This window comes from Eriocheir sinensis, chromosome 25 (assembly GCF_024679095.1).
Source record: "Eriocheir sinensis breed Jianghai 21 chromosome 25, ASM2467909v1, whole genome shotgun sequence".
Taxonomy (NCBI): domain Eukaryota; kingdom Metazoa; phylum Arthropoda; class Malacostraca; order Decapoda; family Varunidae; genus Eriocheir; species Eriocheir sinensis.
Genome location: NC_066533.1, coordinates 10130641 through 10273048, shown reverse-complemented (window position 1 = coordinate 10273048; position 142408 = coordinate 10130641). Strand labels below are relative to the sequence as shown.

The 142408-nt window shown below is 41.3% G+C and overlaps 9 protein-coding genes across 27 annotated transcripts in view; 2 read left to right on the top strand and 7 right to left on the bottom strand.

Annotated features, from left to right (window-relative positions):
- Nucleotides 1–6975: 6975 nt before the first annotated feature.
- Nucleotides 6976–11369, bottom strand: LOC127003342 (uncharacterized). Its single transcript, XM_050869859.1, has 4 exons — nucleotides 11042–11369; nucleotides 10318–10593; nucleotides 9736–9918; nucleotides 6976–7567 (listed from the first exon to the last, which is right to left on the bottom strand). The coding sequence occupies exons 1-4, from the start codon at nucleotides 11319–11321 to the stop codon at nucleotides 7344–7346; spliced, it is 963 nt and encodes a 320-aa protein (XP_050725816.1). The 5' UTR covers nucleotides 11322–11369; the 3' UTR covers nucleotides 6976–7343.
- A 1118-nt stretch (nucleotides 11370–12487) lies between these two features.
- Nucleotides 12488–19422, top strand: LOC127003339 (negative elongation factor B-like). Its single transcript, XM_050869852.1, has 12 exons — nucleotides 12488–12594; nucleotides 14180–14383; nucleotides 14912–15010; nucleotides 15236–15424; nucleotides 15513–15695; nucleotides 15987–16243; nucleotides 16629–16791; nucleotides 17101–17175; nucleotides 17410–17560; nucleotides 18073–18254; nucleotides 18630–18830; nucleotides 19127–19422. Exons 2-12 carry the CDS (start codon nucleotides 14279–14281, stop codon nucleotides 19262–19264), a joined length of 1743 nt encoding a protein of 580 aa, XP_050725809.1. The 5' UTR covers nucleotides 12488–12594; nucleotides 14180–14278; the 3' UTR covers nucleotides 19265–19422.
- Nucleotides 19423–22276: 2854 nt separating this feature from the next.
- LOC127003336 (protein phosphatase 1 regulatory subunit 16A-like) lies at nucleotides 22277–64961 on the bottom strand. 6 transcript variants are annotated; one of them, XM_050869847.1, is made up of 11 exons: nucleotides 63962–64961; nucleotides 31436–32754; nucleotides 31023–31239; nucleotides 30655–30883; nucleotides 30389–30514; nucleotides 30007–30082; nucleotides 29667–29755; nucleotides 29120–29257; nucleotides 28266–28618; nucleotides 27386–27504; nucleotides 22277–26707 (listed from the first exon to the last, which is right to left on the bottom strand). In XM_050869847.1, exons 2-11 carry the CDS (start codon nucleotides 31692–31694, stop codon nucleotides 26103–26105), a joined length of 2211 nt encoding a protein of 736 aa, XP_050725804.1. In that variant the 5' UTR covers nucleotides 31695–32754; nucleotides 63962–64961; the 3' UTR covers nucleotides 22277–26102. The 6 variants fall into 6 exon arrangements, with proteins under 6 accessions (XP_050725804.1, XP_050725805.1, XP_050725802.1 ...); XM_050869848.1 differs by lacking the exon at nucleotides 63962–64961 and adding an exon at nucleotides 45777–45798; XM_050869845.1 differs by lacking the exon at nucleotides 63962–64961 and adding an exon at nucleotides 34756–34868.
- A 142-nt stretch (nucleotides 64962–65103) lies between these two features.
- LOC127003341 (probable dimethyladenosine transferase) lies at nucleotides 65104–74820 on the bottom strand. 3 transcript variants are annotated; one of them, XM_050869856.1, is made up of 6 exons: nucleotides 74658–74820; nucleotides 71286–71505; nucleotides 70706–70915; nucleotides 70226–70432; nucleotides 68713–68856; nucleotides 65104–68186 (listed from the first exon to the last, which is right to left on the bottom strand). In XM_050869856.1, exons 1-6 carry the CDS (start codon nucleotides 74744–74746, stop codon nucleotides 67992–67994), a joined length of 1065 nt encoding a protein of 354 aa, XP_050725813.1. In that variant the 5' UTR covers nucleotides 74747–74820; the 3' UTR covers nucleotides 65104–67991. The 3 variants fall into 3 exon arrangements, with proteins under 3 accessions (XP_050725813.1, XP_050725815.1, XP_050725814.1); XM_050869858.1 differs by having other exon boundaries at nucleotides 74554–74710; XM_050869857.1 differs by lacking the exon at nucleotides 74658–74820 and adding an exon at nucleotides 71811–71970.
- An 807-nt stretch (nucleotides 74821–75627) lies between these two features.
- Nucleotides 75628–95185, bottom strand: LOC127003335 (prominin-1-A-like). 8 transcript variants are annotated; one of them, XR_007757040.1, is made up of 19 exons: nucleotides 94396–95185; nucleotides 86986–87041; nucleotides 86272–86480; nucleotides 85602–85789; nucleotides 85207–85302; nucleotides 84756–84829; nucleotides 84172–84300; nucleotides 83699–83834; nucleotides 83321–83491; nucleotides 82742–82877; nucleotides 81918–82154; nucleotides 80998–81220; nucleotides 80279–80443; nucleotides 79850–79984; nucleotides 79207–79365; nucleotides 78578–78696; nucleotides 78108–78230; nucleotides 77175–77706; nucleotides 75628–76725 (listed from the first exon to the last, which is right to left on the bottom strand). XR_007757040.1 is itself a non-coding variant. In XM_050869841.1 (19 exons), the coding sequence occupies exons 1-18, from the start codon at nucleotides 94952–94954 to the stop codon at nucleotides 77361–77363; spliced, it is 3261 nt and encodes a 1086-aa protein (XP_050725798.1). In that variant the 5' UTR covers nucleotides 94955–95185; the 3' UTR covers nucleotides 75628–76725; nucleotides 77320–77360. The 8 variants fall into 8 exon arrangements, 4 of the variants coding, with proteins under 4 accessions (XP_050725798.1, XP_050725797.1, XP_050725799.1 ...); XM_050869841.1 differs by having other exon boundaries at nucleotides 77320–77706; XM_050869840.1 differs by having other exon boundaries at nucleotides 75628–77706.
- A 1050-nt stretch (nucleotides 95186–96235) lies between these two features.
- On the bottom strand, nucleotides 96236–104398 carry LOC127003340 (uncharacterized). 3 transcript variants are annotated; one of them, XM_050869853.1, is made up of 9 exons: nucleotides 104191–104398; nucleotides 103723–103957; nucleotides 102718–102914; nucleotides 102176–102314; nucleotides 101595–101728; nucleotides 100558–100735; nucleotides 100208–100358; nucleotides 99836–99999; nucleotides 96236–96718 (listed from the first exon to the last, which is right to left on the bottom strand). In XM_050869853.1, the coding sequence occupies exons 3-9, from the start codon at nucleotides 102912–102914 to the stop codon at nucleotides 96272–96274; spliced, it is 1410 nt and encodes a 469-aa protein (XP_050725810.1). In that variant the 5' UTR covers nucleotides 103723–103957; nucleotides 104191–104398; the 3' UTR covers nucleotides 96236–96271. The 3 variants fall into 3 exon arrangements, with proteins under 3 accessions (XP_050725810.1, XP_050725811.1, XP_050725812.1); XM_050869855.1 differs by lacking the exon at nucleotides 96236–96718 and adding an exon at nucleotides 97739–99284; XM_050869854.1 differs by lacking the exon at nucleotides 103723–103957.
- Nucleotides 104399–104763: 365 nt separating this feature from the next.
- LOC127003337 (polyadenylate-binding protein 4-like) lies at nucleotides 104764–112269 on the bottom strand. The gene is made up of 4 exons (XM_050869851.1): nucleotides 112049–112269; nucleotides 109391–109498; nucleotides 107164–107460; nucleotides 104764–106950 (listed from the first exon to the last, which is right to left on the bottom strand). Exons 2-4 carry the CDS (start codon nucleotides 109478–109480, stop codon nucleotides 105388–105390), a joined length of 1950 nt encoding a protein of 649 aa, XP_050725808.1. The 5' UTR covers nucleotides 109481–109498; nucleotides 112049–112269; the 3' UTR covers nucleotides 104764–105387.
- An 18807-nt stretch (nucleotides 112270–131076) lies between these two features.
- Nucleotides 131077–142408, top strand: part of LOC127003329 (uncharacterized) — a 49028-nt gene continuing 37696 nt past the window's right edge. For 2 of the 3 annotated variants that reach the window (XR_007757037.1, XM_050869836.1), the window contains exon 1: nucleotides 131077–132978. Coding sequence is in view for 2 of the 3 variants with exons in the window: in XM_050869836.1 (XP_050725793.1) it covers nucleotides 132834–132978 (145 nt within the window). In the remaining variant the exon portion in view is untranslated. The remainder of the gene's footprint in view (nucleotides 132979–142408) is intronic. The other variant, XM_050869837.1, reaches the window with a different exon arrangement.
- LOC127003331 (cysteine and histidine-rich protein 1 homolog) overlaps nucleotides 139567–142408 on the bottom strand; it is an 8940-nt gene continuing 6098 nt past the window's right edge. The window contains exon 8 of the mRNA XM_050869839.1: nucleotides 139567–142325. Coding sequence (XP_050725796.1) covers nucleotides 142298–142325 — 28 coding nt within the window. The 3' untranslated portion in view covers nucleotides 139567–142297. The remainder of the gene's footprint in view (nucleotides 142326–142408) is intronic.

Below are 142408 nucleotides of genomic sequence, written 5' to 3'. Positions count from 1 at the left end.
AGTCCCCTTGTGCTCATCGCTACAAAAAAAAGAAAAAGAATAATGACCCCGGAATATTATTGCCCCAAGAGAACAAAATAAAAATAACTGACGTAATTCTTTCGCAGCAAAACAGAACAGGAACTAAGAAGACGGAAGTTGAGTAAAAAAAAATCGCCCACTAAAGTATTTTTCTGTGTTCATCCCTACAAGAAAATTATATTGACCTGATAGAAAAACAAATCAAATAACACAAACTTAACTTTTTTTTCCACCAAGACAAAACAAGATCTAAAAAGGAGACGAAGATTAGTAAAGAAATAAAGATAAACATCCCTTTGGCTCATCCCTACTAAAAAAAAGCATAATGACACCAAAGAGTAACAGATCAAACAATGACCTACTAACGTAACTTTTCCAGCACGACAGAACAAGAACTAAAAAAAATACCAAACTTGATACAGAAAAAAACTTGTGCTCATCCCAACCCAAAAATAAAAATATTGATCCCAAGAATACCAGATCACACAATAGTCAACTAACGTAACTTTTTTTACATCGAGACAGAACAAGAACTAAAAAAAAAAGACCAAACTTGATACAGAAAAAAAAAACTTGTGCTCATCCCTACAAAAAATAATATTGATCCCATGAATACCAGATCATACAGTTGCCAGCTAACGTAACTTTTTTTTCCAGCAAGACAAGCAAGACAACAAGAACTAAAAATGAGACCAAACTTGATACAGAAAAAAAAATTGTGCTCATCCTTACAAAAAAATAATATTGTTCCCAAGAATACCATGTCACACAATAGCCAACTAACGTAACTTTTTCTTTCCAGCGAGACAGAACAAGACAGACCTAAAAAGGAGACCAAACTTGATACAGAAAAAAAAAAACTTGTGCTCATCCCTACAAAAAAAATAATATTGATCCCAAGAATACCAGATCACACAATAGCCAACTAACGTAACTTTTTTTGCAACAAGGCATATTAAAGGTTATAAAAAAAGACATAGCCGAGGGAAAAGTCAATAAAAACAAAGATAAAACAGTTTCCCGAAAGACTGAACGATTGAACAACACGTACGTTACATGTCTCCTATACGTCTTTTATGCAAGGCTTCTTTTTTTATGCAGCAAGACAGAGTGAAGCAAGAGTTAAAAGAGGAAAAAAGAGAAAAAGAAATCACTGACGCGCCGCGACGAGAGAAAAAACAACAGTGGCGGCAAATATTATTCCATAGGGTAAAGGGCAAACAATACGAGCCGGGCTTTTTTTTTTTTTTTCTTTATTTTGTACGGCACTTTTTCACCGTAAGACAAAACGATAGCAGAAAAAACATAACTATGGGGAAAAAAACGTTTATGTGTGTGCTGCTATCTTAGAAAACAATAGTGATGGTAACAATCCCTCTCCCGCAACTAATGAAAAGTCGAGTACTTTTTTTTTCCTTGATATTTTATAAGACACTTTTTTTACCGTAAGACAAAACAATAGCTGAAAAAACACAACTATTGGGAAAAAACGTTTGTGTGTGCTGCTATCTTAGAAAACAATAGTAATGGTAACAATCCCTCTCCTGCAACTAATGAAAGGTCGAGTACTTTTTGCCTGGATATTTTATAAGACACTTTTTTTTACCGTCAGACAAAACAATAGCCGCAAAGACTCAGCTGTGGGGAAAAACGTTTATGTGTGTGCTGCTATCTTAGAAAACAATAGTAATGGTAGCAATCCCTCTCCTGCAACTAATGAAAGGTCGAGTACTTTTTGCCTGGATATTTTATAAGACCCTTTTTTTTACCGTCAGACAAAGCAATAGCTGCAAAGACTCAGCTGTGGGGAAATTAAAGCCTGTGCATGCTGATATAAGAAATCTTTCCCAAAAAAATGAAAAGTAAGAGAATAAAAAGATTTCTGCGTGTTTTGTACGTCACTTTTTTTCTCGCCGTAAGACAAAACAATCGCTGAAGAAGACAACTGTTGAAAAAATCGTCCCTGTGCTTGCTGATATAAGAAATCTTTCCCAAAAAAATGAAAAGTCAGAGAGTTCAAAATTTATTGCATGTTTTGTACGTCACTTTTTTTTTCGCCGTAAGACAAAACAATCGCTGAAGATGACAACTGTTGAAAAAATCGTCCCTGTGCTTGCTGATATAACAAACTTTTCCCCGCCAAAAATGAAAAGTCAGAGAATAAAAAGATTTCTGCGTGTTTTGTACGTCACTTTTTTTCTCGCCGTAAGACAAAACAATCGCTGAAGAAGACAACTGTGGAAAAAAATCGTCCCTGTGCTTGCTGATATAAGAAGAAAATGATGATGACAACAAACCCTCTCTCGCTTAGAAGGAAAGGTCAAAGAACAACATTTTTTCCTGCATGTTTTGTACGACACTTTTTTTTCCCAGTAAGACAAAACAACGACTCAAAAAGACACCTATGGGAAAACTAGGCACTGTTCATCCTGCTATACAAGAAAACAACAGTCATAACAAACCTTCTCCCCACAAAGACTAAATGATAAAACAATACTTACCTAGATCGTGTAGGTGAAGATAAGTGGCATAGGTAATTATATCTTGACAGGTGTGTTAATTAGAAGGAAAAAACACTCTATTACCTCGTGTGGGTGAAGATACATTTAGAGGCCGCACAGGTAATCTCTTGACAGGTGCATTAAGAAGAAAATAAAGACATCGTGGAAAAGACCGTAACGAGAGGAACCAGGCTCGAGAACACGTGTAAGAAATGCATAAACTTGTGTCATGGCGAGTCTCAGCAGCGGAGAGAGAGAGGGAGAGAGAGAAAGAGAGAGAGAGAAAGAGTGGAAATGAAAACTGTCAGGAGTAAATTAAGAATGAATCGAGTGTCAGTGTGTGCAGCAGTCGGAGTGGCAGCATGGCGGTGTTACTGGCGGAGTGGCCGTGTGTGTGGCAGTGTTAGTGGAATCATGGGTAGCAGTAGGTGTCGATGTAGCAGTGGTTGCGTTAGTGTGCGTGCGTTTGACAGTGAGTGAGGGAATGTGTGTGGTAGTAGGTGTCATTGTTGAAGCGGTAGTGTTGGCGTACGTGTGTGTGTGTGTGTGTGTGGCAGTGTTAGTGGAAGAATGGGTAGCAGTAGGTGTCGATGTAGCAGTGGTAGTGTAAGTGTGTGTTTGACAGTGAGAGTGAATGTGTGTGGTAGCAGGTGTCATTGTTCAAGTGGTAGTGTTAGCGTGCGTGCGTGTGTGTGTGGCAGTGTTAGTGGAAGCATGGGTAGCAGTAGGTGTCGATGTAGCAGTGGTTGTGTTAGTGTGCGTGCGTTTGACAGTGAGAGAGCGAATGAAGTGGTAGCAGGTGTCATTGTTGCAGTGGTAGTGTTAGCGTGCGTGCGTGTGTGTGTGGCAGTGTTAGTGGAAGCATGGGTAGCAGTAGGTGTCGATGTAGCAGTGGTTGTGTTACTGTGCGTGTGAGTGGCAGTGGTAGTGTGTGTAGCAGCTGTATGTTGTGTTAGTGTTAGTGTGGGTAGTAGTAGGTGTCTGCAGCAGGAGGAGTGTTAGTGTTCGTGTGTGTGTGTGTGTGTGTGGCAGTGGTAGTGTGTGTAAGCAGTGTTAGTGTTAGCGTTAATCAGTAACAGTACCTTGGGTGAGGATGACCGCCGCCAGCACCCACGAGCGCCACGCCACCATGCCGCCAACGCCGCCGCCGCCGCCTCCTTCGTCGTCGTCGTCGTCGTCTTCGCCGCCGCCACGTTCAGCCTCCGCCGTCTCCTCACCCGCCTCCGATCCTCAACCACCTGCAGTTCTTTTATCGTTTTCTTCCTCGAGTTCGTGATATCCGGCGCTCAGGATCTCAAGAAGGTAAAAGGGCTACAGAAGTGGTTAGTCCTCGTCTGTGTTTGCGTGTGCCCCCGCGCGGCAAAGACCGACTCACGTGCACCTTTGGAAAGCCAGCTGATGGGCAAACACTGTCGCCGCTCCCCACCGCCAAAGTTTAAGTCTCTATTCTCTCTCAACAAATCTCTTTTCCTCGTGAACTTTCTCTCCTTCACCACTCGTCAAAGGAACAATAGGGATAACCAGGATATGGGGAGGGTGCTGTGTGTATTTGTGTAGCTCTAAGGACTTGCACTGATTACATTCTTGGACTTCGATGTGCCGGGCAGGACCGCGGCGGGCGAGCGGGAAGGAGCAGCGAGAGGTGACCCGCGGAGCCTCGACTAGCGACGTCCTGCCCCACCCGTGTCTGTCGGCCCACTGACGGAGGCACCAACCACCACCATCACATCCTTCTCCTCCTCCTCCTTCTCCTTCGCCACCTGTTTCCACCACCTGTGCTACTCTGAAGGAGGAGGAAATAGAGAACGCAAGGGAGGAGGAGGAGGAAGAGGACTCTATGGAAGGGAGAGGAAGAGGAAAAAGAGGACACGAAGGAGGAAGAGAAGGGAGACGATGTGAAGGAGAAGGAAGACGGTACGAAGGAGGGAGGAGAGGAAGAGGAGGTAAACGCGAAGGAGGGAGAAAAGGAAGAGGAAAAGGAAGACTGCGATGAGACAAGGAGGAGACAAAGTAGGACAATCAAGAGAAGGTCAAAATGCGTAACTATAAATGAGAGTTATAGGGAATAGAAAAAAAGGTGGGACTGATAAGGAAGATGTGAGGAAAGAGGAAAGAAAACCAAGGAAAATATAGCGCATCATGAGTACTTATAGTGAAGAAAGGGAGAATGAAAGAAAAGAAGCAAGAAAATAAGGAATGTAGAAGAAAGAAAGAAGGGATGAAAACGGGAATATAGAAGGAATGAAGAAGGAAAGGATGAAAAAATAGAGAACGGAATAAACGAAGGAAGAAAAAATAAGGAATGAAAAAGAAAGCAAGAAAGAAGGAATGAAAAAGGGAGAAAAGAAAAAAGGAGGAAAAGTAAAGAATGTAGAAGGAAGGAGAAAAAGAGGCGGAAAAGGAAAGAAAGGAAGGGAAAAAGGAAGAAGAATCAGGAATGTAGAAAGAAAGAAGAAAGGAAGGAAGAAAAAAGGGGAGAAGCGAAGAAGAAAGAAAGGAAGGAGGGGAAAAGGAGAAAGGAAGGAAGGAAAAAGGGGAGAAGCGAAGAAGAAAGAAAGGAAGGAAGGGAAAAAGAGAAAAGAAAAAAGGAAAAAGGGGAGAGAAGAAGAAGAAAGAAAGGAAGGAGGGGAAAAGGAGAAAGGAAGGACACCAGGAAGAAAAATAAGATATGTAGAAGGAAGAAAAAAGGATAGGAAAAAATTATAAGAAGGATAGAAAGAAGGAAAGGAAAGTAAAGGAAAAATAATAAGATTGAGACACACACGCCATTGCTTCTTTTCATCATCGTCATCACTATCATCATCATCATCATCATCATAATAATAATAATAATAATAATAATAATAATAATAATAATTTCCTTTCATATTCCTTTTAAGATTACTTTAGCCACACCGCGCTTTTAGTTTTTAGTTTCTCTTCTTTTATATTACTTTTTTGACGGCGTTTATACTTTCTCTCTCTCTCTCTCTCTCTCTCTCTCTCTCTCTCTCTCTCTCTCTCTCATCTTTGCCTCCGAGGGTTTCTGAGAGCAATGATAGGTCACGAGAGAGAGAGAGAGAGAGAGAGAGAGAGAGAGAGAGAGAGAGAGAGAGAGAGAGAGAGAGAGAGAGAGAGAGAGAGAGAGAGAGAGAGAGAGAGAGAGAGAGAGAGTTGTGTAATGAAATAATACTAACACATGACATATATACAACACATGTAATTGTCGTCCTAATTCCTTTGTTTTATGGCAGTAATAGCACAGCGTTCTCCCTTTACCCTTGAAATGTCCGCAAACGAGCTCCAAGGTAATAAGGGATTGTTTATGTTATGAGTAGAAGGTTGACGAAAACATTAAAACGCCTTAAGTTACCCCTAAATTTAGCAGTCTTCTTTTTTTCCACGTGGGAGAGGAGAAACTATAAAAAAATGTCCTTCAGTTATGTTAAAAAGAATTACTGTTACTCTAACGCTGACAGTTTTCTTTCCACCTCAAGAACAAGAGAAACGATGAAAGAGTAATCCATGACCTTGTGGTATACTCAGAATTGGTCATCAAATATTTACTGTCATAATTGTATTTACTTGCCAACATCAATATTTGTCTGTCTGTCTTTATTCTCCAGTCAAGCTTCCACCGGTGAAAGACACGCACGCAGACACAACCTCCGGCCCATGACGATATTTCTTCTTCTAATACCTTTCTCGTTCTTTTTAGGAGTAATATTTTACGATCGTGTTTTTACTTGGTTTGCTTTAGCTCTTTGCCTGCCATCTCTCATCTTATAATAGTAAATAAATAGATGGATCAATACACTAAACTTACCTGGCGAGTTGTTGAAATCCGGCATAACGTCACCGTAGACTAGCAATGAAACTTCCACAGAGCAAACGACAACACTCGCTTCCAGGATGTAAACGTAAAGCCGCTTGTAACATGTAATTACCTTGTCATGTCAGTCTATTGCATGAGGTATGATCCACAACCCACGCAAGTTAGTGTAGGATCAAACCGAGAAATAAGATCGACAGAGGGGCCAAGGCAGAGTGCTCCATTTCACCACTGGCTTTACGTTTACATCCCGGAAGCGAGAGTTGTCGTTTGCTCTGTATAAGTTTCATCGCTAGTCTACGGTGACGTTATGCCGGATTTCAACAACTCGGTAAGTTTAGTGTATTTATCTATCTATTTATTTACTATTATAAGATGAGAGATGGCAGGCAAAGAGCTAAAGCAAACCAAGTAAAAACACGATCATAAAATATTACTCCTAAAAAGAAAAAGAAATGTATTAAAAGAAGAAATATCGTCATGGGCCGGAGGTTGTGTTTGCGTGCCTGTCTTTCACCGGTGGAAGCTTGACTGGAGAATAAAGACAGACAGACAAATATTGATGTTGGCAAGTAAACACAATTATGACAGTAAATATTAAGGCAGACAAGATTAGAAAATTGCGTGTGTGTGTTATTGCTTTGCTTTATTTTGATATGTCCTGAATAGTTTACAGTTCTGTGCAGCGTGAGATAAAGAACATGGGGAAAATTTCTTAGTGCCAAAGCTGAAAATTGGGAGCAACAGAGAGAGACAGAAATAGACAGACAAACAGATAGAGACGTATAGTATATGCAAACAGATAGATGAACAGACAGCCACAAGAAGACAGAATTCCATCATTACACTTCAGTCTCAAATCAGAAATCAAATACATTACGTGTGAGCGTGGATAAAGAAAATAAAATCGTTAGCCTACTTGGACATGAAACCGCTGTCTTAGAGCGTAAATCATCATCATCATCATCATCATCATCATCATCATCATCATCCCTTTAGCCTCCCTCTCATCACAGGCCACCAAGATTAGTCTGACAGACGAGCGTAGCCTTGACATTCTTCGCCACCTTCGTGAAGTAGCCGTCGTGGAAGGCGAAGTACTCCTCTTTCTCCGCCTTCCCCGCCTGCTCTCCGGCCCTCACGCGCTCCAGCAGGTCGGGTACCAAAGGTGTGCCATCCACCCACGCCAAGGTGCCTGTCATACTCTCGTGAAGGTCCACCCAGATTATACCGTCTGGGGAGAGAAAAAAATTGGAAAGTTTCGTTTAGTCGGCGCAACATCTGTGGTCATATGCCGGAGAGAGACAGGAGGGGAAAGAATTGTAGGAGAAGGGAACAGATCCCAGGAGACGGGACACAACCCCCGATTAATACCTGGTACCCATTCACTGCTGGGTGGACAGGGGCGTAGGGTATCGGAAAAGCCGCCCAAATTGTCTGAAGAGAGAAGGATGGGAAAAGAGAGTGGAGAAGAAAGAACAAGAGCAAGATCAAGAGAAAAATGAACAAGAGCAAAAACAAGAACAAGAAGAACAGGAACTGGAAGAAGAAAAGAACAAGATGAAGAAGTGGAAAAAGAACACGAACAAAAAGAAAGAAGGTAGAGGGAGGGTTAGGCGTGGCATGGCTTGATTGTGTGTGTTTGTGTGGGCGGGAGGGGGTGTTAGGGGGAGGGGAGGGAACTTTATAGTGAATGTGGGGAGGGTGTTGCTGTGTTGGTCTTTCAAGGCTTCGTCGCACTCTCTTCGTTGTCTGTACGTCTTTTATTTATTAAGAGAGAGGATTTCTTGGTTTGCCATGCTAAGTTTTTCACTACCTCGTTTTGGTATATATGATCCAAATGATTTATAGTCATGTTAAGTTTCCATCTCTTCGTTTTAAATACATTTTTTCATCTTTTTTTTTGTCATGGTAAAAATGCCATATCTTACATATATATATATATATATATATATATATATATATATATATATATATATTTATATATATATATATATATATATATATATATATATATATATATATATTTTTTTTTTTTTTTCCATCTAATTTGTTGTTGTTGTTGTTTTTGTTTTATCATCCATTATATTTTTTTTGTCATAATAAACTTTTTTATGCATCTTTTTTACATGAGTGTTTTCAATCACTTTCCCCTCATTTCAACTTTACTAATTCGCTTTTCATTCGGTTTCATTGCTTCTCGTCTGCGTTTTACCATTTACCTTCCTTTTTGTTCAGTTTGTTGGGAACCTTCCAGAGAGCACAACGATACCTGTGCTCCCAGTCCCAGGAACAATCAATCATCGAGAGGAATAAGAAGGGGACAGGAGGTGAGGTAAGGCTTTGTGGGGCTAAAACGTAGGTGGGAAGGAGGAAAGGAAAGGAGCGGGGCAGAAAAGGGAGAAGAAAGGTGGTATAAGAAAAGTTAAACAAGTAGAGAAGAGGAGTAAAGCAGATACAGAGAGGAGACGAAGGAAGGTAGACAGGAGAAAAGTGATAAGGTAGAAACAGAGAAGAGACAGCATGAGAAGGTAGACAGGGAGGAAGAGAGAGGAGACGATAGGAGAAGGTAAACAGGGAGAGGAGAATGGTAAGGGAAAAAGAGGAGAGATAATAGGATAAGATAGACAGGAAGAATAAAGTGATGAGGTAGAACATTAGTGAGACAGAGGAAGGTGGCAGACTTAATACAGGTCGGACAGGCGAAGGGAGAGGACAGGTAAAGGGACGTGGAGGTAATGGCATAGGTGAGACAGGTGAAAGAAGTAGGGAGGAAAGGTAGAGACAGGTGGAGGTAATGGAGGAAGAAGAATAACAATAGGGGTTTTGGAGATAGCGTGCCTTCGCCCTCAGGAAAGAATAGAGTTGAATGTCAGAAGAGAAGGTAGTGCAGGGTGCGTGTGAGTATCTGGAGAGTTTTGCGCCTTTATTCTTATTGTAGTAGTAATAGAAGTGGTAGTAAAAGTAGTAGTAGTAGTAGTAGTAGTAGTAGTAGTAGTAGTAGCAGCAGCAGTAGTAGTAGTAGTAGTAGTAATAGTAGTAACTGACTTAAGCTTTTCGGTCACCCCACCTTCACACACACCCAAAAAAATAATAATGAAATGTAAAAAATAGAAAATAAATACAATATACATTAATAAAGTAAAAGAAAATAAAAACTGAAGCTTGAAAATAAAGACAGCAACGAAAACTAAACATCTAAATAAAAAGGAACAAAAAGAAAATGAGAGGCAATAATTAATCAACCTATCTACGTCAGAAAATACGAACTATCATTTATTTTGCGTCCTGTCTTCTCTAGGTTGGTGGAGCGCTGGTGTGGAGTGTCCTATAAGCGTTTAGATATATCGTAATCATATTAACACAACATCATAACACCGCATAACACCACAACCGGCTTACTTATACGTGTGGTGAGTTCGACGAGGTACTGGTGCTGCTCCATAGTCTTGATCATCGGTAAGCGGTGCCCCGGGACTCGCTTACACACATCCCCCGCCTCCCTGAACCTCACCTGCCTCTCGCCCACCAGGTACAGCGGCCCGCCATCAAGGGACGTGTAGTGGCCATGGTCCTTAAGAGAGGCTACAGGTGGTACAGGTGAGAGAGAGAGAGAGAGAGAGAGAGAGTTAATTCGTGGCTCGTGGTAAATTTGGATATAAGTAATTAAATCAAGGTCTAGACGAACTCATATGGCTTGTGTCTGCATAACAAAACATCAAAAGAAGAAGAAAGAAAGAAAGAAAGAAAAGAAAAAAAGAAGAGTAAACGGAAAATAAACTGAAGAAAACACAGAAGATATAAAAGAGGATAAGGAGTAAGAGCAAGAAGAGAGAGAAAAAGAAAAAAAAAACATGCACACACCATCAAACACACAAGCACACACCAACAAACATACAAGTAAACACCCACAAACAAATACACAAACACAAACACACAAACAAACGCACCCTCCCACAAACACGAACAAGCACAAACACCCACCCGTCCAGAAGTAGTAGACAGCATCAGGATCAGAGTGGAATGTACTGTTGTCTGGACTCTTGGTAAGTAGGCGACACTCCACACCTCGATTAGCCCGCCCACTCCCCGCCCCTTCACCTCGCATGGCCGCCTCCTGTCCACCCCTCGCAGATCCACCATTCACAGTCCCTTCACCCGCCATCCTTTCCCCGTCGTCATCCGTCATATCAATCGCCTCTGTCAGCGCCACCGCCCCTTGACATCCTGGTTTTGCTAGACAGGCCATGCGACACGTGCCTGAAAGGGTGAGAAACATAGGACACATAACATAGGAACCTAAGAACATAAGTAGTCTGCAAGGGGCCGGTAGGGCTATACAAGGCAGCTCCTGTAAACCTAACCTCACTATCCATAAATTTATCTAACCACGTCCTCGAATGCATCTTTCGTATTGGCACTCACAACGTGACTGCCAGGTCTGTTCCACTCACCCACCACTCTGTTGGTAAACCTCCGCCCCTACTAATAAAAATACATTGATGAAAGACTTTTTTATATGTACAAACAGTGACAGGATGCATTGAAAAAGACTAGATCAGAAAAAGGAGAGAAGCAATAAGGCGTAAGGTGTGAAGATAGAAATAAATATGGATAGAAAGAAAAGGGCGAAGGAAAAATAAGTAACCTAAATGAAAGTAAAAAAGAGAAGAGAGAATAAAGAAGACCGCAAAACACAGCAACTCACATCTATTTTTCGTGTGTATAACGTCACTGATGTCTTCAGGGTCGTTCGTAGCCCAGCCCGGAGCCACGATGAAGTCACCAAACGCGAGACTGTGAACGTAGGCGATGGGAGGGGGGTTCGAAGTGGTGGTGGTGGGGTAGTTTGGAGTGGCGGTGATGGGGGAGTTAGGAATGGTGATGATGCTAGACGATGACCCAATACCAAAAACTTCAACGCCCTGTCCACCCACCCACACCACCGCCACCATCACCATCACCTCCGCTGCCCTCGCCATACCCATCTCCCCTGAAGTAACAGGTAACTCGAAGTGCAAGACAGGTGAATAGGATACCTGGAATTGAGAGTTGGAAATTAATTAATAAGCGTCCACAGGTAAATACAAATATGCACCTGCGTAAACTTAAATAACATGTAAGTGATAAAAATAGAAATGTGATATTACGAAATTGTTATATATAGAACATGAGGCGAATTTGTATGTTATTATTATTGTTATTTTGTGTAGTACATGTAGCATTTACGAGAGAGAGAGAGAGAGAGAGAGAGAGAGAGAGAGAGAGATTTGGCTCTACCTGACAATAATATGACCACCCAACCAACACGTATGGAGCCACGGCTTTTACTGCCACACGATAGTGACCATACAGTCCCAGAGAGAGAGAGAGAGAGAGAGAGAGAGAGAGAGAGAGAGAGAGAGAGAGAGAGAGAGAGAGAGAGAGAGAAAATTACACGTGTCTGTGAGTGCATCAATTAAGGTCTGGCGTTGGGAGGTCTTTCGTGGCTATGTAGTTCTCTTCCTGGTGGACTCGTCTGTGTCCTGAGAACCTGAATGAGTGAGGACAAAAGGTGACACACACACACACACACACACACACACACACACACACACACACACACACACACACACACGTTGCCAGCTAGGAAAGTTAGCTAACCATGTTGTAATTTATAATTTCTTTACATGACCAAAGAAGTAGACCAATGCAAAACCCCATTATTTGTCCTATTTCCTAAGAAAAGATAGACTGATTGCATTTTATTTCCTATCAGCCATATCCAAAAGTTTTTTTTTCAAAAATTCTTTAGTGAGCCGATCAGACTCACTCACTGCCTCCAACTCAGCCTCTCTACTTGATTTTTTTTTATTTGCGCTCCGGTGGGATGCTAGAGCGTATAGATTCGAGACCTGCCCGGTGCCATTGGGAGTGGAAAGGTGGGCTCTTTCCGACACACCCAGCCCCGTTGTTGGGCCTCCTCCCTGAAAGAATATGGGATCTCTCTACCAGCCATCTGGGTGGGTGCGCGGCATGCACCGCCTTCCTCCCTTGGGGTAGCCTGTATCCCCAACGAAAAGAAAAAAAAATTTAAAGCAAGCAACTGATGCATGCCAATGCCCACTCTTTTTCAGTGGATTTCATGCTTCTATCGTTTGCAATAATAGATAAATACAACAAAACAAGAGTCAAGGGACCCCGCGGCCAAACCTTTACACACGCGCCGCAAAGTTTGTCAACACGGCTGCGGGGCGCGGGGCAGGGGCGGGGCGGCCACAGGTAAACTATCACTAAATACCATCCTTCTCACACTCCTTTATTAATTACAACCTTGCCACGCCTTTGTGCTCACTTCAGAGGTTCGACTGGTATGATATAAGTGTGCTGGAGGCTGTGGGTGTCTTCAACAAGGCCTGGCTGTTGGCGGTGGCTGCTGGCTTCGGTTTGTCCGCCAAAAATGCTGAGACGTCCCACACTGGCTTTCCTTATTTCCATCCTGTTTTAGCAGCTCTCCGTGTGTTTATTGGGAGCCTGCCAGCGCTCTTCACCCACCTAGGATGATAAACGATCAAAACATGTATTAAAACGAACTCATTAGTTGTTTGGAGTCGTCACGAGACATTTTTTTTCTTTTTTTAGCCGCCTTTGTCCCTTGTGACGTGATCCCAGTCCCTCCCGCCCCCTAAAAAGTAGCTAGTGTGTGTGATGTGGTTTGTAAGTTGCCCTGCTTGTTATGAGTTGCCCATTTACTGACTAGGTTATTTATTGAGCGACGATAGGTTACCTCACCAGCAATAGGTTGAAATTTGGGCACTATTCCAGAAGCACACCAGTCTCACTGTAAGGGATGCCTTCATGCTCCATGAACTACTTTGGGCACTTAAAACACAACCATATTGCTTTCCGTTGCAAATTACTTATTTCTGATTTTTTTTATATTTTATTTTTATTTATTTTTTTTTTTATATAGTCTTACCTGGATTTCTTGCCTGAATGGGAACACGCCCCATCCAAAAACTGTGTGATGTCTCCAACCAAAACTGCAGCTGATGAATTTCCATGAAGATGGTCAGATAGTTGGCTAATATGACATCACAAGATAGCACGGACAACTACTAGTTTTTAATACCCAGTCAATAACAACAATCCAAACAAAACACCCAAAGAACAACCAAACCACGTGGCAAATTAATCAAACTCGTATAAGATCTGCCCAAAATGCTTGCCCACCTGGCGCTTGAAGGAATTCACTGAGATGATTGAAACAACAGAATCCGGCAAACTGTTCCAAATGTTAATCACTCTCAATGAGAAGAAACGGGCTCTTACATCACTGTTACAACAGGGGACAAAAAGTTTATAGGAGTATAGGAGTATAGGAGTATTGCAATTTCTCATCAGCAAATGATCAAGATTTGGACAAAGTCCTTTTACAATTTTAAATACCATAATAAGATCAGCTCCGATCAGTCTGCCTTTGATCGAGTAGAGACTCAGTTGCGCGAGACGATCCCTGGGGGAATAATTCAAGGGATTTACTTACTTCAGTTTATTACAGTTCAATAGTAGGGCACAGGTCAGGTATGATAGGTTTGTTCAGGCCAGGTTAGATTAGATTACATTTAGTTTGGTTACATTTAATTGTTTATGATAAATGCATGATGCACTTCTTGCCGAGCTGTTAGTTGTTGTCAGTGGCAGCTAGCAGTCCAGTGGGTGTCCTACTAAATTAGCACTGATAAGTTCCAATGCGCTAGGTTAGGTTATGGGGGCAGTTGTGTGTTGTACAGTATATATAATATTGCCGATAAATATTTATTGTCATAGATCCTGTGACATAATCCAAGTATCAATATATCCACAGAACTACAAGAAGATATAAGTGCCTCGTGTTGCTGTGTGAGGCTGTGGGTGAGGTGCGGTGTGAGGTGGCGGCAACAGCACGACCGCCACCAACAACAACATGGCTGGGTTTGGCTTGGAGGAGATTGGCATCCCTGGAGGGGTGTACTTGAAGGAGTCCCTCACCCAGTGCACGGACCCACTCAAGGCCATCGAGGAGTTCCAGGTGAGCCACAAGTGACATTCACATAAGTAATGGGAGGTCTTATGTCATTTATAGCTTTTGAGGTTTAACCCGGTAGCTGTGGCGATCATGTTTCTTAAGACCCCTCTAAGCAAATTAATGAGAAAAAATCATCACTTACACAAACCATTATATTACATGTATCAATGCATTTGTGATCAAATATATATATATATATATATATATATATATATATATATATATATATATATATATATATATATATATATATATATATATATATATATATATATATATATATATATATATATATATATATATATATATATATATATTTATTTATTTATTTATTTTGGGGGGTTTATGTAATGGCAAAAATTTGGCCCGTCACTGGTACGTGGTAAAGCCACATATTTGGCCTGTCACAGCTACCAGGTTAATGGCAAAGATGGGGTTGGTTGGTCCTTGGGAATGATAATTAAGCTTCTGTATATTCATGTAGCCTTTCTGGTTTTGTTTGCAAGGTGTTTTATAAGCATGTTGTTACAGGTTGAGAATGGCATCCTTCTGCCCTCACTGCGGCCGATGCTCCACCTGCTGGATCTCCACGGGGTCAAGCGCCTCGACTTCCACAACTCCATCATGGAGGTGAGGCTCCAGGGGTGGGAGCAGAGAAGTTGTTTGAGATGCAGTCAATATATGGGTCCCCACTCAAGCATTAGAAAAACCAAGGACTTGCTGTATTTCTATGTTAATGTTTTTGCTTAATTTTGTTAGCAATAAAGGACAGACACAAAAATATAGGTATGCATATTATCATTTGTTGATAATTAGCTCTAACTCTAATATTTTCTGGAATTTCTTTTCTCACAGGAGCTAAGAGACAAGCTTATCTCACAAATCAGTGAGCTTGGTAAGAGAGAAGGAAGAGAAAGGGACCGTAAGCTGAAGGAGCTGCTGACCAAGAGCTTCCCCGTCATCAAGATCAAGGCACTGCGGCCCGTCGTGATGTGTATCCTCAAGCACATGTCACACGTCGAGGACAAGTACCTCAAGATCCTGGTGAGTGGGTGAAGTCTCATGAAGGGTTGCCAATTAGTACTCACCATCCCAGTCAGTACTCACAATGTGTTTTCCCGTGGCCTTGCAGGTGAGGGATAGGGAGCTCTACGAGGCGTGTGACACCGAGGTGAAGCGTCAGATCTGGAAGGATTCCCAGGCACTCTTTGGAGACGAGGTTTCTCCGCTCCTCACGGGCTACATCACCAGCAAGGAGGACACACTCTTCAACGTGGAGAACCTCAACAACCTCTTCTTCAGCCCCTCCCCAAAGGTAAAGGACCAGGAAGGTGGGAAATCAAAGATCCCATATTCAAGACATTTATTATTCTTTTTATTGATTAGTTTGTATAATTTATTTACTCTTTTTTTTTTCCAGTTATATATTTTCTGTGATTTTCAGTTATCTTTGTATTCTAGAAGGTAGCTACAAGTGATACTGCTGAATTAGAATGGTGTGTACTTCTAATATCGTGTTGGAAATTGGAGTTTTATCAGTGAACATGATAATGAGAAAAAGCTTTTATTTTTATTATATTACTAATACATAAATTTCTCCCTTCAGGCAAGGCGACAGGGTGAGATGGTGCAGAAGCTGGTGCACATGATCGGCAAGAACGTGAAGCTGTACGACATGGTGCTCCAGTTCCTCCGGACACTGTTCCTGCGGACACGTTTCATCCACTACTGCTCCCTGCGTGCTGAGCTGCTGATGGCTCTGCATGACAAGGAGGTGCATGACATCATCGCCGTCGACCCCTGCCACAAGTTCACCTGGTGCCTTGACGCCTGTATCAGGGAGGGGAAGGTGGATGCCAAGAGGTGAGGGGCACAGCTTGCTCAGTGGGTGGGTTAGTTTGTGTGAGCGTGTGATGGCATATGTACTTATATGCGTGTGTATAAATGCAAGAGTGCATACATACATGGACATGTACATAGGCCAGCAATACAGAATGGAGAGCCAAGTTGACATGCACCAACTGGTATACCTCCCTGACTTACCTCTAACTGATTAATTAAGGGAGTACCTGATGAAGAGATGAGAGTGGTTGGGCAAAGGATGTGAAGCAGGGAAGGAAAGATTTGATGTAGATTCATCACCCAAGTTGAGACTTTTCTTCCTTTAGTTACCCCCTTGAGGCAAACTCCAAGAAACCATTAAAGTAGAGAAGATAGGATGACATCAATGTTTCCTATGCCGTCACAGGTCTCGAGAGCTCCAAGGGTTCCTGGACAGCATACGAAGGGGACAAGAGCAGGTGCTGGGAGACCTGTCCATGATCCTGTGTGATCCGTATGCTATCAACTTCCTGGCCAACTCAGTGGTCCGGCTACTGCAGCACCTCATGAATAATGAGGCCATGCCGAGGGTGAGGACAACTTGAAGCATGGCAGAAAATATAGTGTAGAGTAATTGCTGATGTAAAAGTAGTTATGCTGTAGTAACCCAGCCAGTGCAAAAAGCAACCAAAAACCCACTTGTCCATCGATTACACTTATTGGCTCTGGCTTCCTATCTTGTTGGTCATGATTTTATTCCAACCCACGAAACATGCTCATCTTTAATAGTGAGAAACAAGTTTGTCTTCTTATGAAATTTTAAAGAATTCTACAGCTTTAATGTTTATAGTTTAAGGTACATTAGAAACCAAAACAAAAAACATAACTTTATATTCCAGGATAACTCAGTGTTGGTACTGATGCTGAGAATGTTGGCACTGGGGCTGCACAGCTGGGACATGATTGAGAGCCAGGTGAGAATACAGTGTTTGTGGGTAAAGAGTAATAAAGAGGAAAATGAGGCCAGTGGCAATAATTAGGAGGGGATAAGGAGAAGAAAAATGATAATGAATGTAATTAGAAGGGAGAAAGAGGAGGTTAATAGATATATAGACAAATATTCATATTATCTGAACATCATTCTTTATTCAACTGACTTCCTGTTTTGATGGCTCCCTACTGCTGTGCTTTTCCTGCATCTGTTTCAGCTTTTCCGGGAGCCTAAGCTGGACCCACAGATTGTGACCAAGTTCCTGCCTGCTCTTGTCTCCCTCATGGTGGATGATGACGTGCGGCGCCTCAACGCTCGGCTGCCCCTGGACGAGAGGGAATCTGCCATCACTATCATTGAACACTCAGGTACAGAAACAGGCCATATGTGTTCTTGTATCATTATTGTACCCTCTTTGTCTTAGTCATCAAATTATAGCAACTATTTTTTGCTCCAAACATAATAACTTGCATTTCAGGAGCTTATAGAAACTCTGATAGTAATGACTCTATCAATGATTCGTCTTATTGTCTTACATGTCCTTGATTCTGCAAGACGTAAAAGCTGCAGTAATCTTTGTCATTGGTTTCAATACTCATTATCAGGAGTAGTTTAGTTCTATAGGCCTACCTCAGACTGTCTGTCATGGTCATGCAGCTCTGAACTATCAAACATTTCTGGTTGTTCTCAGATTATTTCCAGAGCAACTCACCAAGCTGGCAACTGTCTTAATCTGTATTTTTTATATACCTGACCTGATTGACCCCCATTGGCTCTTTTGATCATAGCTTCAATGTTGCAAGCAAATTAGTTTTCTCAACTAATATAATAATTGGGCACACAAACCATGCTTCTCCAGTAATACTCATGTCCTCCTCAGGTCCTCCACCGGATGCCTACCAAGCCTACCTTCAGGAGAGCAGCGTGGCGTGCATCCTGGCCATGTACTACACCCTCCACACAGCCACACGCAAGGACAAGACAGCGCTCATGAGAGTACTTGGGACACTCGCCACTTGCCACCAGGACCGTGCCTTCCAAGACACATTCCTACACTCCCTGGTAAGTGTCCTGTCCTACTGTTGGCCTCCACCATACACTGAAAACTGACTTAGACATACTTTATTGTCATGCATTCTGGTAGGTTTTTGTAATGAGTGTGTTTTAATGTTTATGAAGGAGGGTGTGTGTGACTTAGAAAATGTTGCCATTTAACCATTAAGTGTACAAATAGGATCAATTACAGTCATGGCAGTGCCCCCCATGAAGGAATATCACAGAATAGGCATCAGAAGAGATATTTTTAGATCACAAGTCTCCTCATGCATTGACACACCCTTTGACTCTTTTCTCATGATAGTGTCTTGGAACATTCATTCAATTATAGTTTTCTGTGCTGCGTCTGTACAGTTAAATAAAGATATTCTCCTGCATCAGGTGGCTGCCTTAATTCCCATGGCTGAGGACTTTGCAACAGAGGATTTCTGCACGGTGGTGTTTGACGAGTTCTTCTTTACAAACATCAACCGAGAGAATGTGATGCGGCATGTGATCAAGCTGGTGTGGTACATCCACCCAAAGTTGCCGCCGGCCCGCCTGGACACCCTGCAAAAGGCACTACAGCCTGGCCCTCACCAGGTGCAGCACGCTTTTCATTGTTTACCTTCTCCACAATTCCCCTTCAACAATACCACAGCACCTTGTTCTTTCTCTAGTTTGATATTGTTTTTGGATCTATATTAATGTCAATAGCATCAGCAGGATTTTTGGTGACACCTGTAATCTGTTATTTTGGATTCTCTTTAATTTTCATGAGGAGTAACTTTTTAATTTCCCTAACTAATGTGTACATACTTTCCATTCATTATTCTCCCTAAAGAATCTCAGCAGGTTTCTCTGCCTTCCTTTCTGTAACACACCACTTTCTGCTGCAGGGTGAGGCCATCCAGGGCCTGTACGAGAAATTCCAGGCCAGACTTCGGGAGTTCCAGGATGTTCAGAACCAGCCCACGCCAATGACCGAGATGGACTCCCCACTCATGGCTGTGCCCACTCCTGCCCCCATACAGTAGTCTCCCTCCACCCCCTCTCCCTCTTTCTCTCTCTGTTCACTTATTTTCTGCACCTCAGATAACAAATTATAACAAAGCCCTGGACGTACATGCCAGTGTAGGCATGTGAAGTCCTTAAACCTAAAATTTATGTAAAAAAAAAAGTACATTTTCTTTACTCTAACTTTTTTATTGTCCCTAAAACACTGCCTCTAAGGAAGGTGGAATGAGGAATGGGGGATATTATTGAGAAATGAGAACTATACATTTGGAGAAGAAGTATGCCTAAGTTTGTCCTTTACAGGTATGTGTGTGTATCTTCCCTTTCCTCAATCATCTCCACCCTGACTTATGACTGAGCTTTGAGGCAGTTTAGGATCCCTTGGACAAATGCAACATAAATGACATCTATAAACCTCACTTTTGTATATTATATGTTGTGTGTGTGAATTTAGATACTTGTATGAATGTGTTTTTGTAATCAGTATACCATGTGAAAAAATAGCTGACAAAAGTTTGATAAAATAAAGTAAAGAAAAAAGTTATTGGATTCTATAGAAGAAAAATGCCCACTAGCCAAAACTTGGGGAGGAAAAGAATATTCCACGTGTTCTATTGTGTTTTTACCATGTGATTTATATTTATTTTTCATATCGTGTTTTTTAGGAAGGGGATCTGCAGTAATAGCAAATAAGAAGTAACACAGAACCTTACGTATTACAAAGTATCTGAATAAGCTGTTATCATCATTTTCACTTCATTTACTTCACTGGTGATGATAGGGACCAGATAAGGAGCAGTCTGAAGTTCAGTGAAGTAGAACGAACAACTAGTTGGACACGGGTAAAGAAACACTTGCGTTCGTACCTATGAAGAGAGGCTTATTGTTTTGTATAATTATGCAGCTGTTGATACCATTGCACCGGTACTGGCCATATCAGTGAAAAATATATGACAGAAACATCATCGAAGTAGAGAATCATTATTATAGCGAATGAACCACGAAACGAAAGATACGAAGCGTTCCGTTTGGTGGGTTCGAAACTGCAAACCTAGCGCCGCCAAAATTAGTTTGCTGCGTGACGCTGAGGCGGGTGGATTTGCGGTGGCGCTGGTCCTGTCGGGGCGACACACCTGTTCTAGATGAAGGTAAGGGTGATTGCTGAGGACAAGTAGCATCTCTCCCGAAGGAAGTATACAAGTTTATATTCACCTGCCAATTAGTGACTAATATTAAGTATGATTCTTTTTAAATCTCGATCCCCAAAGTTATATCTACGTACCTTTTCTTTTTTTTTTTTAGCTTGTCTACTGCAAGTTTTTTTGTGAAAACTGGAAAATATGAAAAAAATTAAGTGCACCTTAAATATGTTGAATTATATAGTGTAGAAACGTCGGGTCACGTAGATCAAGAACGCTCGTTTGCCCCTGTTGGGCGTTTCGCCAAGGTTGTGGACGAGTGATAGTTGTGGATGAGTGGTGGTTGGGCCGCTTGAGGGCGAGGTGGAGAGACCAAGAGGGGCAAACGAGCGTCCTTGATGGCCGGCATTGGCCGCTAGTAACCCGCCGATGCTTGACAAAGGAAGTGATGAAATTTTGTTGTTGGTCGTGGTGCTGGGAGAATGTGTTTAGTTTTGTTCCATGGCATTTTCAGGCCCCGTTGACGCCCTCGCCATTGGCGCCTCTCCTATTTTTTCCCATAGCCATGGTTGTTCGGCTATTAGTTTTTTTTTTTTTTTTTCATCAGAGGGGGGAAGGGGGAGGGGCAAGAGGAGGAAGAGGATTGTTCTATTACTTTTTTTCCGGATAAGTTTGATTTATCGGTTTATTTTATTGTAAGCGAGATATGCTTTGAGTTGTGCTGATTTGATAGAGTATACTCAAAATTATGTCATAGATGCTTTTTGTGCTTTTGTTTGCCGATGCTTCTAGAAGATTGATTTCGTAAAGCTGTCAAGAGGAGCGAAAGGTGGTGAGGCCTGATGGTATAGTAGCTCTCATATACAGTTGTTTGGTCGTTCTCGTTTTGTCTTCGTAATTCCTGTTCATTTAGATTACTACTGTTGTCTGTTGATATCTTTTGTTTTACAGGTATCTTTTTTTTTTTTTATCTTTATAATTACTTGAATCCGGTTTACTATTATAGCTCAAACTTAATTAAGCGAGTCGTCATAATGGCTTGTTTGATCATTCTCGTGTTGCCTTGTGACTCGTGCTTGTTGGAAACTTGGTCTCGTCTGGAGTATGGTGATGTGGTCGGTGTTCAGCGTCGGGCAACGAAAATGATCCCTTCCTTGCGCAACAAATCCTACGAAGAAAGGCTTTCTACCCTTAACATGTTCTCTCTTGAGAAACGTCGCCTCCGAGGAAAACTGATCGAATGTTTTAAAATACTTAATGGTTTCACGAATGTAGACAGATCAACATTGTTTATGATCGATGACACTTTGCGCACGAGGAACAATGGCGTAAAACTCAGATGTAGACAAGTAAATTCAGACTGCACCAAATTTTTCTTCACCAACGTTGTAGTGCGAGAATGGAATAAGCTTCCACCATCAGTGGTCCAGTGTAACACGATTGACTCCTTCAAAAATAAGCTCGACCGTCACTTCCTTCAACTTAATATCAACTAGAGTAGAAATGCAACGTTTTGGAGTCTTCTGATTAATGTAAAATCACTTAGGTTTAAGGACAGACCACCAAGTCTGGACCACGGGGTCTGTGTGGTCTGATTATCTATGTAAATCCATTTCCTTATTTTCTTGTTTTCTGTTTTCAGTTTCTAATGATTTCCTTGTTTTGGGTTTCGTCCTATTTGCGTTTTTGTATTTCCTTTTTTTGTCTTCGTCTTTAATTGTTTTAACTACTTTAATTGCTTTTTACCTCATTCACACATGGCTTGAGCGGGATAGGTATAGCTGGTTCCATTACACGGTTATTAATTCGTTAGAGTTTGGAAACATCGTACGGAAGGAAATAACAGAGAGAGAGAATCACCTTACAAGGGGGGATTGGACTATAAAGACGATGAACCTGTAATGTTTATTAAAAATCAGTTTCATCTTATAATGTATGGAATGTTTGCATCAGGTAAGTGTAGTTAGTAGTGTTGCCAAGCACTATTTGCAACAGACATAGACTGCTGGCAACACTGCAGCACAACAATAGATAAATGTACTAGGCTTTACTTATATCTGGAGTTGTTAATAAATAAACATATTATCAATAGGTGATCCAATAGACTATTTACAGCCAACATACACATTCATAACATGAATAATATCTAAGTAAAGTCTTAATGAGATTTGTTAGTTAATTAAAATGGCAATTTCATGAAGTAGTCTCAGTACATGTACTACAGTCTCCTGTACACGAGTCAAAAGGATATAACTCTCAGGATACTACAGTCTTCTGTACACGAGTCAAAAGGATATAACTCTCAGGAGGGCTCTGTGGGAAGACTTTGTATCTGGAGTGTTAACTCTCTCCCTCTTATTTTTGCCCAAAGTGAACAATTCTGGTCCAACATTCTTACTCTGTTCTTTTAATAAGTGAGAGACATCTAGTCAGTGACCAAAGGAAGTATTCACTATCAATACCACTATGAAACAAAAATTCACTGCAATATACTTTACAATACTTCTGAATATATTGATAATCTGGACACGAAGCTTGGGGAATTTAAGACTGTTGACTATAAAAAATAATTTGATACTATGAGAAACGCTTGAGTCGTCTTGAGAGACAGGTCAATAGGTGAAGCATATGTTGTCTGGTTCATTTGCAAAGAGTAGCTCCATAAAAACTACCAAGAATAAATTCCTTCCTTGCACAAAATCGAGGGCAAATAAATACGTACTTTAATCTACCTACACCAGTCAGCATTGCACACAGTGGACTGCTATCACAGGAAAGTTCATATCTTCACACTGGCTACTTGTATTTTGTACCCACAGTGGTGATGGTCAGTTCTGGTCATCCAAAGGAACTTGACTAATTTAGTTTGTTGATCTCCATTTGATTGGATGTAGTACTTGGTATTTTGCCAATACAGTTTGACAAATTCTAGGGACTGGGTGGCATATTAGTAAGGCTGTAGTTCCTCATCCACAGTATAGTTTTCAGCTAGATATGGTTGTAAAGACATTGCTTTATAATATATGGGTGACCAGAAATAATCATGCAACACTCCCGGATAAAATACTTTATGCTGTGTGAACTCTGAACAACCACATACATACACACACATACACTAATAACTGGACGGAATCAGTTTCAACTTAATTAAAATTTTCTGCTTTCCTAACCTCTGGCTAGTGTTTAATATGACACTGTTAGTTTATCAACATCTGGACAAGTATAATATTTGAATTTCAGGTGCTAAAAAATGCCCATAATCATTTTATCACACACACGCACACACAAATAGGCAAATACATATTACGCTGATAAATGCTTTGTATACTACTATCTCTGCTCAAAATCTGTTATACATTAAAATAGGGGCACATGCAGTCCTAAAATATATGTTCCATAGCCACAAAAAAGTTATTTGCATTACCTGTTTATCTCTAGATACCCTACTTATAAAAATATTTGACAGTTATGAAATAAATTTTCATTACTGTATCATGAGATAAAATACAGAAACTGAAAACAGTTTAGCAATAAAACTAGTTAGGGGGCTGTGGTGGCAGTAAATCTTTTACCAGTTAGTCATGATGAATATCAGGAAAAAAAAAAACCCTAGAAAATTTATCTTCTGTATAAAACTCATCATTTGGCAACAGTTAATTTTCATACCTCAGCTCTGTTCTCTCGAGTAGCTTTGTTGTCTGACACGAGTGCTGATTGGAAGGGTGGGTACAAACTGGAGAACATGCTGAAGGTTGCTATGAAATGCTTGATAGGAACAAAAAGTTCATCCACCACATGCCCACCCTCTTTAGCAGGGAAAAATAGTAAAATTACCAAGTAACACCTGAATAGCTAACATTTTAAAATGATGGTTGGCACAGCTTTGCTACTTTTTTTGGAATGTGTGGCTTAAAATAAATCCCAGGACTAGTATGCAAGTAACATGTGACTTAAGACTATTAATGTATGTGTACACCCCTTAGGGAACGTAAGAAATGAAAGGATAAATAGAGAATACAGTGGAATGTGTGCTAGTTAAACCCTCAAGCCTTAAAGTTAGCATTTAAACTATGCCTTGATTCCATTACATTCCCCACTTGGGGCACATAAGTGTACCAACACTATCTTCCATTATTCTTTGTTTACAATAAAAATCATGTTTTTTGTTTCTCCTGAGCGCAACATTTACTTCTTTTTAAGTGCAAGAATATGATATATGAACAGAAGGGTGGTAAATCACATATAGTATATTTACAGTACTCAGCAGCCAATGGAATGTTACCAGCATCAACCAAACACACAATGAGTAACAAACTGCTTAAATTTTCAATGCCATATATTTTTTTTCCAGGTGTTGCCACTTGGTAGAATGGGTATCATCATCTTTGTATCAGAACAGAGAGAAGCTACGTCTTCAGTTAAGGTCAGTAATGAGTGCTTCTTGAGGCAAACCTATCAGAAACAATGAGAATCTCATTGCCTTCTACCTTAGAAGTAAAACTGTCAACATAATGTGAATCATAGGTCTTGTAACACTTTTAAAAATAGCACACTGCTGCTGTACTACTCATTTCCAAAATAGGAACAGTAAAGAATGACTAATTGTGCTTAAAAGTATCAAAGATTTTGTTATTACTGACACAACGGCAATAAGGAGCTAATGAATTTGATGCTGGTGCATTACTAGATGGAGCTTATGAATTTGATGCTGGTGCATTACTAGATGGATAGGGAAATCAAAAAGCCGTTTTGACTAAGAAATGATAGCTTTCCTTGCTTTGCCCCTGTCATAGCACCGAGACTGGAGGCAGACCAAGAAAGGTTTCCTCAGTCACCCACTTTGGAGCTGTCGTCTAGAGGTCAGTATTACCATAACTTTCCTTCTTTAGCACCCAGAAAAACATATCATTGTTGCAGCACCTGCTCTGCATAATTCTAATCAAAACTAGTCACATATCAATTTCATTTAGCACAAACAGATTGAGGCAAGTCATATCCATACAATTACAGGAAAAAACATTACACAATGTTTCATCACTAACTAAAATTTTGATTGTTAATCCCTTCACTCCGGCAATGCCGACAGCATCACCGTATGGAAAGGGTTAGTCCTCTTCCATTTCTTCTTAATCCTCTTCTATACCTCTTAAGAGGAAATGAAAGAGGAATAAGAGGAATTTAGAAGAGGATTGAGAGGTTTAGAAGAGGATTAATCTTCTTCCATTTTCTCTTGACCCTTTCCATACTATGATGCCGACGTCTGCATCACGGATGGAAATGGTTAAAGGTATACTATTTCTACATTACCTGTGAGTAAGATGTTAAAGGGCAAGACTGACCAGGCAACATATATAGTGAGCAAGAATATGAAGCTTAGGCATTGCAACACACGAGTAAGTTACATTTGCCCAAGTGAGAAACGAGAAGAGTAAATGAGCAAAAATTGACCAGAATGCACTGTAATCATGATGCACCATAACAAAGTTACACTTCCGTTGGCCTATATACTTCAACTCTGTGGTGTGTAGCGTAGATGGGACACACACATTTACATTCCTAAGAAAGTCAGGGTAGCATAATATCTGGTAAGGCAGCTCATACAGTGCCAATAGCAGTTTACCTTGCAAGTAAGCACCACCATAAAGCCTCAGGGTCATGCTACATTTTCTATTTGTACTGCTCTATGTCCTTGTGCCTCGTAACACACGCACAAACATTTTCACATCAAACTGCAGCAGGAGTGAGCATCAACGCCTCCAATCACCTCTGAGGGATTGCCACAGAATTTTCTTGGCGTCGCAGAGGGCGAGGCGGGTGGACGATAAGACACTGTGTCAACACGGACAGAAGAAGCAGAGAACTCAGACCCTCGTGGATGCGGCCGTGAGTCATAGTCAGATGTGGAAAGGGAGTAGGTGCTGGCGGTAGAGGAGGGAGGGGAGAGGGTGTAGGAACTCTGGGAGGCACGAGATAATGCTCTCTGTTTTTTCAGGTCAGCCAGAGTCCCAGGGGAGAATGGATTGACTGTAACTGTGACATGGATGTCAATCTTGCTGCCGCCCTCCCCACTGTGTGTCACCATTCCACTCCCGTTGCTGTTGTTGCTGCCCGCTGATATCACTTCTTGCCTTGAGCTGGAGGAGGTCCTGGGTGGGGGCACAGGAGGAGTGGCTAATCTGGGACCATCTGTGATGTCCTTTGACAGGTTTGGTTTTGTCTCCAAAGATGTCTCAGACTTGGTGGGACTACTGTTGCTGCTGCTGCTGTTGGAGGTAATGGAGTTGGATCTCACAGCCAAGTCTCTCTCCCTCTTAGGCAACACAGCTGAAAGCAAAATAGTTTACTGTATACGATGCATTCACTTGTAGATCCTTTCTTCATTTCAAATGCATTAAACTTAAAAAATCACTTATTTCTTATCAAGAAATTAAATCTGCCTCCATCTACACAAGTAATGCAACTCTCCTTGGTGTGTGTATTACTATTATTATGCCATATGCAGTACAACATTGTTCTGCACAAACTACTGGTAGGAATAGAAGTAGATAAAACACATTTCAGGAGAATATATTAACAAGGGCATAACCCAAGCATACTGCCTCTCCTATCCAACAGTAGTGCTGTTGCACGTTTGCTGTGGTGCCAGAAGCACCAACTTGACTCTGGCATCTAAACAGACTTTGTAGTAACACTGCACCTGGTTGGTTGGCCTCAGCTCTCAACCTGATAGGCTGACTTCCTCTCTTGTGGAGGCGACAGTTACTCGCACATGTTCTCAGTGTTGCATGTTTTTCTTAGCTCATCTCTTACATAAGAGACAATTTTACTCAACACCATTAAATGCAGAAGTGATAATAGTTTCCAAAATTGCTTGCCACAATTTGGTAAAACAGAAAAGTGACAAAAATAATGATGAGTACAAGTGAAACAACAGGTCTGGAATGACTTCCACAGCCTGCATCTCTGCCACCTCTCAACAACATCTGCGGTGGGGATATTTACCTGTAGGTATGATGGCCTTACATCTCTCCTCTTCACTGCTAACTGTAGTGTTTTCCTTCTCCTTTTCCCTCTGCTCCTTCTTAAGTTCTTTTTCCTCTTCATTCACCTTGAATTTATCTCTGTAAATAAAAGTTTGGTCAGGAACTATACAATTCCTCTCAGGCAAGAACTTTCTTAGACAATTTTAAAAAACAAAATTTTCAGTTATTTTCTTCCTCAAATAAGACAGCCTAAGGGACTTTTAAGTTTTTAAGTGTTATACAGGGCAGCACTATATCCTGTTCCTGTGGAATACTACATGGTGAGTGATGCTTTCTGAAAACTGGTATATACTCATATGGAATTTCAAATCATTTGAATGAAATACCCTCTGGCATACAGCTCTTTTAGAGAGGCCAAGGAGAGAATAGTTACGTCTTGCCCTCTGCTCCAGCCAGAGGAACAGACTTGTTAGTGCTGCCCACTACTTAATGGAGTATGAAAAGCTTCCCAGTGGAATGATGCATACAAATTGTAGAACAAACCATACTATGTATCCCATTTGTTGGTAGGCTCCAATGGAATAATGAAAGTGATACAGAACTCGTAGCTATAGTCCGACACAAATATGGTCAGTTTGGGTTTGGGTGGGGCCCAGCTTTTCATAGCACTGCTGCATCACCTCCAAAACATCACTCTCTCCCTCATATGTCATCTATGTACTCTTTGAAATTGTGTGTCGTATATTCTGTACACATTAAATAAGATTTGGAAGTGCTATAGCCAGGGAATCCCCTGAGAAGGCCCCGCTCAAACTGGCTTCATAGCAGAGTCGGACTATAGCAAAGTTTTCTCTCTAGAGGAGTTTCTGGCGAGCTCTCAAACTATCTGGAACACCTACTTGGCACTGGTGGTGGTGTTACTGTTAGTGGGTGAACTCCTGTTGCTGGTGGAGGTGGCAGAAGTTGAACTCCTGTTGCTGCTGCTCTTACTGGGTGGACTCCTGTTACTGCTGGTCTTACTGGGTGGACTCCTGTTGCTGTTCCTCTTTGTGGCTGGACTGCTATTGTTGTTGCTGCTGTTTCTGTTGCTGGAGGTGGTTGTGGTTACCATCTTGTTGGTGGGGCTGCTCTTGGTGACAGTGGTGATGGTGGAGTTGTCAGCAATCACTGAAGGGAAGGATGTCATAGGAGACCCTTCACCCTCCTTTACTGGACGCAAGGCACCCAGAGCTGGGGAGTCCTCCTGAAAAGGCTGTGTAAGTCATGACATGCCCCACATCAGCTTTGGTTTGATATAGCCAATGTAAGAGATAACAGAATGGTGAAAGCGAGCAAAAACAAGCCATAAGGTGGCGAGATATGACTAAAATGTGTATGCAAGCATGGAATAGAGGTGAAGGAGTTGGCAGAACAAATTAATTGGGGAGCACACCCTTCGTATCTACAAAACTATTATTTGCCACAGGCCATAATGGGCTGTGGGATAGGATTTAATGAAAATGATTATATTTAAAGACATTGTGTGAGACTGGACAGCAACAAAGCCCATTTCATTTAAACCTTTAATTTTTCTCTTCTTAATGATATGTGGGTTTTCAGTTCATTTTTTAACACAAGTCATTCTGATACCCCACCTTGAGTCTACAGTTCAAACTTGCCTCTCCTCTATCCGTCAGTGCTTAAGAGAAAAGATAATTGAGAACCATTTGAATAAAGGATTTGACCAAGTGCAACAACAGTATTCAGTCCTCACCAATGGCTTCTTTTTGTTTTCCAGCTGCAGCCGTATCCTCGCCTCCTCCTGCGCTTCCTTCTTTGGTGTCAACGTCTTCTCTCGGATGGATGTGCGGCGAACAGACTGTGTGCGTGTGTTGGAGTGCGCACGCCGGATCTGTACAGGGAAACAAAAATTATCATCCAAATTTTGCTGCTAAGTATTGTTGAAGGGGAAGTCAGTGGATTAATTTTAGATCAGTAAGAAACACTACAAACACACACACATAAGCTCTAAACAAATACAGAATTCAGTCCCAAGTCAATTGTTTTTAAGGGGGAAAGGAAGGGTCAGAAATAGAGGAAGGATTAACACTGGGTCGAGAAAGATGGAGGAGGGTCACTGCAAGTCCGACTTGTAGAATGAGAGAAGATGGATTATAAACGAAGAAAAAGAAGAAGGAAATGTTAGAAGAAACTTGAATTGTCATGCCCAGTTAATCTTATATAAAGATTACTATAAGTCACCTACACAGTGCTTAATTCGTCATCCACCACCTGGTAATTAGACTACCACCCAGACTCACCCTCCTTGTGTGGTCGTGCAGCCTCTTGGTCTCTAGTTCGTTGATAAGCTGCATGATCCTGTCACGCAGCTCAGCATCCTCACAGATGTCTGGAGAGAAACAATTTATATCAACACTAAGTTGCACACAATTTCAGAGAGTTCATGTAGTGTAGCTGCAATTTGGAAGTAGATGGAGAGGCATGTTATTATGTATGTAATGCAAGATGAAAGATTGGTATAGGAGAAGAGTAAGGCATTTAATTAGGCAGGTTTGTGAATAGAAAGGAAATGCATCTGATTATCAGGTATTTTTGTTAGTCCTGGCTGTTAGTAATAGTACTTGCTGAAAGATGTCTCACCATACGGGGTCTCCTGGTTCTTTGTGCGGGCATGAAGGTTGGCTCCATTCTGCACCAGCATCTCCAGGACATCAGGCTAGAAAAATGTCAGTTTGCTGAATAAAGTAATAAACATTTCATATCCAAAGAACAGAAATCTTTCCTTCATCCTAAAACTCTTCCTAGCCATTCTGAAACCTTGAATTATCTTTACTGTCTAAACCTAAATCATGAAAAACCTAATTTCCTACAGAAGCAAAGTAACAAACCAAAATCTTAGTATAAAAAGATACCCTGGAGTATCTACAGGTAAGGTCCTAAAGGCCTGAAAAGTTATAAAAATTGCTCAATCATTACAATATTCAGTCTGACCCCACAAAACTGACTGTCTTCCAGAACTTACATGACCCCAGCAGGCAGCAGCATGCAGGGGAGACCAATCGTCATGGTCTCTCGCCTCCGTGGGCACATTCTGGCCCAGCAGGTACTCCACCACACGCACATATCCATTGGCAGCTGCGATGTGGAGCTGTGAAGAGAAAACAGTGTATCAATATCTATCACCATCAGTAACCCCGAGGCCAGTACTCACTACCCACTGGTTGCACACATTAACAGGAGCCAAGTAAGATTTAAGCAGTACATGAAAAAGAGAAAATGGATACTCACTGGTGTGGCCCCTTGATGGTCCCTGAACATGAGGCTCTGGCCCTTGCTCTTCATGTTCTTGAGGTGGTTCAGCATGTGCGTCTCTGTGGCAGAGCGCGTCTCATCAATGAGTGTCTGAGTCACACCTCGACTGGCCATCTCCCCCTCTATGTAGTCCAACGTGGCATCGTCTTCACAGATGTCGTATGGCATGTTGCCATCTGCATTTACTGCCAGTAGGTTGGCACCTCTGAGGAATGGACATGGAATGAGGAACTTGGGACACATGAGGTTATGAATATCAGTATTAATTCATCTGACTCCATGACCCATAGTATATCAAAACTAGGTAAATACAGGCCCACACACAGTACAGCCACTCCACTCACTTGGCAATCAGGAACTTGGCAAGGTGAAGGTGTCCACAGGTGGCCGCGGCGTGCAAGGGCGTCCACTTCTCCGAGTCCTGAGCATTGACGTCAGCGTTGTGCTGCACTAGGAGCCGCATCATCTCCTCAGAGTCGTCGATGCAGCACTGGTGGAGGGCCGTCAGGCCATCCTCATTGGTGGAGTCTGGGTCCACACCAGCCTCCAGCAGGGCTTTCACTGCAACACAAACAAAGATATAGATACAGATAAACATATACATCAATGAAACATATATACTAATTATTAATAATAAAAAAATATCAATACTGATTATTATAACAAAAATATTAGCCATAAAGTGAGTAAATGTATGAAGTTTTAACAAATTAATCAACAATTAAACAGTAGACTCATTATCACGTCTAATTTGTACCTTCTTCAATGTCATTCCTTGCAGCAGCCTCAAGGAGCATCACCGAGCTCACAAACAGGACATTCTTTTTATTCTCTCGCCTCCTCTTCTGAGCCTCATTCAGCGCCGTCTTCTCCCTCTTGCTGCCGGTAACCTCTCTCTCCTTCTGCGACCACTTCTTCATCTGCTGCATGCGTCGTCTTCGGGCCAACTTGAGCCTCTCCTGCGTAGACAGCTTCTCGATGTACGCCATCTCGGCAATCAGTTCACTGTGCTCCATGGTGGTGGTTGTTAGTGGCGATGATGATGATGTTGGTGAGAAGGTGGGTAAGTGGTTGGTAGATGAGGAAAGGACAGTGGGTAGTAGTGGTCAAGGAAAGGTGAAGAAGGTAGAGGAAGTTAATGATATATATATGGGTAGACAGATGGGTTGTCCTCCCTTGTGGCTGAGGAAAGGTGAGGGTAGAGGTAGTGGTAGAGGAAGCTGACAATCAAGGTGTTAATGGGCTGATAGGCAGGTAATAGCATTTGAGAAAATGTGAAGAAGATAATAGTTGTAATGGAAATTGATGATTTAGGCGATGGAAATAATGAAGATGTTGGAGAAGGCAGTGCTATTAATGGGAATATAAGTGAGGGAGAAGTGGCTGAGTGTTAAGATGAAAGTGAGGTTTTTGAGGAGAGTACTAGAGATTTTTTGTGTGGTGGCAGTGATGCTCAGGGTAATGTTAGTGGCAGGAGGAGGTTGGTGAAGATAGTGGTAATAGTAGAGGAATGGAAACAGTGGTCACAGGTCCTTGGAGATCAACAGTTTCTTGCAGAATGCACTTGTTGCATTACAGAATGTGAAGTAGAGAGCAAAGAGCTTGATGCTTGGGATTCATTCACCATTACAGCCAATCCTTCAGGTCTCCCAGTAGTGAGTTCACTCCTCCCTGGGGTCAACATGTCACAGGTTCATTTGCTTCACAGTAACACATCACAACCACGAAGATGATGCCACTACTACTACTAATCCAACTTCAGTCATTAAGTAGTCCAGTCTGGTCACTGGGCACTCCTCATTCATAGTCCAAATTTTGCTTCACCCACACCACCCCATCATGCAAGATTCAAGACACTCCACACATAGGTACACAAGTTCAGGATGCTACGCAACACAGGTAGCACCAGTTTTCAATGCTACACATATGCAAGCACCACACATCTCCACTGTCAGCCTCTTATGGGAGCTTTATATGTACCACTCTGAGTTTTAAGCTTGTGTTGGAGCATTTTCTTCGTCGTTTTGTGCTGTTTATTTCCTGTTTATTATCCTTGTGTAACAACCTTTCCCTTTCCTGTAAAAATAAACAGATATTAATCGTTAAACATACTATACAACTAAAACAACAAAGAAAATCTTAAAGGAATGAACACTTGACTAGTCTATTCAAACAGTATAAAAATATTCAAATACAATTAATTCCTGAACACACAAATATTTCCCTTAAAAAAGTAAGATATGCCAATGGTGTTTAATTTACTGTCCCTTTAGTTGGGTGTATTGCTGGTAAGGATTCATCACTCTAGCTGTATGTAAATAACAAAGCAAAATATATAAAGGATTTGATTTTAGTATAACTCTTCCATCCTCCTATACAACTGTGCATAACAAAGCAAACCATAATTGATTTGATGTTGATATTGCTTTTCCATCCTCCTAACTGCCAACAACAAAGCAGTAGGCTATATATTATGGAAGAGCTGATATTGGTATATTACTTTTCCCTCCTCCTGTAGTGATGTAAAACACAAAGCAAAATATATGAAAGATTTGATGGTATTATTTTTCTATACTCCTAATTGTAAATAACAAAGCAAAATATATGAGATTTGATGATGCATTACTTTTTCATCCTCCTCACTTTAAATAACAAAATATATACGAAAGATTTTATGTTGGTAATGGCGTTACTTTTCATTCTCTTTTCTAGCTGTGCATAACAAAGAAAATATATTAAAGACTTTTTGGTATTACTTTTCCACCCTCCTAGCTGCAATTAATAAAGCAAAAATATAGTATGAATTATTCAATGTTGGTAGAGATATTACTTTCTCACTGTCCTATATGTAGTTGTGCATAACAAAGAAAAATATGGGATTTGATGCTGATACCACTTTTCCATCCACCTCTATATAAATAACAAAGCAAAATATACGAAAACTCAGCCGTTAGTATTTAAATTGGACATCACTTAACAGACCCAAGCAGCTTACTGCAGACACTCGCTATTCCTCTCTGGGTGATTTTTTTTCCTCACACGGACAATTATCACCAGAAAACAGATACATACGAAAGCGCTAGAGCTCATTTGGCGATAACTTACACTTTTGACGCTTATATCAACTAATCTAAATGACTAAAGAATCCCCTTAAATTTCCCACCCATCTACGAGTGCTCAGGCAAACAGGTGCATCCATCACACCTTGCCAACAGGTGATCTTGCTCGTGGCACCAACAGTCCAACACTACACACAACTTAAACGTTAATCCCATGTGTCCGGTAGTTTGACCACTCCCTGAGCGTGTACAAGGGCTGGTTCAAGGGCATGTAAGGGCTGGGGAGGGCCGGGGCGCCGCTAGGGAGGCTGGGCAAGGTTCAGCCGTCCGCCCTTGAACCTCCACCCCCCTCCTCCTCTTCTTGTTCTTCTTCTGTATACTTCCAACGCTTTGTATCGCTGCTTAGGCCTTTACATATTGATGTTCCTTCCTTTGTTTCTTGTATCCTTGAGACGTTTTCTCGCAAGACCATTTTCTCTCCTTTTCCAGCTTTCAACCAACTTTGTTCTTTGTAGTAGCTAGTAGGCAACCACACGCCACAGCCCACAGCCCGCGGCCTACTACTCCACACTCAGTCTTGTCCCCGCCACACACCTCCACACAGCACATAACATCACAGAACGGCACCCACAGCAACACTTGTGCCCAGGATCACATGTTACCTGTGTTGTATGTTCACACCTGTGCGCCACACACACACACACACACACACACACACACAACCTTATAGCCTACTATCCTTCCTTATTTTTTTGCTTTTCTTTCTTTCTATCTTTCTGTCTTCCTTCATTTATCTGTTTGTATTCCTTTCCCTCGAACACACACACACACACACACACACACACACACACACTCACAGGTATACACACAGGTTACTCCTAGTACCAAACACGGGCCACAAAAACACACACGCCCCGTCTCACTGCCCCAACAGGTGATAACGACAGGTAATGGTCAGCGTATCGACACTTTATCGCAGCACACAGCACACCACACAGCACACACAGCAGCTCTCACATGTCGCAGCGGCCGTGTACTCCCCCTCCGCCCGCTGCCGCTATACTGCCGCTCCTGACGTCACGCAGCTCACTTCTTTGCTCATAATGGCGTCTCCTGCACCTCCCCGTGAATTTCTAGACATACCATCGCTTTTACTACGACCACAGCCCCAGATTAATGGCTTACAAACACCAGGAGGGGATGCTTGCTTTGACTTTCCCCCTGTCAAGACTCTCTGATCGTCCGTCTGGCAACTTGCACCTGCCGTTGAAGTTTCATTTGGGAGTTGCGGAATCTCACAAATTGGTAGTTTCATTTTTTTTTCTCTCTCTTTATAATGTATTGCCACCAGCACGCCAGACTGACCGACTTATAGGAGGATGAATGTAGGAAACGAATAACTGTAGCTGGCATATGCGGGAGTGATGAAAGTGTTCCTCATTCACTTTTACTCCAATGGCAGAAACTAAGCTTTGGGTGGAGCGAATAGCTAACACAGGATGGAACGAGGGAAAAAAAAAAGTGTCAGGTGTTTCTGGGAAGGTGGCCGTGAGGTGACGTGTGAGGCGGACAGGTGACGAGGGGAGAGATGCAAACAATAAATTAAATGTCATTTCCCAGATCAGTGGTTCTCAAACTTCACTTCTCTCACCTTTACATAATTAGTAGTGAGCCATTTGCAAGATCAGTGGTCTTCGTACTTTTACAATCGTTTCTCCTTTACATAACTCTTACGTTATGTTTGTTTTTGTTACCAATAGGGAACAAAGAGTGAAGACAAAGACATTCTAATCAGAAAAGCCAGTGTATCCATTCGATCTTGATGTTTCGTAACAACCTCTGCGTGTTATGAAAATATGTCTCAACACTGTAAGCAAGCCAATCATAATATTTACCACACCTTGCATGCATTGATAACACCTTACCAACACGATATAACCATACACAATCACTTAGTCCACCAAACCATTTTACTTTTGTTATCATAACGGCCCCAATCATAATTCTCTGATATGAGTAACACTGTTTTACTATATAATAATAGTGATAATATTCAACGCCGTAGGAATTGATAACACCTTACCACCAAGATAAAACCCATCACAACCACTTTTTTAACCAAACTATTCTCTTTTGGTTATAATAATGGCCTTACTAACAATTCCCTGAGAGAGGTAACACTGCTTGACTGATATTTCTCTTCCGTCACATAAAGATAGGCTGCTTACTGACAGAAACGTTTGGTATGACGCAGCATTTACACGTTTCAAGATAGCGCGATGTTTCCCCCCCGCAATAATTACAAAGTGACGAAAATTGAGGAAATAAAGCAACCGCAACAACCCAGGAAGCACTGAGGAACCCGACAAGAAAGAACTAAACACAAGGACAACGTAGTGGGAACCGTAATTACCTGGAAAGGCTTATCCCACGCCTACCTGATGACGTTTACTAGACTGGACATGTAACCGCACCTCCTCCTCATCCTCATCCTTCCCCTCCCCCCGTCACCGAACACACTTGTAATTTCTTTTCAGGGGAAGAAAAGAGGAAAGGGAAGATGTACAACCCCAAGGGACAGATAATTATTTATGAAGTGTTGTGAAAGAGCGGAATGACCCCTTAACGAGACAAAACAAGCGTCTCATTCACTATCGCAACCATCAGAAAGTCAATATAATGTAATCGATAATAGACAATGGTAATAAAGCTAAGAAAATGTATTATTAAGGTAGAAAGGTAATAAAGGTGATAAAAGGTAAAAGATAAAGGTAAAGTAAGGGATTCAGAAACACATGCATCAGAAAGACAGGATAATATAATAGATAATTGACAAAAGTAATGAACATAAAGGTAATAAACTAGGTAATAGATAGAGGTGAAGTAAAGAACTAGGGAGACGAACAAGACTCAAGAAAGCAGCGAATAAAGGTAAACAGATAAAATAAAAGGATCGGAGAGACAAAAGAGATGAAAGCAAACACCAAGCGACATTCAGCGCAACAGATCTAATCACAAACAGAAGTATTACCGTGGGAAACACACCTGACCAGACCTGCCCCGCCTGTAGCATCCCCGGAAGCTGCCCCAATCTCCCTCCCTCCCTCCCGCCACTACAGCCCCCTGAGTTGCTTGTCTGGTGCCCCACTAACGCCTGCTCCGGCTGCTTATTTCTGAAGTGTATGCATGACAGGCACCTCCCCGAACCAAGAGGTCAAGAAAACAGCTCGAAGGCAATAAGCAAAGAAGAAACAAAATAAAAAAAAAACACTAATAACAAAACAAAAACGCTAAAAGAAAAAAAAGTCCACAAAACAAAAAAAAAGCTCGCTTAAAAAAAGCCTACTCACTAACTAACCGCAGTCATCTTTTATGTATTTTCAGTGTATTTCCCGGCAAAAAATATACGTATATGGACATTTCAACGTTGTATTAGCATTCATTATGTGGTTTGTTGGCTTTTAAATTTCATTGTTGGGACGAAGTCAAGAAGAAGTGTTGATTTTTACAGTAAACTCGATGTATTACGAACACAGTCGTAAACAAGTGATGTAAAAAATCAACAAAACCAACTAACCACGCCTCAAAAAAAAAAAAAAAAAAAAACAACAGTCACACTATTGTTAATAAAGACTAAAGCGATGTTTAAAAATCAGGCGTTAACCTTCCCTGACCTAACCTAAACCGGGCCGGGTGCCGAACCAGTTACAGTGCAGGAAAATTCGATCCGGCCAGACACGGATAAAATACCTTGACACAGAGGTTTCTCGACACACGGTTTGTATACTCTTTGAACAGGTTGTCAAAGCGAGGTATAAATAGATCGGAAAGTGGATGTGCAGCAGTTGATTAATGAGGTTTATTTTGGGTATTCTATACCTGCTTGCGATGGCTTTAGGTGGTGCGAACAGCGAGATTAAAAGAAAGTGGGAGAAAATGAACTAGTCAGGAAGTGGACGAGATAAAAGGATAACTGCATAAACAGATGGGAATGACTTTAGGTGGTGCGAGATTTAGAAGTGGGAGAAAATAAACTAATCAGGGGATGAACGAGATAAAAAAAAGGACTAATATGTGTGCGGAAATGGAGAAAAAAGTCGATATGAATACTTATATCAACCTGTTAACGTTGATTTCAGGTAAGGGAAAGTCGTTAACAAATACTACAGCTGCGCGTGGCCTCAGTGCTCATCCCCGTCGCATTGGTCCTTAAGCTTGTGACGAGGGCGAGAGATTAATGAAGAGGTAAAGAAGCTATCGTCAAGAGGTAAGTGTTATAGGTAATGTTGTACTCACATCGAAGTTGAACGGATGGGTTAGACCGTTAGAAGTAATAAGATGTGTTGGTGTGAAACTGTGTGAGAGAATAAGCTAAAATGAGGCGATAACATCCATCTTCCGAATCCGTAAAGTGTATGGCATAAAGGTATACGAGTTTAACATGATTCTAATACACCGGTTTGTGGTTACTGACGCTGAAGCAAAATGAATAAATATTTGATAGTAGTAATAGTAATAGTAGTAGTAGTAGTGGTAGTGGAAGCAAATATTGTGCATGAATAAAATATGAACACTAATTTGCATATCTAATGTGGAGAAATCAACAAACAGTAAAGGAATGAACAAAGAAAGAGAGCAAGAAACGAACCCTCAAATATATAAATAGACAAGCACAAACCAACAAATAAACACATAAATAAATAAACAGCACGTCCTTCAAGCGAGCACACTAGATGTCATTCCTCGTATAACTTTCTTTCTGCTGCTCATGATGAATGTTGCCCACTCGTAAGGCACGGCGGGGAGCGGGGAGGCGGCGGAGCACCCAGCAACAGCAGCAACACCAACAACAAGAGCAACAGACGAGAGAGTGGATTATCGAAGTAAAGAAAGCGACTCGTTCAGATACACAGACAGACAGACGGCTTGTATTCTGCTAAGGAACGCACCCACACCCACCCACACACACAAGGACCCTATTCTCAGGCGCTTTCGGCTCTCACAAATATTTCTAAAGCCGACACCGGAGATTAGTATAAGGTTCTCATGAGTTATTTTTCACGCCCATGGCACAGAAGCATTGTCAAACTATCACTAGACTCATATAACTACCCATGGAAATACCCACACAACCCCTACGAAAGCCTTATCAAATGTGTGTGTGTGTGTGTGTAAGATGGTCTAGGACTGGCGCCTCCAAACACACGTAGCCTATCCTTTTCCCAGCCATTATATAAACACGCGTGGGTGGCTAAGTTTCATGTGACGTCGGGAAGTTTAAATTTCAGTCGTCATCGCGTAGGATTGCGTTGGAGTTTGTGTATCCTTGTGGAATTTTTCTTTTACGTTGTTCTGTTTGTTTGTTTATTTAGGGTTTGTGCTTTAAAGTTATTGGAGAATGTTCTGAGCATACAGCAAAATGACAAACAGCAGCTGAGAATAAGGAACACATGAACAACAGTAAGAAAGGCAACAACTTAATCTAATCATGAAAATAGCTAAGAAGATAAGGAAGAAGAAGAGAAAGGAGAAGAAAAAGAAGAAGAAAAAGATCAACAACAACAACAACAACAACTACAACAAAACCTCATACTATTAACACCTTCACATGAATAACGAAAGAAATAACGAGGTCGTGAGAAGACGAAAGGAAAACGTCTGTCTTTACCTCCCCGAGCGAACAAACAAACAAACACACAATGCATCTGTCTGACTGGTTTCCATCCCCCAGTACTCACACTGACTGACGTGGCTGACTGGTTGGCTGCCTGGCTCACTGACTGGTATGGCTGGCTGACTTCGCTGCCTGGCTGGGTGGAATACCGATACAGCTGATTGGATGACTGACTGACTGACTGGCTACCTATTAGAGAAGGTATAGCTAACAATAAGTGAATGTCTGGTTGACTGAGTGACTAATTGACTGACTGGGTTTGGTAACTGATTATCTGAATTAGTGACTGAATAATGGGTAGGTGATTTACTGACTGACTGACTGGCTGGTTGACTTGAATATCAGGCTGACCGACTGACTGCTTTGCTGACTGAATGGATGGGTGGGTGACTGACTGACTGATTAACTGACTGACTGGCTGTGTGACTGGCTACCTGACTGACTTGTTTGTTAAGTGGCTGACTGGTTGTGTGAGTTGCTCGCTGCCTGACTAACTGTTTACTGGTTAACTGGTTGACTGGCTGGCAGGATATGAAAGATAGCGCTTGGCTGGGTAAGGTAATGGATGGGGTGCTATAAAAATAGTGGATGGGGGCGGTGGAGGGACGAATAGGGAAGTGGTCTGTGGTGGGGTTCCGCAAGCTATCATTTCGTCCCTGTTTACAAGATTATCAACACCATCACCGTAACCGCTAAAGCACGTTAAAGCGAAGACAATTGATCCTGGCAAGCTATTACGTGACGTGGATTGAGCTAAACTAGTGGATAAGACTGTATTTTCCCTTAGTCCTGTTAGAAGTGTGTATATGTGTGTGTACGGCCACTATCCATGTATTGCTTCGGACTACGGCAGCGGGGCGCGAGTAACCAACCAGCCAGTCAGCCAGCCAGCGTACCGCGACACACATTTTTCAAGAGAGAATCTGACCGCTAGACTTTCATCCCTTCCTCATTCCTCTCTCTCTCTCTCTCTCTCTCTCTCTCTCTCTCTCTCTTTAAATGCTTGCCTTGGCCTGCCTGTGTCTTCTTTTATCATAACGGCCTTTCTCCTTTCTTGTATGGCCTAGTCGCTATACTCATCTCTACCCCTCCTCCTCCTTTCTCATTCATTCACATTGCTTACATTTCTCTCTCTCTCTCTCTCTCTTTAAATGCTTGCCTTGGCCTGCCTGTCTTTTTTATCATAACGGCCTTTCTCCTTTCTTGTATGGCCTACTCGCTATACTCCTCTCATCTCTACCCCTCCTCCTCCTTTCTCATTCATTCACATTGCTTACATTCCACGCTACTCCTCTGAGCTGAGTAACACCCTGCCTGCGCCATGTACCTCCTGCTCCCAATTTTCCAAGGGCTAGGTGACTGGGCAGGTAGGTAGGTGAATAGGTAGGTTAGGAGGGTAGGTGGGTGCTTCCAGCTTTCTCCCTACCCTAGGCACCTCCTCCTCCTCCAGTCCAGCGTGCCCCTGGCCTAGTCTTCCTCTTTCCTTATATATTCCTCCCTCGTAGCTATTCACGCCTTTAGCCTACCTGCTTATCATACTTTCTCTCCTTTCCCTGTTATGGGTTGTAAAGGGATGAATGAATGGGGGTTTTATGGATGAGTTCTTATGAGTCTTTTCCTTCTTTGTTCCGTATTCCATCTTTTCTTATCCATATATGTCGTCTTATTATTATTAACTTCCCATCTATCTATCTTTTATTACGAGTTATATATGAGTGAATGAACGAACGTGTTGATGTTTTATTAAAGATATGAGAATTGGTCCTTTTTTTCCTAGTTTTCTCTTTCCTCGTAATCTATTCCACAGTCTTGATCAATTCATTACTATTTATTTTTATTACTTATTCTTTATTACTTATTACTTACTTTACTTTTATTCTCTTTTTCTCCCTTTCTCCTTTTCCTGTTGCGAATTTCAAAGGTGTGAAAGAATAAGTTAATGTTTTATGTGATATGACTTTTCTCTTTAATTTGAACATAAAGAAGTAAAAAGATGAATTATTGAGTGAACAGAGATGAAAGCTACATAATATATTACGAGTATACGTATTATTATGAATTATTATGACTTTCCCTTCTTCCTCTCGTGTGTGTGTGTGTGTGTGTGTGTGTGTGTGTGTGTGTGTGTGTGTTACAGTAAAAAAAAAATCCAGATGACAGAGAAGCATATTAATGGTGGTTTTGATTGCTCACAAATTACAGTGACACATGCATGCACGACTTTCACTTTTTTTTTGTAATTACTTCTGACTCCATTCACTCTCCTTTTTGCGAATCACATCAAAAGTTCGTTCATCTCACTATAACTTTTTTCATCATTTTCTTCTTCTTAACCCTTCTTCGTTTTCTTTTTTGTTCCTTCTTTCCCTGTTTCTTTTTTTCTTTTCTTCTTTTTCATTTCCTGTTCCTTCTTTATTTTTTTATTTTTACTTCTTACTTTCTCACTCTTCTTCTTCTTCTTCTTCTTCTTCTTCTTCTTCTTCTTCTTCTTCTTCTTCTTCTTTCTTTCTTTCTTTCTTTCCTACCCCCACCACCATGACGACCATTCACCTTTTTCTTCTTATCAAAACTACTTCAAAACTCGTTCATATTATATACAATTTTTCCTTTCATTTTCTTTGTTTTCTCTTTTTTTTTTGCGGTTTTATGTCCACTAGACCACTACTATGAATTTCTCTTTTTCTTCTCTTTTTATTTACTGCCAAAATCCAATAATCTCACAACTCATCGTGTTTCTCTTTCCTTCTTTAGATTCTATTTCTGTATAGGTCATTACTATAATATGTTACTGGATCTTCCCCATCACAATCACAACATTCCCCATCACAACGCATCCAATTCACAACCTCAACTGTCCCCACTAGTTTCGTAATTACTATATGTTACTGTATCTCCCACCTCTATAATCACAACCCTCCCATTACATAACCAACTGTCCCCATTAACCAAACACTATTACCAACAACGCCTTACTTTCCCTGCTGAATTTAAACACGCGTTACTCCACACATAAGGTCAGTTCCACAGCTCGACAAGATGGGTTAGTAAGCTCCCAAACCAATACCAAAGACTTCGAAAATTCCTTGTATAGAGTTTGGTGTTCATGCATAAGTTAAGAAATTTGAGGAAACTATACAGGAAATCTAGTATGTATTTAGTAGTGAATAGAAAACCAGAATATTATGGATTGAATAGGATTGTATAGTTTGGTTCGAGTGGTTACTAAGACACTGTGCTTGACTCTGGAATTAGCTCTAAGCGGATGGGAATTCAAACGGCCGATATTGACTTGCCTCCATCCGAAAACAAACCCATTTTCACGAACATGACTCCTCTCCCAACGCCCTCCCAACGATGACCTCACATAATTACTCTCTACACCTGCAAAACACCTTGACTCGTATCCACATAACGTCCTTTCAAGTCCTCCGCCGTGAGATCTATCAACACGTAAAGGGTATTAAGTCCACGGAGATGTTTTTGTAAAGCCATTCACTCGGCCTTACTTCACGCCGACGTACACACCGCAGGGAAAGTGTAAATAGGAGAAGGTTTAAATTTACGTTTCTTTCTTAATTCGCTGTTATCTTCTTTCTCTTTTTTCTTTTGTCGTCTCGGTCTACCTGTCTGTCTGCCTGTCTGTTTGTATCTCTCTCTCTCTCTCTCTCTCTCTCTCTCTCTCTCATCGTTATACACAAAAACATAAATGAATTTGAAGTAAAACAAAACATCAAATCAAATATAATCGAATTAAAACATGTAACAAAATAATTCGACAGAGAGAGAGAGAGAGAGAGAGAGAGAGAGAGAGAGAGAGAGAGAGAGAGAACTGGATAAAATAGTTTCTTTTTCTTCCAGAATATAACAAAGGAGGAGGAGGAGGAGGAGGAGGAGGAGGAGGGTGGATCTCGAAAACTAAGACATTGAAAAAAAAGACAACCACATCATCATGACAAGAGAGAGAGAGAGAGAGAGAGAGAGAGAGAGAGAGAGAGAGAGAGAGAGAGAGAGAGAGAGAGAGAGAGAGAGAGAGAGAGAGAGAGAGAGAGAGAGAGAAAAAAAAAAACGATACGTCACTGCAAAAAAAAAAGTACTGGGAAAGTTACTGTAGAAACATGCACGTACAACTATTTATTATTATCATCATTATTATTATCGGTACAACAATGTCTCCGTGCAGTACGATAATTTGTCTCCATGTACGGTAATTTGTGTCTGTACGGTAATTTGTTCCGGCCTACGTTGATCTGTTTGCGCGCGAAGATTTGTGTTTACGGTCATTGTTTTCCCTGTGTTTTGCTCGTGTGATATACCACCGAAGACTGACTGAGAATAAGAGGAGGAGGAGGAGGAGGTGTGAGATGAGGAAGACTGCAATGATGAATGGAAAAGAATGAGTAAGATAAAGATGATGATTGTGATGGGAAGAAGAAGAAGAAGAAGAAGAAAAAGAAGAAGAAGAAAGAGGAGGAGGAGGAGGAGGACTGCAATGATGAATGGAAAAGAATGAGTAAGATAAAGATGATGATTGTGGTGGTAAGTAGAAGAGGAAGAAAGAAAGAAATTATATAGGAAAGATAGAAAGAACAACAATTATAGTAAGAAAGAGAAGAAACAAAGAAAATAAATAAAGAAAGAAAAGAAAGAAAAATTAAGAAAGAACACAAACGAGAATAAAACAAGAACAAATAAACAAACAGAGAAAAAGTAAAAGCGTAAAAGAAATCGAGAAAGAGCAAACAAACAGAAGCGAGAACAAGCAAGCAAGCAAACAACAAGAAGCAGAAGAAAACGAGAAAGCTACATGAAGACACAATGAAGATGACAACCTAGATGATGATGATGATGACGGTGATATAGAAAAAGATGAAGAGGAAGAAGATCAGAGGGAAAACATGCCATTGTATTGTGTAACTAGCCCGGAGGAAGAATAAAGAGGAGCGAGGAAGAGGAGGTGGAGGAGGAGGGGGGTTGACCATCTCCAGAAGGCGTATCAGCGTCACCCTCCTGCCTGCGGGTTGGTTACTTCTTACACTTTCGCCACAACTATTGTATGTAATGATCTGGTTAATACTACGTACGTCTTGCCTCGTGAGAGAGAAAGGAGGTTTATGTTATTGGGTTGTACGTTGTGTTGTAGCTTGGGAAAGTAGAACTAGAACAAGAGGAATCAAAAGAAGAAAAGACGAGGGATGAAACGAGACAAGAAACAAAGAATGATGAAAAATAAAAGAGAGGACAGAATGAGAGAGAAATGAGTGAATGAGAGAATGAGAGAGAAAGGAGGTTTATGTTATTGGGTTAAACGTTGTGTTGTACCTTGTGAATGTAGAACAAGAACAAGAGGAACCAGAGGAAGAAAAGGTGAGGGACGAAACGAGACAAGAAACAAAGGATGATGAAAAATAAAAGAGAGGACAGAATGAGAGAGAAATGAGTGAATGAGAGAATGAGAGAGAAAGGAGGTTTATGTTATTGGGTGTTGATGAGGGATGAAACGAGACAAGAAACAAAGAATGATGAAAAATAAAAGAGAGGACAGAATGAGAGAGAAATGAGTGAATGAGAGAATGAGAGAGAAAGGAGGTTTATGTTATTGGGTTATACGTGGTGTTGTACCTTGTGAATGTAGAACAAGAACAAAAACAAGAACACGAGGGAGAAAAGATGAGGGATGAAACGAGACAAGAAACAAAGAATGATGAAAAATAGAAGAAGGAAGGACAGAATGCAGAAAAGAGAGGTAATCTGAGCGTACGAAGACATAAAAGGGAGGAAAGAAAAAAACGAAGGGATGAGGAAGCAAGCAAAACAAGCATGTGAAAGAAATAAGGGAGAATGTCAGAGAAAATAAGGGATAGAAGAGAAATGACGAGGAAAAGTGAAAAGGGGGATATAAGTGGAGGAAGAAAGGAAAGAAGGGTAAAAAGAAGGAAGCAAGCAAATGGAAAAAAAAAATAAGAGAGAATGTAAGAGGGGCAAGAAAAGAATAGTTACAAGGAAGAAGAGAGAAAAAAATAGGGATAAAAGGGAATTAAAAAGAAGAAGAAGAGAGAAAAGGAGAGATAAAAGGCGAATATAACTAAAAAAAAAGACAAAGAGAAGGAACAAAAAGGATTCACAAAGAAGAACAGAGGTGAGTGAAAAAGGTTAATCTGTCTGGGAGGAAGGAAGGAAGAGGGGAAGAAGGAAGGAAGAGCCAGGTGAGTCGGAGGAGGAGGAGAAGAGAGTCGGAGTCGGAGGAAGAGAAGAAAGAGAGTCAGAGGAGGAGGAGGAGAAGGAGGACAAGGAAGAGCACGAGGGGGGGGGGGGGGGTTTCGGTCACGTGATCACATGTGCAGCACGCGTCAGGTGTTATATTTACCTGCCGCAAACTTTCCCTGGATTGATGAGCGTCAGTGAACCGCGCCGCCCGCACCACCTGTCGAGAGAGAGAGAGAGAGAATGTAGAGAAGGAAGAGTATAAAGAAGATAAGAGAAGACGAAAGTAAAAATAATGAAAGAAAGGAAGGTAAAATAAGAAACAGAGAGAGAGAGAGAGAGAGAGAGAGAGAGAGAGAGAGAGAGAGAGAGAGAGAGAGAGAGAGAGAGAGAGAGAGAGAGAGAGTAAAAGAGAGAGAGAGGTGAATGGATGGCGAGTGCTCTTAAAACCATAACTTTAGAGAGAAGAAAACAGATAACGTTACATTTTTAACGTCCATTTAACACATCAGAGAGCAAGCAACGATAAGACAAACAAATAAACAAACAAACAAACAGCTGCTACACCCCCCATGTCAGAGAGAGAGAGAGAGAGAGAGAGAGAGAGAGAGAGAGAGAGAGAGAGAGAGAGAGAGAGAGAGAGAGAGGGGGGGGGTAAGAATGATTCACTCAAACACCTGGCAAAAAGAGGAGAAGGAGGAGGAAGAGGAGGAGGAGGAGGCACAAGAAGAACAAGAACAGGAAGATATGATAAGAAAAAGAGGAAAGGGGAAGGAAGAGGGAATGGTAAAGAAGAGACAAAGAAACTGAATAATAAAAAAAACGAAAGAAAACCAGATTGAAAGAGACGAAAATTGAGAAAAAGGAGAAAGGGAGGCAGAGGAAGAGGAAGTAAAAAAAGAGGAATAGAAGAAAGAAGTAAAACGAAGGACACTGAGACGAGGAAAAGAAGAGACAGGAGGAAAATAAACTAGAGGAAAAAGAAGACGGAAAAGAGAAAGCTGAGGAGAGAAAGAAAAATATGGAGAAGAAGCGAAGAAGAAGGACGGCAGATGAAAACAGCAAGACACGATAAAGAATGGAGATAAGTGGAGAGGCAGTACAGATAACATAAAAATATATATAAAGAGGAAGGAAAGAGAAAAAAAAAAGTATAAGTAAACAAGAGATAGAAGGACGAAGAGGGAAAGGGAAGGAGAAGTTAATGATATGAGGTAAGAAGGGGAGTAAAGGGGAGGGAAGGGGAGGGGAATGAATGGGAGGTTGACAGGTGGCATAAGAAGGGCGTGACACCTGGTGAAGGGGAAGAGAAGGGGAGAAGAAGAAGAATATAGGAAGATAAGGGAGATAATGGAGGAAGAGAGAAAGGTAGAAATAGTGAGCGATAAAGAAAATGGAGAACAAGGGAAGGGGATAAAGGAGATATAGAGAAGAGAGAAAAGGAAGAGAAATAAGAAAAGGGGAGATGGGTAAAAAGAACTAGGAGAGGGAATGTAACAGGTGATAGGAGAAAGATAGGAAGGGAAAGGGAGGTAAAATAATGACGGGGAATGGTAGGAGAGGAAAAGAAAGGGGAAGGAACGAGAAGGGAAGAAGGAGGAAGAGGGAGAAGAAGGGGGGAGCTTGAATAAGTGAATGGGGAGAAGAAGGAAGAGGGGGAAGGGGGGAGTAACGGATGACGGGGAGGGGAAGAAAGGAAGGGGGAGGGGAGGAGAAGAAAAGGGGAAAAGGGAAGGGGAGAAGGATGGAGAAAAGTGGAGAAGGAAGAGGGGAAGAGTAACAGGTGACAGTAAGGGGGAGAAGGTGGTAGGGGGGTGACAGGGGGGGGGGAGGGTTAATGGGGGAGCGTGACAGGGGGGTGGCGTAACAGGGGAGAGGGGAGAGGGGGGGAAAGTGAAGGTGAGCGGCCGTCACAGTGCGTCACGCTGCGTACACACACACACACACACACACACACACACACACACACACACACACACACACACAGTCACGCCCACCACACCTGTTTGTTACCTGTGTGTGTGCGTGTGTGTGTCTATTTGTCTACCTGTAAATACCTCTACCTGTCTGTGTGTCTCTCTGTCTGTTTGTTTTCATCTAACTATCGAAGCTGGTTGGTTATCAATATAGCTTTCAATTTGTCTGTTTGCCTGTGTTTATTTATCTAACTATCTCTCTATCTCTCTCTCTATCCATCTATCTATCTATCTATCTATTCGTCTTTTATCAGTCTTTCTATATATCAGTCTGTTTATCTATTTATGTCTGTTTTTCTATCTATCAACCAGTCAATCAGTCAACTGTCTATCTATCTCTATCAATCTTTCTGAGTTTATTTATCAATCAATCTGACTTTCTATGTATATATTTATCTGTTTGGTTATCTATTTATATAAGTTTCTCCTTTTCCCTTACACACACACACACACACACACACACACACACACACACACACACACACACACACACACATATAGACAGACAGACAATAAATTTCCCCTGAAGAAAATGACAGGAGAAAAAAATAAAAGGAAAGCAGAACGAGGCCAATACTGTTCCTTCCTCTTTGAATAGAAGGAAGGAAAGAAAAAGGAGGAGGAAGAAAAGGAGGAGAAGGAGGAGGAGGAGGAGGAGAAGGAGGAGGAGGAGGAGATGAGGTTCCTCCCTTCACCTGTTCTAACACTCTGACGGTAGTTCATGTGTGAAGTAATCTCTCTCTCTCTCTCTCTCTCTCCATACCGGAAGAACTTTGATTTGAGGGGAGGAGGAACCCGTTGGTCAGTAATGTGTGTGTGTGTGTGTGTGTGTGTGTGTGTGTGTGTGTTATGCATGCCATGGCCTTCGTTGTGTTGTTCATCCATCTTCGTAACCATTTACGGCCATCAACGTGCATTCCATTACTACTACTACTGCTGCTGCTACTACAACAGCACAACTACTACTACTACTACTACTACTATTACTACTACTACAACTACTACTACTACTACTACTACTACTGCTGCTGCTGCTGCTACTACAACAACAACTACTACTACAACTACAACTACTACTACTATTACTACCACTACTACTACTGCTACTACTATTATTACTACTACTGCTGCTGCTACTACTACTACTACTACTACTACTACTTCTGCTAAAATTGTGTTATGTAGCATATTTATTTCCAGGGAATCAAGTGAAAGTAGTGTTTTCTCTCTAACAATATAACAAAGACCAACTGATTATATGAGTTATTCTGATTTGACTTATGATCATAACTCAAAATAATGATGATGATGACAATAATGATAATAAAAATAATAATATGGAAAGGGCGTTGTGTGTGTGTGTGTGTGTGTGTGTGTTTGTGTGTGTGTGTGTTAATTAAAACCTACACGCATAAGGTTGAACGGTTAACGGATGGTTTGCGTGTGTACTACGTGTGTGTGTGTGTGTGTGTGTGTGTGTGTGTGTGTGTGTGTGTGTTTTCATGCGTGGCTGGACACCCTTTATTGTTTTGACCGCCATCACTACCACCATCACAATCACCACCACCACCATCACCACCACCACCATTCCTATAGCAAAATAATAATTACCAGCACCAACAATCTTACCAATATCAACAACACTATCACCTCCGCCACCACCACTATCACCAACATATCAGTAACATTATCACCTAATCAACAACAACAACAACAACATGGTTACCCTTATTAATCAGGAAGTCACTTTGGCTCTAAATCGTCGGGTCGTCAGGTATACTAATAATTTCATCACCTGAGGAATACATTAGCAACAAGGGATCAACATTCATCACCAATTTCTAACGGTGGCAACGAATTTAACCGCTACCGCCACCACCACCACCACCACCAACAACAACAACAACAACAACGATACAGAGCTTGCAATCATTTCAACAACGATGATTCGGTTACTCTTCCTCCTCCTCCTCCTCTTTCTCCTTTTCTTCCTCCTCCTCCTACTACTACTACTACTACTACTACTACTACTACTACTACTACTACATCCAGAATCAACCCAAATTAAAACCATGCTCACTTCTCTCTCCCCAAGATAAAAAAAAAAAAAATTACTAATACGGTTCCTTTATTCCGCTCGCACGAAAGAAAACAATGTAAACAATAGCGATACAGAAGCAAGACGAAGCAAACATTGTGAGGTAAACATTGAGAAGAGAAAGTATAGTTGGAGGTTGTGTTGTTATTGAATACGGCGTGACAGAGAGAGAGAGAGAGAGAGAGAGAGAGAGAGAGAGAGAGAGAGAGAGAGAGAGAGAGAGAGAGAGAGAGAGAGAAGGAGGAAGAGATAGGGATAAGGAAGAAGAGGTGGAAAGATGGACTGATAAATAGCTAATAGAGGAGAGGAAGAAGAGAGGAAAGTAGAGTATAGTGATCGATGGAGAAAGAGAGGAGAATGGGAAGGAGGAAGAGATAGAGATAAAGAAGGAGAAGAGGTGGAAAGATGGACTGATAGATAGTAATAGAGGAGAGGAAGAAGAGAGGAGAGAAGAGTGTAGTGATCGATGAGGTAAGAGAGAAGGAGGGGTGGAGTAAAAGATGGATGGATGGGAGGAGGATATGAGGAGAGAGAGAGAGAGAGAGAGAGAGAGAGAGAGAGAGAGAGAGAGAGAGAGAGAGAGAGAGAGAGAGAGAGAGAGAGAGAGATGAAAAAGTTGATCTGCATTCTCATAAAAAATACCAACCAAACCTTATTAACATCCAATACTACTACTACTACTACTACTACTACTCTTATTCTTTCCCTCTGGCGGCGGATGCATTTATACCTGATGACTAGGAGGTAAGAAGAGGAGGAGGAGGAGGAGGAGGAGCTCAAATCCTCCTCGTCATGCAGTAATGAGATACAAAAATAAAATAAAAATAAAAGATAAAGTTTCCTCCTCCTCCTCCTCCTCCTCTATCCCCTTCATCTTCCTAACCCAACCTGCATTCTTCCTCTTAAATTCCTTACCCTCCACCTCTCTCTCTCTCTCTCTCTCTCTCTCTCTCTCTCTCTCTCTCTCTCAATTTTCATAAGACGGAGAGGAGAAAGACAGAGGAGGTAAACTTGCGTGCTTTCTCCTCCTCCTCCCCCTCCCCCTCCATCCCCTTCCTCTCCTCCTCCTCCTCTCCTTCCCCTCTCCTCCTCCTCCTCTGACCGCTTCTCTTGGCCTTTAGCGGAGTGGGTGAAGATAGGGCAGGAGAGAAGGGAAGGGAAGAGAAGGGAAAGGAAGGGAAGGGAAGGGAAGGGAAGGAAAAGGGATATAAGAGGAAGGTAGATGAGATAAATGTGAAGGTAAGAAAAGGAAGACTGAAAGGGTAAGAGAAAAGGCAGAAAGAAGTAAATGGGAAACGAAGAGAGAAAGTGAGAAAATGGAAAGGAATGACAATAGAGAAGAAATAAGGATGAAGAGAATGGGGAAGGAGAGAGAGAGAGAGAGAGAGAGAGAGAGAGAGAGAGAGAGAGAGAGAGAGAGAGAGAGAGAGAGAGAGAGAGAGAGAGAGAAGGGAATGGAACGCAAGAAAAGTTAGGGAAAAGAAAGGGGAAATGAAGAGATGGAAAATGGAAAAAGGCAAGAGAGGGAGATAAGAGAAGGGATTGGAGGACAAGAGGAGTTAAAGGGAGGCAAGGGGATTGAAGGAGGGGAGAAGGGAAGGGGATTGAAGGAGAGGAGAAGGGAAGGGGATTGAAGGAGAGGAGAAAGGAAGGGGATTGAAGGAGAGAAGAAGGGAAGGGGATATAAGGAGAGAAGGGAAGGGGATTGAAGGAGAAGAGAAGGGTAGGGGATTGAAGGAAAGGTGAAGGAGTTAGACTGAAAGAGAGCTAAGGGGGAGGGAGGCAGCGAGGAGGAGGTGGAGTGTTGACAGGAAGCAAGCGGCATTGACTTCCATGATAGGGTGAGGCTGCCATTGTGTGGATCCCCCGGCATGCCATTCCTCCCTCTCTCTCTCTCTCTCTCTCTCTCTCTCTCTCTGTTAACGTTTCTTGTTTTGCCTTTCATCTATCCATTTCCTTTTAAACTTTCGTGCCCTCTCTCTCTCTCTCTCTCTGTTGATGCTTCATGCTCTGTCTTTGTTTCATCCATTTTCTTAACTTTTTTATCATCTTTGTACTCTTCCTCCTCAACAGTTTCTCTCTCTCTCTCTCTCTCTCTCTCTCTCTCTCTCTCTCTCTTTGCGTTTCTTGTTTTGGCTTTGTTTCATCACCCTTTTTAACTGTTATCTTCCTTTTTCCTCTTCTCTCGCATCCTCTCCTTCATCTCCCACCCACACACACGTACATACCCTCCCTTCCTGTCGCATCTCTCCCTCCTCCTCCTCCTCCTCCTCCTCTCCCTCCCTGCAACATTCCTCACAGTCTGGCGGGTCTCGAGCGTTCCCATTAAGACGCTAATAATCTTGCCGCCACAGTCCCCGTGTAGCGAGTGGAATGAGATGGAATGGAACACGGAAATAAGAGATAGTGTGTGAATGCAAGGGTCGGGTGATGATAACAGAGGAATTGAGAAGGAAAAGGCATAAGTAGGGGTTTGTGGATGCAAGAAACGGAGAATGATAGAGAAAAAAAGGACATAAGAAAGAAACAGGGGATGAGAAAGAGGAACTGAGAAAGAAAAGACATTAGTAAGAGTGTGAATACAAGAAACGGAGGATGAAAAAGAGTAATTAGAAGGAAAATGCCTACGTGGAAGTGTGTGAATGCAAGAAACGGATGATGAAAAGAGGAATCAAGAGAAATGGATAATGAAAAAGAGGAATTGAGAAAAATAAAGACATTAGTAAGAGTGTGAATGCAAGAAACGTACCTACGGAGGATGACAAAGAGTAATTAGAAGGAAAATGCATACGAGGGAGTGTGTGAATGCAAGAAACGGATGATGAAAGGAAGGAATTAGAAGGAAAAGACTTAAGTAGGAGTGTGTGAATGTAAGAAACGGATGATGAAAGGGAGGAATTAGAAGGAAAAGACTTAAGTAGGAGTGTGTGAATGCAAGGAACGGATGATGAAAGGGAGGAATTAGAAGGAAAAGACTTCAGAAGGAGTGTGTGAATGCAAGGAACGGATGATGAAAGGGAGGAATTAGAAGGAAAAGACTTAAGTAGGAGTGTGTGAATGCAAGGAACGGATGATGAAAGGAAGGAATTAGAAGGAAAAGACTGAAGTAGGAGTGTGTGAATGCAAGGAACGGATGATGAAAGGGAGGAATTAGAAGGAAAAGACTTAAGTAGGAGTGTGTGAATGCAAGGAACGGATGATGAAAGGAAGGAATTAGAAGGAAAAGACTTGAGTAGGAGTGTGTGAATGCAAGGAACGGATGATGAAAGGGAGGAATTAGAAGGAAAAGACTTAAGTAGGAGTGTGTGAATGCAAGGAACGGATGATGAAAGGGAGGAATTAGAAGGAAAAGACTTCAGAAGGAGTGTGTGAATGCAAGGAACGGATGATGAAAGGGAGGAATTAGAAGGAAAAGACTTAAGTAGGAGTGTGTGAATGCAAGAAACGGATGATGAAAGGGAGGAATTAGAAGGAAAAGACCAGTAGGAGTGTGTGAATGCAAGGAACGGATGATAAGAGAGGAATTGAGAAAGAAATGGGTTAAGTAGGAGTGTGCATGCGAGAGATGGAGGATGAAAAAGAGTAATTAGAAGGAAAATGCATACGCGGGAGTTTGTGAATGCAAGAAAAGGATGGTGGAAAAAAGGAATTGAGGAAGAGGATGCATTAGTAGAAGTGTGTGAATGCAAGAAAGGATGGCGAAAAAAAGGAACTGAGAAAGGAAATGCATAACTAGGAGTGGGCGAATGCAAGAAACGGAGGATGAAAAGAGGAATTAGAAGGAGAATGCATTAGGAATGTGTGAATGAAACGGATGATGAAAACGAGGAACTGAGAAAGAAAATGCATAAGTAGGAGTGTGTGAATGCAAAAAATATATGTTGAAAAGAGAAATTAGGAAAGATAATATGCAGGAAGGAGTTTAGTGTTAATGCGTATATTGAGGTACGGTAGAAATAAAGAGGAATATTTGAGGGATAGAAGTTACGAAATTAAACAAATGACTGACGATAAAAAAAGGAGAGATGGTGGAAAGAAATATGAATAAATAGAGATAAAAGGATGGGAGAAAGTTTAAATGAGACAGGATGAGATACGAAGATAAAATGAAGTGTATATAAGTATGCAATAATCGTGACAAGAAGAGTAAATGGCAGCAAAAAGAAATAAGAAGAAAACGAACAACACAAGGCACTAGAGGAGAGAGAAGGAGAATAAGGAAGTGTAAAATGCAAGGAACAGATTAAGAAAAGGAGAAAATTGTAATAAAACTAAAGAGAGAAGAAAAAAAAAGTCACAAGCCACAAAATAATCAGACAAATAAAATAAATAATTGGAAGATGTGATGAAGTTATGATAATGTAAAGAAAAGGGAGTAAATTAAGGTAATGACATAAATGATCAAACAAAACCGCAAAATGAGATGAAAATGCAACACGGAAATGAAATGTGAAGGCAATGGACGCGATAAAGAGACGAGGAAAAATAAATTAATAACAGAATGAGATAAATGAGCAAAAAAAAAAAAAAAAAAAAGGAGGGTGGGAGGGGGATAAATAAGCAAAAATAAGACCGCAAAAGATAAAAATGAAACACGAAAATGAGAATGTGAATGCAAGAAACGCAATAGAAGAGGCAATAGTAGAAATAAATTAACCAGAAAATAATGAGAAAAAATAGAAAAAAGGAAATAGGCATAAAAGATGAGATAAATAAGCGAACACAAGACCGCAAAAGGAGATGAAAATTAAGACACGGAAATGAAATGAGTATGTAATAAACGCGATAAAAGAGGCAATAGGAGAAATGAATTAACCAGAAAATAATGAGAAAAAGTAGCAAAAAGAAATAGGCATAACAAATGAGATAAATAAGCAAACACGAGACTGCAAAAGGAGATGAAAATTAAGACACGGAAATGAAATGTGTATGTAATAAACGCGATAAAGAGCGAATAAGAAAAAATAAATAAGAAAGTAATGAGAAAAAATAGCAGAAAGAAATGGAAATGAAGTAAAAAAAAAGAAAAAAAAAACGGAAAGAGATAACTAAGCAAACACAAGATAAATAAGATAAAATTAAGACACGGAAATTAAATACGTATATGAAAAACGCGATAAATAGGAAATAGAAAAAAAAAACAAATTAAAAACAAAATGATGAGATAAATGAACAAGCACAAGACCACAAAATGCGATAATAACGAACCACGGAGATGAAATGTGGATGCAATAATTGCGATAAATGAGGAAATAGGAAGAGCAAATTTGAATAGATGTATATTAATAAGCTAAGTGAGCAACTACAGATTATTTACGCGTCATAATAAGAGAGTAGGAAAGATGAAGTGAAGAATTAGGAGGAGGAGGAGGGTGCAAAAGGGATCGAGGAGATAAAAGCGTGTTCGAATGCGATAAACCCATAATTAATATAACAAGGAACGGGACAGCTGAGGAAAAGTATAATAATGGCAAAAGAGAAGAAAAACGTGTAGTGCAGCATACGAAAAAAGAAGACTGAATATAAGTGAATGGCAGAAGAATAAAACAAATGAAAATAATAGAAAAACTGGAAATACAGGAATGGCAGAAAACACACAAATCGAAATGACAAATAATGAATGAGAAAAAAAAAACTGACGAATAAGAAATAACGAAAGGTAAAAGAAAATAATATTCATTCGGTTATAACAATTGCTATAATGACGATGGTGGTGATGATGGTGGAGGGAGGTGGAAGAAGGTAGTGGTGGTGATGGTGGTGAAAAAGGGAGTGAAAGAAGAAGAAGAAGAAGAAGAAGAAGAAGAGGAAGATAAAGAAAAAGAGAAAAGATGATGAAGAGGAAAGAGAAGAATGTAAATTACGAGAAAAGAATGAGCTACGTAGATAAATATAAAGAAGAAAAGGAAGATGATAATGGTGCCGAAGGAAAACAAAAACAAAGAAACCAAAGAAATAAAAAAAAATAGAAAGAAAGAAAAGGAAGAATTTGGAGGAGGAAGAGGAGGAAGAAGGAGGCAGACCAAGGAGACAAACACACAAACGGACAGACGTACAGGATGGACAGGTAATAACCAAGTAACAAGTAAGAGAAAGAAAATAATGGTGATAATGACCTCCTAAACTTTAGCGGGAATACACAATGACTGAGAAAATAAATAATAATAATGAAAGTGAAAATGATGATACGAAGGAAAATAAGAAGTGGGCAAGGAATAGGATGAACAACAAACCTAAACAAAACAAAGAAGATAAAGAAGAAGAAAGGAAAAAGAAATAGGATGAGTCAAGAAGAGGAAGAGGATGAAAAGGAAGAGAAGGAAGAGAAGGAAGACACTCAAGAATCACCAGAGGAAGAGGAGAAAAAAAGAAGAGGAAGAAGACAGTCAAGAAGCAAAGGAGAAGGAATATAAAAAAAGGAAGATAAGGAAGAGGAGAAAGACAACTAAGAAACAGAGGAGAAGGAAGAAGAGAAGAAGGAAGAGAAAGGTGAAAAAGAAGACAGCCAAAAAGAAGAGGAGCAAAAGGAAGAAAAGGAAGAAGCGGAGAAGGAAAAGGACGAGGAGACAAGTTAAGTTTTTATCAAAGCGAGCATTCGTAAGTGGACGAAGAAAGGTCAGATTTAGGAGGAAAGGTCACGAAGAGGAAGCGGCGGGACGATGTAAGGTCACGTGTGTGTGTGTGTGTGTGTGTGTGTTTGAGAGGGTGTGTTTGTATCTTCGCGTTTGTGTTCCCAAGATCCGTTTCCTCCTCCTCCTCTCCTCCACCTCCTCCTCCTTACCTCCTTCACCCCTCCTCCTCCTCTTCCGGGTCCTCCGTTCTCTCATCTCCTTCTTTCTCCATTTATTTCCTTTACTCCTCCTTCTCCTCCTCCTCTTTACCTCCTCTTCCATATGATCAAACAAAGGAAAACAGGAAGATCGTATGCACGCCAGAGAGAGAGAGAGAGAGAGAGAGAGAGAGAGAGAGTATACACACTTTAGCATGGCCTTGACACTTCTCTCTCCTCGTCTTATTAATGCAACTCGTGGTAAGTAGAATAAAAGTTTTCGCAATGTGTCATGATATATTTTATTATTGTGGTGAAGGGCAGACAGGCAGGCAAACAGGCAGACACGAGAAGGAGGAGGAGGAGAAGGAGGCAAGTGGGTGAGAGGGAGGGAGGGAGGGAGAGGAAGGGGAGAGGAGGTACTTTGTCATTTAGCTCTCTACTATGTTTACTTATTATTTTTATTATTATTATTATTATTATTATTATTATTATTATTATTATTATTATTATTATTATTATTGGCAGTGTTGTTCCTTTGTCTTTATGAAGCCATATTTGCTCTCTCTCTCTCTCTCTCTCTCTCTCTCTCTCTCTCTCTCTCTCTCTCTCTCTCTCTCTCTCTCTCATAAAAGCTGCTAGGCTTCATCTGTTGTATGTTTTCATTTACTTAGTCCATTATCATCTCTCCCAACCATTTCCCTCTGTTATTTTCCATCCCTTTCTTCATCTTTCGCTGTTTATTCTTCTTTGTCTTTCTCATATTTCCCCTTCCTCTCTCTTGTTTACTTATCTGTCCTTTCTTTCCTATAACAATCTTCGTTTTATTCTTTTTGATTTTTGATATCTACTTTAACCTTACTACTACTACTACTACTACTACTACGAAGAAGAAGAAGGAAGAAGAAGAAGAAGAAGAAAATGAAGAAAAATACCAAAATATGACCTCCATCGTTTTAAGTCATGCAAATAGCTATCTAATACCAAGAGTCAGAATATGAAGAAATTGGAGTCAGGGTTACGTATTGTATTATATTTATTTACCGCTGCAAAAAAACATGATGCAGTTAATAGGAAGTTTAGAGAGAGAGAGAGAGAGAGAGAGAGAGAGAGAGAGAGAGAGAGAGAGAGGGGGGGGAGTGAGGTGATGGGGGGAGGGGGAAGGGGTGACAGAGTAAGGATGGGGGTTATCAAGAAGCAATTATAACAGAATCTGATCTAGTTTTATAAAGGTTCACACACACACACACACAAACACACACACGGCATCATCACCTGTTCACCTACTTACACGATTTGTCACACACACACACACACACACACACACGTACTAGATCACTGGGCTATTGGTTTTACATTACACCTACAACCCTTTTTACCTCCTCCCCCTACACACACACACACACACACACAGAGTAGGTTCTCGAGTGCTATATCCAGGTTACGTTCACGCTTTCGTCCACTGCAGACTTGTTAAACATCTACTTAATTTTATACACGATTCGGTCTATTGCATCAACAAGCCCGGAATGTGAGCCTGAAATAAGCGAGTAGAGTGGCTCATAGCGCTAATATTATGCTTCACCGCTTGACTTGCTTTGTCTTCTGTTCGATCCCTTCTCTCTTGATTTCCACTTTCGTTTTCCGTTCATGCAAGACTGAGTGAGTGGAGATAGATATGTCTAGATGGTGTGTGTGTGTGTGTGTTTACGAGTTGAGTTGCCACACGTAGTTTATTGTTTGTTGATATCATTATTCTTTGTATTATTTTTTTACGAGTCACGTTTAAAGGCATTTACGCTTTGCAGGCGCTAATGACAACTAAAATGAGCGTATAAACTTTTTTTTCCCATCATTAAAGAAAGGCCATAGAGGAGGAGGAGGAGGAAGGAGGAGGAAGTAGAGAGGGGTCGAGGAGGAAAAGGAGAGACTAAAATTAATACGGAAGACACCCAATAGAGGAAGAAGGAAGAGAGGATAGTAGTAGTAGTAGTAGTAGTAGTAGTAGTAGTAGTAGTAGTAGTAGTAGTAGTAGTAGTAGAAGAGGAAGAAGAAGAAAAAGATGATGATGAAAGAAAACAAGAAAGAAAGAAGAGGAAATAAATAGGAGACGACGACGACGATGATGATGAAGAAAAGAAGAAAAAAGAAAGGAAGAAAAGAGGAAATAAAAAAGAGACGAAGAAGAGGTAGAAGAAAATGGAGAAGAAAAATAAAGAACAAAAAAAGAAAAGGAAGAAAAGAGGAAATAATTAAAGAGACGAAGAAGAAGTAGAAGAAGAAGATGAAGAAGAAAAATAAAGAACAGAGAAAAAGAAAAGAAAGAACAAGAACAATTAAGCACATAAACAAGATTATGAAGAAGACAGCATGCGTAAAGGAAGTCAATCCGTTTGTAAATTAGTTGGTAAGCTGGAAAATTAGGAAGAGGCAGACGCCATGCAGTGTGCTAAGAAAAAGAATAAACGAAGTCAACGTGTTAGTGAAGGAAGTCGATGATTAGCTGACTCGGGGCCGTTTGTCGAAGGTCGAGAACGTGATGATCAAGGCGCTCCGTGACAATATATATAAAAAAAAAAAAACGAAAAAAAACGAAAAAAAACGCTAGATGAACGGTGCTTGAATTGAGCTCTTTAAGTCTCATTATCGTACCTATTGTTGTTTTCACCATCATCATTATTATTATTATTATTATTATTATTATTATTATTATTGTTATTATTATTATCATTTTTGTGTGTGTGGTAGTGACGGTGTGTTGGTAATCATGTTATCTTTCAGGAATGAGTAAACTTTACCTTTTATCATAGCCACTTGTTTGCTTTCGATATTGTGTGTGTGGGGGGGGGGGGGGCTCTTTGTGTCATTTTTATTCAATTATGCATGACTGAATATGTAATGTGTATATTATAATGTACATGTGTATGTATGACTGTACGTGTGGCGACACCCGGTCGGTGTCGCACAACAGGATGTCTAACAACACGTCGTGCTTTTGGCCGTGGGAAGCTGTAACGAACTGACACTAGGATCAGCAAATGATGACTTTCATCAGCCGTCATCAACCGGAACCCACACCCTTCCGGACGAACTACAGGCAAATAAAACGGGCGAACAAGTTAAAAAAGAACAACGCCGAGAAGGGAGAGAAGACGGGTGACGGGCAGGCGAGCGGTGCTCTGCCGCCCCGCGCCCAGCAGCGGTGTGGCTGTCTGTCACGCGCATAATACATACATATTATACATACACATACAAACATGCATACATATATACACAGCGTCACCATTATTGCACCATATCATATCTCCACCGTTGCACCATATTATCTCAGAGCTTTGCATAACGTACACCATACCTCGTCATCTGAGAGAGAGAGAGAGAGAGAGAGAGAGAGAGAGAGAGAGAGAGAGAGAGAGAGAGAGAGAGAGAATCCCCCTCATCATAATCACCATACGTACTTATCTCATCACTATACATAATTTTCAGCACCACGAAGTCATCATACATCATACCATTATAAAAGCATCACACCACCCCTACCATCACATAACCCATCAAAGCAATACCTCACTCCACCATTATACCACCACAACCACACCATCATGCCAACACTATCACATTGTTACCAAAACCACCAGTACAAAAGCCCGTTCCAATCACCGTTAGTTCCTGTCATCTCTTCGTGCCTGTTTTGCAGTCCAATACAATAGCAAATTAACGTTTAAAACCAAACATTTTTCTTCTTGTATTAGTATTAGTCTTCGCATCCTATTCGTATTAGTAGGTATTAGTATTATATTATTCGAACGTACATATTTACATCAGTATTAGCATTAGTACGTACATTTATATTAGTATTGGTATTATTAGGCTTAGCAATGAATATTATACAAGATATTTTCGAAGTCTGGTTGTTGGTTGGGGAGCTTACAAATCAGAGGAAGTGTTGGAATGTAGGACTGGCCTTTCATCATTACCACCACCACCACCGCCATGGCATCCTAACAGACAAGATATAACAGTTATGGGGCATAGAAAGTGTGCCCCGTGCGGTTAGGACTCGCACCACTACCCCGGGGGCCGACTTCGCTAACTTTCTTCTCTCACTCTCTCCCCCACCCTCTCTCTCTTTCTCTCACGCACATGGGAACGCTGATGATATTCTCTCTCTCTCTCTCTCTCTCTCTCTCTCTCTCTCTCTCTCTCTCTCTCTCTCTCAAAACATTCATGGGAACGATTCTGTTTCCTCCTCTTCCTTCTCCCTGTTCTCTTGCATGGGAACCTTCATCTGTGCCTCACCTCCTCCTTCCCTCCTCGTCTTCCTCACATCATTCCTATCTCATGGGAATTAACCTTCTCTCTCTCTCTCTCTCTCTCTCTCTCAGGCTTATCTCCTTTCAATGATAATTCAAAGGCATTTTTTTTTTTTTAGCGCTCTCCCCCTCGGGCCTCCTCCTCCTATTCATTTCTCACCCTCACCTTTTTATTCAGATTTCTCCCACACACTACCCATCCTCAGGTACGTGGTGTTAACTCCTTGGGCACAGTCTTCTCATGCTTTCTTTAACGATAGATTTTCTCTTCGAATTTTTCCTCCTCCTCCCTAATATTAACACAGCCTTCTTTTAGTTTCCTCTCCACTAACCATGACTTTTTCCTCCTCCTCCCCCTTTCTAATATTATGTTCACAGCCTTCTCCAAATTTGTTGATAGCTTTAATTAAACGTACACGGCCTTATCATCATCCTCTTCTCTTAAAATATTCGTATGTCATCCTCCTTCCTGTATAATGTCTCCTCTCCACATACTTCTCCAATTTTCGTCCTTCTCTTGCTCCTCTTTTCCCATCTCTTACTCTTTTATTTCCCTCCTCTTGCTCCTCTTATCCTTCTCTGGCTCCTCCATTCACTTTTCCTCCTGCTCATCTTTTCCCATCTTATGCTCTTCTGTTTCCATCTCATCCTCTTCTATTTGCATCTCCTTGTTCCTCTTTTTCCTCTTCTTACTCCTTCTTTTCATGCTCCTCTTTTTTCCTCCTAGATCCTCATGGTCTCAACTCTTAATCGCATAAGCATCTTTTCTTACATCCACACGCACACCCTCATCCTCTAATACTCTCAAGGGTGACATGAGTAGGGTAGGGTAGTGGCAGGGTCCGATGGAGGGTCACTCAAGCTCTTACTCAAACCCTTCAAGTGGATGGCTTTCTCCCGCGGCGGGTCTTGGCGGGAAAAGTTGCTGGATTTCACTACTGACCCCATGACGCGCCACCCATGATTACGCAGCACACGCCTGGATTCCTTATTCTGGCGCCTCTCCTTCGCTTTTCGTTTCGTGGTTATATTATTTATTTTATTCAGCTGTTCCCCTTCTGTTGGTTTCCATCCTCTGAGCTCTTCCTCCACATTCTTCTTCCATTCTCTATTGGCCCATTTTCTCTTATACTGGATTATCATCGTCTCGTGATTACACCCTTTTCATCATCCCATTCTTCTCCTCCTCTCCCTCCCCTAATCAGGCTAATCTATCTCCTCCTCTTCCTGCCTTCCCTCTAATCTTTCCTCCAACGTACTTCTCTTCCCTTTCTTTAATTTTCTATCTCAATTTCCTATTCTAGCACTTTCATTTCTAATTAGTTATATATATTCATCAACCTATTTTCCTCCTGTAATTCCTTCCCTCTTGTCTCTTAATTTTTTTTTTCCTATTTCGTTATCTTCATTCCATAGCTCAATTCTTCATCAACTCTCCTGTTTTTTCCTCATCATTCTTCTAATAATCTTTCCCCATTTTAACCTTTCTATTACAACACCGGCCTTCCCCCTTCCTCTTTTCCCTTCTCGTCCTCCGCAGTTATAACACCTAGCTCTGGCCTTCCCCACCTCTCCTCCCCCCCCTTTTCTTTTCACCTTTAACCACGTAATTTCCCTTTGTCTTCTCAAGAGTCCCTCAGACATTAGTTCGATCTCTTCCTCCCTGATTCCTCTCCTCCCGTCCCTCTCTCCATCACTCGCTCCCTCCGCCTCATCACCACCACGGCCCCAAACCATGCAGTAACCCATAATTTAGGGAGATGTATACGCTTGCCCTTCGATTCTCCCTCTCTCTCTCTCTGTGACGCCGCAGGCCCGCAAGATACTTCTCCGAGATGCCTCAGCGGTCAAAACAAGGTTAACTCACACTTTTTACGTTGCGGTTTTCTGGAAGCTGCGGTCCCAATGATAAAGACCAGGAGGCTATTGTATTACTAATTGTTAAGTGTTGGTTGACATCGATAATTGCTTCGTGCTGAGACATCGCGAAATTATTGGTTCTCGCCACAAAATGTCTCTCGATTCTTCTTCAAGGTCAGGTGATTTGATGGTGCTTTTATCTGGTAACTGTGTGATTATTGTTTTGGCTAATTGAACCTATATCACTGTTCACACTCTTGAGAATTTTCGTACACTCGTCATCTCTCTCCACTCAGAACAATAAGAACAACAATAAGAGATGGCGCCGTAACTTAAATCCAATACATAACCTAATCACAAGCTAAAAAGGACACGCTTGCATAGGTTAGACTGGGTTACCCTTACCATCACTTTTGACTAAGAATAATACAATGATAACAACAATAAGAACAACAATAAGAGATGGCGCCGTAACTTAAATCCATTACATAAGCTAACCACAAGCTAAAAAGGACACGCTTCCATAGGTTACACTGGGCTGCTCTTACCATCACTTTTGACTAAGAACAATACGAACCACAATAACAATAATAAGAAGAAAAAGCCACGTTTCGATCAATTAACATTATAAGCCTAATTACCTCCACTTGAAAACCGTATCATTGAAACAGACGAAAGAAGCAAGTTTACACGCAATAACTACTAGGCTATATATACGTATACCACTTTCCACGAAGAACAATTATATGAACCACAATAATAAGAATAACCTACGTTTCGCTGCCTAATTTAGTTGACATGACAAGCCTAATTATAACCACTTGGAAACCATATATCATTTCAACAAACGATATACACTTACTTTAATATATAACGACCACTTTCTACTCATCCGAACCACAACAATAATAATAATTTGCTGTCTTAGTCAATATTAAACCCCTATAACTACCTTCACTTAAAAACCATATATCATTTCAACAAAAAAAAGAAGCAAGTTTTCATTCATACACCACTAACAACCACTTCCCACTACAAGAACAATCAAACAAACCACAACAATAATAATAATAATGTCACGGTTCGTCTTAGTCAATATTAAACCCCTATAACTACCTTTACTTGAAAACCATATATCATTTCAACAAACAAAAGAAGCAAGTTTCCATTCATACACCACTAACAACCACTTCCCACTACAAGAACAATCAAACAAACCACAACAACGAGACACACTTCACTGCCTCACTAAAACACTTCACTCCACCCTTGAAACTTGAGGCGAACCACTTGGCAGCCACTAAACTCTCCTTGTAGTTTTCCGTCACTAACCTTGACCACGCTGTAATGGACTGCCTCTTGGGAACACACGGCGGCCCTTTGCCCTGCTGGTGGTTGGGGGCTGCTGGAAAAGGAATAACAATGGCTCTGAGTCGTGCCTCCAGCCGCCACAGAATCACAAACGAAAATGAGATGATAGACTTCGCCTCGCTTTGCTACGTACGGTTTTCTACTGCACCATTTTCACTGTGTTGTCCCGCCTATTGATGTGGCTTGTATAATTTTTGTGTGTTTCTGGTTATTATTGTCTCGGAACTCCACTTTCTTTGCTATGTTCGTATTCAAGCTCCTCTTGGTATATACATCAGTGTTGCCACATCGGGTCAACACAGCTACGCATGATATGTCTCGCTAATACCTTGGACTGCGTGTCATTGCGGTTTTCTCTATTTTTACATGTTTTCTTGTGGTTATAGCGAGTGTTAGTGTCTTAAGAAGCAAGTGGTATGTCATTAACTATCATGAACGTATTTATAGTGATTTCTTAACTATTATTACGCAATTCGTCAATATACAAAGCTCCATAAATATTATAAGGCTTCCCATGTGTTTCTTTGACATGGTGTGTACTGATGAGCCTCTTCCATTATGTATCAACTAATAATGCGACCTTTATCAATACGTAAACTCCCACACTGGCATTAGATGGGCTTCTATAAGGAGGCCACTCCATAGAGGTGTAAATGGCGCGCCCTTCGCTCGGCCACACCATTCCTGCCGGCCACGCCCACACCCACCCTGACCTTTACGGAGCCAAGATATAGCGCGCTCATCCCCGTTCCAATGTCACGCTGATACACACAGCTGTCACCACACAACTTGAGGGAGAAATCGATTCTTTTTTCACCATTTTTTGGATGATTTCTTGATATTAGTGATTCAGGCAATGCTCAATGCTTTCGTTTTTAGTACAATCGAGTTTTCAAGTGATTCAAGTGATACGCACAGCTGTCAGCACATTACTTGAAGGGGAAACCAATTATGCTTTTTTTCATTCACATTTTTTCTATAAATTTTTAACATTAGATTCATGCAAACACCCAATACTTTCTCTCTTCACATAGTTTTCAAGTGATTCAAGTTATACGCGCAGCTATCAGCACATAACTTAATAGGGGAAATCAATTATAATCTTTTCACACCATTTTAATTTCTTTATAGAAGTGAGATTCAGGCTAGTTCAACCCCACCAGCATGGAAAGATGGGACTCGTATCTTAGGCCGCGAGTGTATGCAAACGCTCTATACTTTCTCTTTTTTCATACATTCAAGTTTTCAAGGTTGCAGTTTTGTATAACGGTATCTGGTGGATGATATCAACAAGGTGGTCTGAATAACAAATGCAAGGGATGATAGTCTGGGCACTGAGGTTACTTCTTTTAACCGCTAAATATAAAAAGAATACATTATCCATATTTGCTGCCATACCTGTCATGAATACTACGATACCTTTCCAACCAACAAGTGCCAATAAGTTACACCCTCCAAGAAGCCATAACCTACCGCATGCCTTGACAAATGGTAGTGTGTGATGGGCCATATTTACCAAGTCCACCAGTGCGTGCATGAAAGGGGAAGGGTGGAGCAGCTTGACGAATCTTAACTTTAGGCGATGTGACCTTTTAAATTATTCAACTTCCTGATAGTAAAAGCTAATCCCTACATACACAGAATTTTAGCAACGCCTGTTTAGTAAGATTACTGGAATATCAATACATTTATAGCAATTAGTGAATGATTAGGATAATGCAGATTTTGGTTACTTGTAAGTAGATGTGAAAATAAGATGAATTTACATGATAATTCCAACAACTTTCCTATAATTTCTCTGCCATGGCTTCTTTGCTATAATGCTGAACTGGTATTATAATTTATCCCTGTACCCAGACAAAATGTTCAGTTGTGGACAAAAATATTGCCCATTACTCTATTTAGCCCTTTCCTGTGTGGCAAGCCACATGAGGTAGGGTAATGGAGGGTAGGGAAACGATACAGGCAGAGGAGGATGGGAGTGGACACTTAACTGGTGGAGGGGAGCAGCTTACCAAGTCACAATAAATTTAAGAGAAAGGTGATCTTTTTTTGTCCACAACTGTGACTGTGGAGGAGACTGCAGCCTACACATGTACCTTGTATTCAAAATATATCTATATAACATGGTTTCACTGGTGTGTCACTATATGTACATCTCTACATTGTTAATTACACAATACAAACTACCACAACAATGAAGGAACTCACTCTCGTTCCTTTTTACTCTTATTCCTATTCACCCAGTAAAGCCCCAGCAGTAGGCATGACAACAGCTGCCAACTCTCATCATGATTCATAAACGTGACATTATTACCTGCCATCAAATAAATTACCCCAGGATCCTCCCCACTAGGAGTGTTATGAACAAAAGTACCTTCACCCCTTGAATGTGTGTGTGTGTGTGTGTGTGTGTGTGTGTGTGTGTGTGTGTGTGTGTGTGTGTGAGATCATGTATACATCTGTGGGTTCTCAATGTCTCGAAGTAAACAGTACTAAACTGAGAATCCACTAGGAAGGTGAATGTCTGACTGTGATGCAGTTTGTGACCAGAACAATGGACCCACAGTACTCTTCACTGTGTACTGAAGCTCCTATTGTAGTATACATCTGTATGGTGTCCACTTAGTCAAGGAGTGAATTTCTTTTGCATATACATCTTACCTCCTCTTGTAAAATATGTGAATTTAGAAAAGTTATGTAACTTTTAAAGGAGAGAAAAAACTCTTCTTCATATAAATTAATCCTCATTGTAATAAAAAAAAAAAACTTATAAAAATAAAGTAATTAATTTGATGACAAGAAACAATTAAGAATATAAATACATGGCTTAATCTGTGACTAGCACCAAGACCCTAAACCTAACAATCCGTCAACAAGTAGCACACACTTGCAAAGAGGAAAAAATTGTCTTCACTCCAGCAACACCTCACTAAGCCAGTGTTACTGCTATAAAATATCTTGTCTTTTGTTTCTGACCTGTTTAAGCTTTCTTGAGTCACCTGCTTCAACTGTTTTATTTTTATCTGGCATGGCATTATCTTTTTCTGTGTTTTACTTCCTACTTGAGGTTTCCTGTACACCACAAGATACTAACAGACTCCACAGTTCATATGAATGTATCACAGATGCAGAAGTAAAGATAATTTTTCTCTGGCAAGTGTGCTTTGGCAACAATGAATAACAATGATGGTAAGAAATTAATACCTTGCTCACTAACACGTCACAGTGAAACTTTACCATAACAGACCAGCTTAAACATTGACAGCTTTGACCATGCAAATTATCTGAGATCTCCAGCACCTACTCTCTCTACTCTGTACTGGCTTCCTGGCACTCAAGTTTCAAAAGCAAGTGTCTCTCTGAAAATACTGATATGGTACCGATGTGAAGTGCAAGATGTAAAGAATGATCATTGGCTAAATGTTATTTTCTGATGAAAACTTTCAATCTAATCAGTTTACACAGCTGGTCTATTATTGGAGCATTTTTACTGTATATTTTCATTCCAAGAAAGAGAGCACTAAAGTTCAGAATAAAAACTTGGTCCATTTCTCCCTTCAGTCAAGTCGCCACACACCACTATGTAGTGACAAGCAGGGATTCCAAACGCCGATAATACTTGGCAAGACACCACAACACTCTTACTTCGGAACAAACTCAGGAAACACACTGCCTCCAAGGCAACAGAACTTCCCTTCCAACCATTCCCTTGCAAACTTGATTCTCACCAGTTCCAAAAACACAAAATGACACAAAATTGTAAAAGTGAAGGCACTAACACTCTCAGACCATGCCAGAGCAGAGTATTTTTCTTCCTGCACACTACTTGTCTTGTTAGATAGTTTTTAAATACTCACACCTGAGCACTTGCAGAACAAAGCTAATTATGTGTATAAATAAATAAATACAAGATAAAAGACAACAATAAGTCTAATTATAAACCTGATCATTAATTTAGATCAAACACTCATCTAACAAAACTAACAACCTATACAAAGTGAACTCCTTCTTTATTGAATGCATGTAATAGAGCTAAAAAGTCATCCTGATCCATCTGTCTGGCTCGCTTCTTGTCAAACTTTCCATTGATCAAAATATCCTCTACTTTATCCTTTATGGAGAAATCTTCTGGGATTTTCCTCTCTTGTAGGGAGCACCAAGTTCTGTAGTTCTTGTCTAATGTCTAAAATTGAGAAAAGGCTTTATTAGAAACTACAGGAAAAATATTTGTTTATTGCTATAAAATTCACAACTTACATTTTGCATCTGCATAGTCATTATTCATGGTGGAGATCACACACTGAGTGAGCCAAAGGATATGTGAAATAGAACTCTTCATTATTTTTAAGTGACTAAGGATATATTCCCACTAAATCCATGTACATTATCATGATTGATTTTTGAGGAATGTAACCTAATCATGTAGCGAGAGATTCCTGTATCTTCAATATGCAAGATGTTGAATTTTTTCAAGCATCTTCTATTACGAGCCACAGTTTATGAAAAATGTGTATCTTTTGCTGCCATTTTCAATTGTTTTATTACCAAATACACACTGGTGAGCCTTTGCATGCATCCTTGTTTATCAACTGTAACCATGGAATTCAAATGAGATATCTTGCTTCCTTCTTGCTGCTACTTAACATTACCCATCACATATAAACCCAGCTCTGTGTTAATGGTGAAGGTTCAAGAAGGATAAAACTGACCTGTAGCACTGATGACTGTTTGAAAGCTGCTGCGAGGGTCTTGTTTTTCCTTACAAAGACAATACGCAGGAGGCCATCCCACTCTGAGAAGTTGATGTTAGGCACTGGGTTCTTGGGCTCAACTCTCACCACGGAGGATTCCACCTGCAGACACAAAGGTGCACAGATGTAGTAAAGTGCAAAACTTATACAAAACTTCTTGGCTGAAAGGTTAACAAAGTATTGAGGGTGAGAAAGAGTTATATAATGGGCCTTTAGGGATACAAATTGTAAAGAGTAAAGAACAGGAGTATTTACAACATTCAAAATTTTAAAATTTACATCTTAATAAAAAATATAAACAAATAATAGTTTTAATTCACCCTCAAGCATATAGAAAAAAATTATATACTAAGAATAGAGACAAAAGGAGGGCAGACTTAACATAGGTATTTAAACAGCTCAGAGATTATGCATACAAGGGGCAAAGGTTACACAGTACATTTAAAGGTAAGATAAGCATTTAAAGGCCAGTTACAGATATATACCACATTCGCAGGTCTGGGTACAAGGATCACACAGATACTGCCCCCCTCGTAGATTACACAAGTTCACTCACGACAAGATTACACGGGTGGTAGCATGTAGGTGGCGCAGACACTTAACACACACACTGATTACATGAGTACTTAACAAAAAAAAATGCAGATAGTCACGTCCAGACGGCTATTAAGCATTGTCGTACATATGCACCAAGCCAGATAACACAGTGGGAGTTTAAATGACCAGAACAATGGAAGAAAGGATAGTTACAAAAAATAGGAAAAAAAGTAACTAAAAATAAATGAAACAAAAATAAAATAAATAAAAATAAGTAAGTATAATAATAAATAATCAATTGAAATGCATGAATAAGTAAGCAGAATAGTGTAAAAACATAGAAGGGAAGATACATATATAAACGAAAATATGAAATAATGAAAGTAAAATTATATAAAGACAAAAATAAAATAAATAAAAATAAGTATGATAATAAATGATTAAAAAATAACAATTGAAATGCATGAATAAGTAAGCGGCATAGTGTAGAAACAGAAGGGGAGATACATGTATAAAAGCACACCAACGCACCAACCATGTGGCATTAGTACTTTCTACATTACACACAGATGCATTTCATTCACTCACATGCCTGACTGCATGTAAATGAATTCTGAAATCAATCTAATCTAACCAAAAGCAGTTAAGAGATGCATGTGTTCTCCTAACCTCAACTACTTGTACTATTTAAGCACACAAAGCTACTATCACCATGGGATTGCTATTTCCGAGGACCAGTAATTATGCTGTCAATAAACCAGTCAAGAAGAGTTAAGAATAAGCATACAGCCTACATGCACACTAAACTCATAGGTAGTGGCATATGTTGCTTCTGCTTCTAAAAAAAAGTAGTTTCAAGATCCATATGAAAAGTTGGAAGCACAGGAATAGTTACCAAAGCAATAACACGTAGGCCAAATATAGAGGGACTAACCTTAGGTGGTGGCCGGAAGTTGTTTTTGCCAACCCTCATAAGGTGGTCCACTTTGGCCAGCAGTTGTGTGTTGGCCGTCAGTCTGCAGTACAGCTTGTCACCTGGCCGAGCCACCAGTCGCTCAGCAAACTCCTTTTGAAACATGAGCACAGCACAGCGGAACAGCGGTCTGTGCAGCAACAGCTTGAATACAAAGGGGGAAGAAATCTGCAAAACAAAGACAAGATCTACTTTAACATTTACAGAACACAGTAAAAATTTATACCCTGTTAAACAAATGGGAAGAAAAGGTGCATTATAAAGATAATTACAGTAGACAGAAAGTAAATTTCTGAAAAGATCGCATAAATTGTTATAAGATTATTTTTTATGAGAAATCTAATAATTATCAAACATTAGTAAAATGAGTTTACTAGATCCTTCACTGTGCTGCACCTACCAAGGTATACCTACACCTACAAACACTAATGCAACACAAACCTGGTAGGGCAAGTTAGCCACACAGACATCAAAGGTGGGCAGGTCAGCCTTCAGCACGTCTCCTATCCTGATGTCCAGCTTGGAGTGGTACGGTGTGGAGAGGAAACGTTTGTGCAGCTCAGCAACCATCCTTGAATCTATCTCACAGGCCACCACTCGCTTCACCCTTTCTAGAAGCTTGACTGTCATGTTACCAGTACCAGGACCCACCTGAAGGGAGCAATTAAGGTTACTGCTGTGTATAGTATTACTTATTTGTATATTTACAGGACTGAGTCAAGCTCTTAGTGCCCTGTATATTATGACTAAGTATCATGTCTTTTTCTGGACTCGAGTATGTAGTTGTTAACATGTGATTTAGTTTGGTAGCTAATGCATTCCACTTAAATACCATGTTTGATTAGAAAAACACAACTTCCTAACACCTATATCATCTCTTATTTGGTATGCAGACATTTAAATGTGTAAGTGTGATGAATTGATCTTCTTAAGAGTCATCCTTAGGGAAGATTTTGAGCTTGAATCAAACAGAATAAAAATGGAAAAACTTCAAAGCTTTCTGAAATTTTGTAAAGCTCACCTCAAGAACCGTGTCCGTTGCTTTGAGTCCTGCCTTTTCCAGCATGGAAGTAATGACGAGAGGGTTCTTGAGGATGTGCTGGCCAAGGTCTGTGTTGAAGACGAGGCCCTGCGCTGGTGCCCCCGAGGCTGGCTTGGCCCCCTTCACCCCCGCCTTGGTGCTCACCCGACTCACTTCTCGGTGCACCCGGCATTTTTTCAGTGTTGGGGCTTTCGGCATTCTGAAAATAAGGGGAAAGCTTCTTACTTTTTCTGTGCATATGTGAAATTTAAATAAATATAGGGAGTAAATGGGAATGTGAAGGGGAAGGGATGGTGTTTTCTTCTGGAACATAATTAATCTAGTTTTCTTGAATGGAAATTTTGTTGTGAAAAAATAAATAAATAAATAAAAAATCTTCGGTACTAAAGACTAATACTTGCTGCATAGAAAAAACAGACATAGTGAGGGAAGAATGGATTTAGGTTTTGTCTCTAAAGTGAAAGATGAAAAAGAAATATCATGACAGAGGAAGGTGATATTTACCTGAAATCTAATTCAACACCTGTGACACACAACACTTGACTGCCCAACTCAGGTGACTACACAAGTACTGGCTCCCCTCGCTGGCCTGATGATGCCTCCTCTCACAAGCCACGTAACCTCCCACAGTATGAGTAAGCACACACACTCATCACTATGTTAACAATAATTATAATAATCTCAAGGCCTTAGATAGAGGGGGCCCTTATCATGCTGGTGCCACTCCCCCAATCTGTCTGCCGTGATAACAGTGGGAAATCTCAGCCTCAATAATTATCTTATGTAAGTGGTCTTTAATGACATCCATTCCCTTTAACATAATGTAATCTGATAGTTAATGCATATACAAATTCTGAATTAGATTTACTGCATAATAATATATATACATATTCAGTACTTTACCTCTGACTTGAAGAGAAAGACAAATACAATAAACAACCTTCTATGAAATATGTACATCATCTTTTGAACTCTTTAACTCTTCAGTTATCATCTGCTGAGGAACTGCCATTCTTCTTATTTCATTGATATTTCATCTGGCACTCATTACCCTCAAGTGCTCAAACTCCCCAAACTAACAATCAAACTTAAAGTTAACCAATGCCAAGATGGGGGTTTCAGAATCACAAAAATTTTACATTTCATAATGTCAGAAGAAAATACTCTTCCTCTTGTAAGAATAAGTGAAAGGTTTCAGTATATATGAATACATTTATCTATCCTCTCTCATCCCTATTTTCAAAGTCAGTTTCCATAATAAAACTGTAAATTAAAAGATTTATTTCTTTTGTCTACCATACATGTGGCATAACTATGCAGTTTAGTACTCAATAAAATTGTCTTATATGCTGTTTTTTCATGATGGAAATCCCTCAACAACCTTTGGTGGGTGCTAAGGTTTGGGATGTTCGGGAAAGGGAAAACCGTAACAAGGATTTTGCAAGGACCTGCAACTATAAAAATTTTAATTCCAATCAAACAGCACATAATTTTAACCTATGGAACAAAAGCCTGTAAACTTCTGGGTTTGGTTTTGGAAAATATAACTACTAACTGTTATCTACTATACTAGACAACCTGCTTGGCCTTTTATCTCAGAAATGGAATAGAGAAACCTCTAACCCTCTCACAAGTAAAACTAATCTAAATTATAAATATTATATTTTCCAAATATAAAGAGAAGTTGATGAGTGAATGGCTGCCCCTTTGCTGTGACTGCCTCTGTGCTGCTGGTCCCATATGCCAAGTTGAGAAAACTGGCTCGGGTACGGTAAGTTACTATGATTGGCTGGGGCTACGGAATTTTTTTTTAACTTTAAGTACATATGACATTTCATGAAGTTTAATGTTTTTCCTATATTTATCGGTAAATAAGTAGCCTGTTACTGTTTAATAGCATTTAACTAGGTATGGTAACAAATATGGCAAAATTAAACCTATCACAGTTGAAGTAGTAATACTGTAACATAACACATTGCTTTGAACTTAAGTAATCCATCACTGCTAAATTAGTGATGGCAACCTTCGTTGAGCAGTGGTCAGCGTGCCTGGCTACAACTCAATAAGCCAGGGTTCGAATCCCGGCCCGGGAGGTCAGTGTGCAGCTCACCCAGCTGTTCATCCTCCCTTTTAGGCTGGTCGATAAATGGGTACCTGAAGCAACCTGGGGTATGTAAATTGTGGCAATCCCGGATTTAACATTGGCCCATGTCCTAAGGTAACTGGTTCTTACCTACCAGAGGCTCAAAGGGCCAATGGTTCTGAGATGAGCACCACGGCCACACACATCTATTGCGTATACACCCACTTTTCCTTTACCTGGTACCTAACTTTGACCAAGATTGTGCATTGCTTAGAAATGCCATAATTCAAAAAAATTAAGAAAATCTTAAAAAAAAAGATTTGTCCAGAAAGATGAATGATAATAATAAAACACGTTTATCAATGTTTTAAGAAATGAAAATTGTGTTAATAATATGGTTACTGAGTCCTAACAGCTCCTGTCTACCTAAACAATGAATGAAAAATTAATTCATATTTTTTAAGTATGAAGTAATTTGTGCAACATTCAACACAGTAACATATTGCTTTGCAGTCTGAAATCACTTGTTCATGGTATTAGGTTCTTAAAATATGGTCTGGGGGAGGGGATATATCATGGGATTTAATTCTATTTATAGCATTTTGGCAGTGAAGCACAGGTCAGTTGAGTTAAATTTAGTAAAGTTAGGCCAGGCAAAGTTAGGTTAGATTTAATTGTTTATGAAAAATACGATATGCTTTGTGCTGCTCCTTTGGTTATTGTCTCTGGCAGCCAACGAGTGTACTTCTAGAAGTTAACTGGTTAGGGTGGGGCCTGATAGTTTATAAATAGTTCTTTAGGTGGGGCCCTGTTAGTTTATAAATAGTTCCTAACTCATTGAGCAGCAACAGGTTACTATCTTAATCAATTTTGCTGTGCAGGCCCATAGATAACTGCACAATATCGACCTTACTGACTAAGCACTGTCTGGCAAATCGGATTGCCTCACATTGCAGTAAACGGAAGACTTGAATGTTGCCTTGGGCCGAGGGGAGTAAACCCACACTCCACTAACCAAGCCGGTTCCCCTGACAGCACACAGTGTATTGACATGCCCACTGATTCTATTTCTTCACCGTCAACCGGAATACTATAAATATGCCCTGAATAACCACCCCCTGCTCTCCGGTGTGGCGCCACGGATCCATATGGCCCACCACACACCTTGTCCAAGAACGGCAGAATGGTGACGAGACGCTCTGTTCTGCTTCTATACGTGTCCTGTACCCCTTCACATACCCGCCGGAGGACACACGGTCAATACTTACGTCTCGGCGGGTAAATGTGGGCCAGGCACTGCAGCCGCCTCTGCCGCCCCACGTGGATGTGTTGACAGGGAGCCACGGAAGGAACACATTCACCGACCTCACAGTAATTCTAAACACCCACCATAAGCACCAAATATAAAGAAAACCAATAAATATAGTTAATCTTTATAATATACACTTTCAAAAAGGCAATATAAGGTGATACATGCCAAAATTTTGCAATTTACCATTAACATTCTAGCGACTCATGGCAACTTTATGTTTACGTCTGCTAGAGTGCGGTGCCGTTAAAAAGGCTGAATATTGAGCCCTTATTACGTATGAATGCAAACCCCTTATTAATGCTTCCTCCCATGTGCTGACCAAGTAAATAGCCTTAAAGTGACCCATAATAGAGTGTGGGAAGCGGTCATATGCCCCTGAAAAGTGTTGGTTCAATGGGAAGTGCCAGCTGGGTAGTGCATGCGAGTGCCTGTTCCTGACCCGCAGCATCCCGTGACCCCACCCGTGCCTGCTCGCTCTCTCTCTCTCTCTCTCTCTCTCTCTGCTTTACCTAAATTGAATGAAATCATGCGTGCAAAAAGTATGCGGGACATACTTGCTTATAACAGAACAATAAGAGCATAATTCAGTCTTCTGTAAATGCAAAAAAGGTAAGACATATGGGTAAGAAAACACGTATTATTACCTCTCGAAGTCATGTCACATCGTAATTTCTTGACATACAATCTTGTGAAATGTAGGAAAATATTTTGATTCACTTCCTTCTCTCATGTCGAAACCTGCATGTGGTGGGGCGTTGCGTAAGACAGTTGAAGGAAGGGGAGGGGGGGAGGGTAGACGGGTTAAAACCTACAGCACAGTTATGCGACGTGTACAGTGTTGATGATCCCAGATTTCTTCTTGCCTCGCGCCTGCTGTCATGCGGGAGGTAGTGTTATGTGTTGAGGGGTTATGGAATACGCGCCTCCCATCCATCTTATTCTTTATTCTTGGCTAAGGTTAATTAAAAGGTGATCATTTCATACCCACACAATTCAGACACTAGTGGTAGACATTGGGACTATGTAACATGGCAAGAATATGAAACTAGCCGTAATGTATGATATCTATAGTGATGAGTACTTATGTAATAGAAGAGTATAAAAACATGAAGACAACTAACAGTAATGACTAGTAATTCCTCACTTTACATAGGTAATATAGTGGTCTGATAGACTCTACCTAACAATTAAGAGCCCTGCTGCGGGATGCCCACTAGAGGTATCGCCGTTCAGCTATACCTATACGGGGCAGTACCATGGGACGGACTCTGGCAGTGGCCTCTTCCTTCATGCTGGAAGGAGTGACTGGAGCTGACAACGCACTAAAGTGAGAGGGTCTGTAGAACTTATGAAAATATCCCAGGCTGATGTAGCCTACATGCCTGTATGGTGTCAAGACAATTAGCTACTAAACTTGTTAATGGACAAATAAAGAAATAATGTGCAAGTAGTTGGTCGTTTTCGTTAACTCTGGGCAGCGAAACCACTCACTTCGGTAATTCTGCTTGACAGGAGTAAAAGAGCTCCATTGAACATAAAGTGTTTGATTGCCTTGCCCATGTAACAACAACAACAACAAAAAGTGATCGGTATTTTTCCGTCTCTGCAGCACGTAAAGTCAACAAGTTTCTGCTGTGAAAGACCCGATGGAGGTGAAGTGATCCAGCTTACATTAATTCCCTTGGTTCATACGCACATCGCACACACACAAGTTAACATAAGCACTACACTTATAGCTGAAAGGACCAAGTCTGAGGTTATCACAGCCCACAACACAGTTGGGCGTCAACAAAGACTACACCTTACAACATCTAGGAGACACAGGGTCCGGCCCGACCCAAGGCTTTCCATAGTATGGAGTCTGGATCTTCGAGCAGAGCCGGTCTGTTGGTGTTTGTCAGGCGGACGGCGGCGAGGGGGAGCCAGGAGAGGGAGTGTTCCAGACGGACTCAGGTGTTGGGTCACACGCGGCACGTGACGCGGCAAGGCCCTTGAAGCCCCGGGCGCGTCACCAGTGCTTGCGTCTGGAACAACGACAAGGCGTCAGCTCCACCACATACTGCTGGTGCTAGTTGGAGGCTCACAGCGGTTGTCTACCTGCCCCTACTAACTGCTACTTCATGTAGCTAATTTTTCACCCTCCCTCCACACAAACACAAACTGCAACTATCCGTATCCTAGCATAAAATTCTTGCGTAGATGAAGTGTAAGAGCAGCAGCAGCTGAAGACAAACAGCATAGTGGATATTTTTAGCAGCACTGAAAAGAGGCTCCTTTTCTTTAACTAAATAATAACATTTCAAACCGCTTAGCTCAAGCACCCCCCTCCTCTCCCCAAGTCACACACAGGGGAGTGCATAGACCATGCAGCGCACCTTGATGCAAAAGGTCCTCCCTCATGCTACACACACAGGCAAGAGACTGCAAAAGTCACACACCGCTTCCATCATATGACGGTCAGCGTCATACGAACCTTGCCCCAAGAGGCGTCGATCCCACTGAAGGAGAAAGGTGGGGCAAGGGAAAGCAGACTAGGCGGCAGGGGAAGTGCTAGGGCGTAGGATGGAGGGGGACGAAGGGCACAAGCGTGGTGTGGAGGGTGGCAGCTGGGCGCGTACCGTAGTGATGCGAGCGTAGTAGTGGTGATGCAGGACTTATCTCAGGTGTAGGGTGACCTCTCGCAGCAGTCACTGAGGGCAATGCTGCACTTCCTCTCGTGGGGAGGCTCAGCGTACACCGCTGCCGCCGCCGCACTGGCGTCGGGGATGCCAATGCGGGGATCGTCGTCCCAGTGCTCCCGCACCCACTCGAGGGGCCGATGCACGTGGTGCGACACCAGTTCCAGCGTGACGAAGCTCGCGCCGGCCTTCCACGCGTCGCGCCACGCGGCCACCTGCGCCACGGCCATCATCTCATCGGGGTCCTTCGACGCGCGGGATCCCCTGCGGCTGGAAGGTTGCCGGTCCCGCCTCCTCATCTCCATCCTGAAAGCATGGGGGCTCGCTCTGTCCGTCACGGAGGGAGGAAGGGAGGGAGGGGGAACGCATGAGGGTCTACTTCAACGAGGGTATATATAGGGTGGGTGCATGTCATTTGAGACGGAGGGATTAGTGGTGCACGTATTTGTGCCTTGCTCTTGCAAATGCAAGGGTTAGGGGCTGGCAGCTAAAGGGGCAGTTGTTACAATGACGCGGAGGGACGTGGAGGGCAAGGCGACCGACACAAGCAGATACCAACGCGTGAGAGTATAAAACAACAGGTCACTTCGGGTCACCAAATGCTGGGTGACCAAAACACCGAAAGAGGGGCACGGAATACAATGTACTGTCTCCATGGCGGCCAGGCACTCGATCTGCCTGACCTGCCTCCTCCCCACCCTGACCCGTGCAAGCAGGCAGACACTCACCCGTTGTGCTGGTGGTGGTGGGGGGTGTAGGACTGTCGCTGACCCCCGAAGTCCCTCTCCTTGTAGCTCCACGACCCTCCCTGCAGATTAGTGTTCGACTCGGGAGGGGAACCGTTCGAGTGCCTGGAACATGAACACACACATGCACACTCAGGAAGAACGATAAGCATGTACTGACACAAGCTAAAAAGGAAGAAAGCCATCAACGGGAAGACCAGGAAAGAAAAGTGCTGACAGGAGAAGAAAACAGACAAGATCTCGAGGATGTTTTCATAACCAAGATTGATGAAGCCTCTAATCTGAAATGTAATTAAAAAAAAAGCATCCTCTCAGAATTAGAACAGATGATGAATAAGATAAACATTGGTTACATTTAGCAGTGAAAAACAAAAATAAAACCCATATGAGAGAGAGAGAGAGAGAGAGAGAGAGAGAGAGAGAGAGAGAGAGAGAGAGAGAGAGAGACTCACAGCGGAAGCGTGTCATCATCGTAGTCCATGCGGAGGAAGAAGCGTGCCAAGGCCAGCCCCAGACAGATGGAGGGCAGGAAGAGCAGCAGACACCAACTCGTGGCCAGCCAGAGGGCGTTCTGAGGGGCGAGTGGCGTTACGTGGGGGACCAAAACAGTGAAGCAATGACCATCTTTGCTACACTACTGTAAGCACCACTCCAAAACACACATAACATGCAGAGGTAAATAGGCTTAGCTTACTCATTCATTAGAGAATATATAGATACACTACTGTATTGCAAACAAGCTTAAAAAAAAAACGTTTAAACAAAGCACTCACACAAACACGCATGCAACACTCGGAACGCACGTATGCTTAAAATTGTAAATTGTCTGCAACAACAAAAATACTGCTGTTTATATTAAAAGAGCAAAAATGACGAAGAGAACTGAAGGAATTCAAGAGGGTAAGATGTAGTTTTCTTTGTGATAAGTATCTTTTTTTTAATAAGGATGAAGGTTAGGAGATAAGGCTTAGTGTAAGAGAAATACTAATAAGAACGAGAATTAGGAGATATGAAGTTTGTGAGGTGAGAGAGGTGGTTATGTGGGATGACAGGAGTGATATTCTCTCCCGCCCAAACTTACCAGAGGTTCAATGATGCCCTTGCAGGCCAACCCACGAGCCGAGTCGTACAGGTCCCACACAGGGGTGCAGGGCGCCACCGTGTGCAGGGCAGAGTTCCTCACGTGCGTCGCGAACTGGCGCGTGTAGGCCGTGAGTCGCTCCACGTAGCCCCGCGCTTTCTGCCACCACACAGAGATTGGTGAGCCGTAAAATGTGAGATAATAAATACGTCTCTCATAGGTGTGTACCCACCAAAAATGTACTACTGATAGTTCATACACTTAAAAAACAAGGATAATATTGAATTTCTGGTGGCCATCTCGCGTGCAGTTAATGCTTACTTTATTGTATTTCGGTCTCTGAATGCAGTGCAGTAACTAATAGCTTCCAGAAAGCTAAAGAAATTTCAATATAATAATGCAAAAAGTTTATGAGCACTGCCTATAGCACATTGCACTATGGCAGCGGATGGGGTACGTTAGGTTAGGTTAGGTTAGGTCAGGTTAGGTCAGGTTAGGCGGAGTGGCTTTACGGTAATCTACATATTCCCCCCATAACAGGTCTGCTTACTGTACATTAGTTTACTATATGGAATTCAATATTTATAAATGTTTTGAAATTATGTGCAGTGTTGTGGTCAATAAGCCAACTAACAGTACTCACGGCGGCGGCGAGGGATGAACCGTGGTTGTGGATGAAGTACTGGATGGTCCTGAGGTGGCCGGCGCTCTGGTTGATCTGTCGCTGCAGGGGCATGGCCTCCAGGTCCAGCGTGGCCACCTGGTACGTCACGTCCTCCTGGGGGGCGGGCACACACACACACACACAAGTACGAAGTGTTAGTGTGATTATGTCCGATTATTGCATTTTCTGTCAATCAATCAATCTCTCTCTCTCTCTCTCTCTCTCTCTCTCTCTCTCTCTCTCTCTCTCTCTCTCGACCGCCACTTCCTTCACCTTAATTCGCCAAAGTATAAAAAACAGTCTTGGTGGCCATTTGATCTGATGCAATTTCATATAGGTTTAACGACACACCACCTAAGACCTGTGTGGTCTGAATACCTATGTAAATCTATGTAAATTCTAACCCACCTTTCTCTTCTCCAGCGGGTACAGCGTCGTGGTGATGAGGTTGCGAACCCTAGACACCATACGGAACAGCTCGGCGGAGGCGGATACGGAGCGCAGCTGACCGGCCACCGTCTGCATCTGCTCCGCTAAGGCCGGGAGGTTCTTCTTGACTAAAGGCTTCTCCATCTGTAGGGAGAGAGAGAGAGAGAGAGAGAGAGAGAGAGAGAGAGAGAGAGAGAGAGAGAGAGAAATTAGTTAATGTTACGGTCTGTATTTCTTGGTCCTTATTTCTTTGTTTTTTACGTGACTTGCTTGTCTATCTGTGTAGCTTATAATTATCGTTGGTCTTATTTTGTTTAGTGATCCTGCTTTGTAGGCAGCTGTTTATCCTCGTTATTTTTTGTAGTAGTACCTATGCGTTCGTTTCATTGTTGTTCTTATTGATCTCGTCTTCTTATACATAAATATCACGTAGGTCTGATGATCGGTTACCATTCTTTTTATCATTTTAAAGAACCTCGGCACATTTTTTTTTTACGGTAAAGGAAGCAACTCAAGGGGAAAAACACAAAAAAACAAAAAGTCATCTGGGCGCGATGCTCCTGTCAAGAAAACAAAACGAGAGAGTCAGTTGCAAGAATTTTACCTCTTCACCTCCCTCTTTACGATATTAGGCTACCAGCCACTGTTATTCTTATGATTGTCGCTTCCCATTCTAAGTGACAGTTTTAGGTGCTTACCTCCTTCCTGTAGGGCATGAGGTCGATCTTGATGGAATTGAGGAACTGGTCGAGGTGTACCTCCGCCTCAGGGGACAGCAGCTGTACCTGGGACAAGTTAACCTTGAGGCGGCCAAGGCTGTCAGAGAGGTCGAAGGTGGTGCGGCGCGTGACCTCCTCCTCCAGGTCGAAGTAATGACGCAGCTGGAACACCTCGTAGGCCGTCCTGCCCTCCCGACACTGGCTGCAAGGGGATTTGACTTCTAACTCCGCCCCAGAAATGGTATTAAAGAGCCTAACCAGCCACATAATTGTTAATAAATACTAATACGACGTTTACGAAATCTGACGTAAGTTCACAAAAGGAAAGATTGGTGAGGTGTTATTGCTAGCAGCGTGCGCGAGATGGTAGCCTACTCTTTTCAGATGAGTTTGTGGGTAATTTTGCAGAAAAGGAAGAGGTTGTTGGGGGTGTTATACCAGCAACGTAAGCGAAATGGTATTGTTTTGAGATAGGTTTGTGGGTAATCTTATCCTTAAGGAAAAGATAGGTGGGGTGTTATAATCAGCAACATAAGCGAGATGGTATTGTTCTCAGATGAGTTTGTGGGTAGTTTTGCAGGAAAGGAAAATACTGGCGAGGTGTAATTAACAGCAGCGTATACGAAACAACATAGTTTTTTTATGATTTTGTGGCGCAGTTTCCACCATATGAAAATAAAGCATTCCAATTATTATATTATACCATGAAGATGAAGTGCGATAATATCCATAATAACACCAAACTCCAGCGTGGTAAGGGTGTGTAAATAGATGAATATCGAAGAACTAGATAGCTTTAAACAGATAACAAAACAATGGGGGAAAAATAAGTAAAAAAGAAATTAAACAAAACAATGGGGGAAAAATAAGTAAAAAAGAAATTAAGTCGATGTTCCTACTTCAGCACGTTCCCCATGTTGAGTTGGACATCTCGACCGGGGTGGAGGAGGTTGGTAAGGACGGGGCGGTTCTGGTACACCATGCCGGAGTGGTCGAGGAGGTGGGTGAGGGTGGGGAAGTTGGGCTCCTCGTAGAGTGGGTGACAGATGAAGGCGTGTGCGTGGGCCCCGATCAGGAACAGGACCATCACCGCCACCCACAGCACGCCGGACACCAGGAACATGAAGAAAACAGACCTAGAGTGGAGGAAAGATGTGTGAGGTTACTCAGGGTGTATTGAGTTTGTGTAGGTGGGTGTAGAGGGGTTCGAATGAGGAGTGATGGTGTACCTTTTTTTTATGCCCTTGAACTGACTCCTCTGCTGTAAAAAAAAAAAAAAAAAAAAAAAAAAGATAGAAGGCTGTTTGTGGCATGTGTATTTTGGAACGGCATAAAAGAAACGGCAATGATGATGATAATACAGAAGAGGATGAATAACAATACAAACATGAACAAGGAAAGATGACGAAAGAAAGAAAGAAAGAAAGAAGAAGAGGAAGAAGAGGAGGGAGAAGAAGGAGAACAGCACAATCAAGAAGAAGGAAACTAACCAAGAAGAAAGTGAAAAACAAGGAAAAACATAACCAAGAAGAAAAGAAAAACAATCCAAAAGAAAAAAAAGGAAATCACAACCAAGAAGAAAAGAAAAACAACGAAGACAAAAGAAAAAAAACACATGACCAAGAAGATGAAAACATAAAAAAAGAAAAAGAAATAAACAACAACCATGAACACGAACAAAAACACAAATACCAAGCATCACAACAACATACAACACACTCACGAGATCAAAGTCTGTCCCGCGGAGTTGGACGCACAGGACCGCTCGGTGGGTGAGTCTTCGCCGTTGTTCGCCGAGCTGCCACAACACACGCCGACCGTCACCAGCACCCACACCAGGCCCAGGGCGACGGAGATAGCTGCGGCGATGGTAACAGTAGTGATAGTAATAGTAGCAGTAGTAGTAATGGAAGTGGTGGTGGTGGTATATCATTGGTAGTAGGTGTAGTTGTGGTATATAAGTGATTATGCATTTGTCTTCCTTCGTCTTCCTCTCACGACCTCGTTATTACTTTCAATTTTTTTCTTGTGAGAGTGTTAATAGTAGTAGGCATTGTTGTTGTTGTTGTTGTTGTTGTTGTAAAAGCACTACCTTAATCTATACACATATCATACATTCAAAGTAGGTCCTTCACGTATGAACACAATCCTTTACCATCCCGCACAGACACTTCAAACGCCCCTTAAGTTAATACTACGCCAAAAAGCACCGTCAACAAACTTATGTCATGAACACAAAACAGCTCATCATCCCTGTGTCTCTACAAGCAAGTATCAACCAACAAATCCTTTCGGCACTCACAGAGACCCGTGTACCAGCGGTAGGTTTCGTGGTCCAGCAGGATGGCAGCGGCTCGGTCGAAGCGCCACGTGAGGTCCCTCGTGCGCACCTCCAGATCAAAGGCCACGCCGTCCAGGCCCCGCACCTTGGTGTAGAGAGGCGCGCGGTACTCCCTCACCATGCTCTTCACCTCTGGACGGGAGGAAGGTGAGGTATTGGACAAGCATTGATGAGCATTCGGTGGGCTGGCTGGCATATATATAGCCCAGTTTTGGTAAGGTGAGTTGAGGTGAGGTTGGGTTAAGTCACACATAGAGTTCAGAAATATGCGCCCGTGTCACATGTTAGTTTACACCTTCACAACATGCACGTCTTAATGGCATGTTTTGATTATCTTACCTTGGCGGGTGGAGCGTGTCATGGCCTCCACGTACGAGGGGATGTTCTCAAACTCGAGGCGTGCGTGTCGGGCCGTCTCCGTCAGGTTCTGGTTCTCCACCGCCGCCAAGTGACGCAGCTGCTCCGAGAAGGAAAACTGCAACACAAGACGGAAAGAAACGGGATGACTTAGACCAAATAGACCATGGCAACTCTTGATTAACTATGAGAGAAAACTGATATTATTATTTTGCACATATTCATCTTATTTCCATTGCCAAGAACTCGTGGAGAGGAAAGATGGGGAGAGAAAAAAATAGGAAAGCGAGCTCTCACTACCACGCTACTCGACACTTTAAAAAAATGAGGAAGGTCGCGAGGTGGAATGGATAAATAAAGAGGAAAAAAATACTGTTATGAATGTGAGGTGCTTAAAAGGAATAACTCTGTCACGCTGTTCAATGCTATCGCCAGGAGAATCGACCGGGACTCACGCTGTCGAACCGGGAGCCGATGTCCAGGCCACGAGTGTCCAGCGTGGCGCACAGCTCCATGTCCTCCAGCGAGCAGCGGGACACGAAGCGCTGGATGTCCGCCGTCAACTCCGCTAGGCGACCACGAAGCTGCGTAGCCGGCGACGACGAGGACGAGGAAGAGGAGGAGGAGGAGGAGGGAAGAAGAAGAGTGAGGATAAGAAGAAAATAAATAGCAGAAAAAACTAACAAAAACAAGAACATCAACACGAAGAACAAGAACAAGAATAACAAGAACAAGAAGAAAAGGAGGAGCAGAAGGAAAGAGAAAACATTAGTAAGATAAATTAATAAAACAAAATCAAATCAGAAACACGTACTAATTTCAAGACAAACGATAACTCATTCTTGACATAAACACACACACACACAAAAAAAAAAAACTGGTTAACTTCAATAAATAAGAGCATAATGTAAACAAAATCCCTGTCCAGCTACTTTTTTTCTGCTAACAATAGTCCTAAAGATAGCCTAAACAAAGGGTCTGTCACACGACCTCCAAGAGAGCCGAAGGAGAGTACCACAAGAGGACCCATCGAACTCACCTCCTCTGCCCGCGCTGCTGCCTGTGACCGGGACTCCTCAAGGGTCCTCATACGGCTGGCGATGTTCCTCAGACCTCAAGGAGCAAAGAAAAAAAAATAATGAAACAAAATACGAGAGGGGAAAAGGTGAACGCCTTAGTTAGAAAAAAATGCATATAGATAAAGAAAACCACCTAGTACGAATTAAGACCACGTATAGGGAATTAAAACCGCGTACACTGAATCAGAACCGCGTATCGAGAAACAAAGCAGCAAACGGTAAAGGGCAAACTCGTATATAGTGAAAGACAACCGAAAATACTGTGAGAAAAAAATACCACAAAAATTAAATAAAAAGGAAATATCTAAAACCGCACATTGCTAAACAAAACCTCATATAACTGATCAAAACCGCGTATACAAAGACAAATCAGCGCATATCAACAAGAACGAGATCGCGCTTAGGCCTTACTGCTGCTGATGTGTAGGAGGGAGTCGAGGGCCACCTCTATCTGGGCTTCCGCCGCTAGTTCCCGCTGGAGTGGCCGCCCAAGCAGGTACTCGATGTCTGGAACGAGGCACAGATGGCAAAGGTAAAGGAGATGATGATAATGAAGAAGAAGAAGAAGAAGAAGAAGAAAAAGAAGAAGAAGAAGAAGAAGAAGAAGAAGATCTCTCCCTTGTTTTGCTATATCTTCTTGCTCTTTTTTTTTGTTTCTTTCTTTCCTTTCCTTCTTTTTCCTCCCTCTTCTTTTTCCTTCTCCTTTTCCCCCTCCTCCTTCTCCTCCTCCTCCTCCTCCTCCTCCTACTACTACTACTACTACTATTCTCATATCACCACCACCATAAAGAAGGACAGTCTCTCACCATCGAGGTCGTTGAAGATGGCGTCCGTGGTCTGCTCGTAGGCGTTGGTGACGAGGAAGCGAAGTTGCATCTTGGTGTTGGCGAGGAAGGTGTCGAGGTCCCGCACGTTGTTGTGGACGCTGCGCTGCGCCACCCCCACCGTGGACCCCAGACGCTCGTTGCTCACCACCACCACCACCACGCCCAGCCTGCAACACCGAGATCTTCAATTAACACCACTGTCAACACCACTGTCAACACCAATGCCCCCCTTATCCAACGCTTTAACTAGCACTCTTAATTCTCAGTAACAGCAGTATATCATCACTCCAAGAACTCCATCAACATCAACATCACTATTATCAACACCATCATTCCCATTCCTTACCTGCAATCACAGCCACCACCACCACTACCACTACCACACCCAGCCGGCAACACCAACACCTCCATTAACACTAAAACCATTACCAACACCTTCACTACCACTACCAGCATACAATAACAACCTCATCATCAACACCAATACACCAGCGAGTTACCTCCCGCCACAGACTCAAGGGCCAATGTGAAGGAGATGTGCACCGAGGCCACGCACAACTTTAACATATACCCCCAACTTTACCATTGCCCTACTACTACTACTACTACTACTACTACTACCACTACTACTATATAATCAGCCACTCACAGCAAAGCGGAGGATATTGCGGAAAGGAAGACGATGAGGCTGCGTCGCTGGCAGTTGAAGCAGGAGGTGTGGTGGTGCTGCGTCTTGCTGCCCCCACAGCGCCCACACAGCCGGCAGCAGCACACGAACAGCCCCACAGCAGGCACCCCCACGGCCAGGCCCACGGCTACACCCATGCACGCCACGAAGCCAGGCTCGACCTTCAACGACTGTGGGAAAGGTAGAGGAAGAGGGTTGATTTGACTGACTAAATGGTTTACTGGCTGAATGGCTGATTGAATGATTGGCTGATTGACTCGCTGCATGGCTGACTGATTTACTGCGTGGTTGACTGACTGACTGCCTGGTGATTGACTGACTGACTGCATGACTGGCTGATTGACTGACTGAATGGCTGACTAAATGAATGACTGATTGACTGCATGGCTGACTGACTTCATGCACTAGACCGAATACATCAGTTGAAAATAAAACAGCCAAAACTGCAACGAGACGAAAAACTGAGAAGGGCAACTGCTAGATCAGGTAAAAAATAAAAGCTGGCAGATTATCTCGAATCAGAAAATAAAACCTATACTAAAACAGATAACAATGCAAAGGCAGAGCCGATGAAGAAATGCTACGCTTCTATGCTGGATACAATGATATGACAGAAAAGAGGAGAGGAGGATCAGTGGTATATAAAAGGGTCACTCTCGTGTTAACTTTACGTACCTCTCTGATGAGCTCTTCCCCGGAGACGCGTTGTTCCCAGGCGGCGCGTATGAGATCTGAAAAGTGGGGTAGGGTAGGATATAATGCATGAAAATGATAATATATGAAACTAACCCAATTCCGTCCGTCAAAGATCTGATGCGGAATAAGAAACAATGATAAAACTTTTGATAATGAATGACAATGATAAATATAAAGAGTACATGATGAAAATAGTGTTATTATATAAAAGTAGCTCAATCGTATCCGCAAAAGATCTGATAAGGAAAAACAATGATAAAAATGACACATACTACACGATAATTATAATGATGATTTATGAAAGTAGCCAAATCATGTCTGTAAAATATCTAATAAGGAAAAAAACAAAACAATGACAAGAATTTTATGATGAATGATGAGGATAACACCAAATTAAAGTGATAAAGGATACGTGTTTAAACATTGCCATAAAGCTATACCGAGGCCGGGAAAAAAGGTAAAATGGTAATCATCGTAGAATCATTTATCCTAAAAAATTACACCACTCATTGAATTTTCGTCTGACATTAATCGTATCCCTTTAAACTATAGTCTTCCAAATATGTCAAGGCCGGTCTGGCGTAGGCTCTCGTGGTCCTTTCCTCCCCTCTGCTCTGCCACACAGTCCCAACACCTATCCCTTCCTTTCATATGTGAACTATAGGTAACATATGTGAGGAAAAAAATAGGTGTTGGGACTGTGTGGCAGAGCATAGGGGAGAAATGGACCCGCGGGAGCCAACGCCAAAACGGACTCGACAATTTGGTTTCACTATAGGTCTGTGCGAGTTTACATTTGGACCGAAACATTAGTCTTGTAGTGGGTTATGTTCGCCACTTCGTTCGCAATATTCTTCTTCAGCGGGCTTTTTCTTTTCTACACTTTCTTTTTGTTGCCCTTGAGTTGCTTCCTGTACTGTAAAAAAAGAAAGTGAAAATGATTCTGGTAAAGTGAAATGAGGTATGAAAATTAACCATGGTCAAAATATGGATAAACATTCATTTGACTATAGTTCATTATCATATCTCAGCTTTAGTTTAACACAGTACTATTTGTTTTATATAAGTACAACGAAAAGACGCTCCACGGTTCTATACGTCAAACACACGCGGACGACCTTGTTCTTTTCTCCTTTTTTTCATGGTCTTACGAGAACACGTGAAAGCTCTTGAGTCTCATCGACACGAAAGGGCCGAAGCCAGGTGGTAAGCACACACCCACACACCCACACACACACACACACACACATGAGCTTGACTGAAACATGAAAAAAAATAAAACATCAACCACAGGAATGCGAAATAAGGAATAGTAAACGCCAAGTAGGTAAAAAGTAACCAAAAATAAAGTAAAATAAAGTATAAAGTAAGCAAAATAAAGTAAAATAAAGCAAAGTATCATTCCTAGGAGCAGAATCGATGCACTAAATGATTTTGCGACATAAATATTCAAAGTAAAAAGAATGTAATGAAGGAAGAAGAGTAAAGAAAATTAAAAATGAAGAAAAAACATGAATTTCAAACGTATTTTTAAGAAAAAGTAAAAAGAAAAACAGAAAAATACAACCTGAACCTCATCTTCCGTGCGTGTGTGTGTGTGTGTGTGTGTGTGTGTGTGTGTGTGTGTGTGTGTGTGTGTGTGTGTGTGTGTGTGTGTCTATCATTTGTACACACAGCGACTTGCGTTCCCTATAACTCCTGCTAATCTTCTTTTCTTCTCTTCTATCTTCCCTTCCTCCTCTTCCTCCTTTCTCTTATTCCCTCCCGTCTTCTCCCTCCCCCGCCTCCTTCACGTCTTAAATATTAACATCCCCCCCCCATCTCTCTCTCTCTCTCTCTCTCTCTCTCTCTCTCTCTCTCTCTCTCTCTCTCTCTCTCTCTCTCTCTCTCTCTCTCGTCTTCCACTCCAACCTTCATTTCGTTTCTCTCACGCAATCATTCGTTAACTCTACGCCTCCTGCCTCCATCTTTCATGTATCTTTGTTTTTTAGGCATAATGCATATATACACAGAAGCGTACAGGGGAAGTGGAGGAGAGGGGGCTGATCGACCATACGCCCCATCCTTTATCCTATCAGTCCCTCCAAATATTTCTAAAAAGTGAATGATATATACAATGGGTTTCTACAAATTCTTTCCTATAAAATATTCTAGAGTGTATGTATAGTGTCCTCCAAACAATGCAAGGAATTTATAGCAAGTGTATCGTATTAGAATCCTTAGTAGTAGAGCCTTTGTAAAAACTTAGAATCTGAACCTTTTACGATGACGCTTCTTGAGGTAAATGAAATCTGGAGCCTTTGTAAAACCGCTTCTATATGTAAACAGAATCTGAACCCTTTACAAATGCAATCTAAACCATTTGTATATCTCAGGAGTGCCATATTATTTTTTTAACTTTATGTCCATAGCTTAGTTAACCATTTTGGATACTACTGGTGGTCGGTCCTATCAAGCGCTGGGATATCTGATTCTTTTCTTCTTTTCAGTGAGGTCGTTGGTCGTCTTAGTGTTCGTGGAGGCTCTTGTTCTTTGTGGACGTCTCCGGCACTCCGAAAAAAGCTCTTATGAGATTATCGAGGAATCAACACCGGCGGTTTAAGTTCAGGTCGAGTGTCACGCGGAGGCAGCGACATGCGGGGCGAGGCAGGTGGGGTGAGCACTGCCAAGGCTTCTCTCTTCTTCCTCCTCCTCCGACTACTACTTTCCTCTTCTTCCTTCTCTCCGATCTTCTCCTCCTTACATACTTTACTACTTTACTCTTCCTCGGGTCTCCTTCAGTCTGTTTTTACTACTTCTCACTATTTCGCTTGTCTCCTTTCCTCTCCTCCTTCTCCTACTTCTACTACTTTCCTTTTATTTCTCCTTCTCTCCTATCTTCTCCTCTTTACATACTTTACTACTTTACTCTTTCTCGTGCCTCCTTCAGTCTGTTCTTCCTCCTTACTATTTCGCTTGTCTCCTTTCCACTCATCCTTCTCCTACTTCTACTAATTTCCTCTTATTTCTCCTTCTCTCCTATCTCCTTACACACTTTACTTTTCCGTGTGTCTTCTTCTCTCCTCTCCTCTTCCTCCGTTATACTTCTTACAATTTTGCCTGTCTCATCCTTTCCTCTCCTCTTACTATTTTGCCTGTTTCCCTCTTCGTCTCCTCCTCCTCCTCCTCTCTCTCCCTCATACGTATTCTTTCCTTCCTCCACGCATGGAAAACCTACAACACAAACTTTGGCAGGAATATGAGACAGGTAATTCGCATACCTTCACGTGCTTTCTCTCTCTCTCTCTCTCTCTCTCTCTCTCTCTCTCTCTCTCTCTCTCTCTCTCTCTCTCTCTCTCTCTCTCTCTCTCTCTCTCTCTCTCTCTCTCTCTCCTATACGTATACTTTCCTCTAACTCATTCTCCCGTCTCCTCCTTCTCTACTTTCTCGTTGTGAGTAGACACGCTGTCCAACTTACTAATGCAAGAGTTAACCATTATCTTCATTCTTTCATCCCGTTCAATCGCTCACTTTAGAACAGTCGTCGTCTACGATTTGAACGCTTTTAAGAGTGGAGTATTCTAAATGAATCTCGAATCTAAAGTGATTATCTTTTTTTAATTAATCCTCTCCTTTTTATTAGGGGCAATGTTTTGCGTTTTGCCTCCTCTTTTGAAAAACAAAAAAATTCACACCACATTTGTTACTAGCTTGTAAGAATATGGCTCAAACGAATAAAAAAAAATCTATGGATATTCTTCGACTTCCACCTTTTATATCTTATAGCAAAGGAAACAAACCGAGGACAAAACTTAACAGTAAAAAACGCAACATGCTCCTCCCACACACTAAAAAAAAAAAAGAGAGAAATATCTAAAAAAAAACACAAGCAGTAGCTTATAGGTTGGAGATGCCTTGATACTTCCCTCTTGAAAGCATTCGTTTACTTATATTTTTCCCCTGAAGGGTTTATACCTGCATTTCCCAACCTGGGGGAAATTTCAGGATTCCATGGGGAAATTTAACGTGAGGGAAATGTATATTACTAGCAATTAACCGACTGAAAAAAAAATCTCGTAGAATATGGAATTGACTTTTCTCCAAGTATATAGAAGCAAAAATCAACATTTATGCTACGAAAGATAGAGTTGAGGAATATATAAAAGAGAGGGGTGAAAGAGGGATCCGAGGACTTAGATGTGCGAGAATTGTATGTTTGGAGAGGGAAAACTGGAGACTCTTCTTTCATGGAGTTCCCGGCGGAAACGGGGCGTCAGGGCTGTTGATTGATTGATTTGTGTTATTAAGCAAGTAAATTTTGCGTTTGGCTTCTATTTGTTTATTATGTTATTTGCGTTATTAAGAAAGAAAATATCGAGCATTGGCTATATTTTTCCTTGTCCACACGATGGGGGAATCCGGATCGTTGAACTGATTGCAGGGGGAAATGACAGAAAAAAGGTTGGGAGTCACTGGTTTATACTATGAAGAACGAAACAAGTTTGTTCAAAAGGTACATGTAGGAAGTGATGAGGAAGAGAGCATTCAGGTCAGGTAAAGGTGTACGGTGTAGGTTTCTTGTGTTTCTAACGGCTCAAAAGAGTACTACAGGAGTTCTCTGATGTACGAGCTGTAACCAAGTGACTATTTTGGGTGCTGGTGGTTGAGCCTATCCTGTTACTGGGGCATCTATAGTTCTTTTCTTCTTTTCATTGAGGAAGTTATTCATCCTACTTCATACGTGTTCTTTTTTTTACGAGCTAATATTTGCAACTCAGTATGGCATGATTTGTTGGAGGTTCTCGTCTTGCAAACCCAGGAATCATGCGCATGACACTTTTTTGTTTTGTTATGTGTGTACAGTGTTTTCCGTATTTTCTATTTAAAAGCTTTTTCTCCATTTACAGCCGTCTTCCTCCTTCTCCAATTCTTCTCTTACTTCCACTTCCTCCTCCCGCTCCTCCTGCACTCAGCATGTCTCACCTCTCCGGCCTGTCAGCACTGTTCCCCGGAAGTCAGGAAAGTGACGCCTAAATAAGTAATGTCCGAAAATAATAACAGAAGAAAGAAAAGAACAAAATAACAACGGCAACTACTACTACTACTACTACTACTACTACTACTACTACTACTACTACTACTACTACTACCACCACCACTACTACTGCTACAACTGCGCAAGAAGCCTTTGATGCATAACACCTCATTACTCAACGAAAACAAACAGACGATGAAAAAACAACACCCAAGAGAAAAAGTATATGACGTTTACCTCGAGGCACCTCTTTTTTCGATGTTACAAGCCCGGAAAGAGAAGAAGCCTCGAGGGGATAAATGAGCACTAGACAGGTGATGGGGAGGAGGAGGAGGAGAAAGAGGAGCAGGAGGAGGAGGTGGAGGTGGAATGGAGGGTGGTGGGTGGGTTGGCGTGTACGTGCTATCCCGGAGTAAAGAAACCTACCAACTACACTTCCAGTCTGGTGTGGATGCCATGGGGGGTGGATGAGGAGGAAGGGGAATGAGTGCAAGGGAGATGGGGAAAGGTGGAAAAGGAGGGAGAGGGGAGGGTCGTTTCTGGGAAGTCGAGTGGGAGAGGAGGGAAGGGAGGGAGAAAAGTAGGAGGTGGGAGAGGAATAGGTGTCATGGAAAGGGATGATGGTCGGAGAGGAAGGGAGTACCAGGAAAACAGAAGCGTGGGAGGTGCCATTCAAAGGGATGGTGGGAGAGGAGGGAGAGGAATGCGTGCAAGGGAGAAAGAAAAGTGGGAAGTGGGAGAGGAATATGTGTCATGGATGGGAGAGGAGGTAAGGAAATGAGTGTCAGAGAGAGAGGGATGGAAGGGCAAAGATGGAGTGGTTGCCAGGGAGAGGGAGAAAGAGAGGGAATGCCTAGGAAAGGAAGAAAAGGGAAGGAAAGGAGGGCGTGGATCTCAGTGAAGGAAAGGAGGGCGTGGATCTCAGTGAAGGAAAGGAGGGCGTGGATCTCAGTGAAGGAAAGAAGGGAGGGAAGTGGGTATACCAAGGAAGGAGAGAAGAGAGGCTTAGGTGGAAGTGAATGTCTGGGAGATGAGGGAGAAGAGGGTGAGGAATGTGATGAGTGAGTGGAGTAATAAGTTCCTGGGTGAGGGAATGAGTTCGGAAAATCTGTTCGAGTCGGGTCAAGCGTTACTGTTCCGCCTCGTCTCCCGTTTTCTCTCAGGTGAAGTCCCTCCCGTGGTAATACAGATAATATCCCTCCTCATAGGACTTCCTCGCTTGTATTAATGAACCACATACCGATAGATGGTTAGTGTTGACCCAATAAACATACTGAGACGGATAAGGAGGTAACCACTGTCCCGTTTGTGAGAAAATGGAAGGCAGGGAGCTTCGAGGTATTGGTTCAGACTCATGAAACAACTCACTAGGTCACCTTCTCCAAATACAGAAAACTAAGTATCAAATGGCGGATAGTAGGCTACACATCTCTTAGCACAGTCAAAATAATTCAAAATGTGTCCTGAGGGTTAAGGTTCAAATAAAGTTAGGTCGTTTTAAGTAATGTTTGAATATCTCTTTGAGTAGCATCTTTATCATGTGGTTTCGAAATCGTGATGAAACAGCTTGATTGGGTTTCTTCGCGTTTGAGGTTACTATGGATTTTCTTGTTTCTAGGGTGATCCGGGTGTTTTTAATCTTTAGAGAAAGTATATGACCATTGGGTATTAGGGACGTAGTGGTCTAGAGGGGTAAGCCATGGAAATGAACAGCCAGGGAGAGGCATTTCGAAGCCCAGTGTTGCCGCGTGATATTTCAAAGGGAATCCGATCGTAATCCCAAAAAGTAGCGACATGGGTAAAAGCTGTTAAGAGAAAGAGCAATCATAAAATCCCATACAGGTACGAGTCTGTTGGCTGGTGTGTCTGTGGCTTTAAGATGCCTCTGGAAGTTTCTTGTTTCTGAGGTGGTATGTCAATTATATTTATTAAACTTTATATTCTTTAAGAGTCGACTGGCGCAGCGGCTTCAGTAGCTACGTTCTGCTTTTACATGCGATTACCTTTCATTTTACTGTGGCGACAAAATATCTATGAATTCTGTATGTGTTTGTTGCCAAATTCTATCTATTCTTAATAGCATCAGGACAATATAATATTTAGTTCTAGTGATGACGATTCAGGTGGTGGTGATGATAATGGAAGACAACGACGATGACGACAAAGACAACGATGGCAGTGATAGATATAAAAAATGTGATAAGGTTGCAACATGTTCCTAGCAATCCTTCGCCACAGGATAGGAAACAGCTCGCACTAATACGAAGTTAGGATGTTAAGGGTAAAGTAGGTTGGGCTGCATACAGAAGAAATAGGCAATATCAGGCTGCATGCTGAGGACCGGGTAGACAGGGGAGTGACGGACGGGTACCCACCGAGAGGGACGCTGGCGGGCTGCAAGAGGGAGACGAAGGCGCCGGCCCAGGCGAGGATGGAGGACTGGGCGTGCGTCTTGTCGGTGCGGTACACGTCTCCCTCGGGCACGGGCGCGAACTCGATCTTGTGCACGGGAATGTCCCCGACTAAGGAGCTCCTGGCGCCCTTGTTCTCTCTCTCCCTCTCCCTCTCCCGCTCCTTCCTCTCCGGAGAGAATAGGAGTCGGCTGGCCACCGTCACTATGGGCAAGGGGAGGCGTCTGCTGGGGGCGTCTTGGGAGGGTGGTGCTGGCGGGGGTGCTGGCACGGGCGGGAATCCACTACCCCACACAAGGGATCTGTTCCCCTTGGCGCCTCTTTCGCCCATGCCCAGGACAGCCACGCCTTGAGGTCGCTCGTCGCCCACTTCGGTTCCATTTCGCTGCAGCACTTTGAAGGCGACCGTGACTTGGGGCGGCGGGTCAGGCGGGGTCACTGTGCTGCTGTCCCGAGTGTCTGCCCCCGCCCCGGCACACACCACCAGAAGCACGGCCACGCCCACCCTCCACATCCCCGCCATGACTGACACGCTGACACTAACGCACCGACTCAGACTGGCGACCCTGAGAGCAGCGTGCCTCCACCTCGCCTCAGCCCGCGCCGCACGCACACTGACGCCGCATGACCTAACGAGCCAGCGGGGGTTGACAGCTCAGTAGTTATTCTCAAAAACTGGGCAACAAATCGACTCTAAAACACTGGATTAGACTTGTGGTCACTTTGTTTAGCCTAAAGACAGCCTTATCTACAACCCTTTTCTTGATTAATAGTTTTTGACACGTTTAATTTGACAAGGTAATTAAAGGGATAAATAAATAGAAAAATCTTTATGAAAATATTTATGGATGACTCGGTAGCTTGCAGCGCGAACGTGATTATTATTTTTTATTGTTGTAAAACAACATGCATTTTCAGCAAAGACAACAGGTGCTTCCCATCCCAACGTCCAAGCAAGATGGCTGTATTTACTCAATATTACTCATATCAAATTACATATTCGCCATCTCAGTGGGACATAAAACTATGGGGAAACACAAATGATATTGATGCTATTCATGTTTCATAAATCACGACTTGGAGTAACAAAAAAAAGTCAACCTCTCATCTCGGTTCATCATGAGCATCCACTTTTTTCTATAATTCTTCATTTTTATTAGGTTTATGTAACAAACTTCTTGTCAAACCATACATTATCTGAATTTCCCTAAATATGGTATCCATGTAGTCTTCCAATGCGTTACCTTATTATGTCAAGACTTAAGTGCTTAGATAGAGCAAGCTTTCAATATATGTTTTCTATATTATTTATGAATATATTTCTTGTCAGAAGTCAACCTTGCTCACCAGGTTGCTTTTGTAACAATCTTGAGTGGAGGAGGCTGAGAGGATGCCCACAAAGCTTGTTCCTTGAGTATGGATTCTTCCTCCAAGTAGTACTTTGGGTGGATGGGAATTAAGGGGGCCGGCATGTAGACCTGCTCAAGGGAACCCTTGGGGTTGGCATTATAGGGTGGGTGAGGCAAAATGCCCCCCTGTATATAATCCTAATGACTGATTAATGCGAGGCAATGAACGAAAAATAGCTCTTACAATGTTACAGTAGGTTGAATTTAGTGACATACAACACTCATCAGAATTGCCAAATGGCTGGTAACCCCAGCCTGCCCTTTTGATAAACCTGGTCACAAAATGAAGATGATAATAATGAAGCTGCCCCCTTTTTGTTGCCTCTTACCACTCACTGTGGAACATGTTATCAGGGTGAAATATTATAACTGCCAATTACAAATTAATTTATTAGGTTTGTGAGACGAGCAAGAAAGTGGCATTTGATCTCTCATATTCCAAGCCTCTGCCTGAGCATCCTGAAAACAAGAAGGAAAACCCTGGGAAAATCCTGCCACAAGATATTCACTGATCCCCTCGCCACAAGCCACACCAGCTCCCACGTAGTGTTGACTTCCATTCCACCTCGCCACTCCCTCACACGCCCATCACCTTCCAAACTGTACCGCTGCTGCTTAAATCTAAGGATTGAGAATACAAGCCTATAGATGATTATCTTATAGATCCAAATGTAATGTGGTGCCAAAGGAGGTAAGTGGGCCAAGGTTGCCAACTCATCCACGTACTGCCGCATGCCCTCAACACCCAGAGAGTGCTTGCGTTGTACCTGGCCACCAGAGCGTCTCAGATGCTGCACAGCACCTGTATGCTCTGCAGCCATTGCCTGGCTGGTTACTGCTGTGGCGCCTCCTGTCAGCACTGCCAGGAAGAACCTCACCTGTGCCAAGGGTTTTGTTGAGCACCAGTCTCCAGAATGGGGATAAATGCTTTCTCGTTGCAGTGATTACTTATTATGATTGTTACTAAAACTACCTTGTGGCCATATGATTATGAATTTAACATATGAAAATAAGGATTATGGAGTGTTCATTCACATTTTGCATAACTGATATCTAAAGTATTTCCCAATATTCTACTTTGCAAAATGCAATCTGAATAATTGATAAAATTCAACTGTTTAGGTGGGCATAGCTTGATTAATTGTTCACTTATGTTTTCCTATTCTTAGTTAAATAACTAAATTATTTTTTGTAGCTGTGTTGTTTAGATATCAAGAAAACTGTATTTGAGATCATCTCTGAATATGCAATTAGGGTTATCAGTTATAAATGTATAAACTTGGATGAATATTTATCTCTTCTGGCCAACAATGGAATAAAAGATATCTGCTATATGCATGCAACTTTGCTTAATCCGAGTTAATAAAAAAATAAAAAATGTGAGTAAGCATTGCAAGTTTAGGTCAAACAAACAAAACAAAGTATGAAAGCAAAGTTTGAACTTTGTTTAAATTAAAAATCATTGGGGAAAGTTATACAAATTTTAGCAGTGCTGTAACAACTACTAAGAAGCAAAACTTGTTGCAATGGTATAGTCTTATATATGAAAACTCAACTAAAGCTCACAAATAGGTAACTCAATGATCAATAAAAAGCATTCACTTATAATTATCTCTTGTTCCCACGTGCAAAGCATCACACATATCAAAGCCAGTGTCAGCCACATGAAGCATTTCTCTCGGCAGGACAATACTCACACCAGAAGAAAGCAAAGCACTCTTGAGGATCAAACACAAACTAGCCAAGAAAAACAATATTTTGCAGGCACTGCAAAGAAACAGAACACACAGAGGGCACGTGTACCTGGGACAGTAAGCAGCCCACACATGCAAGCCTTTCCAATTCAAGCATGGCTCTAGATAATGAGCCAGAAGTAGGATGAAAAGTACCTTCTGAAGGATTTAAGAAATTTCCTTTTATTTGTCCTATAGATTTCCACAGTACTGAGAAAAAAATAATGCTTTTGACCTGTATAAGATAGATAAATATAGTAGGATACATCTTACTCTGTAAATGCACCTAACACTCATAATAGAGGAACCCCTGCCACTCAGACTAGAGGAACTCAGAGTAAAGGCACAGTTAATATCAGCTAAACTATCATATATATTTCTTACATTCTCACCTAATTGCTCAAATAACAGATGCCCTTTTTTTCAACCAACATGATGCATACACTTAGCCTAAAAAAGCTTCTTAAAACCCTTTATGTTCTGGGCCCCAGCGGGACAAGACAAGCTGCCAATTTTGGAGTGATAATCACCAGCCCTTACTTATAAAAAGTCAACTAGCACTGTCTTGTCATTCTATTAACTATCTCTTGTTTAGGGCCTTTCATTGACATACTGAGTGATCTACCTGTATTCACACCTTTGTTTACTAAAAAAAAGATATCTGACATGTGAAATACATCAGCGTGTATTTCAATCACAGATGATGGCAGGATTGTAGACTAATCAATGATAAAAGGTGTTGAAATATTGATAGACATCTACTGTAATGAATAAGATTAATACCACTCCTGAATTACTGAAAGCACTTGGTTAGTAGAAATATGCACATGACATTAGTAAAAAGTATAGTACAATATTTACATATATACAAATAACTAAGCAATAATAACATACTCTAGCCATTCCCAAAGCTTCTATTTAATACTTCATGAATACAAATAAATTAACCAACTTTTATATTTAAAACTATCCGATCTTCCTTCACTAAAGCTAACTATGATTTCCTTGAGCAAATATCCTACAATGTATAATCATTTTTACTAATAACCCTGGCATATGTTCCCATTTGATGATGATGATGGTGATGACTGACTATCTTTAGCTTTCTTAGACCTTACAATGTACATACTTGTCAGATTTCCCTTGAGAGTGCTAGGTCTAGTTGCACTATGCTAGCAACCACTTGGAATTTTGCTGGGTCTCAAATCTGATCAATGATCCCCACACTAAGGCAAAGAGGTCACACAGGTGGGTCAACAGGTTAAGGTCTCATCACAGATTAGAGTCTTTTTGTTACTCAACTGCTAACAAAACAAAGTCAGCAGTCATAAGGCCACACCAGACTCGAGTGTTACAATGTTCAGAAAACTATTTAATTACATGATAAATTCAACACTCTTCATTTCAGATGCTGGAATGTATCTGGGCCAGTTATTTTGAAACTCATGTTTTTATAATACATGAGCTCCTTTTTACGATGTTGTGACACAAAATCATAAAGATTCTCATTATACGGAGGCAGAGGTGGAATACCGGCCAACGCAGCCAAGTCATTATTGTAATTCCACTGTTTCTTTCCTAATTTGTGAAAATGCCTAGTTGCTTGACCCTTATTCCAGTGATCAGCAAAAGCTGCTTGAATGCTTTGCTCCATTGTTGTCTTGTTGGGTAAAGCAATATCTTGTTTTACAGTCTTGATGAAATACTGCACCTATAAAAAAATTTAAACAAAGGCTGTTGATGCTGTAACATAACATTTCTTTAAAGTATTGTATGAACCTCTAATGCTCCATAAAACTTCACATGCTGTAAGGGTTAATTTGTGGTGAAAAACATTTTTTATATAAAAAGGATCACGGCTAAACCTCATTTTCAGGTTGATGCAAGTACAACAAATGGCTGACTCCTTTAAAGGCTGAATATGTACATTGGATGAACACTGTTAAGACCAAAAGAGACAAGAAACATGATGCTGCTATTTGGAAAAAAAAAAAAAAAAAACAAAACAAAAAATCCCCTTAATTTGTTTGACAGGCTTGAAAGCAAAACAGGCACAGGAACTACATTTTCCATCAGAATAACAGCAGTTATTGATTAATAAAGCAAGTGGTGAGATAAGTTTTGGTTAGTCTAGCACGAACCCACGTGAAAACAGAAAACTTGAATGACTTGCATATACCTGTAACACCCCCAGCCAGTACCCATATCTCTACCCTGACTTCCATAACACCACAGTACATGATGCAACTTTGCTCAACATACCTGGATGTCAAAGAGAGGGAAGGGGACAATCTGGGAGGGAATTCCAATGAAGGCCATGGTGGGGTGGTTAACGTTGATGATATGTTTGTACAGTGGCTTGACAATGCTGTCTTCCACAGTCACTCCACACTTCTCCGAGAGGAATGGGAATGTATACTCATACCCTGAGGATGAAATAAGGTAAACATAATCTGCTTCAGTACAGCACTTACTAATCCTCTGACTTATATCAATCTTTCCTTCATATTCATGTTTAGGGTGGGACTTGTTCCCTATCTAGCATACCCATCTATACTGTGCCTTTTATTATGCAAGTAATCTATAATTTTCACATAATGCCAGTAACATCAGACAACAGCCATCACTGCCTACCTGTACAGTACATTAAGACATCAGCCTCGGCTCGAGACCCATCACCAAAGATGAAGCCATTCTCATGTGCTGCCACAATCCCTCGCGTCTGTCGAACATTGGCTGGCAACTCCGAAGGAATTTGGATGGGGTGGTTATGAGAGAGGATGACCTGGAAAGCAAATTTTGACCCTGAGGCAAGGGATCCTTTTTTTTTCTTCATATAACTACCAGATGGGCATATGATCATCCAATCGATAGAGTAATTCCAATTTTTCACCTGATGCCACCAGTTGATAGATTGATTAGTCAAGTCGGCTAATCAAACAGACAGATGATTCATGTATATAGTTTTGTGTTGAGACAATTACCTCCTTGGCCACAGCAGCCACCTCAAGTGAGATATCCAAGCCAGACGGTCCAGCACCCAGCATCACCACCCTCTCCCCCTTGAAAGGCTCAGGCTCCCGGTAATCATGGCTATGAGTCTGACGTCCATGGAACTTTTCAATATCCTTTATTGATGGGATCTTTGGCACAGAGTAATGGCTGGAACAGGAGAACATTGGGGTAAATAAATAATTCAGTAGGCCCTTAGTACCTGTGAAGACTGAATCTAAAAGCCCCAGTGGATACTAAAATCAGTGATGCGCTATTCCCAAATAAGCTACATATATCATCTCATCACTAAATTAAACTTAGATTTCTTATAATATTTAAAATAGGTGGATTTTTGAGACAGTCATTCTCGTAAAGAAAATTAGCTAACATCATATTCCACTCCTACGCTCATCTAATGAACACCAAAATTATTATAATATCTGTCCTTTTTTCTTTACATGGATAACTTTAAATCGAGTGCACTCTCAGTCAACTGATTTCCGCAATACCCCTTCCCTCCATTACTGCGCCACTAACTGAGAAAACACCTACCACTCACTCCCACCGTAGTAACCAAAATAATACAGTGCCTCAAAGATGTATATTTAGTGATGCTTTAACCCCTTGACTGCAGATTTCCTACAAGAAGACATCACCAAGCTACAGGAGTGGAACAAAAAGTGGCTGCTACAATTCAATGGAAAAAATGTAAAGTCCTGCACCTTGGGAGGGGATATCCAGCATACCAATACCACATGGGAAACACTCCACTATCCAACACAGAGGCAGAGAAAGACCTGGGAGTAAAATTTATGTTACCAGGCTACCAGTAAAAGCCAAATCCGTGCCATTCGCAGCGGACGGGTTAAAGCTGATGAAGCATATACTATTAGGCCTACCAACCGATTATAGTTTTTGGTGGCAAAAAAGTCTAATTGGTAGTGAAATTAGAGAAATTGGGTCAGGAGAACAGGTCTGTATCTACGCATCACTTCATTCACATGCTTCCTCTTCCACACTCACTCACCCATTGCACACAAAGATGGCATCACAGACAGTGGTGGTGGTGGTGGAGTCCTCAAGGTCCTTCACAGTAACACTCCAGCTTGTGGGTTCCTCGTCTTGTTCCACTGGTTTCACCTCCTCCACGTTACACCCAAACTGGATGGATGGCCATAACAAAACCACATAGTAGAGGAATGGCACTGGTGTTAAATCATGACTAAAGCAATAGGCTATAGGTACTTGATGAGGATAAATGTAAGCTGGTGCAAACAAAACAACATTAACCAACAGTGGCTACACAATACTACAGGCAATGGGTGATAAAGAGGATCTAAGGATTGAGTCATCTCTTACTGGAGTACAATGCTGGGAAGACAAAAATCCTTTACTTAAATACCATCAAACTTGTCCCAATGAATAATTTTATCACTTCAATGCTCCCCTTGTAAATTGTGCAGATCAAGCCTGGTCTTCATACTTCAGAGGGCAAATTGGGGAGGCCATTCATTCTCCTTTTCCCACAATTGTGCTTCTTAAGTCTTTTGTGTATAATTAAAGCTTTCACGACCTGGAAATCATTCTTAATAAACAGCTAAGCGTTACCTTGATGTACTGGTGCAGTTCATAGTGCTTGGCATAGTCCTCCAGGTAACCGAGGACGTCAGTGTGGTGGAGGAAGGATTCTTCCTGCTCTGGGAAGGGAAAGTCGGGGAACTGCATCACCTCCTTGGGCAAGTTGGTTCTGGGAGAAGATAAAGTCAGGTTAGGCTTCCTTCCTTCCTCACATAAAGAGATGGCGGCCATGATAATTATGGTGCATTGTGCATGGAGAACCAAGTATGTATATATCTCACACAGCTCACGGATTATCTAATTTGGAGCGGTTTCCTACATGAGAGAGGAAGGGACAACTAGAACCCACATTCTCCTGATGTGCCAGCCATAAAATTTAAAATAAACATGAAATAAAATAAAAACATAAATTAGTATCATGAGTGGCATGACAGGAAATGTATACATGACAGTTAAGGATTGGCATCCCTTAAAAACAAAATATTCATTCTCCCCAGCAATGGTCGGACCCGAAGATGGTCAACCAATGATGTTACAAGGGACAGAAGTTTCCTGCTGAGACCATCACTCACTTAAGGTTCTTGTACATGCTGGAGAAGATTGGCAGGCCATGTTCATCCTTTCCCACCTGTGGCGTGTACACCCAGGTGCCTCCCACCTTGGCTGCCTTCTCCCACACAACAGGTGTCATGCCAGGTGTGGCAGAGATGTGGTGGGCAGCACAGAGCCCAGCCGCCCCCGCTCCAATAACTCCCACTACCTTCATCATCTGTGGGAGAAAACAACAGTCTTAAAGTTTTTTGAAGTTTTTGGATTGTCTCCTGAAAAAGATAGAATAAAGCAGGGTTAGGATTCATTCTAACTCCCTCTAACTTTTGACAAGCTGATAAACAGACAGATGGATCAAATGACATTACAGGAGGATTTAGATAAGAAGGAAAAATGGGATGATGAATGGCTTCTCAAGTTCCACCATGAGAAATGCAAATAATACATGCATATAGAAAAAGAAATGGACTTGCAGAAAACTTATGATATTTGCTTGACTCCATTGTATGAAGTGACAAGCAAGAATTACAGTTATCATTGGTGACAAAATGAAATTTGAACATATTTTACAAAAGGTTAATAAGGCCAATTCAGTGATAGGAATCATCTAACTAACTAACGAACTATATCTAACCTAACCTATCCTGACCCCTCCCCATGGCTGCCAAAATGCAATGTGTTAAATCACTCTTAAACACTTTACATCAATATTTTGAAGTTTCTCTAATTTTCTGAAAGCTGATAGTTACTGCGCTGCATTCAGAGAAATAAAATACAATACATAACGTCAGCATTAAACTCGCATGAGAAAGCTACCTTTATTTCCATATTGGCCACCATCAATAAATATCAAAAGGCCCATCATTTTCAGGGAGGAATTGAATAAGCTCACATCAGACATCATTGCAGTGAACAGTAACTACCATGACACAGTCCAAGCATCATGCAGGGAGAGTAAACAGGGGGAAGGGGTTACAGGGGAAGGCAGCAACCATTAAGCAGGAGTGGCAAAGTTCACCATAACTCACCTACGTGCCACACAAGGCCAGGCAATCACACTGCTCAGCAACAGACAGGCGGCCACACTGTCTGGGTACGGGGCGGGCTGGGCATCTTATTAGCTACACACACACACACACACACAGGTTATCAGACTGTCATCATGATATCTATGAATGTACCCTTTCGTAACAGTCTCCCAAGGAACATTAGTACAAAGTGAAGGTATACACTGACTAAGTCTCATCTATGGCCAATGTGAGGCTGAAACAGACAGAGAAAAAAAGGAGAGTAAAGTTAATACTTAACCTTATCTACCTCCCATTACTATTTTCAAGGCCACAGAGAAGATTAACCGGGTTTTCAATGGTGTTTTTTCCCGTTCATGGTGTAGAAGTCATGTATAACTATCACGAGGCTCACAAAGCAGTCCATGTAAATCAAAGGAACATCTACGAGGGGCTTTACATAAGGGTGAGGAGGGGCAACAAGCTTACGGTGACAGTTGCATCATCATGAAGGTGGCGCCTCGGAGGTCACGTGTCCAACCCTCGCCCTGACTGCCTTCCATATGGACTCCTCACTTTCCTTTTTATTTCCCCTCTGCCATTGCCTCCTTTGAAGAGTCCTTTCACGTTGCCAATCAGCTGTTGCTCCTGTTGTGTTTGTGCTGCTTTCCACGCTGGCCGCCAGATGCCCTTCTCACCGGGGACAGCTGCTGCTCTTTATTTATTATCCATATTTGGTTACTTATCCTGATCCTACCAAGAGTTTTAGGTGCCCACGGTACAAGGAGTAGAGATATCCCTGGACTCCCATTTTCTACACTTACGCCTCTCCACGCCCGTCATGACCACGAATAAATTACAACACTGGGTCTTCAGCCAGTACTATTTTTGGTGATGGCAGGACCAAGGAATTTCAGGCCGATAACATCCCTCTACACTGTTCCGTTTATTGCCCATCAGTCTCCTCATTCAGGATTCTCACTTGTTCCTCCCACTTTGTACACAGCATATCTTCCTACTTTCTGTAACTATAGTAACACCATTAGGTTAATAATTCAAGTGTTAGGTTATAGAAACAGAAGTTTATTGTTGCCAATATCCTCTTCATATATTCTCACGCTTACAAAATTTTTTTAAACATTTTACTGATGGAACTGTTATGGGATTTTTCGCCCGTTGGAAGGGCATTTTCAGTTTTTATAAAAGGTTTTACATTTTATTTCATTTGTTGTTTTACACATTTTACTATGTTTAATACTTATTGGCAGGTCGGAACCGTCTCAACTAGAAACTTTTATTCCCTACTAACATCCTTGGTTGACCATGTTCAGACTTGCCACAATTGCATTATAATGAACGTAAAGGTTACATTATAAGCAGCTGTAATGTTACGCATCTTAAGGTTTTTTATATTTTACGATTTTTTTTAGATTTTTTGTATATTGACACCTACTTGACAGACTGTTCACGTGGTTGTGGTCGAACCTAAATTATGCCTCTTCTATTGGAGTCAGAACTGCATAAAAAATTATGGCCTGTTAAACATCATGACCTTAGAAATGAAACCCATAAAATAAAACTGATACTCCAATAACAGGGCACAAAAAAGAAACTAAACAAGGAGAGTGCAGCTTGAAAAACAGTGAGTGGAGGAGATGGCTGCTGCTGTTGCTGGTAATAGTCACTCTACATGTCATCCTTCTTCTGGGCAGCCACGGCCACAGCCACCACCTGTTGCTTGGCCTGGTGGGCCTGGAGCACAGCCACAGCCTCCTCCACCTTGGCCTTGAGAGAGTTGCGGTCCTCCAGCATGTGGAGCAGATCAGAGTTGTCAATCTCAAGCAGCATGCCGGTAATCTTGCCAGCCAGCTCGGGGTAGATCTCCCTGATGAGAGGGAAGAGACGTTCCCCAAGCATCTGTTTCTGCTCCTGGGGCATGGCTGAGGCCAGCATGGAGGGAGTGAGTGGCTCCTGGCCCTGAATGTGCACTGCTGGCTGAGCCACTGGGGCAACCGAGGCTGCTGCTGCCGGGCCACCGCCAGACACTGCTGGGGGATTGCGCATGTTGTTGGTGTACTTGTAGTTAGAAGCCCGAGCAGCGTTTGACAGGGCAGCGGGTGGTGGGACTCCCCCAGCACTGGGTGCCACAGGCCGGGCAGCCTGTAGCAGGTTGGGGATCTGTTGCTGCTGGGCAGCTGCGGCAGCAGCAGTGGCCATGGGACGGACATTGCGGGGTCCACCAGGCTGAGCCTGTCGTGGTGCAGACCTGAATGGTGCTGCCTGCATGGGGAAGGCTGTGGTGGCCTGGGCCCCGGCACGCACCTGGGCAGCAGGCTGAGCAGGCCAGCGAGGAGTGGCCCTGATCTGGGTCATCTGTGGTGTGTAGAAGCGCTGGGCCTGGGGCATGGTGGGCATGAAATAGCTTGTGCCACCTGGCTGGAACATCTGCCCCATCTGTTGCATGCGCATGCCAGCCACTCGCTGCATGTACTGCGATGCAAGGTGGGCCTTCCTGTCCTCACGGCGCTGAGCAAGAGCCACATACAGTGGCTTGCTCACCAGAATGCGGCCATTCATTTCTGTCACAGCCCTTGTGGCTTCCTCCGGAGTGGAGAAACATACAAACCCAAAGCCTTTGGATCGCCCATCTTCAGTCATGACCTTGGCACTGGTGATTGTACCATAGTTGGAGAACTCCTTCCGAAGCCTCTCGTCATCAATTGTGTCATCAAGATTCTTGATGTAAAGGTTGACCCCTTGGTACCTGTTCATCCTTTCGATCTTCATCATCTCGAACTTCTTCTTGAGTTCAGCTTGACGTTCTCCTCTCTTCTGAGCCCGTCCAACATATATTTGTTTGCCATTCATCTCCTTGCCATTAAGGTCATCGCAGGCCTTCTCGGCTGCTTCTGGCTCATCAAAGGCAACAAAGCCAAATCCTTTTGACTTCCCATCGTCTGTGCACATGACACGATGGCTTGTGATCTTTCCAAACTTTGAGAAAATTTCATAGAGCTTTTCATCATCCAAATCATCACCAAAGTTCTTGACATACACATTGGTAAACCTCTTGGCCTTCTCACCCAACTCCTTTTCTCGCTCTGCTCTTGGAATGAATTTACCTACATATACTTTCTTGCCGTTGAGCAACATGCCATTCACTTTCTGGATGGCATTTCTGGCAGCTTCCTCAGTCTCGAAATGGACAAAGCCATAGCCTTTGGAGTTTCCAGATTCATCCGTGGCAACCTAGAAAGAAAAATATTTATGGTAAGTATAAACTAGTCAATACTGAAATTCTTGAATATTTCATATTTGTTAGGGGAATTTATTTGAAATTTAGGAATAGTAACTTGCAGATACAAAGCCACTAGGTGAAACGGACCACAGAATTCCTAATATAAAAGGTTATTCAAACACAAACCACACTGCATATAAACATAAGCACTGATCACTACTCACCTTACAACTCAAAATGTTTCCAAAGGCCGAGAATGTATCGTACATAGCCTTGTTGTCGATGGACTTGTCCAAGTTCTTAATGAAGACGTTGCCAACGCCGGACTTTCGAAGAGAGGGGTCACGCTGGGACCACATGATACGAATGGGTCTGCCTTTCATTACATCAAAATTCATGGTGTCAAGGGCACGCTCAGCATCTGCTGGCTGCTGGAAGTTGACATATGCATAGCCCAGAGAGCGACGGGTAATCATGTCTCTGCACACACGGATGGAGAGCACCGGGCCAGCTGTCGAGAACTGGAAATAAAAGAATAATAAATATCACATCCTTCAAACTTCAGGATATATAACCTAAATTCTTTGTTATTTTCCTATCATACTGTATAACATCAAGAAATGGAAAACTAACTAGATTTGGCTGGGTATTAGGAATTTGAATTGGAAGCAAATACAGCTAAGCAATGCACCCATTATCCAGAAGTAATTCAAAACCATCAGGATTTACATGCATTCCAAACTACACATCGCTCCTTTTGGAATCCCATATCCATACTTCCCGACCCATTACTGGCACACTGTTATCCAAGACACTAATAACAACTGAAGGGCCTAACCTACAAGTACAACATTGATTTGCTGGTAACTGATGGCCCAGCACATAATGCAGCACCCACTTAATCCTTATATTTCTAAGAATTTTAACAAAGCAAATACCCACAATATCACATAACTACTATAATTCTTGTTGTCTGACCATGAGACTGAGGACACGGCACTTTTGGTACTGTACCAGAAACGGCTAAAAAATTTATCAGACATTTATTCATGGGATATCTCCATTGTCTGTGCCAAGTATATATTTTTTCAGCTGGCCATTTAGTAGAACTATAATGTTCTGATAGTTTTGAGTAACATTTCAGAGGAAGGAAGTGTCTGGATGCATCTTTGATTGCATTCCCAATATACATGGTGCACCTCAGATTTTGCTTTTACAAGCAACAGAGCATTCACTGCTACCACCTCACCCTTGCCCTCTCATTGTAAAAGTCATTTAAAAGCAGTATGTCCAGTCACATAAATAGTGATGTTTAGGAACGAATTAACCTGAGAACGTCGGCAGACCCTTTTTAGGGCTTTCACGAGTCGTGGCTGTGGTACGGTGGACCATAAATAGGGCTCGCCATAAAACACCCAATTCGAGCTAATAGTAGGCGGTGGCGACATAGCGCAACCCACCATGAATGCCCGAGGTCACTGTGGTGGGCGAGTGATCTTGAGGTGGGCTTTTTTGTCATAGGTGGTGCTGTAATGTCATGGCATACTCAATTAGCCATCCATACAGTAATCACTTGTCAAATTCTCCATAGTAGACAACAAGCGACTCTCGGCTAGATGCCATGCATCACTACTGTTTATTTTGTAACAAACACTACCCAAAAATAATGGATGTTTTTAATGGCTTTATGGTTATGAGAGGAGTACTCTGATGTACGTTCCATGCTCTTTTTTAGTCTCAAAATGCAATGTGATTTTGTCGTTTCTCAGCCACTTCTCGGCTTTCCCATAGCCGAAGCCCACAGGTTAAAGACAGTGGGGTATAACTACGTGAACACGGAAAGCTTCCCAGGTATATATATATATCTATATATCTATCTATCTATCTATCTATATCTATATATATATATATATTTTTTTTACTTGCAGCTGCCTTGTATAGGCCAACTGGCCTCTTGCAGACTCCTTAGGCCCATCCACATGATCAAGCAGTGCCCTCGAGCACAGGCGAGTGGTCTGCCCGTTGACGGGCTTACCGCTTGTGCCTGCTGAAAAACTCGCTCGTGCCCACTAGCTAGTAGTTTTTCAGCGGGCACAAGCGGTAAGCCTGTCAACGGGCAGACCGCTTGCCTGTGCTCGATTGTGTGGACGGGCCTTTGTTCTTAAATCCCCCTGTATGAAAAACTTTTCACCTCATTCATTTATATACTTATATTTCAAAATTCAAATTTATTAACATGATACTAAATATAAATAAATAAAAAAAAGGTTCTTCCTTGTGAATGATTACATATGTAATTACACTTTTTTGGACGGTGGGGGTGGGAGGGAGAAAATCCATACCAAATCAGATAGAAGGCTGGGTTGTTGAACACTAATAGAGGTTGTTGAACACTAATAGATCAGCAAAATTGTTTATAAATAAAACTTCCATTCTAAAACAAAGACACACCTTCTCGAACAGCATGGCCTCTGTACAGTCAGCATGCAGATCTCCAACATAGAGTGAAGCAAGGGGATAGCTGGGTCCACTGGGATTCATCTTGCAGCCAAGTCACACCTGAAATGACAACCAAGTATATACTATTAATTTTCTCATTACTAAGCAGGCATAAAAGGTAATAAATACTTAATAATAGACTCCAAAATGCACCAGATCATAAAAAAAAGTCCTTCCACAATTGGGCTTTTTTTTTTTTTCACAGGCAGGGTCCTGATAGTCCCAGCCCGCAGGCAAGTGTTTATAGTGGCGCCATCTTGTGCAACGTTCCACAAAAAGTCCAGCCATTCTGAGCCACAACAATCAATGGGACCATGTTGATAATTTGGTGGAAATTTAATGTCCGTATCTTTAGGTAGGCCTGGAACCTAAATTAACTCGCATGGGGATAGCATATAAAAAACAAATTAGTAGCTTAACCCAAACAATGGTAACAGCCCAACTTGAGTATTAACCCAAGTGCTGTAGTGCTTCTGCAAGACTTTACTTGGCCTGCATAGAGGCATACTGGTTATTTAGCAATACGTTATTTCAGACAAAAAAAGTATATATATATGGGTAAGGTATGCTGCTCAATCAAGTAATTGTAATTAATCCCATAAAGCAGCTAGGAAAAAGCTCAAGTGCATCCAATTCGTTACTATCCTTTCTACATTTGTAGAGCAACAAGTTACTACCATATGTTATGTTAGTTTACATATACATCCCAAGCTGCACAGTAGATCTGGGATTCCAGACAGCAATGCTATTATAGTTTTAAACCAGGTACTCACAGCCATCTGAAAAATGCTTTTAACCCCATTTCCAAAGATGTTTTATAGTAGAAACTACAAGGAAAAGTTTTACCCATAAATGATTCACCTACTTCTGCAATAAATTGGTCATGTTTGCTGAATAATCCTCGAGGTACCCCTGTATGAGAGGTAGCTCCCTTTGTAACGTTTAAAGCATACACTATTAGCCCTGCATCACATGGGATGTTCATCTCCATACCATCGGCCCTTTGGGCTATGGTAATCAAGAACCCAATTACCTACAGATACAAGGCCAGTGCAATATCGGTTACTACAGCTTACCTTGCCCTGGTTTCCCCAGCAACCCATTTATTGATCAACCAGAATGGAATAAAATTAACAGCTGGGTGTCCTGCACGAAGACTGCCCAGGTCAGGATACAATCCCAGGCCCGCAGATTCTTAGTCAGGCACGCTAATAACTGCACCAAAGAGGCAACCAAGCTCCCTTGCCTCTTGGCTATCACTAGGCAAGTAGATTTCCTACATGGAAAACTATCACCTTAGTGAACATAAATCTAACATTCCCAATTAATATATTACCAGCTGTTCATCCTTCCTTTCGAGTTGGTTGACATATGGGTACCTGGGTAAACATGGGGAAGGCAAACGTGGTAGCCCAGATGTCACACTGGCCCTGGTTACACCAGAGTAATAGGTTCATACCCACCACAGTCTAAAAGGGTCAATGCAACCAAGATGAGCAACACAGCTATGCACAGGTACTGTATGCTGCAATTTTACAAAATATTACAAGTAAATGCTACTATCCACCAAAAAATATTGGAAAATTATTCAATCAGAAAAAAAAAAGGAAGCAACACCTAACCTAATCTAATGTAAACTAACCTTATACCCTAACCTTGAGGTAGCCCGGTCGACCTCCACACCAACCCAACTAACCACTCAAGCCATACTATAAAAATCCCAACCGAAGGCAGCGTAGGTGGTGACCTTCCACCACCGTCAACACTCCACGTGCACGCACCCACAGCTGAACTACACCACTGCCATCTACCTGCCAAATTAACAAAATAACACCTCGCTGCAAATGAGATGCCGCACATAAGGACACGCAATAGCTGGGGCATGGAAAAAACCCGCCCCTGCACACACCACATGCCCGCACCCGCCACCCACACTGCTTCAAGCGGGAAAACCCCAACCACCAACTGCACCACGCAACCTCCTTACTCATCCTTTCCCACTTTACCAGACCCTTTCCAGCCCTCACATTCCTTCCTATGGTCTTCCTGAAGGCTTCCAAGGTTTTCTGAGAGGTTTAAACTTTGATAGAAAATTACTATAGCAGCAGAAGACTACCCCACCAAACAACCTTATTCCTCATCCCTCCCGGCCTTCCCCAACCCTTTCCAGCACTCACACTCTTTCCTATGGTCTTCCTGGAGCCTTAAATATTTACTGGGAGGGTTAAAGGTTAGTAAATATATGGCGAAAGATTAGCAGTTGGTTATGAAGGATGCGATATATCAGTGTTAATAAACCCAATCTTCATTCAAGCCTCCTGACCCCTCACAGCCACACCCACGTGACCCTGACCCAGCACGACCTTCAGCACAGGTCACGTCGGTCAGCACTCAATGGGTCACGTTTCCCTTTCGGTCTGTGTTCGTCCTTGAGACCATCCGCCATGACACCCCGATCGAGCCCCCCAGTGGGCCATATGGCGGCCACCGCGGAGAATGTATTAGTGAGCCACACGCATGCACACTTAAATTGAAAGCAGGAAACATGGAAAGGAGGATAAAGGCTATAAAGGAAGACCAAGAACAACAAAGACTGTCCACCATACTTACCAACGTCACACACAAACACTTCCTTGGATTTTTTTTAACTTCTGTTCCTAGAGCCGTTTGCAATTTTTATGGGGATTTTGTTATTTTATATTTTTTTTGTGATTTTTTTAGTTTTTTTGACAAAGATTATATCGAGTGGTGTGTGATACTAATAAAATTAGCGACACACAACCACACGTGAACAGACCCTACGTTAAATGTAATAGGGGTGAGCTCTCCGCCGCGGCAGCTATATATATAAGCTCGGACCGCGGCGCGTCCGTCTCCCTCCGCCAGTCGAAGTAGTGATGAGATAATCGTTCGCGAGAGACTACCTAACCACTCTTCCTGGGTTAAAAGGTCAAATTAACCTTAGGATATTTACGTATGTATTATTCCGACTTCATTTCTTGCTCATAAATGCTTCGGAGAGCCAATATAACGGATATTTGTTGTCATGTGAAAGTAGTGTTACTCCGCAAGAATCTCTCTCTCTGGAAACGATGCCAAATATCCCTTAATAGAAATTTTCCTCTGCTTTATAAACAGCATATGAGGTATCAAATGAAATACCTATAAAGTAATTCATACAACTAAAAAATATGTATACATTTTCAGGTTAATATCTATGGGAAAAGTCACCGCTGAATGAAAACCCGCAAGTAACATAACCTACCCTCCAAGGCCGATCAAGGATGACTGCTATAAAGTATAAACAACATTACACTCTACTTGACCCTTCTACTTGGCATATATTTGATACTATATAGATATAATCCCAGCACTCCAGTCACGTACATTACAATTAACGATATTCCTTCATTCCCGTAAACTATGATGCAACAAATAGGTATAACTACGGTAATTATGCGACCAATCTGGAAATGTTTCAACTGAAGACCTCTGCAGACCTTCACCCAATCAACAGTACATTAAAACGATCACTTAAACATTAAACCAAAGCTACCTTACGTTTTTCACATATCTTTAGTTGTAAAAAGTGATAATACAGGGAAGTAGGGCGACGCGCGGAATTATTTCATTTTCTATAACCCCATTCTCTCATTAAATAGGCCTGTGAGACATTTTTTCACATAGGAACAATCATCAACATTTTACAAGGCTCTAGGCTTAGTTCAAACCTAAAAATATGGCTTAGTCAGTTACTGAGAATACACGTACAACAGCTTTCATTACATTCCTACATTACTGCAACTCACACCCTCCAATAAGCATATCTATAAAGCATACACTATAGCAAGGCACAATATATATGGATGTGAAATATCCAAATAGCTGGAAAAGACCACACACAAAAAAACAGAACTTCCCAACTAACTTCCAACTTTCACTTACGAGTTTTAATGCCATATCATTATTATATTTTCTTTTAGTTGGCCTCGTTCTCTTTTCTGTGACATGTATGATCATATGACTTTCAGAGGCGCCATACGTACGTAGCCAGAGGAGGTATATAAACGTGTTGATAAATAATTAAGTAAGCGTAACGTTTGACATAATTGCAACAAACATTTTCAAGACGACAGAAGGTGAAACGTATGATAAATGTACACGTTCATGTTCGAAATGCAGAACGTATGGTAGCGCATAGTACGTAGTAGTAGTAGTAGTAGTAGTAGTAGTAGTAGTAGTAGTAGTAGTAGTAGTAGTATAAAAACAATTACAAACCTCATATCCATATAATTACGGTATTTAGCCGACTCAAAGTAGATTTTCTCTTTAGATCCAGAGAGAGAGAGAGAGAGAGAGAGAGAGAGAGAGAGAGAGAGAGAGAAGCACAGATACACCAACAAGTGACTGAGTGAATTACTTGAAAAACAAAATAAAAATGTAATAATCATAATAAACAATGAAGTCTACAAACATTACCACAATCTTCACCAACCAGAATTTGAGGAATTTTCACATGGATGCCAAGAGAGAGAGAGAGAGAGAGGAACAGCTGACGGGGGTGTAGGAGAAGCTTTCCATGGACCCGCGGCAGCACGTCAGCTGGGGCGGGTCTGCGGCACACCTCTGGCCATTGCTCAATACAGGCCACACCTCCATGGACAGCCCTGCAACATGACCCTGCCCGCAATATATGAGATGAAACATGATAAATTTGGCAGTCTATCTATCTATCTATTCATATGTCTACCTTTCTACATTCAAGCTATCTTATCTGTTTGCAACTATCTATCTATTTATCTGTCTGTCAATCTACGTTTCTTCATGTCTATCTTCTTTTCTATTTGCATATCATATCTACCTATCTATCTATCTATCTATCTATCTGTCTTTATCTATCTATCTATCTACCTACCTATCTATCTATCTATCTATCTATCTGTCTATCTATTTATCTATCTATCTATCTGTCTGTCTATTTGCTTCATGATTAGGGACAGACCAAGGAGTGAACAACAAAAGATAAAAATGAAATGATCGTAACATTCTCCTCAAGGTTATACAGAAGTTGAACAAACTTATCTAACTGAATATTGTCTTTATATTTCTATCTATAAATATCTGTCTGTATACTTGTCTACATGTCTTTACTTTTTTTTATATAGTTGTAGTAGTAAGAGGAGGTGGAGGAGGAGGACAAGAAAGAGGAGGAGGAGGAGGAGGAGGAGAACGGTAAACACACACACACACACACACACCCTGCCAGCCGTCAACCCTCCCGCATCTCCCACCCTTCACCCTGCACCCTCCATGAATATTAGCCCCGCCCCTCCTTCCGCTACCCCCCCCTCTTGCACCCCTTCCACCCAGCACCCCTATCACCTCACCCCTAGTTACCTACACCCTAAATAATGATAATAACAATAATGATAATGATGATACTGGTAATAATAATAATGATAACGATAGCTACTACTACTACTACTGAGAGAGAGAGAGATCGTCATACATAATGGTGAGTCAGTGAAAGGAGTTCCTGCCACCGGGGGGGAATGGAGGGGAGCGAAAGGGGGGGGTGGAGGGAGATGCAAGAGGGATGTGAGGTATAAGAGTAGGTGGTGGTGGTGGTGGTCAGCTGGTTGGGATGTAGTACGTGGTGGGAGTCTCTACTACTACTACTACTACTACTACTACTACTACTACTATACTGATCCCAAGTGATAGTATTTCATTAGGCAATACACATTTTATACCTCATCTTTTTCTTCTCTCTCTCCCTTATTTCAAGATTATTAAGTAGGCTATTTCAAACTAAAGGTCCATCTCTCTCTTCATTGCGTCATTCACCGTCACACGTCTGAATTTTTAATAACAAGCTACGATATACAATGACCCTTTGACCTTTTCCGCTATCACAATGCAGCCGCTAAGTTCACAGTGACCTTCCACGCCTCTAGGTCTTATAGTTTCACCATCTAGCATCATTATGACCTTTACTGAAGTTCTAATGCTATACCGTTCCATGCTCTCACTCTTTCTCCTTTGCTTCTGTTTTCTCTCTCTTTATATCTATTTTCCAGGCTTTGTTGTACCTGACGTGTTTTATGTGTAACTTCCATTGTTTTAATTCGTTTCCGTTCTCTGTTTCTTTGTTTTGTCTTGTCTGTTCTTTTCTTTCCTATTCGCTGCTTTTCTTTTCTTTTTCCTTACTTCTTTCGTTTTTATACCAACTCTTTCCTCTTTCGTCTAACTTACTACATGTTTTTATTCGTTTCCATTCTCTTTCTCCTGTTTTGTCTAAGTTCTTTTCTATTCTCTTTTCGTCTTTCCTTATTTCTTTTCTGTTTTTTATACCCTCTCTTCCCTCTACTCCCCTCATCTTTTCCTATATTTTTTCCTTTTCTTCTGTATTTTCTCTTCGCTTATCTTCTTTTTCTTCCATCTTCTCCCTTTTCTTTTCTTCTGTTTTCATACCAACTCTTTTATCGTTACATTTGCCTCTTCATTTCTTTTGTATTATCTTCTCCCTTCCCTTCTATTCTATTTTCGCTTTTAACCTTTTTCTCATCACATTTTACCCTTCTTACATGTCTTCGCTTCCTCTCGTATTTCATCACCTCTTCTTTCTCGTCCACTCCAGCGATCACTTGGCTTCTGTTGAATCTGTTCTTTCCACACATCTCTTGTATTTCCTCATCACTCTTCGCTTGTCACTTTTCTCAACTCACCGCATATCTTTTCTGCTTTCCTTTGTTCTCTTCCGTTTATCTTTCTCTCCTCTGATTCTACCTCGTCCTCCTTCTTTCCACATTAAAGTCTACTCTCCAGCTATCTAAATAACTAATTGCAATGCCTCGTCTCATTTTAAACTACACTAATAGTTTGTTTTGTTTCTGCTCTGAATTGACTATGGAGGATGCTCTTTTTTGTATAATTTCTACTACTAATGTCGACTCTTGAAGCACGTTTCTTTGTATCTGCATGTTGTTGCCTTTCATTGTATATTTATAACAACATGCACATACACATATACATGCATAACCTTCCATAAGATAGCCATTATCGTCTTTTATTGAGCATTTATAACCACATACATACATACAAACATTAAATAGCCTAACATAACATAGCCTAACAACATCGTCTGTTATTGAGTATTAATAACCACATACATACATACACACATAAGATAACCTAACATAACATAGCCTAACAACATCGTCTGTTATTGAGTATTAATAACCACATACATACATACACACATAAGATAACATAACATAACATTGCCTAACAACATCATCGTCTGTTATTGAGTATTAATAACCACATACATACATACACACATAAGATAACATAACATAACATAGCCTAATAACATCATCGTTTTTGGTGAGTATTAATAACCACATGGATACAAACATAAGATAACCTAACATAACATAGCCTAACAACAGCATAGTTTTTTAGTGAGTATTTATAACCGCATACATACAAACATAAGATAACCTAACATAACATAGCCTAACAACATCATAGTTTTTTAGTGTGTATTTATAACCACATACATACAAACATAAGATAACCTAACATAACATAGCCTAACAACAGCATAGTTTTTATTGAGTATTTATAACCACATACATACAAACATAAGATAACCTAACATAACATAGCCTAACAACAGCATAGTTTTTTAGTGAGTATTTATAACCGCATACATACAAACATAAGATAACCTAACATAACATAGCCTAACAACATCATAGTTTTTTAGTGAGTATTTATAACCACATACATACAAACATAAGATAACCTAACATAACATAGCCTAACAAGAGCATAGTTTTTATTGAGTATTGATAACCACATACATACATACATACATACACACATAAGATAACCTAACATAACAGCCTAACAGCATCGTCTTTTATTGAGTATTTATAACCACATGCATACATACATATATACACACATAAGATAAGACAACAACGTAGCCTAGTATATAAATAAACACATACATGAATGAAATAACTTAATGTAACTTATCCTAACATTAATAAACACCGATACATGCACAAACATAAAATAGCCTAACATTACATACATACATACATGCATACAATACCCTAACATAACGTACCATAGCATAAACAAGCACCTTCATACATAAACATAATATAACCTAACATAACGTAATCTTGCATACAAAAACAACATGGGGAGGGTGGCGGAGGGACGGGGAGCTTAGCCTGCAAGAGGAGTCAAAGGCTATTCATCTCGTTAAAACTCCTTTTCGCAGCGACTTCCTTCTCTCCCTTTCCTCACCTCCGCTTCCTCACGCTTGCACCATTGCCTGCTTGCTGTCTTAGTTATGTATCCTCACACACACACACACACACACACACACACACACACATTTACTTTGCATCTGTATCATATTATCACTGCATCAAAATTTCATCATGTTCACCTGCTGGGCTACATATATTTAAGATTGAAACTAGATAAATGGACAAATAGGTGAATCTCTCTCTCTCTCTCTCTCTCTCTCTCTCTCTCTCTCTCTCTCTCTCTCTTATTGAGTTCAAACGATGATGTAATAACGCTTTTTCTCGTAATCATATTTATCTGGTAGACTTTGAACTAGAAAAGCCTAAAACTAATTACATTTCATTAATTTTTGTTTTCTCTTCCTTCAAATAAAATAAAAAATTACGCCACCGGAATGACTAGGCTATTATTATTATTTTCGTGCAGCAGACTTACAACTATATCTACCTATCTATCTATCTATCTATAACAGAAAGGTGCATCTGTTTATTTTCTTTTATTCTCCCTTCGTCGTCACTATATATTTTCATCTCCACCGGACGGGTATCAATTTATACAATGGAGTACTTCACACCACTCATCATAAATATCCTGCCGACCCACTTATAGGAGCCTCGCATCTCCCTGCCTTCGTTTTACACCTTTGGCTATTATTGAACCGTGTAAGGCCCGTATTACCAGACGCTCTAGGCTCTCAACAATTATTTCTCAAAGCCACGAGGGAAATTAGTCAGGTTCTCACGAGGGCTTTTCCACATTCACGGTAAATAAGCCATAAAACTACCCGTGGAAATACTAACACCTCTACCTTACCAAATGTGGGTGTGTACTCGTAAGCTCTGAAGTGTTTGAGGATATGGGCCTAGTAGTGTTGTTTTTATAGTTAGGTCCCAGAAGAGACAGACGTTTATAGAAGCTTGTTTACGTTAATGAATATGTACTCGTAAGCTCCGAAATGTTTGAGGATATGGGCCTAGTAGTGTTGTTTTTATAGTTAGGTCCCAGAAGAGACAGACGTTTATAGAAGCTTGTTTACGTTAATGAATGTTAGGTCCCAGAAGAGACAGACGTTTATAGAAGCTTGTTTACGTTAATGAACATCCACTCATAAGCTCCGAAATGTTTGAGGATATGGGCCTAGTAGCGTTGTTTTTACAGTTAGGTCCCAGAAGAGACAGACGGTTATAGAAGCTTGTTTACGTTTATGAATATGTACTCGTAAGCTCCGAAATGTTTGAGGATATGGGCCTAGTAGAGTTGTTTTTACAGTTAGGTCCCAGAAGAGACAGACGTTTATAGAAGCTTGTTTACGTTTATGAATATGGGTCTATAAGTTGTATAACCACTCGAAGACCTTGTAACAGTAGTCTAGTCTGCTATTATATACATTCTACTACCCCAAGATAATAGTCTAGCTCCATTACAATCCCTTCTCTTTTTTCTCACTCCCTTTTCCTCTCTCTCTCTCTCTCTCTCTCTCTCTCTCTCTCTCTCTCTCTCTCTCTCTCTCTCCCTTTATTACCCTTCTCTGTTTAACTTTTCCTCCTTTTCACTCCCCTTATATTCCCTCTCTTCTTCTCCCCTTTTTTTCTCACTCCCCTTTCCTTCCACTTTCTCGCTCTCTCCTTCCAATCTAGCTTTTCCTCGTTTTCATTTTCCTAACATACCCTCACTCATTCCCTTCTTTTTCTCCCCCTTTTTTCATTTTCCATTCCTTCCCCCCCTCTCTCTCTTCTTCCTAACCTTTCCATTCTCTCTCCTTTCCTCCTTTCATTCCTCTAATTTTCCCTTACTCATTCCCTTCTTTTTTTCCCCTTTCTCTCATTCCCCTTTCCTTTCCTTTTTCTTTCTCTCTCTTTCTCCCTTCATAACCTTTTCATTCTATATCCAACTTTTCCTCCTTTCCATTCTCCTATTTCTTTTCACTTACTTCCCTCTCTTCTTTCCCCTTCTCCCCTTTCTCTCTCATCCCCTTCTTTTTCTCCCCTCTTTCTCTCGTTCCCCTTTCCTTTTCTTTTCTTTCTCTCACTTTTCCTCCTTTTCTCCCTTCTCTTTACCCTCTTTCAGGCCTATTATTATCTAGTCTGCCGCATAAGTAGCTATTTCCTTACGGGGAGGAAGGTATAAGTTAGGTCACCTCCACCTACTCGAATAGTACCTACATGAGTTGCGACATAAAGGACTGAAACCTCCTCCTGTGGCTGCTGATCTATTCTTGGGGCGTCTATACTCTCCACCATCACTTTCAAGGGTAGAGAGAGATAGTGTTATGGTCTGATTACTGCCAATGGTGTGCGGGAGGCAAGAGTTGTATTATTTATAGCGACTTTGTGTTTTGTGATGCTATTGCTCTTGTTTGCTTGCTTACTTGTTTGATTCTGTGTTTGTTTGTTTTCAGTGTTGCATGCGAAAATTATGCGATGTAAGTAAATGTTGTGATGTTAATGACTGCAACAACATAGATGAGTCGAAATAATAATAATGACGATAATAATGGTAATAATAATAATAATAATAATAATAATAATAATAATAATAATGATAATAATAATAATAGCAATACAAATAACAGACAAACTGGGACGCGGGGACAAAACTGAGAGAGAGAGAGAGAGAGAGAGAGAGAGAGAGAGAGAGAGAGAGAGAGAGAGAGAGAGCAGCGAAGGTTGTTGAGTGGCTTATTGAATGAATTGGCCAGCGGCAGTGGTGGTGGTGGTGGTGGGGTGATGGTGATGATGATGATGGTGGTGGTGGTGGTGGTGGGGTGATGATGATGATGATGGTGATGATGATGATGGTGGTGGTGGTGGGGTGATGATGATGATGATGGTGATGATGATGATGGTGGTGGTGGTGGTGTGGAAGTTATGCTGTTACTAACTTACTACTACTACTATTACTACTACTACTACTACAACAATAACAACTACTACTGCTACTACTACTACTACTACTACTACTACTACTACTACTACTACTACTTCGACTACTTCTACTACTACCACTACTATCTACTACAATAATAATAATAGATAATGTTAAGTGCCAGTCACATTTATCTATAACTTTATAAGATAACAATATCAGTCGGTATGAAGGTGAAGAAAAACAAGGCAGAACAATACAAACACACAACACTGAACAATATGAACAATTTTCCACTCTTAACCTGTTCTCGGAAAAAAGTTACACACACACACACACACACACACACACACAATGCACGGGTGGTGGTGGGTGAGAAAGGGAGAGGAGGAGGAGATATTAAAGCATCCCTATTTATGAGTATCCCCTCCCCCCTCTCTCTCTCTCTCTCTCTCTCTCTCTCTCTCTCTCTCTCTCTCATAAACGCATTATCACCTTTCTTTCCCCTCTTCTTTCTCTCCTACTTTCACTCTCTTTCGTCAATTCACTTCTTCCTTCCTTTTCCTCTTCCCTCCCCTTTTATCCTCTTTTCCCCTTTCCTCCCCTTCCCCCTGCATCTCCCCCCTCCCCCCCACTCTACCCACAACCCCTCAACCTACCTTCCCTCTCTTCCCCCCTCTCTCTCTCTCTCTCATACCTTGCCTACCCTCATTATATTCTCCCCTTCCCTCTCTCCCCTTCCTCAACCTCTTCACCACCCCTCCCCGACCTCCTCCCCCTCCCCCTCCCCCCCGGATGTAGCCAGTTACGTGGGAGCTTAAGTCACCCCACCACCTCTTCGGGCGCACACACACACACACACACACACACACACACACATGAGTTACACAGTGGGATTCGTTCTTTGTGTCTGTTCTGCAATAATAACAATAATAATAATAATAATAATAATAATAATAATAATAATAATAATAATAATAAGAATAAGAATTAGAAGAAAGAGGAAACAAAGGTGGAAACTGAGACGAATATCAGAGAGAGAGAGAGAGAGAGAGAGAGAGAGAGAGAGAGAGAGAGAGAGAGAGAGAGAGAGAGAATGATAGCCACTTGCCGGACCGTACACGTAATCAAGTTAGTGGTGAGGATGGAAGAAAAAGAAGAGGAGGAGGAGGAGGAGGGAAACGAACACCACTTCATTCTCTCTTCCATCTTCTCTTTTTTTTTTGTCCTTGTCCTAGTAGTTATTTCCTTAATTCTCCTCCATTTTCCTTTTTATTTACTCTTATCAATGTCACTGTCGTTTCCATTTATTAACCTTCAGCATTGTTGTCTTGTTATCTTCCTCCTCTTCCTCTCCTCCTCCTCCTCCTCCTCCTCCTTCTTCTTGTACTCATAGGCATTCGAGCCGGGGGGGGGGGGGGAGTGAGCTACCACCCCCCAGATTTGGAGAGAGAATTGCAGAGTAGCCATCGTGGTAGCCTAAGAACTATTGAACTGGTGGCTCGTGCGTCAAATCCAGCCCTTGAATGGTATATTTCAGTAACAGCTATAATGTATTTAGTATTTTATATATATATATATATATATATATATATATATATATATATATATATATATATATATATATATATATATAATATAACTGTTTGGATTTACAGACAAAAAATTTTTTGGGCAAACAAACATTTTTCGAGCAAATAAACATTTTTCGGGCAAACAAACATTTTTTCGGCAAACAGATTTCAGCCTCCCAGATGAGAAGGGTCCCGCACGCCAATGCTTGTTCTCCGTATACATGGTTCAGGAAATAAGGAGGACAAGTTGATAAGATAGTTGAAGAATACACGCACATCCTCCTCTCTGTGTGTTAATCTATCCATCCACACGTCTCTCTCTCTCTCTCTCTCTCTCTCTCTCTCTCTCTCTCTCTCTCTCTCTGTAAGGAATCATTATTATCACCAAGAACAAAACTATCAGCACCGTTATCTAAATTACTACTACTACTACTACTACTACTACTACTACATTGGCAGATAACATTAAAATCACCATAGCCGCCCATAACCTTTTTTTTTGTTGTTATGCTCACAGATTTTCCTTCTTTTGTTTACTTGACCATTTACTTTTTTTTTTTTCTATTTTTCACATTCTTTTTTTTTTCATTTACTGGACTGGCTTTGATTTTCTTTTTTTTCTATATTTTTACACGGATTTTCCCTCTTCCATTTACGAGACCTGGTAATTTTTTTTCTTCGTTTCATTTACACATATTTTCCCTATCTTGATTTTCCTATTTCTTTGCCTTTATTTTACACAAATCTCTCTTTTGTTTACTTGGACCTGCTTGACTTTTTTTTCATCTTTTTGTTGTTTTTGCTTTTTGATACAGATATTCCCTCTTTCATTTACTAGATTCGCTTGATATTCCTCGCTGATTCCTGCCGTTCACGAGGTGGGTTTCGATTCGCCCGTCACCCGAGCCAAGGCCTTCAAACCAGTCCGCTGCGATTGGCACGGATTTCGCCTTCACTGGTAACCTGGTAACATATGCTCTCAGGTCCTTCTGTGCCTCTGGGGTGGGTAGTGGAGTGTTTCCCATGTGGTATTGGTATGCTGGATTTCCCCTCCCAAGATGCATGGCCTCACATTTGTCTTCACTAAATTGGAGCAGCCACTTTTTGTTCCACTTCAGTAATTTGGTAATGTCTTCTTGTAGGAAATTCGCATCCAAGGGGTTAAGGGGGTGTGCCTAAGCCATGAGTCCACTTGTATTTGCTTGTCACCTGAGCCACTTGAACCCCACTTGTATTCCTCCTCCTCCTCCTCATCCTTCTCCTCCGGTTGGGTTTAAGAGCAAGACGAGAAAGTTTTGGCATCACGTAACGTTAAGTAATAGTTAAAGAGGATTCGATTCCCTCTTAGTTTGATATTAATATGATAAAAATATGAGATTTATTATACGTATTATTTCTTTTTTTCCTTGATTCCATGCTCCTCCTCCTCCTCCTCCTCCTCCTTCTTCTTCTTCTTTTCGTCTCTTAGTCCTTCTCTCGTCTTTATTTGTCTTTCTTCCTTTTCTTTTTCCTCTCTTCTACTTCCAACTATCTTTTTTTCCTTCCTTTGTCTAACTTCAGTACCTCCACTCTTATCTTCTTATCATCTCTCTCTCTCTCTCTCTCTCTCTCTCTCTCTCTCTCTCTCTCTCTCTCTCTCTCTCTCTCTCTCTCTCTCTCTCTCTCTCTCTCTCTCTCTCAGCCACCTGCCCTTATCACTTCTCTCCTTCCTCCAGTCTTCCCGCCCTCCTTCCTCCTCTCACCGACTTCCTCCAGCTTCCTCCCTTCTATGACACCCCCCTCTTCCTCCTCCTTCCTTCCTATCAGCCTCCACTCTTTTCTCCATTCACTTTCAGCAACTAATATGATCTCCCTCCTTCCCCTCCCTCTCCTCCTCCTCTTTATCCTATTCATCATATTCACTTTCATACGCCCGTTACTTTTCTTTTCCTTTTTTGCTTTCGTCTCATTCATTCCTCTCTTTCATCAAGCACGTTATGTTGTTCCTTCTCTTCCCATTCTCATTCATCTGTTTTTTTCCTCTTTCTCTTTATGTTTTCTTCTGTAGACGTATGTATAAATATTTTTTTTTAATTTCTCGTCGTCTATATTATTCCATCGTTCTCCATTTCATTCATTTATCCTTCATTTATTCCCTTCTTTCTCTTCTCTAACCTTCATCCTTCTTCTTCATCATGTATTTTCTCTTTCCTTGCTTCCCTCACTCTTCCTTATCATCCCTCTCTTCCTCCCTCACATTCATTTCTTTCCTTCTGCTTCATCACTTTCCCTCCTTCCTTAATTCTTCCCCATCCTCCCTCTCTCCTCCCCTCTCATTTATTTCTTCCCTTCTGCTTCATCGTGTATTTCTCTCTCTCTCTCTCTCTCTCTCTCTCTCTCTCTCTCTCTCTCTCTCTCTCTCTCTCTCTCTCTCTCTCTCTCTCTCTCTCTCTCTCTCTCTCTCTCTCTCTCTCATTTATTTCTTCCATCTATCTACGTCTCTCTGCCTTGACTGCCTACTTATCCATCCTCTACCTAGACAAAAACTGGTTTAAAAAAAGGGCCGTGGATGAGAGGAACATTTTAAACAGTTGCGTGCGTCGTTAGATCAAAATACAATTAAGCTTCAAATGGAGGGCAAATTGAGTTATGGAGGGACAGCACATGTGGCGACTCGTAACTAAGCTTGTAGACTGACTGGCTTCGTGTACTTGTTGGTTTCTTATTGTTCGACGCTTTCGGTTCTTACATTAACTATTTCCAAAGGCCAAACAGGAGATCAGTCTGGTTCTTATGAGTGTTATTTTAGGTTCATGGTACAGCAGAAGGGTCAAGCAACTACTCCTGGAAATGCCCATAACTCCTACGAAAGCTTTTTTTTTTTTTTTTTTTTTTTTACGTCTACGCCTATTGCGCTGGTAGGCTTGCTTGAGGGGCCTGGATGGTAGTCGTCCCCAGCTCGTCATGGCGCAGGCAAGTGTTTATAATGGCGCCATCTTCTCTTGTCAAATATGTGTGCTTGGGCCTCGAAATGTTTAGGAATATGACCCTGAGTCTATATCCTTGAGTGCGTAACCTTCATATCACTCGTCCTTATGCTCTTAGATCCCATTCTCTTTTGTAATTTTCCTATATCCTTCTCGTCACTTATTATTCTACTCCCCCCCTCAATTCTAGTCACCCTAAATCCTTCAAACCTTCAAACCAGTGATTCTTTTCCCTCCATTAAAATCCTCTTATATCCTATTCAACGCTCATTATTTTATTACCTCCTTTATTTATTGTCTCCCTAAATCCTTGTGTAACTTTTAAAACAGTCATTCTTTCCCTTAAATCTCCATCCCTCCATTAAAATCCTCTTATATCCTATCCAACATTCATTATTTTATTACCTCCTTTAGTTATTGTCTCCCTAAGTCCTTGTGTAACTTTTAAACCAGTCATTCTTTTCCCTACATCTCCATCCCTCAGTTAAAATCCTCTTATATCCTATCTAACGCGCATTATTTTATTCCCTCCTTTATTTTTTGTCTCCCTAAATCCTTGTGTAACTTTTAAACCTCTTATATCCTATCCAACATTCATTATTTTATTACCTCCTTTATTTATTGTCTCCCTAAGTCCTTGTGTAACTTTTAAACCAGTCATTCTTTTCCCTACATCTCCATCCCTCAGTTAAAATCCTCTTATATCCTATCTAACGCGCATTATTTTATTCCCTCCTTTATTTTTTGTCTCCCTAAATCCTTGTGTAACTTTTAAACCAGTCATTTTTTTCCTTAAAATTCCCTCTCTCAATTAAAATCTTCTTATATCCCATCAAACACTCATTAATTTATTCCCTCCTTTATTTTTAGTCTTCTTATATTCTTGTGTAACCTTTAAACCACTCATTCTTTTCCGTAAATACTTCCCACTCATTCGTATTCTTCCTATATGCTTCCCGTCACCCATTTTTTATTCCCTCCCTTAATTCTAGTCTCCTTATATCCTAGCGTAACTTTTTTTTTCCCCTTGAGCTTATTCCTTTACTGTAAAAAAAAAAAAAAAAAAAAAACTCTCCCCGTATCCTTCCAGTCACTCATTATATTATTTCCTTCCTCATTTTGAAGCCTCACTTTATGCTTGTCTAACCTTCCTCTTCCTCGTTATTTTCCTCTTAATATCTTCCCTCATTATTTTGTGGTCTTTATGCTTGTGTAACCTCCCCCATCCTTTCACTCTTCTTCCTCTAATATCGCTCCCTCACTTTGTCTTCCTATTTCCTTGTCTAACCTTCCCCTCCCTCGTTATCTTCCTCTTAATATCTTCCCTCATTATTTTGTGGCCTTTATGCTTGTGTAACCTCCCCCATCCTTTCACTCTTCTTCCTCTAATATCGCTCCCTCACTTTGTCTTCCTATTTCCTTGTCTAACCTCCTCCCTCCTCATTATTTTCCTCAAAATATTTCCTCATTATTTTGTAGTGTCTATTCTTGTGTACCCCCAACCCCCCTTCACTCTCTTCCTCTAATATCGCTAACTCACTTTGTCTCCCTACTTCCTTGTCTAACCTCCTCCTTCCTCATTATTTTCCTCAGTATTTTTCCTCATTATTTTGTAGTGTCTGTATCCTTGCGTAATCTTCCTCCTACTCATTCTTCTTCCTCTTATATTCCTCCCTCATGTTTGGTCTCCCTCTCTAGCTTCGTGTAACCTTCAAGCACTCATTCTATTCCTAAAATCTCTCTCTCTCTCTCTCTCTCTCTCTCTCTCTCTCTCTCTCTCTCTCTCTCTCTCTCTCTCTCTCTCTCTCTTGTCCATCATTTATTTCTTCCATCTGTCATGTCTCTCTTCCTTGACTACCTACTTTTTATGACCCTGGTGGTAGCTTGGCCCTTCTTCCGTACCATGAACCTAAAGTAACACTCAAAAGAACCAGACTGATCTCCGTCCTCGTTTAGCAAGACTGAGGAGGAAAGAAAAGTAACAGTAATAGTAAGGTCAGACTATGGAACGAGAGGAGGAAATCAAGGAAAAGTAAAATAAGTTCATTCAGGCGGCAAAACGAGAGAAGAAAAAGGAGAAGGAAATCAAGGGTAGGAAAAGGAAAGTAAATTAGGTCAGACAGAAAGACGAGAAGGACATCAAGGGTAAGGAAAGGAAAGGAAGCTAGAAAAAAAAGAAGAAAAAAAAGAAAACCATGGACAGGGACACGATCGGAAGGGTTAGAGAGAGAGATAGATAGATAGATAGATAGATAGAGAGAGAGAGAGAGAGAGAGAGAGAGAGAGAGAGAGAGAGAGAGAGAGGAAAAAAAAGGAAATCGAGGGTGGAGGACAGGATTGGCAGGAAGGTGAGGTGAGGGAAAGTTAAGGAAGAGGAAACAAGAAGAAGTAAAGTAGGTTAGTATTGTATCACAGTGCCCCAGAGAGAGAGAGAGAGAGAGAGAGAGAGAGAGAGAGAGAGAGAGAGAGAGAGAGAGAGCATAATAGTGAACTAGACGGCAAACCAGTGCTCGTTAAGTGAAGGTCGCTCTTCCTGCCTCCCGTGAGTGTCTTCCTCGCACACACACACGAACACACACACGCGTGAAAGATGAGAAAGCATTTACTGATCATGTTCAATCATTGTCAGTCGTCACCTCTCAATCAAGACGCTTTAATCACAACACAGCGTACAGGTGATAAAAAGCTGCCCATGATTAGCAATACGACTAAGAGAAAAGGAAATGGTAAGACGCTGACGAGGCTTTAGAGTTCGGTATTCTTAAACGCTTCCTTTTTCTACATCAATCATTATTAAAGCCAAAAAAGAGGTTAATCGCGTTCCCACGAGTGTTTCTTAACGTCCATGGTGCAGAAACATTTTATTATTTTTTTTTTTTACAGCAGACGAGTCAGTTCATGGGCAAAAAAAAAAAGGAAACAAATGTGGAAAAAAAGCCCGCTACTCACTGCTCCTAAATAACTATCAAACTACCACCAGGGTCATAAAACTACCCATGGAAATGCCCACAAACCCTACGAAAGCCTTGCTAAATGTGAGTGTTAAAAATTAGTGTTTCTTTACGTCCATGGCGCAGAAACTATGAAACTACTACCAGGGTCATAAAACTAACCATGGAAATGCCCACAAATTCAACGAAATGAGTGTTTCTTTACGTTCATGGGGCAGAAACTTTGTCAAACTACCACCAAGGTCATAAAACTACCCATGGAAGTGCCCACAAATCCTACGAAAACCTTGTAAAATGTGTGTTAAAAATGAGTGTTTCTTACGTTCATGGTGCAGAAACTTTACCAAACTACCACCACGGTCATAAAACTACCGACGGAAATGCCCACAAACCCTACGAAAGCTTTGTTGAATGTGTGTGCTTGCCGCCGTGCTCACCTCTGCTTCCCTCCAACAGGCTGTTCACACCCTCGCCCAGGGACACGCATGGCTGCCCCGCCAAGGCCGCTGCAATTAGTCCCTCCCGAGCCTGCAGGGACAACGGAACATGACGCCAGCACCCACGTCGACGGCCAGGGATGGAAAACAAACACTCCGTCTGCGTCTACGGCCAGGGACAGGCAGCAAACATTTCACCTACCCCCAGGGACGGAAAGCAAACCATTCGTCTACCACCAGGATCGAATAGCAAACATTTCGTCTACCACCATGAACGGAGAGCAAACATTTCGTCTACGGCCACGGACGGGCAGCAAACGTTTTATTGACGAGCAGGGACGAATACTCAACACTTCGTCTACCACCAAGCAGGACGGAAAACAAACACTTCGTCTGCGACAGCGTTTCTATAACCCTTTCTGACCTCCCTCCCTCCCGCCCCCCTCCGCGCAGAGCATCGTATAAACAGCTTAGCAACCCTTGAGTCAGCGCCTCCCGTCATTTGCAAGTTCCAAAGATCCCATTTTCTGCAGCACTATAAAGGGAAGAGAAAATGTTGTTTGATAATTGGTTTTGCAAATTATCAAGTCACGAATAAGAAATGTCAGAAATATGCAAAAACAATTGGCAAAAAGAAAAAACAAAATGTATCATATTGGCTGCTTGCTACGACACTTATGAAGTCACGCCAGATGTGTTGCCTCGCTGTCCAACCCTATTATAAGTGTCAGAAACCCATTCCAAGCACACCCTAAAATCAGTTTGAATACTCCTGGGAATGCTAATACCACAGGCAGAAATAAAAATGCACTGCTCTAGGATCACAGACGGAAAATAAACAATCCTCCCGAGAGAAGGGCTGGGAACAAATCACAGTCATGGACGGAAAGGGAGCATTACTCGTCTGGTGTTTCCAAATCGCAGCGTGGCAAGTAAGCGTGAAAGGAATGGCATAAATATTTGCTCTAACCCATGACGCAATCGCTATTTTAACCCAACGGTGGCCAGTCAACAAAGGGTACGAATTTCAAGCTATACAGACGGTGCGCAACAGGGAGACACGGCAGCGGTGCGCGACTGGAAGAACTTGAGAGCGTGTCTGTCAGGCCGTGTGCATCATTCCGATTAGATTGGTTGATAGTTTATTGTTGTAGGAATAAACTCATACATGATAAAAAAGAAAAGAAAACGTAAATCTACTCTGGATGTTTATGTAGCAAAGAAAAGAAAACTACTAGGATGCTTGAGTAGCGATAAAAAAGAACATCTACTCTAGGCTTATGTAAAAAAAAAATACTCTGGATAGTTATGTGAAAAAAAAAACTACTATGGGTGTTTTAAAAATCTACTCGGAATGTTACTCAAAAAGAAAAAGAAAAAAAAAAGAAAAACGTATTCACAATAATAAATCATAAAGTTTTGATTTCGACAATATTTTTCTTTCACACTTCAGTTAAATTCAACAGGTTATTTCTTGTATCTGTAAAAATAAGAAGAAAAAAAAGCTGTAGTGAAAACAATAATTAATAAAGTTCTGATTGTAACTTTAATTTTACTTTCACACTACAGCAAAAAAATTCAGGTTATTTTTTCCTTGTTGTCCTTACTGACTGGAATGGCGCGTACTAGCTGGCGTATATTCCCCCCATAAACATAATCTTATCTGTCCCTGAGAGTCTAAAGTAAGGGTTGTGTTTTTTATTACTTTTACGGGGAGGTTCAGAAGGATATAAGGCCGAGTTGAATGTCTATAAAACGAAAATGACGAAGGGTTACGAAATGAGGCAAATCTATCGTCGGTGTAGACTGTAGAGTAACATTGCGTTTATAGAAAGCAACATTACTCTCTCTCTCTCTCTCTCTCTCTCTCTCTCTCTTGTTTGTAGTACAGCTATTCGATATTTCAAACCCAATTTTCGTTTTGTGTGCTCTCTCTCTCTCTCTCTCTCTCTCTCTCTCTCTCTTTTTTTTATTACAGCTATTCTATATTTCAAACCCAATTTTCGTTTTGTGTGCTCTCTCTCTCTCTCTCTCTCTCTCTCTCTCTCTCTCTCTCTCTGATAAGGTATTTTGTCATTTGATCTCTGCTCGTAAGAAGGATCAGGTGGCGTAGTAATGTCTGCAGATGTTGTCCTAGATTAAGTGGTGGTGGTGATGCTGGTGGCTAGGCTGTCCATTTAAGAGAGAGAGAGAGAGAGAGAGAGAGAGAGAGAGAGAGAGAGAGAGAGAGAGAGAGAGAGAATTATACAAAGTGGAAGAAACGTGTTTGGCTCTGAAAATGTCTGACAGAGGTAAAAACAAACAATAAGAGAGAGAGAGAGAGAGAGAGAGAGAGAGAGAGAGAGAGAGAGAGAGAGAGAGAGACAAAACGAAAATTGGGTCTGAAATATTGAATGGATGCACTAAAAAAATAAAAATACAAACCAGAGAGAGAGAGAGAGAGAGAGAGAGAGAGAACGCTAAGGTGTCACCCATCTGCAGAGTGTGACATGCAGGGTGGTGGTGGTGGTGGAGGCAGCAGCGGGTAGCGGCTGAGGACTGACGGAGCGAGTGGGTGGATTAGCGAGACAGCCCACTGGACCCTCATTCTACCCGCGCCACGGTCCCCTCCTCAACCTGCTCGCCTCCTGTCCTGTCCTGCCCGCCCTGTCCACCGAACACGCGTGCACTCTGAAACTACCTTTGTGTCCCTCCTCAACGCGGCTCTCCTGACTGACTCCACCCCACGGAACAGTTACATAAAGCCTATTACTCGGTCTTTGCACAGTGAGGATAAGCCTAGACCGGTAAAATAGCTCCCCCGTGTGTCACTCAACTATCTAACACTGGAACACACAAAAGAAGTGAAGATAAAGTGAAAGAGGTGATTAAAGTGTAAGAAAATAGTTTGTGTGGCGTTATGAATGTAGTTTTATAATACGAGACCACGGAAAAGTGAAGGGAAACTTTATAATTTGGTGTGCCAGTGAGTATAGTGAAAATATAAACATATATACAGTGAAGAGAAAAGATAAGAAAAACAAAGTAGTCTTATACTTTACTACATAAGCTTGTAACAGAAATATGACTCATTCTTACTCTAGTGCGCGTTTAGAAGTATCAAAATAATGTGAAAAAAAGGAGAAAGGTGAAGCAAAGGTGAACAGAAAACGTGGTGATGGTGGAGACCTTGGTTGTCCTGCTCGTAACGCTACAGTAGCAACGGACGAAGCATAAAAAACAACAGCAAAAAGCAAAAACAGGAGGTCCATTTTCGCGCCTCGTCCAAGGGTAATGAATTTATCCTGTTGGTGTCGTAGTGGCGTCGGTGGAGGTAGTAGTATTAGTAGTAGTGGTGGTGGTGGTAGTGGTAGTGTATACCCATCAACCATCTCTCGTGTCTAACTGATATGAAGTTTAACTCACGCTGATAAGAAAGAATTTATACTAGGAAACTACGCTGTGCTGTGACACCGCATGTTTGCCGTATTAACTGTGAGTGTGTGTGAGTGTTTGTGTAACTGTGTCGGAGAAAAAGACTGACACAAGAGAGGGAGAGAGAGAAAAAAAATAAAGCACTTCGTTTAGCTTTGTGTCGGTGTGCTGTGACTGCGTGTGCGTGTGTAACGGCATTGAAGGGAAAAAAAGAGGAAAAAAGAAGAGTAAGAGAGAAGGAAGAGAGAAAAAATTGATACTAAGTGCTCTCTCATCATCCGGTTGGCATTTTTCTGTGTGTGTGTGTGAGTGTGCGCGCGAAGTGACATTGAGAGGACGAAAAGAGAAAGATAGAAAAGAGTACAAGGCAGAAAAGGGAGAAAAAGCTACACAACAGAAAATATAGGAGGACAAAAAGAGAGATAAAGATAAGGCGGGAAAGTGAGAAAAAGTTATACAACTGTTAAAATAGGAGGACGAACAGAGATAGATAAATAAGAGAACAAGGCAGAAAAGGGAGAAAAAGCTACACAACAGAAAATATAGGAGGACAAAAAGAGAGATAAAGATAAGGCAGAAAAAGGGAGAAAAAGTTACACAACGGTTAAAATAGGACGAAAAGAGAAAGAGAAATAAGAGAACAAGGCAGAAAAGGGAGAAAAAGCTACACATAGAAAAATACAGGACAAAAAGAGAGATAAAGATAAGGCGGAAAAAGGGAGAAAAAGTTACACAACGGTTGAAATAGGACGACGAAAAGAGAAATAAAGAAAACAAGGCAGAAAAAGAGAAAAAAAAGGTATAAGAAAAAAATAGGGTTGATCAAGTGCAGTGAGGGTGAAAATCATGTGGTGATGGTGGACCTGCCAGCATCTGAGGACACAGGATCTTACAATAACGACGTAAAAAGAAGCAAAACCAGTTACGCCCGTCGGCTCGAATTGCAAGTGTGTGGCGGCGGCGGCGGTGGCGGTGCTGGCCGTGGTGAAATGACGAAAGGTAAGCTACGGACTATGAGTGTTGTTCGTCCTTAGCTGTGACGTCACCAAAACAGCTTTCTTTAATTTCTAAAGTGTTCTTGAATGACTGTGTGAGTGAATTCAAAAAGAGCAGCGATCCCTGAGAAAATCAATTACTGGTGGTCGTGATGTAACCCAGGCAAGCTACGGTCTATTGTTGTTCGCCCTTCGCTGTGATGTCACCAAAACAGTTTTCTAATTTTATCATACTGTTCTATATAGGATGAGTGTGTGAGTGAAGGCAAAAAGAGCTGCGAGTATTGTTTTCGTTAACCTTGAGCATGACGTCACCAAAACTTTTCTCTAATTTCATCTGAGGTGTTCTTAGGAGTGAATGCCAAGAACCTGCGTTACACGAGGAAATCTATCAATGGTCGTGGTAAAATAACGATAGGTAATCTACACACTATTTTATATCGTTCATCTTGATTGTGACTTTACCAAAACAGTTTTCTAATTTCATCATAATGTTTTATATAGGATGAGTGTGTGAATGAAAGCAAAAGAGGTGCGAGTATAGTTTTCGTTAACCTTGAGCATGACGCCACCAAAACTGTTTTCTAACGTTATCTGAAGTGCTCTTAGGGGTGAATGCAAAGAACTTGCGTTACGCGAAGAAATCTATTAATGGTCGTGGTAAAATTACGAAAGGTAATCTACACACTGTTGTTTATCGCTTGCTTTAGTTGTGACGTCACCAAAACAGTTTTCAAATTTCATCATAATGTTCTATATAGGATGACTTTGTGAGTGAAGGCAAAAGAGCTGCGAGTATTGTTTTCGTTAACCTTGATCATGGCGTCACCAAAACTGTTTTCTAATGTTATCTGAGGTGTTCTTAGAAGTGAATGCAAAGAACCTGCGTTACGCGAAATCTATCAATGCTCGTGGTAAAATAACGAAAGATAATCTACACACTATCGTTTATCGTTCATCTTGACTGTGACGTCACCAAAACTGTTTTCTAATGTTATCTGACTTGTTCTTAAGAGTGAATGCAAAAGAACCTGCGTTACACGAGGAAATCAATCAATGGTCGTGGTAAAATAACGAAAGATAATCAACACACTATCGTTTATCGTTCATCTTGATTGTGACGTCACCAAAACAGTTTTCTAATTTCACCAAAGCGTTCTATATAGGATGACCGTGTGAGTGAATGCAAACACCCTGCGTTACACGAGGAAATCAATCAATGGTCGTGATCAAATAACGAAAGGTAATCTACACACTATTGTTTATCGTTCATCTTGATTGTGACGTCACCAAAACAGTTTTCAAATTTGATCATGTTATCTGACTTGATGACTTAGGTGAGTGAATGCAAACACCCTGCGTTACACGAGGAAATCAATCAATGCTCGTGGTAAAATAACGAAAGATAATCAACACACTATCGTTTATCGTTCATCTTGATTGTGACGTCACCAAAACAGTTTTCTAATTTCATCAAGCTGTTCTATATTGGATGACTGAGTGAGTGAATGCAAACACCCTGCGTTACACGAGGAAATCAATCAATGGTCGTGATCAAATAACGAAAGGTAATCTACACACTATTGTTTATCGTTTGCCTTAGTTGTGACGTCACCAAAACAGTTTTCTATTTTCATCATGATGTTCTATATTGGATGACTGAGTGAGTGAATGCAAACACCCTGCGTTACACGAGGAAATCAATCAATGGTCGTGATCAAATAACGAAAGGTAATCTACACACTATTGTTTATCGTTTGCCTTAGTTGTGACGTCACCAAAACAGTTTTCTATTTTCATCATGATGTTCTATATTGGATGACTGAGTGAGTGAATGCAAACACCCTGCGTTACACGAGGAAATCAATCAATGGTCGTGATCAAATAACGAAAGGTAATCTACACACTATTGTTTATCGTTTGCCTTAGTTGTGACGTCACCAAAACAGTTTTCTATTTTCATCATGATGTTCTATATTGGATGACCGTGTGAGTGAATGCAAACACCCTGCGTTACACGAGGAAATCAATCAATGGTCGTGATCAAATAACGAAAGGTAATCTACACACTATTGTTTATCGTTTGCCTTAGTTGTGACGTCACCAAAACAGTTTTCTATTTTCATCATAATGTTCTATATTGGATGACTGAGTGAGTGAATGCAAGAAGAGCTGCGAAACTTGGATCAGTCAATAATAAAGAAAGGTAAACTAGACTATTATTTTCCGTTCACCTTGGTTATGATGTCACCCAAGCAGCTTTCTCTAATTTTTCAAGTGTTCTAGTATGACTGAGTGAACGCAGGAGCTGGGCTAACTGAGGGAATTAATCAGGGTGTAAAGAAAGGGAAGCTAGAGGTCGTCATTTCCATTCTTTTGACTGTGACGCCACCAAAACAATCTAACTTTTCTATACGTTTATTTGGAGTGTTCCCGAAAAGCTGTGTGAGTGATGGTACACCTGTCACCTGAGGAAATTAATCAGGGTGTAAAGAAAAGGAGGATAGAGGTGTTATGCCCATTCTCTTAAATTTGACTGTGACGCCACCAAAACAATCTAGCTTTTCTACAGGTATATTTTCAGAGTTTCCGATTGACCGAATGAACGTAAACTTGTAACCTGAGAAACTTAATCGAAGAAAAGGAAGGCAGAGGTGATTGCTTCCGTTTTCTCCTTAGACGCAACCAAAACAATCTAGCCTTTCTACAGACTGAATTAGTAGCCCGTATTCTTAACATAAAGGGACCTCAGTAAACGCCTATTTGAAAAGCCTCTCTAAGAAGTTCCTGGGATTTTCATGGACTGTTTTGTGATCCCGGTGATAGTTCTACACGAGTTCTGCATCTTGAAAGGGACAAAGCACCCATGAACAAGCTAGCCTTTCTACAGATTGAATTAAAAAGCCCAAATTTCTAAACGTATCGCCACCTCAGTAAACGCCTATTTGAAAACCCTCTCGTAGAAATTGCTGGGATTTTCATGGACTGTTTTGTGATCCCGGTGATAGTTTTACACGAGTTCTACATCTTGAAAGGGACAAAGCACCCATGAACAATCTAGCCTTTCTACAGATTGAATTAGTAGCCCGTATTCTTAACGTAACGGGACCTCAGTAAACGCCTATTTGAAAAGCCTCTCGTAGAAGTTGCTGGGGTATTCATGGACTGTTTTGTGATCTCGGTGATAGTTCTACACGAGTTCTGCATCTTGAAAGGGACAAACCACCCATGTTTACCCGGTTAATCTTCACTATGACCCTTAAAAATAGTCGCAATGGAAGCCCGATACGTTTAAAAGAATATCGTCACCCTCATAAAATAATCGCCTAAGTCAATTTTCAGCGATTTCCAGGTTTTCGTCTACATCAATTTTTCAACATCAGAAGACGAAAATACAATTGACGTTTCATTAATAACTGCTAAAAAAAAATGAAAATAAATTACTGCCTAAACTCGTGTCAGCTGCGGCCGTATTCGTCTCAGTTAATGGAATGAAAGTGTTATTTTTGCACTTTCTTTTAAAACAGGTACATATACTCATCGTCCATTTTAGTTTACATTTATTTTTAGTTTGCTAGCCATTTTTGTATAGTTGCCTTCATCATTCAGGGTTTGAGTGTTCTAGAATCGGCCTTTTCGTTTCTGCCTAAATCTTAAGCCAAATGGAATACTGACAGTTCTTTTATGAATTCCTGTAAAGCAGAAAATAATGACTTAGACGGTTTGTTTACGAAGGTGACGATATGGACTTTACTGTTCCTGAGCGACTGTGTAAGTGAATGTACGTACACCTGTCACCTGAGAGTATCAATGAAAACGAAAAGACTCATGATCGATTTCTCACGATTTCCCGCACCCACTCAATTCTTCCCACCTATGACGTAACCTCAAAGAATTCCTCCTTTATACGGCTTTATTATACTCTTCCCGGATGGTAGTGTGAGCGAATGCAGAGTCCTGTCACCGGATATGCTTAATCAAGGAGGAAAGGATATGTTTATTAAGTTGGGAGACTCAAGGGGTAGAACACGTAACTCAGACCGGCCTTCCCATTGTGCTGCTCGAGATACCGTTCATGCTGTCAAGTTTTTATTGTTGTTCGTCTTTTTTGTTTTTGTTTTGTTACGTGGTATTTAGAGTGTCGTATTGCCTTAGATGAAGTATATGTTTGGACTTGTAAATTATGTATAGTGTAAGAAATTCAGTGTGTGTGTGTGTGTGTGTGTGTGTGTGGAGTTAAAAGGAAAGTAAGCTATGATCCGTGAAGCAAACAAGCACACACACACACACAACACACACACACATACACACGAGGGGAAAAGAGGAAACGATGAGTCCTTGAAATAATGTGATCTTTTGTATACGGTGAAGATGTCCGTGTATTCGTGTGTGTGTGTGTGTGTGTGTGTGTGCTTCAGCCACTCGTTGGCCTTGGAAGAGGGAGGAGTGGGTAGAGTTCGAGACCACGGTGTTCTCTCTCTCTCTCTCTCTCTCTCTCTCTTTAAAACCTGATCTTGAGATGGAAAACACGAGGAAAACAAGGAGAGAGAGAGAGAGAGAGAGAGAGAGAGAGAGAGAGAGAGAGAGTGTGTGTGCCTTGCTTGCTCTGTTCACTGAAAGAAGCACCTTTTTGCACCGCACCTGCCATCCATCCACCTGCTTGTCATCATGCACCCGACGGTCAAGGTGGCAAGCTTTTTCTTTCACAGTGACATTATATAGAAAGGAAATGTTCAGGCGAGACTTATCCGTTAAACACACACACACACACACACACACACAATTCTCTATACATCAAAGACGAAAATACAATTGACGTTTCATTACTTACTGCGACAAAAAAAGTGAAAATAAATTCTGCCTAAACTCGTGTCAGCTGCGGCCGTATTCGTCTCAGTTAATCAAATGAAAGTGTTATTTTTGCACTTTCTTTTAAAACAGGTACATATCGTCCATTTTAGTTTACATTTATTTTAGTTCGCTAGTCTTTTTTCTCAACGTGTTTCGATCACATGCTCCCAAAGGAAAGCTTACTCTTACATGGAGGATTAAAAGTCACTCGCTCATGTTTTGCGCTCATAAATATGGAAAACTAGCTTCTGTCTCTTATTTGTCCAGACGAGGCAATATTGTCAACACACGCACACACAAGCAGAACACGTGCACAAATACGCATTGGCTTTGACGTCTGCTTCATCTGACGTGGCATTAGTTCACAGGAGTGTCATCATCTCGCTTACTCCCCCTGACATGGCCTCTAACCTCACGCCCCTTGACAATGCTCAGCATCTCAGCCTTCTGACTGAGCTTGTTACTGTAATGTTATATCCTTTTACACGAACAACAACCAGCCAACCGACCGGCCTTGTCATACATGTTTGTAAACACTATAGCATCGCAATGTTTTACAAAGGAGTCTCTCTCTCTCTCTCTCTTTCCTTTAAATTTTTTTTTTTTTTTACAGAAAATTGAAGCCTTCTGAATGCATTTCTATTATTCTACTAAAAGCACAGAACGATGTTCAGTGATATGTAGCCTAAGCCTTTTTCCCACGACTGCACCAAATAATAACAAGAGTCTAAGAAGTGTCACTTTTTGTCTAAGCAATTAATGTCTATCCAGGATGGATAATAGTTTCCTGCCTTCCTGCAGGTGACATGTGCTGAGAGGGCGGCTATTCCTGTCATCAAAGCAGTTTAGTGTGCTGAGCTGTACAGTCTCGAGGCGCCTCCATACTAACAGATCGTTAATAAATTAATGAAGTCAGTAATTATGACAAAATAGTAGAAGGTAAAGCATTTTCACAATAAGAGGATGGTATGATATAGAGTTGAGCTGTTGGTAGCCTGTACTACATACTTGCACTTACTTTGGGAGGTAACACAGAAGAGGAACGGAAAAAATTCCATCAAATTTTATACCATGGCTGTCACATGATCAGATACCCCATTACCTGTATCTGGGATGGGATAATGTATCTAATTTGAACCCCACGCCTCATGAGGAGCAATGCAGCCTTAACATGCGCAAGGTTATCTTAATTCATTGTTACATCTGATTTGAAAGGCAAGACATGAAATTTCCTTATTGAGAATTGCTAAAGTTGATTTGTAAACATATATGAGAGGGTGAGTTTAGATGATTTTCCTTAGGACTGGAAACAGCCCTTGAACTAAGCTGTCATGATGCCAGGTGGTAAATAATTCTGGCACTGCTGCCAGATTCATTGTGCTAAAATATACAGGCTCGCATAAACAAGGAACTGATGTAGATTTGTTCCCTGTTCATCAGCAAACCCCAAACAAGACTCCCAAGCGGTGAGTGTTGTGGTAAGGGGCAACCTGCAGACCGTTCACTGGCCAGGGCTTCTGCCACACAGGTCATAGTTGTTGCACAAATAAGTACTGTTACAATGAATACCAATCAGTTACTTACAAAGCCTCAGGTCTGTATGCCTCCTAACAGTGCTCTAGAGTCTAGAGGGAGCAGAGAGCAGTGATGCAGTCCTAACTCTTGTTTCCAGAAGGTGAGCAGCAAATGGACCTCAGCCCTCCACCACACACTTCCTACATGAGTGTCAATAATCAAGGTGTAAATCATTATGTTTTATTTAGCAACTGAATAATGGTCAAAATACAGTAAATTTGGAACAAATTTGAATGTCCAAGGTTATCAAATGTTTCCTCAAGAAGAATGTGATTTGTTCATTACATACAAAAAAGCAAACAAATATAAATTATTTACAAACTGACATTTTTTGTCATTAAAGCCTGAATATGCTAAAAAGCATAGTTATTAACTACCAAATCAGTAAATAAAATGAATATGCATGATACCAAGAATATGAACACATTTAAGGGAAAACTCTTCTGCACCAAACTATTTTCCTGGCCTGGCATGTGCAGCCCCAAAGCCCAGACATACACACACATCCTCTTGTCTGAAAATTTGCCTCAAATATCTTTAAAATATGCTCTCCCATTGTTCACAGTACCATTACAGCCACGGTCTCATTGTGAAATAAATTACTTTGTCTATCTCCCAGAGATCTATGAAAAGAATCGCTGGATTATTATAGTTTTGTAATATTTAGCCAAAGACTTGAAATTTTTCCTTCCACACTTGCAAATTCAACAATGAAGTTACTGTTTAAATAGGTATGAAGTAACAATGTGTAAACTAGACTATTTCAAAGGAGTGAAAGATGGAGAGCATAAAACAAAATGCTCGTTTCACAGGGCACCAATTCATGGGGTCTCTTGGGGCTGTCCACATAGCAGAAAAAACAGCTACATTTGCATGTGAAGAAAACTGTTCAATAACTTAAGGATGAGAAGTGAACATTTTGGCATACCGCTAAGCGCCTTCCCAGCGGGCAGCACAAAGAAACGTGTTGCTGTATGCATTCAGGTGAGGGATAAATATATATGGGCATTAAAGATACTGAATAGTCTTATACTTAAGACACAGAAATATTACCTTTATATACACTATAAATGTCCAAGAACATAAACTTTAACAAATATTTGGTACATAATTTTGTGTGTCCTTGGGGATCTTTACAACACACTGGGCCAACAGACAGATAGGATAAGTCTGCCAGTGACCTGATAATTTGACCAAAAATCACAGCTGGGCCAAAAGGCATGTCAAAAAACCTTCATTGGTAATTTATCGTATGCCTCTGTTGAACATTAAATTTTATCTGTATAAATATAAATAATTTTCCTTATATAAATATGAAACCATAAATACTTTACAAACATCTGCAGTCACATTAATCTTGTATCACTTAATCTCATTGTTAATAATATAATAGTATTTTTATTGTTTGATACTGTCAATAACATTAGGTCATCTTATGAACATGCACGTTCCCAAGAAATGCTTCCTATCAGACTGAGACAACTCTGAAACTGACTAACGGGGTCACATTTCACCACCCCAACTTCAATTCCAAAGCATGAAAACTGGGCAAGTATCTTTCTTTTTTACTATTCTGAAAGCAATCTCATAAGCTGAAGGATATCTCTTCATCAATGAAGATGAATTAAATTACTTTAGAAAGGCTGATGACATGTACTGCAAGAAAATACACATCTCTTTCTTACGTTACTCCTTTAACCACATTATTTAAAGCTAATTAAAATTGTCTGCTACTCATTTCTGATAAGGGAGAATTTGCATAGAGAAACCTTACTGGTAGCCTACATACAATAAACTAAGCAGATTCTTCATAATTTCTTAACATTCTGGCACTGAGCAAAGCCTCCTGCATACCATCATATACAGTCTAGGTACCCTGTTTAATTTACATAAAAGATACATCAGATCAATGCAACTCAATCAGTGAGGTTCATCTTGAGAAAAGCTTGAATGAATATGTGGTATAAATCTCATGACTATACTTCAGAGGATAAACATATTTTGAATGAAAAACAGTGTATTGTTTTCAAAAGTTAAAGGGTATCAAACAGGCACAAGAACCTGTGGGAATCCTTTTGCTAAGTCAATGATCTAATTTATCCAGGAACCAAATTATAAACAAGAATACATAAGCAGAAAAATTTAAACTGCCTATTAATAATTATACTCATCAAAGCTGATGCCAAAGAAATAGTGTGGGAGAAGTTTTTGGTAAGCAACTTCACAATTCTGAGCTGAACTTCATGTAAAGATTCCTGAATCTCACAAATCTTCTCAAGCAAAGAACAACAACGTATTTGAGCTTTTCTACTGTCTTTGATGGAATTATTGTGATGCAGTAATTACTATACGTCTACGCTGAGACTCCTGCAGCATTAACACCTTTATGAACTGCCAGTCTTCCCCTTGATACTAGATCCACTATGTCACCTCATCACTTAGCTGCCTCGTTTGTTGACTTTGATGTCAATATTAATTCTGTGTTTAGTGTATATTAAAATAAATAAAGACTGGAAGCAAACCAGCAAATATTCCAGGCTAGAGAACAGTGGTAATGATTTTATTTAATGAAGACATGTCCTTACTATAGGTTTAATAAATAACTGTGATGAGGTACACTGATGAAAGCCCTTAATGCCAGTTTTCTACATTACAGACTACACACATGTACTATTAAGTATGTACACATGACGTCTTGTCTGGGAAAAGTGGAGTGCATAAGCCTTTGCAAATGTGACTAACTGACAGAGCTTCATGTCATCCCAGAACACAACTAAATGCAATGGAAACTAACACAAGCACATCTTAATCATACCTGCTGCAAGTGTGCTAACGTCATCTCCATAGTGGCACCCAAAAACACGAATTTACAAGTGGGAATTTGGTGTTTCTAAAAGTTATTTGGTCACCATTCCCATCATCAATCTGAAAAGGTAACACCAAAGAAAAATTACTCTGCTGTTCTGTTGAAAGAAAAGGAAATCAGATTTACCATAAGATTTGAAAAT

What these genes read in the sequence shown, in the direction of transcription:
- LOC127003342 (XM_050869859.1), bottom strand. Translation starts at nt 11,321, where the DNA reads ATGGGTATGGCGAGGGCAGCGGAGGTGATGGTGATGGTGGCGGTGGTG. An exon ending in TGTCTACTACTTCTGGACGG is followed by an intron (nt 9,919 to 10,317) that starts GTGGGTGTTTGT and finishes TACCACCTGTAG; the next exon opens with CCTCTCTTAAGGACCATGGC. An exon ending in CGAACTCACCACACGTATAA is followed by an intron (nt 7,568 to 9,735) that starts GTAAGCCGGTTG and finishes TTCTCTCCCCAG; the next exon opens with ACGGTATAATCTGGGTGGAC.
- LOC127003339 (XM_050869852.1), top strand. Translation starts at nt 14,279, where the DNA reads ATGGCTGGGTTTGGCTTGGAGGAGATTGGCATCCCTGGAGGGGTGTAC. An exon ending in AGGCCATCGAGGAGTTCCAG is followed by an intron (nt 14,384 to 14,911) that starts GTGAGCCACAAG and finishes ATGTTGTTACAG; the next exon opens with GTTGAGAATGGCATCCTTCT. An exon ending in TCTTCAGCCCCTCCCCAAAG is followed by an intron (nt 15,696 to 15,986) that starts GTAAAGGACCAG and finishes TTCTCCCTTCAG; the next exon opens with GCAAGGCGACAGGGTGAGAT.
- LOC127003336 (XM_050869847.1), bottom strand. Translation starts at nt 31,694, where the DNA reads ATGGAGCACAGTGAACTGATTGCCGAGATGGCGTACATCGAGAAGCTG. An exon ending in AAAACAAAAAGAAGCCATTG is followed by an intron (nt 28,619 to 29,119) that starts GTGAGGACTGAA and finishes TGACTTACACAG; the next exon opens with CCTTTTCAGGAGGACTCCCC. An exon ending in TAAGGCCATCATACCTACAG is followed by an intron (nt 26,708 to 27,385) that starts GTAAATATCCCC and finishes TTTTGCTTTCAG; the next exon opens with CTGTGTTGCCTAAGAGGGAG.
- LOC127003341 (XM_050869856.1), bottom strand. Translation starts at nt 74,746, where the DNA reads ATGTGTTCCTTCCGTGGCTCCCTGTCAACACATCCACGTGGGGCGGCA. An exon ending in ACTTCCGGCCACCACCTAAG is followed by an intron (nt 68,857 to 70,225) that starts GTTAGTCCCTCT and finishes TTGTGTCTGCAG; the next exon opens with GTGGAATCCTCCGTGGTGAG. An exon ending in AACAGTCATCAGTGCTACAG is followed by an intron (nt 68,187 to 68,712) that starts GTCAGTTTTATC and finishes TCTCAATTTTAG; the next exon opens with ACATTAGACAAGAACTACAG.
- LOC127003335 (XM_050869840.1), bottom strand. Translation starts at nt 94,954, where the DNA reads ATGGCGGGGATGTGGAGGGTGGGCGTGGCCGTGCTTCTGGTGGTGTGT. An exon ending in ACCCGCTGGAGAAGAGAAAG is followed by an intron (nt 79,985 to 80,278) that starts GTGGGTTAGAAT and finishes CCCGCCCCCCAG; the next exon opens with GAGGACGTGACGTACCAGGT. An exon ending in GATGATGACACGCTTCCGCT is followed by an intron (nt 78,231 to 78,577) that starts GTGAGTCTCTCT and finishes TTCATGTTCCAG; the next exon opens with GCACTCGAACGGTTCCCCTC.
- LOC127003340 (XM_050869853.1), bottom strand. Translation starts at nt 102,914, where the DNA reads ATGATGAAGGTAGTGGGAGTTATTGGAGCGGGGGCGGCTGGGCTCTGT. An exon ending in AGCATGTACAAGAACCTTAA is followed by an intron (nt 102,315 to 102,717) that starts GTGAGTGATGGT and finishes ATCTTCTCCCAG; the next exon opens with AACCAACTTGCCCAAGGAGG. An exon ending in GCCATCTTTGTGTGCAATGG is followed by an intron (nt 100,736 to 101,594) that starts GTGAGTGAGTGT and finishes CTCCTGTTCCAG; the next exon opens with CCATTACTCTGTGCCAAAGA.
- LOC127003337 (XM_050869851.1), bottom strand. Translation starts at nt 109,480, where the DNA reads ATGAATCCCAGTGGACCCAGCTATCCCCTTGCTTCACTCTATGTTGGA. An exon ending in AGGCCATGCTGTTCGAGAAG is followed by an intron (nt 107,461 to 109,390) that starts GTGTGTCTTTGT and finishes TTTTATTTCCAG; the next exon opens with TTCTCGACAGCTGGCCCGGT. An exon ending in GAAACATTTTGAGTTGTAAG is followed by an intron (nt 106,951 to 107,163) that starts GTGAGTAGTGAT and finishes TTTTCTTTCTAG; the next exon opens with GTTGCCACGGATGAATCTGG.